We start from the raw sequence: 144,179 nt of genomic DNA, 5'->3' as shown, positions 1-144,179 counted from the left end.
GCCTACTTTTTAATCTAAATATATATCATCTATAAAGAAAGAAAATTGTGTTAGTTACTATGCTTATAACTTAAGAACCGCTGGACTGATTTTAACGGTTCATACAAATTCGGAATTGTCTCCTGGCCGAAAATGATAAAATCCAAAAAAATCGCGTAAAAATGTGATATATTAACATTTTCATTTTGACTTTTCAAATGTACAATAGTAATGTTTTTTTTTTTTTTTTTTTTGTATGATTTTTTTTTCATTTTGACTTACTTTTTCTAATGTACATTTGCAGTGTTTTTTATATTTTATTTTTGAATTCGAATATTAAAACCAATTTATTTAATAGACTTGATTTCTTGAGAACAGAAATTGAAGGCGGGTTACATGGAATTGTAGTACCGAATTATGTGGTGGCGAAACGGAATAGATTATATCGAAATAATTTAACGCGGTCACACCAAAGTTAAAAGATAATTAATTTTTCAAAATCGCTAAAAAATAACGAAGAAAGAGATATCATTGCAAAAATTCTCAAATAGGGAAAAAATCTAAAAAACATTTCTATGGAATCGAATTTTATAATAATGGTACATTCTATCGACAAACTTCGCAAGGACCTTTAAACTTCGACTGTAAAAAATCATCGAACAAGGTGAAGATTTGTTTTCTTTTTTCAGTTTCCTTTTTTTAATCAATTTTGTATGATTTACGATTTTTTTAATTTGGCTTATCATATTGAATTCAGTAGATTTTTTGTAACCAAAATAAGGAATTATTTTCACAATATAAAAGAAAGTTATGTTAGGTACTACGCTTAAACTAAAGAACGGCTTGACGGATTTTGATAATTCATACAATTTTGAAACGTTATCCTGCCAAAAATCCCGGTAAAATATGCCAATAAAATGTGAATGAAAAACAATTTCTTTGATGTGAGAACGAGAACTCAAAAAATTCAATTCATTGGGTCTGCAATCAGTGAATATGGTAGAGCGAATTGCACATTTAGTAAAAAGGGATTTATATCCTTCTAGAAATTCTTCCTTAACTTTCATAATATTTTAAATCTCTTTTGCAGGTCATGATATATGACCTTTGGTTAAGGCTATAGTCCGATTTCGAGTATAGTTTACATTTTAACCATATTTTGAATACTCATTTCAGCAAAGGTTGGTAATTTGAGAAGGAACAATCCTCGCAAAAACGTTGTGGTATAACCATCAATGATTTAATATTCGTAATTACTTTGATCGTCTTTGAATTATACTATCATGAAAAATATGAACTTTATGGGGTCTCCAATGCACAATTTAAATGACAAAAATAAGTAAATTGAATTCTTACGGTAATGGGTGTAGAAGAGTAATTATCTTTGACTATTCTGAAATCATTCTGCCCCTAATTATGAGGTGGACTAAGCACGGTATTCTAAACGTTGTAAATACAAATCTCAAATTAGTGCTCATTTGAAGGGAAAATTTCGCTAAGCTCCTTACAATACCAAAAATTAAGTTTCAATATGGGATTATTATAGATGTTCCATATCATATAGGTTTTTAACACTCAATTAAAGCCTACGGCTGAATAATAATATCAAGCTATTCAAACTATCTAAAGCCGACGGTGGGTGATTATCTTTTATAATTTTTCCCATGAATGTTTATTTCTATTTAGAAATTACCATGGAGTTGTTTTACTTATAATAAAAATGGTCCCGCTCACATAAGTCTATGCCTTATTATGCTTTAGAAAATATGCACTAAAGACTAAAAGTACTGGCCGGCAACGCGGACGGGGCCAGCTAGTATATATATATAGATTATTAATAACTCCAAAAATTGCTAATAACACAAGGCACTTTCAGTAATAACAAGTAACAAAGCAGTAAATTCGGCGGGCCGAACTTTAAATACCTTCCAAAATTTTGGAAGGAATTTGAAAATAAAAAAAAACAAGTAAAACCAGGAAAGAAAGTCTTAAAGTCGGGCGGGGCTGACTTTCTGATACCCTACACCACTTTTCTAATTTAGTAGAGCTGCGCATAACAATAAAAAGTTTTTATGGGAGAATTCAAACATACAAGCTATAATTATAATTGTAATTTAAAGTTCAAAAGACTAAATATGCCGAAGCATTTGTATCTTTTAAATTCGGATATGTATTGCCCATTTGACATACATGGAAGCTATACCCAAATCTGAACCGATCTTCATGAAATTTGGCAAAGATATTTCTGAGCTGCATTTCATATATTTCCCAGAATATTGTTGTTACAGAGTGCATATTACGGCTGTGGGTAACAAATATAACAAATCGGATGAACAATATATATGGGACCTATAGCTATATCAGAACCGATCTTCACCAAATTTGACATACTAACTGCTAGACTTAATTCGGACGTAAGTAAGCTTCATCCCATTTGGGCAAATATTAGAGGTTTGGTGCACAAAAGAAAAGTAAATCGAACGAAGTAATATATGGAAGATATATCCAAATTCGAACCGATCTCGATAAAATTTAGCAAAGGTATTTCTGAGCTGTATTTGATATATTTCCCCAAATATTGTTGTTACAGAGTGCATATTACGGCTGCGGAGGACAAAAATAACAAATCGGATGAACAATATGGGAGCTATATAGGCCTAATTTGGTTGTATGTGCAAAATTCCATACTATTCGGTCTGATATTACACGTTTGGTGCACAATAAAAGGCGAATCGGACGAAGATATATATAGGAGCTATATCTAAATTTTGACCGATTATCTCCAATTTAAAAACTGTAAGTTCGGCCGGACCGAGCTTTGAATACCCTCCAAAATTTGGTACAAATTTTGCAATTTTCAAAATAATAAAATCCGTTAACAATTCTGTTAAAATCTTAAAAATACTGAAGGTAGTCGTATATTAGGGTCTATAAAACGGCGATTACTTGCATAGGCAACTTTTGTCACAAGCTATTACAATATTCAAATGCGAAAGTTGAAAAAAAATCTGTTTATAATACCGTATATGGGGAGGTACCATGGGGTTATAAAACTTGGAACTGCACAGACAATTTTCTGGCATAGGCTGTACAATTCCGGTAAATAATGTCGCTAAAATCATCAAAATACCAAATATCGGGGGTTCCATTATATGGGAGCTATACGAAGATGTGGACCCGCAGAGACAATTTTCTGTCATAGGCTGAAGTATCCATTACGAACTTCAAATGCGAAATTTGAAACAATTCCGGTAAATAATATCGCTAAAATCATCAAAATATCGAATATCGGGTATTGACCCAATATTTTGGTATTGACCCATTTTCAATACCAAAAGTCGTGCAGACATAATACACATTGGAGTAAAATGTCCTACTTCATTTCGTTCGTAAGCTAGAGTGATTTCCGTACACGGACAGACGGACGGACGTTGCTAAATCGACATAGAATTTTATGCTGATCAAGAATATATATACTTTGTGGGGTCTAAAATGTATATTTCGAGGTGTTACAAACGGAATGACAAACTTATTTTCAGACAATTTCCTTGAAAAAATTGACTGAAATCATAAAAATACCGAATATCGAGAGTGCCGTTGTTGGTTGCTATACGATATCGTGGACTTATATAAACAATTCTCTTCCCGGGGTTAAAGTAGCGAGAAAGAAATCTTTATGTGGATTTGTTTGTATAGAGCTAAAAACTTGTAATTTGGTATGAAAATCAAGGTTGGAAGGTAGTTTTGGACATTGTGTACTACTAGTGCGAACTGTACTCAATTTGGAACAGTTTGGTTTTGGGTGAACGGAAGAAAAATACTAAATAGTACTATATATGGTATTGGGTGAAGGGAGAGAGCTGAAGCCGGGCAATTTTATATCGCTACTAGCTGGCCCCGTCAGCGTTGCCGGCCAGTACTTTTAGTCTTTAGTGCATATTTTCTAAAGCATAATAAAGCATAGACTTATGTGAGCGGGACCATTTTTATTATAAGTAAAACAACTCCATGGTAATTTCTAAATAGAAATAAACATTCATGGGAAAAATTATAAAAGATAATCACCCACCGTCGGCTTTAGATAGTTTGAATAGCTTGATATTATTATTCAGCCGTAGGCTTTAATTGAGTGTTAAAAACCTATATGATATGGAACATCTATAATAATCCCATATTGAAACTTAATTTTTGGTATTGTAAGGAGCTTAGCGAAATTTTCCCTTCAAATGAGCACTAATTTGAGATTTGTATTTACAACGTTTAGAATACCGTGCTTAGTCCACCTCATAATTAGGGGCAGAATGATTTCAGAATAGTCAAAGATAATTACTCTTCTACACCCATTACCGTAAGAATTCAATTTACTTATTTTTGTCATTTAAATTGTGCATTGGAGACCCCATAAAGTTCATATTTTTCATGATAGTATAATTCAAAGACGATCAAAGTAATTACGAATATTAAATCATTGATGGTTATACCACAACGTTTTTGCGAGGATTGTTCCTTCTCAAATTACCAACCTTTGCTGAAATGAGTATTCAAAATATGGTTAAAATGTAAACTATACTCGAAATCGGACTATAGCCTTAACCGAAGGTCATATATCATGACCTGCAAAAGAGATTTAAAATATTATGAAAGTTAAGGAAGAATTTCTAGAAGGATATAAATCCCTTTTTACTAAATGTGCAATTCGCTCTACCATATTCACTGATTGCAGACCCAATGAATTGAATTTTTTGAGTTCTCGTTCTCACATCAAAGAAATTGTTTTTCATTCACATTTTTATTGGCATATTTTACCGGGATTTTTGGCAGGATAACGTTTCAAAATTGTATGAATTATCAAAATCCGTCAAGCCGTTCTTTAGTTATAAGCGTAGTACCTAACATAACTTTCTTTTATATTGTGAAAATAATTCCTTATTTTGGTTACAAAAAATCTACTGAATTCAATATGATAAGCCAAATTAAAAAAATCGTAAATCATACAAAATTGATTAAAAAAAGGAAACTGAAAAAAGAAAACAAATCTTCACCTTGTTCGATGATTTTTTACAGTCGAAGTTTAAAGGTCCTTGCGAAGTTTTGTCGATAGAATGTACCATTATTATAAAATTCGATTCCATAGAAATTGTTTTTTTCGAGAATTCTATTTGAGAATTTTTGCAATGAGATCTCTTTTTCGTGATTTTTTAGCGACTTTGAAAAAGTAATTATCTTTTAACTTTGGTGTGACCGCGTTAAATTATTTCGATATAATCTATTCCGTTTCGCCACCACATAATTCGGTACTACAATTCCATGTAACCCGCTTTCAATTTCTGTTCTCAAGAAATCAAGTTAATTAAATAAATTGGTTTTAATATTCGAATTCAAAAATAAAATATAAAAAACACTGCAAATGTACATTAGAAAAAGTAAGTCAAAATGAAAAAAAATCATACAAAAAAAAAAAAAAAAAAAACATTACTATTGTACATTTGAAAAGTCAAAATGAAAATGTTAATATATCACATTTTTACGCGATTTTTTTGGATTTTATCCTTTTCGGCCAGGAGACAATTCCGAATTTGTATGAACCGTTAAAATCAGTCCAGCGGTTCTTAAGTTATAAGCATAGTAACTAACACAATTTTCTTTCTTTATAGATGATATATATTTAGATTAAAAAGTAGGCGTGGTTAGTTCCTCAGACCCCAAATAAATACGTAGGGTTGGATGGGAAGTCAACAGTATCTCGTGTAATAATTTTTAACCCGATATCTTCATTATTTTGGCATATATTAGGATTTTAGATAAATCGAAATAGTCAGCGAAAAAGTGGGCGTGGTCAATATTTTTTTCTTTAAAAACCTAACTCGGGGTATGACGAACGTTTGTACAAAAAATTATGCAAATCGGTCCAGCTGTTCTCAACTGATTCCGTTACCAACAAACAACAATTGATTTTTATATATATAGACTAGCTGGCCCAGTCCGCGTTGCCGGCCCGTACTTTTAGTCTTTAAAGCATAATAAATCACAGATCTAACTTATGTAGGCGGCAAAATTTTGATTATAAGTAATGACTCCATTATAATTACTCCAATTTTGATTATAAGGAATGACTTGATTATGAGTAATGACTCCATGACTAAATATAAATTTATATTCATGGCAAAAATTATAATTACCGTCTGTTTTAGATATTTTGAATAGCCTGATCTTATTTTTCAGCTACAGGCTTTAATTTGAGTGTTAAATACCTATATGATAAAGAACATCTATAATAGCCCCATGTAAAAATTCAGCTCAATTTTTGATAATGTAAAAAGCATTCAAATGAGCTATAATTTGAAATTTGTATTACCAACGTTTAAAATCCCGTACTGCGTGGTATTCAGTTTTGTCCACCTCATACTTGAAGGCAGAACGTTGTCAGAATAGCCAAAAAAAATTACTCTTTTGCTCCGATTACAGTAAGATGGGAATTAATAGTGTGTAATTTAAATTGTGCGGTGGAGATCCAATAAAGATACTTTATAATTTCGTATTTTGTTATGTTTCTGCCACAATTTCCGACTGAATGAGTCCCAGATAGACATTTCGGAGTTTATTTCATATAGACGTACATACCAAATCTACGTTCCCAACCAATATTCTCTTGGGGGTTACAAATTCAATAGAATACCACATTTTCTTTTCCGACCACACATTGGTTGGGAAAGTAAACTTGGGGGTATACTAATGTGGGGACTATACTTAAATAAATTCCTATGAGTATAATTATCTGTAAGATGATTTTCTACCCCAGGGTTTTTTACCCCAGGTAGCCTCAAGACAAAGATGCGCACTTTTCCGACAATTTATTGTCATATGAAAGAATCAGGTCCACTTTTTGAAATTAACCCCATAACGCTTCTTCGATCATTTTTGTTTGTTTAAATGTGTTCGCATCTTCCAGCTGAAGCACGATGTAGGTCCTGGAGTAGAAAGCATTTAACATCGTATTGCGCCCTCGTTTCATTTTTAATATTATTCATTCAGAATTCAAACCAATAAAAAATGTACACTTCAATATAGAAAAAAGAAAAAGAATCTCCAACTGGTTCTCTGATTTTTTATCGGTAGAAAGTACTATTATTTTGAAATTCGATTCCATTGAAAAATTGTCGATTATTCCCGATTTTAGAATTTTCATATAAAGCGACAACGAATAAATACATAAAATCTATAAATAACAGTTTTATCCGTTGTGGCTTTATACTACCCAAAAAACCCTACACATCATATTAGAATTCAAAAAAAAAAAAAAAAAAAAAAAAAAAAACGCTACAAATGTACATTCGAAAATAGTAAGTCAAAATGGAAAGAAATATGCAATATAAAACATTACTATTGTACATTTTAAAAGTCAAAATGAAAATGTTCAAATTTCACATTTTTACGCTATTTTTTTTTTGGATTTTATTCTTTTCTGCCAAGAGGCAATTCCGAATTTGTCTAAATCGTTAAAATCAGACCGGCGGTCTTTATGTTATAAGAGTAGTAACTAACACAACTTTCTTTTACATATAGAGAGATAGATTTATATATAGGCGCGTTTCTCAGCCTCTTAATAAGTACTTAGGGTTGGATGGAAAGCCAACAACATCTCGTGTAATAATTCTCAAACCGATATCTTCTCTATTTTGGCAAATATAAAGATTTTAGATAAATCGTAATAGTGGGCGTAAAAGGAGGCGTGGTCGATATTTTTTTCTCTAAAAACCTAACTCGGGGTATGACGAACGTTTGTACAAAAAATTATGCAAATCGGTCCAGCCGTTTTCAACTGATTCCGTTACCAACAAACAACAATTGATTTTTATATATATAGATAACCCTTGGTGTCTAGGATTGAGATTGATGGAACGGTTATGCAAATGAGTACTAAAATTATACGAAAAGTACTAAATGTTACTAAATTTGACATTGAGTGAGTGATATAACTGGAATCCCGAAATCTGTTGGTATCCCGTGATGGTATGGTAAAAAAAAAGTTTGTGGGAACGCTACAAGCAAAAATTCATAAATATTTGTCCACGTTTTTGAATAGCCCTGTTTAAACCATATTTAATTATTTTGAGGATCTTTGCGATATAATGCAACCGATTTGGCTTAAAATTTTGTATTTTTTTTTTCTAAAAATTTGTTTAGTACATTAACTCGAAAAAAGATCGAGGAAAAATTGATGAAAAATTTTTTATTTTTTTGACAACATTGATGATTGATTTGGAAATATCACAGTAATAGAGATTTCTTCTCTTTGGTGACTTACAGTGAAATTTAACGACGAATAATGTTGTATTTAACGTATTACTATTAGAATGATGCTTTGTAGAAGAATATTGCATAAACTCGAATGAAAGATTTATTCTAGGACGTATAGTAAAATTTGATGACAAATTTGTAGAATATTTTGAGTTGCAACGAATCCGTTTAAGGGCGTTTTAATGATAATCCTCGCATTATTGTCTATAATATTGCCAAAGGTGCAATATAATTAAAATAAACGGTTTCCAAATAATATTTTTTTGAAAGTCTCATAAACTTCTGGATGTCAGTTGTAATTAGTGAAAAAAAAAAAAATGGTCGCAAAATGTAATCGTCCGTTAATGGTCATATTGTCGTCAAATTTTAATTTTATTTATTGTAACATTCATTGTATATATATGAAATAAAAATCGCCTTACAAAGGGTTAAACAACAAACAGCGCTGTTTTATTTTGGTTACATCAAACTCTCAATTTCTTCGGCTAAAGAACACTTCTACGGTGGCTTTTAAATCATTGTAGGCGAAAATTTTCATTTTGAAAAGGTATTCACCTTCCGGTATGGGAAACAGTTTAAAGAGATTTTCATCCAACACCAAATCCTTGACAATTATTGCGTCCTGAAGTAATAATGATACAATTAGAAATTATAATTCTTTGTTGTTAATAATAATAGTGACATTAATAATAGTAATAACAATAATTTTAAGCAACACAAAACATAATTACCGGAAAAGTCAGCAGATTAGACTATGCGACAAAATTATTTTTTTTAATAATTTGGGAAAAAATACAACAGATTATGAAAGTAGAGCTAAAAAAGAAGACACATGTATCTGCTTTTTAAAATTTTACATCGCAAAGTAATCGGAATAGAGGGAGCAAGTTCCCCCTTATCAACACTTTTGCAAAAACTTCCGAATAAGATTCCTTGGAATCCATTTATTTTAGGTCTAAAGTGTCTTTAGCAATATTACAGATAATAATACGAGAGTATTTTGGTTCGAAATGTTAACTCTAAAGCGAGTCAACAAGGAGGTCTTTTTGGTCCTCTTGTTCCAAATATGATTAAAACTCTTTTGGGGTTTTGATGTACAAACCGAGTACTCTTTAGTCCGCTTGCCATTTCCTAAAGTCCAGAGTGAGTGTATAGTGAAATTTTAAGACAATTTGAAACAATTTCGGAAAATACTAAATCTGTCGAAGATAAAAACAGGTTATTATAAACCAAATATGGCAATATTTGTATACCCTACGTCACATAGATGTAAGGGCATTATGTCTTTGTGGCTTTGTTTGTAACATGGAGAAAGAGGCGAATTAGACCCATAGTTACTTTAGAATCACTTTCTGAGTCGATTTATACATGTCGGTCCGTCCGTCCGTCTGTCCATGTATTCTTGTGACCAAAATTCAGGACGCATATATGATCCGGTTGATATGAAAGTTTCCAAATTTTTTTTATCCCAAGGATGAACCCTATTGAAATTGGTGAGAATTATACCATCCACCATAATATAAGTTAACGTTAACTTCTTTATTTCTGTTTCTGTTCCGCGTGCAAGTTCGATGGCACTTAAATATGCTTGCAAAATGCTTACAATGCATTCATGTCATTCATTCGTATAAACAACAGATAAATGCTTACATTTTAAGAAACCTAACTCTAAGAAATAATAAAATCAAAAGTGCTAACGTTGCACTAAATACATTGTCCAACAAAACTTAATTTTAAGAATAAAGGAAAAATAAAGTCAGTCCCATTTTGTCACTCGAAAAAGAACGTTATGTTTAATTGGCGCCCAACAAAAAATTAAAAGCACCCAAACGGCTGCAAAGTTAATAAAGGCACCTCATGAAGCTGCAAACTGTCAACTAAAAATTAAAGCACCCAAACGGCTGCAAATTAATAAAGGCACCTCATAAGCTGCAAACTGCTAACTAAAAACATCAAAACCTGTGGAAGAAGGCACCTCATAAAGCTGCGTACTGGTAACTAAAAACATCAATAACCTGTTGAAGAAGACACCCTATAAAGGCTGTAAATCAACACTAAATCCCCAAAAGCTGTGGGAAAAACTTGTGGAGTACGAGAGAGTCAACGACATCCAGCCGGCTCAAAAGATTGAAGACACCCCCTTAGTAGCGGAAGCAAAAAGGAATACGGAGAATCAACAGGAGACGGCATGCTCTACAAAGTTTTATTGTAAGTTTAGAAAGAAAAGTGATAGTGTTTAAGTGAAGAAAAAAAACTAAAAACATTGATAAAAACAATTTCCCTATTATTAATTTTGAAAAGTTAAAACAAAACAGACGGCATGCTCTATAAAGTTGTATTGTAAATTTAGAGATAAAAAGTGATAGCGTTTAAGAAAAAAAAAACCCAAAAACTAAAAACATTGATAAAACAATTTTCCTATTATTAATTCTGAAAAGTTAAAACAAAACAAAATTGTAAAAATATAATTTGTGTTCTAAAAGGTTAACAACTAAATAGTGATCGTTTAAAATGTCCAACCCAAATAACCTTATCCGACCACCCATCCTTAACGTCAATAACTCCGACGGACAAAATAATAACGGACAGAATAATAATAACAATAATAGCGCAATAAATTCAGCAAACATGGAACAAACCATTGCCAGAATCTGTGCACAGCAATGCCAAATTGCCATAGCCCAATTTTTAAGACCTAGTTCAGACATAGCAGGCGAAGACGAAACTATCGACGTCAGATATAGAGAAAACTTGACAGATTTAGATAAAGTACCCGACGTAGTGAGAAGCTTGAGAGAATTTTCAGGAAAAGCATCGGAATTCAGCTCTTGGAAAAAGAGTGTCGAAAGGATCCTTAAGTTATACGAATCTACAAAAGGTACCCCAAAATACTTTGCCATCCTTAACACCATAAGGAATAAAATCATCGGTAATGCCGATGCGGCCTTAGAGTCTTACAATACACCCCTTAATTGGAGTAGTATTTCAAAGTGTCTAACGCTTCACTACGCAGATAAGCGTGATCTTACGACACTAGAATATCAAATGACAACCTTAATACAAGGTAACAACAGTATCCAAGATTTTTATCAAGAAGTGTATTCACACCTTACGCTTATTATGAACAAATTGTCATGTCTCGATGTAGGTAAAGAAGCTCTAGATATCCTAGCCCAAACTTATAGGGATAAAGCTTTAGACATTTTCATAAGAGGACTAAAAGGACAAATGTCAATTCATCTTGGCATGAAAGAACCGACGGATCTCCCACAAGCACTACAATTATGTCTCAAAATGGAAAATCAATTCGCTAGAGCACAATTTGCTAACTCACACAATCCAACAGTTAAAAATAATAGACTAAATTTTCAGAAACCACCCCATCCAAAAACTCATTTTCAAAATACGAATCAGATGCCATTTTACCCACAATTGGCATATTTGCCACAACACTCTGGTGTTCGACAAAATAATTCTAATCCTCCTATTTATCCTCGTAATAATTATAATCAACATAATTACCCCCAAAATCAAAATTTGCAACCACCAAGACCAACAGCACCAAAACCTCAGCCCAAGCCTGAGCCGATGGAAATAGATGCTTCCATGCAATCCCGAGCTGTTAACTACATGAATAGGCCAGCACAAAATAATAGATTTTATGGAAAGAGACCATCAGAACATTCTGACCAATTTAGGAGACCTGATAAGGCACAAAGAAATTTTCATGTAGACACAGATGAATTAGGTCCCACCGCTGAAGAATACGAAACAATGTTAGAGCAGTATGAAAATCAAGAACAATTATCTGATCTCAATGATTACATAAAAAATCAATATGATGTTCTTGACAACGATGACAAAGAAGATACACAAGAATTCGTAGATATTCATTTTTTAGATTAACGAATTCGTCCTTACCTTATTTTGAATGTAGGACGAATTCAGGGCAAATTCTTAAAATCTTGATTGATACGGGTTCAAATAAAAACTATATCCAACCTGGACTTATAAAAAATCCTTTAGAAAATAAAACCCCGTTTTTTGCAAACTCAGTAGGAGGAAAAACAGCAATAACACAACACACTTTTATTAATCTTTTTGACAAAAATTGTTGCCCTCTACAATTCTTCCTTTTACCAACCCTTAAATCTTTTGACGGAATTTTAGGAAACGATAGCTTAAAAAAATTATCTGCTGTCATTTATACGTCAAAAGACTACATGCTTATAGACAATAGAATAAAAGTGAAAATAAAGCAGAAATTATCTAGATCTGTGAACACTATCGACCTTAGGACAGACCATTTAACCCCACAAGAGAAACAAAAATTAGATCTAGTGATCCAAAGGCATAAATCACTCTTTGGGGAACCAAATCAAAAACTTACTTACACTACGACAGTAGTCGCCGATATTCAGACTACCAATGTCGAACCAGTTTATTCAAAATTTTATCCCTACCCTATGCATTTGAAAGGAGAAGTAGAAAAACAAATAAAGGAACTCCTCGATCAAGGTATAATTAGACCTTCACGGTCACCATATAATTCACCCATCTGGATCGTGCCAAAAAAATCGGATGCATCAGGCAAAGTGAAATACAGAATGGTGATAGACTATAGAAAATTAAATAAGGAGACAATTCGAGATAGATATCCCATCCCAGAAATAAATGAAATCCTACCACAAATAGGAAAAAATAAACTGTTTAGTGTATTAGATTTAAAAAGTGGATTTCACCAAATATTACTTAGGGAAAGTGATAGAGAAAAAACTGCCTTTTCTATTAATAATGCAAAATACGAATTCACTCGACTTCCATTTGGTTTGAAAAATGCTCCGTCCATATTCCAACGAGCCTTGGACGACATTCTTAGGGAGCACATTGGCATTGTTTCATCTATATGGATGATATAATAATATTCGCAGAGGATGAAGATTCACATCTCAAGAATATTTCAACCATATTCGAGACATTAGAGAAAGCCAATATAAAGGTACAACTCGACAAATGTGAATTTTTGAAAAAAGAAGTTGAATTCCTAGGTTTCATAATATCCGATTCCGGTATAAAAACAAACCCAAAAAGGGTTGAAGCAATAGAAAAATTTCCACTTCCGTTAACACTAAAAGACTTAAGATCATTTTTAGGACTTTGTAATTTCTACAGACGCTTTATTAGAGATTATGCCAAAATTTCTAAACCTCTGACAATATATTTAAGGGGGGAGGCAGGACGTGCGTCCAAATACGTTTCCAATAAAATGGCCATAGATCTCGATCAAGAAGCAGTAGAAGCTTTTAATAAATTAAAGAGAATATTGTCATCGGAAGACGTAATATTGGCATATCCCGATTTTAATAAAGAATTTGAACTTACTACTGACGCTTCGCACTATGCAATGGGCGCAGTGCTTTCACAAGATAATAAACCAATTGTATTTTTGTCTAAAACTTTCAAAAAGGAAGAGGAACATTATGCAACAAACGAAAAGGAGATGCTTGCAATTACTTGGGCTCTCAAATCCCTCAGAAACTACCTTTACGGTTCTGCCAAACTTAAAATTTATACCGATCACCTTCCACTGACATACGCATTGAATAATAAAACAGCTAATTTCAAGCTAAGAAGATGGAAAGCCTTCCTTGAGGAATTCAATTACGAATTACTATACAAACCCGGTAGTACAAATGTAGTTGCCGATACACTATCAAGACCTCCTAAAGAACCAGAAGAGATAAATGCTCTGACTTCGACCCAACACAGTCATGAAAGCTCATCTCATAATTTAATACAATACACTGACGCTCCGATAAACGCATTTAAGAATCAAATTCTCATCTCTTCAGAAGATGATGAACCATCTTATAAATTTGAAATTGTCTTTCCAACTTATCACAGACATACTATAAATGAACGAAATATTACACCAGAATTTCTCAGAGACATTTTGAAGAAATATTTAAACCCATCGGTAACAAACTGCTTAAAGACTAATGACGAAATCTTGGGAGTATTGCAAGAAGTGTTCCGTGATAATTTCACACAATACAAAGTCAAATATTCAAGACAAATGGTAACCGACTTGAAAAATGATGAAGACCAAGAAAACAAGATTATTGCTGAACATAATAGAGCACACCGAAATAGCGTAGAAAATAAAGCACAGTTATTGACAAAGTACTACTTTCCCAGAATGCAAGCTAAAATTAAGAAAATAGTCGATCAATGTAAAGTTTGCAAAGAAAACAAATACGATAGACATCCTAATAAGATAGGCCTACAGGAAACACCTATCCCACAAAATCCTGGACAGATTGTTCACATAGACATTTACATAACCGAAAAGACATCCGTATTGACGGCCATAGACAAGTTTTCTAAATACGCTCAAGCAAAAATTCTGAAATCAAGATCAGCAGAAGACATTAAAGAACCACTTAGGGAATTAGTCATATCCTTTGGAATTCCTGAAATAATAGTTATCGACAACGAAAGATCTTTTAATTCCAAAGCAATAGTTTTCATGTTAGAAAATCAGTACAACATCAAATTGTTCAAAATCCCGCCGTACAGTAGTACTGTAAATGGGCAAATTGAGCGGTTCCACTCTACACTGTCAGAGATAATGCGATGTCTAAAAGCACAGAACTTACACAAATCCTTCTCAGAGCTTTTACATAGATCCATTTACGAATATAATAACACAATACACTCAAGCATTCAAAAGAAACCAGTTGAAGCATTTCTTGGAAAAAGGGCAAACATGAGTCAGGATGATATAGAGAAAGAAAGATCCGAAATTGCCCAAAGGCTTAAAGAAAAACAAGCAGAAGATATTAACTACCACAATAAGAAAAGGACTCAACCAAAAACCTATACGCCAGGAGAAATCATATTCGTAAAAGAGAATAGGAGACTTGGGACAAAGTTAAGTAAGGCATACAGACAAGAAATAGTAAAAGAAAACCAAAATACAACTGTTATTACAGAATCAGGAAAAACCGTACACAAAAACAATATCAGAAATTAAGAAATCAAATATTTTCAGATTTTTATTCGCCACGGCGACCGCCTATGTCAAGATTTTGGACTATACAAACTCTCAAATTGTTGCGTTTGATTCCGGTTTGGCAAAAATTCAAGATGGTAACTTCAGGATAATTCATATCATTGACATCGACAAATATCAAGAAACAATAAATTCCCTACAAAACATCCTTTCCCAGAACATAACCAAACACCATTTCCTTCATCCCTTCCTAACCCATGAGCTGACAGAGATTCAAGGATACTTGGACCGTTTGAAGCCAAACGTGAAAAATAAACGATCATTGAATTTTATAGGTTCAGCGTGGAAATGGATTGCTGGAAATCCAGACCACGATGATTTTGAAATAATAACTCAGAAAACTAATGAAGTTCTAGAAAACAATAATAAACAAGTTGTAATTAACAAATTGTCATTGAGAAAAATTAATGAGTTAACACAAATAACTAATGAAATAATAAAAAGTATAAATTACAGTGATGTAAACAGAGATAGATTAAGTTCAAAATTAAAATTTAAAATAGAAATATTAAAACAAGAAATTGTAAATATTCAATACGCTATCCATTGGGCAAAAATAGGAATTGTAAACTCATTCATACTTTCATCTGACGAGATAAATATTATTAAAAATATAATTGAAAAAGATTCAATACCGTTTGTTAATGTAGAAGAAATCTTTGAATTTGCTCAAATAAAAATCGCAACTAATAATCAATCTATCATTTATATTATTAGAATACCAATGACAGACAACAAAGTTTGTAATAGATTATTACTGAAACCTATAAAATTTGAGAAGTTCGTCAATAAATTAAAATTCGAAAATGTAATAATGTGCAAACAAGATTTAAAATTATACGGAATCAAGAGTGAATGCATGAAATACAATAATATAAGTATCTGTAATAGCATAAACTTAGAAGCTATAGAGAATAACACCTGTATTTCTAATTTGTTAAATAGCAAGACATCGAATTGCACGGTAACTGATAACAAAACAGTACCAACAGTTGAAGAAGTTTCTCCAGGGGTAATCCTGTTAAATAATTTCAATGAAACAATCCTAATAAATAATGTTGCACAAAGACTTATTGGATCGTATGTCATCCAATATAGCAACACTACACTAAGTATTTCCGACAAATCATATTCCTTTTTTGAAATAAGCCATATTCAACCATTACCGGCGATTCTGCAACCTAGGGAGTCTGTTCTCAGTATAGAAGAGACGCTCTCTTTAGAGTCAATTAAAGAAATTCAAATTAGTAACACAAAAGCCATAAATTTATTGGGAGGCAAATACGAGTGGGGTCAAACCACAAATTTTGGACTTACCTCCTTCGCGATAATATTGATAATCGTTTTCATTATAAGGTCCAAGATCTGCAAAAGGGGAAAAGAAATTATACTCACCCCGTCTATAGCAGATTCATGTCCGTATGACGCACGTAATCGTGTTCCTATGCCGGAAGTAGTGGAATTGCCGGGAATACGAAGAATTTTTCATATTCCCTATTTTTGACCGATCGAGGACGCTCGGTTTAAAGAGGGGAGGAGTTAACGTTAACTTCTTTATTTCTGTTTCTGTTCCGCGTGCAAGTTCGATGGCACTTAAATATGCTTGCAAAATGCTTACAATGCATTCATGTCATTCATTCGTATAAACAACAGATAAATGCTTACATTTTAAGAAACCTAACTCTAAGAAATAATAAAATCAAAAGTGCTAACGTTGCACTAAATACATTGTCCAACAAAACTTAATTTTAAGAATAAAGGAAAAATAAAGTCAGTCCCATTTTGTCACTCGAAAAAGAACGTTATGTTTAATTTATATATTATATTAACTTTGTCATTCCGTTTGTAACTCCTCGAAATACTCATGTCAGACCCAACAAAGTAGATTTATTCTTGATCAGCGTAAAATTCTAAGTCGATTTAGCGATGTCCGTCTGTCTATTGTAATCACGCTATCTTTCGAACGAATTGAGAGAGAAGGCTAAAATTTTGTACACGTTATCATATAGCCCCCATATAACGGTACCTCCCGGTATTCGGCATTTTGATTATTTTAGCGACATTATTCACCGGAATTGTTTCAAATTTGATATTTGAAGTTCGAAATGGATACTTCAGCCTTGGAAAGAAACTTCAGCCTTCAGTCCACGTCTTCTTCAGTCCACGTCTTCGTATAGCCCCCATATAAAGGTACCTTCCGATATTCGGTATTTTGATGATTTAAGCGACATTATTTAACGGAATTGTTTCAAATGAGGTATTTGAAATTCGCAATAGATACTACAGCCTAAGACAAAAAATTGTCTGTGCAGGTCCAGGTCTTCGTATAGCCCTCATATAACGGCACCTCCCGATATTCGGTATTTTGATGATTTTAGCGACATTATTAACTGGAATTGTTTAAAATTTGGTATTTGAAAATCGCAATAGATACTACAGCCTAAGACAAAAAGTTGTCTGTGAAGGTCCACGTCTTCGTATAGCCCTCAAATAACGGTACCTCTTTATGTTCGTTATTTTGGTGATTTTAGCGTCATTATTCACCGGAATCGTTTCAAATTACGCAACAATACCTATGTAGGTCCACGTATTTTTAAAATTTTAACAGAATTTTTTAAGGATTTTATTTTCAAATTCGTTCCAAATTGTGGAGGGTATTCAATATATATATTAATGTTATATGTTAATGCATTCGACAACAATGATATATGGTACCAGATGTATAGGGCTCGAAATACCTCTGTCAAATTTTATCAAGATCTGTTCAGATTTGGATATAGCTCCTATATATCTTTAACCGTTTTCAGGTTAATTGGGCTCCAAATTGCCAATATCTGTCAAATAGTCCGAAATTTTCACAAGTCCGGCCGAATTCAGTCTAGAAGCAAGTACATTAAATTTGGAGAAAATCGGTTCAGATATAGCTATATCTAAAACAACAATGATGTTTGGTACGAGATATGTTATAGAGCTCGGAAATACCTCTGCCAAATTTTGTCAAGATCGGCAAAGATTTCGATATAGCTCTCATATATATCCTTAATCAGATTTCAGGTTAATTGTGCAAATTATGGCTAATATCAGCCCAAATGGAGTGAATTTTGGACATACGTTTCCGTTTAGTGGAACACGGCTCCGATATATAATTTTTAATATAATCCTTTTTGAAGTGTTATCATGCACTCTATAGCAATGTTATTTGGTATAAAAAATTAAAATGTCTCGTTCAATTTTGTGAAAATTGATTCAGAATTGGATATGCCTCCCATATATTAGTTCCCTCTGAAACCCAATTATAGCTGCTTTAAAGCCAAATGTTGATAGGTGATATGGTCTACTTCAAATAAATTCTTTTGTTACTGCAACTCTACTAAATGAGCATAGTGGCTTAGGGTATCACATAGTCGTCCCCGCCCAACTTTTGACTTTTCCTTACTGTTTATACCCTACAACACTATGTGTTGGGGGTATTATAAGTTTGATTGGGCCAGAATTTATGTAACACCTCGAAATATTGGTTTCCCATATAGGAAAGTATATATGGATCTTCCTAGCTCGCCGAGCTGAGTCGATCTAGCTATGTATGTCCGTCCGTCCGTCTGTCCGTCTGTCCGTCTGTCCGTCTGTCCATGTTAATTTGTAATCACTCTACAAGTCGCAATTATGGTCCGATCTTCACGAAATTTAAAATGGAGGTGGGGCTAGGGTCAGAATAGAACCCTATTTCTTTTGGAGATGATCGCATAATATTTAGGGGTTGAAATGGACCAAATACTGAAAAAATATCGGATTTTGCAGTAGCTATACAGGTCGCAATTATAGACCAATCGACGGAATTTCGTATGTGGCTAGAGTTTAGGGCGGGGAAGAAGCCTACCAATTTGGGTGGTCATCGGATAATATTTATCGGGTAAAATAGACCATATCTTTTGTGTTGAAAAAATTCAAAATTTTTCATTAAATCGCGAATATTTTAAATCCCGGCGAAATCACAAAGACATGACAAGGTCACTTCTGATCTTTACATTGATGTTAACATCCAACAAATCGGATAAATAGCAAAATATGTGCGATATATATGTCTATCAAATAATATATGCTTGAAAGATCTCTTATATGTCGAGAACGGCTGAACTGATTTCAACAGTTCTCATTAATTCAGAATGGCCTCTTGGCAGGAAAGAAAAAACGTCTAAAAAAATCGCATAAAAATATCTCTCTAAAGCTGAAAATATTGATTTTGTAACATTTTCTCATATTTTTTTCAATTTTTGTCATATTTTTGGCATATTTTCATTTTGAATTAAACATTTGGTAATATTTTTACAGCTAACAAAACTAAGTAGTTAGGATATCAGGATATCATATACAGATCTCATTTATGGCCCGATCCTTACGAAATTTCGCATGGGGATAAGATGAGGGTCAGAATAGAAGCCTACTCTTTTTGGAGATGATCGCCATATATTTAGGGGTTGAAATGGACCAAAAAAACTGCAAAATTGTCAGCAGGTCGTAATTATCGCCCGATCCACACGCACATTTGAATGGGGGTTACCGGACATTGCAAAAGCCAAACAGTTTTGGATGGCCATCCAAAAATATTCAATGTGTGAAATAGTTTGCCAACTTTTGTAGACAAAATACGAAAATGCCCATTGCAGTGACTTTTTGGAGAATTCACAAATACAGGAAAGACGCACTTCTGACTATTTCGTTGAAGAACATATTCAAATGTCTGTATCTCATATAGATGCGTTTCAGTCAAAAACCAATAATAAATGTTAATATTTCGCCACTTCTGAGAGATTATAGGTCTTTGGGAAATATTGGTTCCAGATCTAGGAAGACCATTTACGGCATCTACCAATAAATTGGAAATAAGCAAATTCGTTTAAGTTGCTATTATTCGAAAATTAGAGAACGAAACCTGATGGTTTTCTTTAATTATTTGTCACAATATCTTGTGGAATTCTGTCGAGTATCTCGCCTATATAAACTGTATCGTTTATAATAGTGTTGTAGGGTATTCAACGGTCGGCCCCGCTCGACTGTAGCCTTTGCTTACTTGTTTTTTGGTAACATTGAGGCAAATATTTTCTTGATATATAATGGAAATTGAAATTTCGTTTCTTTGGTGGCTTATAGTAAAATTTGATGAAGAATATTTTTGTCTCAAAAGTCGTCTTTCTAAAATGATGTTTCGTGGGAGAATTTTGCATATATTAACATGAAGTACGAATTTAACCCTAACTTTGGTTTTAAATATTTATGAACGTTTACATAAGATTTAGATTCTTGGGGTCTTCTTGGACCTATAGTAGAACACAGTAATTTTGAAAAATATTTAGACTTGGAATGAGGCCGTCTAAAGAGCTAAAACTCCCTTTAGACGGCATTGTACCAAGACAGAATATTTTACTAAATTACTGTATTCTACTATGGGTCCAAGAAGAACCCAAAAATTTAAATCTTACGTAAACACCCGCAGTTCATAAATATTTAAAAGGGTTTTGAAAAAAGGACTAAAAATTTCATTCCTGTGATTTGCTTGAGGAATAAAATGTGCATCCATATTATTATATATTATATACTGCCAAAAACACTTGATACCCAAATTTGAGGGATTCTAAGAAATCTTAATCCGAAAATTTCAAAAACCAATTTGGAGGAGGTAACTTGCTCTCCTATTAAGGTACTTTGAAAGTTATCTTTCAAAACTCCAATACAGGTATCTTTTCTTTTTTGCTCTACTACCATTATCTACTGGGTTTCTTCTGCAACTATTGAGAAAGGTTAACTTTTGTTGTACCGTGTAATTATAGTAATAATAATAAAATTATTCGCATGAGGGTGACATTGAAATAGATTTTTAACTTACACAATATGGACAGGTGTGATTCAAGTTCGATTTATCAAGAAAAACATCGAATATAACTTTCAAGACCGGATAACGTCGTCGATTGGCAAGAAAGGCACAAGCATCCGCAGTGATATTGTAAAGAAATGGACGATAGCCACTGGCCTTTTTATAAAACGCTAGGTTTAGCTAAAAAATAAGAAAAATATGTAAAACATAATAGAAATTGTAATAATAATAATAATAATAATAATAATAATAATAATAATAATAATAATAATAATAATAATAATAATAATAATAATAATAATAATAATAATAATAATAATAATAATAATAATAATAATAATAATAATAATAATAATAATAATAATAATAATAATAATAATAATAATAATAATAATAATAATAATAATAATAATAATAATAATAATAATAATAATAATAATAATAATAATAATAATAATAATAATAATAATAATAATAATAATAATAATAATAATAATAATAATAATAATAATAATAATAATAATAATAATAATAATAATAATAATAATAATAATAATAATAATAATAATAATAATAATAATAATAATAATAATAATAATAATAATAATAATAATAATAATAATAATAATAATAATATAATAATAATAATAATAATAATAATAATAATAATAATAATAATAATAATAATAATAATAATAATAATAATAATAATAATAATAATAATAATAATAATAATAATAATAATAATAATAATAATGAGCCGTCACACGTCGTGGTATGTCGGGCTTGATCTTGGTACCGAATAAAACGCCCACCTGCCGATCTCTGGGAGTAACTACCACCTCGGCACATCTTTCGTATTACTTCGAGGTGACTTCCGGGCTTCTAAGACCTTTTTCGTTTAGCTTGCGTCCAAGCTCCGCTTTTCGTTTCGAGGTCTTAGACAGTTATATAAGTCCCTCTTTATATTTAATGAATTCTTGCAGAATTTGGAATCGCAATCCAGGTTTCTTCCGCTTCTATCATTTCCGCAATCATGTTCGGCATTGTGATTGTGCATGTTGGCAGTTCTACTTTTGAGCGTAAGTTCATCCACCCACTGCATGAGAAGAATGTATGTTCGGCGTCGTCTATCATGCCTACTTTTTCACACAAACAAAAAGGGGAATCACTCTTTCCGTGCTTAAATAGATATTTACGGAAATATCCTAGACCGGAAAGAATCTGTGAGACTTCATGATGGCAACGCTTTGCCTCAAATATTTTCCGCCTCTCTTCTACTACCAAATCGATAGGTACAATACCCGCCATAACTAGTATCGCCAGTCCTGAGACTGTGCGGTATGCAGATGCCACACTCCGTGCCTTTGTTGTCTGTACTTTCAGCAGTTTCTGTGCCCTCTGCTTCTTGAACATGCTCCGGCCCAGATTTCGCATCCGTACAGTATTTGAGAAAATTCTGAGACTTCATGATGGTAACGCTTTACCTCAAATATATTCCGCATCTCTTCTGCCACCAAATCGATAGGTACCATATCCGCTATAACTTGTATCGGTAGTGCTGATGCCACACTCCGTGCCTTTGTTCCGTACTTTCAGCAGTTTTCGTGGCCTCTGCTCCCGTGCGGGGGGGCATGGTCCAGATTTCGCATCTGTACAGTACAATGCTGTTACATGACTCCATTAGTAACCTCCTCTAAAAGGATGGGGGACCTCCGACGTTTGTCATCAATCATCAAATAAGAATGATAATAATATATACAATAATAATACATACAAATTATTACAACAATAATAAAAAATCCACTTCTTCTCCACAATCTTCCCCCTTAGACCTGTAGAAGTTCACCTGTTGCTCTGTTACATATTCGTACCGTTGTATTTGTTACCGGCGATTGATATAATCCAACGCGAATATTCAATGCCACCACTCCCCGCTGTACAACTTTCAAATTACATATTTCAAAACGTGAAAATGGCAAATCATGATCGTAACATTTGAGGTTGGTAAATTTGAATACGGATTTCGAATCACCACAGCGCAAGAAAACGCTCCACATTATAAAAATATGAAAAATATTCGAACCAATGAAGTACCCCGAACGATGAGCTCCATTTAAATGAAGTTGTTTGAAAAGTGAAAGAAGTAAATAAATGTAAATTTGGAAAAATCATTTTCGATTAGCAATACAATTAATGCTATTAATATACTAGCGGAAATATATTGATAAGCATGATTTGAAAAAAAAAAACACACACAAAAATTAAAACATTAAAAAACCAACATTAAGTTGGCCAGACGGAAAGTGGTATAACCTCCACCATGAAGAAAGCTTAAAGCTTTAACCTGGTTTAACATGCCGCGCACAGTGATTCAGAACCGTGCCACTTTCTGTGATACGAATATCGGTAGGCTGCGTTTTTTGTCCATTCGAATTTTAAGTGTACTAAAATGTACCAAAAATTAAATTTTTTGTATTGGTCAAAGCGGATAGAGGTAGAATTCTGAAACTTGGAATGAGGGTGGCTGATGGATTTTAGGATCGATGTAGTAGTTTATGGGGAATTCGAAATATAAGAAAGTACTAAAAGGCACTATAATTGGTACCAGGGTAACGCATGTATTACTTACAATGATGGCAGTTTGACACAGTATTGATCTGACGATTGGCGATTACATGTAGCTGGCGGTGATGGCAATAGCTGGGTTTGGATGAGGACAGATCGATGGCAGTGGCATTACCAGCTACACAGAGACGCCGCCAAAATACACCCGAACACGTTATAGTGGAGGGAACCTTAGAAACCCCACTCCACTTCAACACTGTTACACAATACTCAATCTATAGTAACGGGAACGATGGATATCACACATAACTTACAAGAGAACCAACTCCACAAATTTAAGAACCGAGTGAACGTTAAAAAACCTTCTTAAGTCTAACGACGTAAAACAATACACTTAGAAGTAAAGGGAACGTTATAAGCCCCACTCAATTGTAACGATGTAAAACAATACTCTTAGGGGCAAGGGAACGTTAGAAACTCTACTCAACTCTACACGCAAAAAAATATAAGCCTCTCTAACATATGTCCCAAACATATTTTGCAGCAAACAAATATATGTTTGCAAACATTCCCAAACATAACATATGTTTGGGTGCTGCAAACAAATTATGTTTGGGTCCAAACATAATTAATGTTTGGGTCCAAACATAATCAATGTTTGGGTCCAAACATAATTAATGTTTGGGTCCAAACATATTTTTTGTTCGGGTGCAAACATAATTTATGTTTGGGTGCAAACATAATTTATGTTTAGATCCAAACATAATGTATGTTTGGCTGGAAACAAACTTATGTTTCGGTCCAAACATAAGTTGTGTTTGGACCTAAATATAATTTATGTTTGGGTCCAAACATAATATATATTGGGGTGCAAACATAAATTTATGATTGGGTCCATTTGTATACTTACTGCAGATATAATTCAACCATAATGCAAACTAGTTTTAAAATCAATTTTTGATATTCACATTTTATTTAACATAAAAGAAATTCATACATATTATAATATATAATATAAAATTAAAAAACATATACATATTATAAGCATATGTTTTAAAGGCAATTTATAAATAAATTATTTTCAAAATTTGAACATATATAAAATGTGTCATTTGTTAAAAATAATAATATTAAAATAAAAATTCTAATTATAAAAATATTAAAGAAAATAAATAATTTATAATGAAACATAGTTTTTTATTTTCTTTAATATTTTTATAATTAGAATTTTTATTTTAATATTATTATTTTTAACAATTTTTTATTACTGATATTAATATTATATTAATTATTACAATTTTTATTATGCTTAAAATTATTCTTATGTTTCTAATATTAATTTATTATGTTTTAATTTTTATAAATAATATATTGTTGTTATTGATAAAATAAAATAAACATTTGTTAATAAGTTTATAATTTATATCGTGCCAGTTTTCATAAAATGTTTAATTTTATATTAATTTTTTAATTTATTATTATTAATATTATTCTTAATATTTGTTATTATTTTTATTTATTAATTTATTATTTTTCCTTTTATTACAATCACTATTTTTTCAATAAAGTAAAATACTTACAATCTGTTAGGGTCTTCTTTTAGACATTCGTCAATAAGGGCCTTCGAAATATTCACCCTATCTTTATTTTGCAGGCGTTTTTCGGCAATAAAAATTCTCCATATTTTGTTGACAGCCGGAATTGACTTGATGGACTCTATGTCAGTCTTTAAAGTTGAAATAACATTTGTTTTTGGGGTAAGATCCCCAAAACCACCTACGGATTCACACTCCGATAGAGTGCCACTAACTGTCGATGCTGATGCCACTGATCGAACGGAGTCTAAATGAAAATTAAATATATTATTTAAAAAAAGAAATATATTATTTAAAAAAAGAAAAAAATATTAACAGCCTGTTTCTTTATTTTGAAACGAAATTTTTTTTTGTTCCGACATAAAGAAACAGTCTGTAAATCCAGTGTACTTACCTCCAAATTGCAACTCAATATGAAAAGTAGGTGTTGACATATATTGATGAATTACTTTTTCAAACTGGTCTTCTTTAATGGTTGCACCAAACACTAAGGCTGTTATTTTTCTTGAGGCATCAATTTTTAACTCTAATTTGGCTGCTTTTATAAAGCTTTGTAGATTTAAAGGCTCCGGCGCTTCGACAAATAATTTGTCTTCCCCCAAAACAGTTGGTATCAACATTTATTACAACACTTGTGACACGACGCGAAGGCACAAAACAAATAAAAAGAATAAAAAAAGAACACAACCAGAATGCCAACATGAGACACGCGCAAATGTTACGCTCTTTTGTTCTCATCAAGCAAATCGGTGTGTATGCGAAAAACGCATGTATGTATGTATGCATGAACATTAGTAAGAAGCAACGTCTCAGCAACAAAAAAACATCCAAACAGCTCTTTGTGTGTTGTTGTTGGCATTTTTTGGTGCATGGACAATAGAAAAGAAATAAACGTCTCAGCAACAGTTTCCATCCCTCTTGCCGCGCACACACCACACATAGTTACAGCAGCGATCGGCAGTGTTTGCTTGGTGAGAGCAAAAGAGCGTAACATTGGTGCGTGTCTTAAGTTGAGACACTCAAGTTGAGACACGCGCCAATGTTACGCTCTTTTGTTCTCACCAAGCAAACACTGCCGATTGCTGATGGAACTATGTGTGGTGTGTGCGCGGCAAGAGGGATGGAAACTGTTGCTGAGACGTTTATTTCTTTTCTATTGTCCATGCACCAAAAAATGCCTACTTGAGAAAGAAAACGTTACAACAACAACACACAAAAAAATTGACTCCTCTGTATATATGTCGGTGTTAATGCGAAAAACGCATGTATGTATGTATGCATGAACATTAGTAAGAAGTATCGTCTCAGCAACAACTAGAAAATTCACACCGCACAACAGCAACGAAAAAACATGCAAAAAGTTTTTTCGTTGTTGTTGTTGTGCGGTGTGTATTTTCTAGTTGTTGCTGAGACGTTACTTCTTACTAATGTTCATGCATACATACAACTTCTATTTACAGTTATATTTGGAAGAGAGCAAAAAATGTTTCGGTTCTGCTTTGTTGTGCGGCCAACCAAGCCAACACATCATTAACGCAAAAACAGACTTCTCACCCTCCTGTCTTCTTTTAAGTCACCTATAACACCAATTCAAAAGTAATCGAGAGCTCTGTTGTTTAGCTCTTTGAAAAAAATCCTCTCCGCACCCATAAAAAAATATGTTCTAACATATAAAATATGTTGGTACCCAACAAATAAAATTGAGTTATGTTACAAAATGTTGCAAACAAATATTTGTTTGCACCGAAACAAATTATGTTTGCATCCAAAAATATATTTGTTTGCAACCAGTCCCAAACAAATATATGTTTGGATCCAAACATATTTCTAACATATATTTTTCTGCGTGTAGAGACGTCATACAATTATTGCAGTTTAGGCAAGGTTGTAAACACCTCTTAACTTTAACGAAAGAATTATCAAATGCTACAATTGCCAAGGGAACGTTACAAACCTCTCTTGACCCATCAGGCAACCGTTCAGTTTCAGTTTTAGCCTGTGGCCCATTTATTAATTCAAGACTCATTAATATCATAGATTAAATGACTTAAAACTAATTATTCTATAACTAATCATGTATTTATACAACGCAACTTTACATCAACAACAAGTACAAAAGCTGAAAGTTCGACCGGGCCGAACTTTTAAACCCTCCACCTTTTGGTAAAAATTTGGCAATTTCCAAAAAAATAAAAATAATAAAATCCGTTAAAATTCTGTTAAAATCTTAAAAATACCGAATGCCTACTAGACGACGTGGACCTGCATGGGCAACTTTTGTCATAAGATATTACAATATTTAAATGCGAAACTTGAAGAAAAATCTGTTAATAATGTAGGTAGGTGTAGGTAATAATGGAGGTACCGTTATATGGGGGCTATATGATAACTTGGACCTACATGGCCCATTTACGAACCTAACCTGCCTACTGGCAAAATATACATGTGTGCAAAATTTTAGCCTTCTATCTCAATTTGTTCGAAAGATAGGGTGATTACAACAGACAGACAGACACGGCTAAATCGTCTTAGAATTTTACACTGATCAAGAATATATATACTTTGTTGGGTCTGACATGAGTATTTCGAGGAGTTACAAACGGAATGACAAAATTAATATACCCTCCATAGTATTGTGGAGGGTATAAAAAGGGCCACAACATGTTTGTGGACACAACTGGCTGTATTATGCCTTAAGGCTACAACTTAAATTATGCCCGAAACAGAGAAAAATTAAAACAAGTAACAAGTAGAAAAAGCTGTAATTTCGGACGGGCCGAACTTTAAATACCCTCTACCATTTGGGACGAATTTGGCAATTCTCAAAAACAATAAAATCCGTTAAAAATTCTGTTATAATCTTAGAAATACCGAATGTAGCTGTTATAATAGAGTCTATACGACGACGAATATAGGGGGTTCCGTTATAAGGGGGCTATACGAAGACGTGGACCTGCACAGACTATTTTTTTTTTTTTTTTTTTTTTTGTCTTAGGCTGTAGTATCCATTACGAACTTCAAATACTAAATTTGAAACAATTCCGGTAAATAATGTCGCTAAAATCATCAAAATAACGAATATCGGAGGGTACCGTTATATGGGGGCTATACGAAGACGTGGACCGGCATACCAAAATTTTTGCCATAGGCTGTAGTACACATTACGAACTTTAAATATGGAATTTGGAATAATTCCGGTGAATAATGTCGCTAAAATCATCAAAATACCGAATATCGGGAATTACCGTTATATACGAAAACGTGGACCGACATGGACCGAATTTTCAATACCAAAAGTCCTGCTGACATAATAAACATTCGTGTAAATTTTTATCAACTTACTTCATTTCGTTCGGAAGCTAGAGTGATTTCCACAGACGGACAGAGGGATAGACGGGCAGACGGCGGTCATTTCTAAGTCGACATATGTAGAATTTTATGCTAATCAAGAATATATATATTTTGTGGGGTGTAAAACGTGTATTTTGAGGTGTTACAAACGGAATGACAAACTCAATATACCCTCCATACTATGGTGGAGGGTATAAAAAATAATAATAATAATTGCCACTGTCATTATAGCAAATACCAGACATATTTTGGGAATATGATATTCCAGATTCCAAATTCTTACATTGGAAACTAACATTGAGGTATATATCTGTGAGATATTGGCCGAAATGTTGGAAAGGGTATGCCAAAATTGGAATACACGGATGGGCCGTACTATCAATTCAAATAAACATTTCATGAAAATTTCTTTATTATTAATATTTTTAATAACTTTTCTATAGCCTTCTTCATGAGTACCCAAAATGCAAAATTGCTTTAGGGCTAAAATTAGTGCAATATAATTTTTGTACAAAAGGTTTTCGATCCTGTAAGATCCATTTAGAACATTCGAAATACCTTAAATTGGCAGGTGTCCTTATGTGGGGTCTACACCTAAACGGGGCTCGATATATAGCATTTTTAATAAGCATGTATGGTATGAAATCAGTTACACAGTGCTGATCATCAGAAACAGATTTAGAAAAAAATAATTGATTTATTTTTCTAATTCGAATAAAAATAAATTTCAGGACAGCTTTAATCTTTTCGGTAAAAGAATGCCTCTACCGTTGCTTTCAAGTCGTTGTTGGCCGACACTGTTATTTTGAAAAGATATTCACCCTCGGGTATGGGGAAAAAGTGAAAGAGGTCCTCTTCCAATATCAAATCCTTAACAATAATTGCATCCTGAAATGATAAAAATGTCGAATTGATACCACACAAATAACATTTCCGCTTACATTATAGGGACAAGTATGATTCAAATTGGACTGCTTCAAGAAAACATCAAATATGACTTTTACGATCGGGTAACGTTTTCGATTGGCAAAAAAGGCACATATATCCTGGGTTATGTTGTATAGAAAGGGGCGATAGCCTGAGGCACGTTTGTACATTGCCAAGTTCACCTGTCGGAAGTTAGGAATAAATTAATGAAATAAATGCTTACAACTATTAATGAGACTCTCATACACTTGAATTTGTCACGGGTGTTTTATACAATCCAACACGAATATTTAGAGTTACCACACCACGACGCACCACTTTCAATTTACACATCTCAAAATGGGAAAATGACAAATCATGATCGTAACATTTGATGTTGGTAAATTTGAAAGAGGATTTGCCACTGCAGTATCGAAGAAAGTTGCAGCACACAAATAAAAGGCATAAACTTTGAATTTTATAAAACATATTTTGCGACGAAACAGATTTTAGTGGACACAACGTCAATGGGGGAAATGAAAATAAAAAATAATACATTTTTACCACCTGATGGAAAATTTTTTCAAATGCATCCATGAAAAATAATAAACTTTAAATATTAAAACAATTAATTCGGCATTAAATGTATCGATTTCGATTTAATTGTCAGAAAAATGAAAACGTGATTTATGTTCGGCCAAGCTGAACCTTTTAAGATTCAATAATAACAATGAATCAGCATGATGCTCTGAAATTATTTTTTTAAACAAAAACCAGTAAAGAAATTCCTAAAGTCGGGCGGGGCCGACTATATGATACCCTACACCACTTTGCTAATTTAGTTGAGCTCCACATAGCCATTAAAAGATTTTATGGGAGAAATTAATCATACACGCTATGATTATAATTATAATTTAAAGTTCAAAGTACTAAATATGCCGAAGCATTTGTATCTTTTAAATTCGGACTTGAATTGCCCATTTGGTGCAAAATTAATTTGAATTCAGATAAAGATATACATGGGAGCTATATGCAAATCTGAACCGATCTCGATAAAATTTGGCAAAGATATTTCTGAGCTGTATTTGATATATTTCCCTGAATATCGTTGTTACGGAGAACGTGATTTACGTCCAGCCAAGCTGGACCTTTTAAAATTTTATATTCACTATGACTCAGCATGATGATCTGAATTAAATATGATGATCTTTTATTAAATGTTATTATCTGCGAATTGTTTTTTTAGTCCTCAAAAAACCAAAAAAAAAAAAAAAAAAAAAAAACTATTAACATCAACAAACTTTTCGAAATGTCAACTTCACTTGCAAAGGGTGATTTTTCGAGAGCTATTGGATATATAAAAAACCAGAAAAAAAAGTCTTAAAGTTGGGCGGGGCCGACTTTATGATACCCTACACCACTTTGCTAATTTAGTAGAGCTCCACATAACAATAAAAGTTTTTATGGGAGAGTTCAGTCATACACCCTATGATTATAATTATAATTTTAAGTTCAAAGGACTAAATATGCCGAAGCATCTTTTAAATTCGGAATTGTATTGCCCATTTGCTGCACAATTAATTTGAAATCGGATAAAAATATATATGGGAGATATATCCAAATCGGAACCGATCTCGATAAAATTTGGCAAAGATATTTCTGAGCTGTATTTGATATATTTTCCTGAATATCGTTGTTACAGAGTGCATATTACGGCTGTGGGTAACAAATATGACAAATCGGATGAACAGTATATACAGCTATAACCATATCTGAACCGATCTTCACCAAATTTAACATACTAGCTTCTAGATTCAATTCAGTCGTAAGTGCCAATTTGGGCAAATATTAGACATTTGGTGCACAATCAAAGGTAAATCGGACGAAGTTATATATGGGAGCTATATCCAAATCTGAACCGATCTCGATAAAATTTAGCAAATGTATTTCTGAGCTGTATTTGATATATTTCCCCAAATATTGTTGTTACAGAGTGCATATTACGGCTGCGGAGGACAAAAATAACAAATCGGATGAACAATATATATGGGAGCTACAGCTATACCTGAACCGATTTCGATATTTATTTTCAGGTCCAATCTGATTGTACGTGCAAAATTCCATACTATTCGGACTGATATTATACGTTTGATGCACAATAAAAGGCTAATCGGACGAAGATATATATGGGAGCAATATCTAAATTTTGACCGATTATCTCCAATTTCAATAGGGTTCGTCCTTGGGCCAAATGATTTGTGCAAAATTTCATCTGGATAGGGCAATAAATGCGAACTGTACTTTGTTTACAAAAATACATGGACAGGCGGACGGACAGACAGACGGACGGACGGACAGACGGACATGCACAAATAGACTCAGAATGTGATTCTATGCAGATCATCAAAAGGAACTATGGGTCTATCCCGTTTCCTTTTGCCTGTTACAAACAAATGCACAAAGACATAATCCCCTGACCACCTTGTGGTGTAGGGTATAAAAATGAGAACGTGATTTACGTCCAGCCTTTTAAGATTTTATATTCACAATGACTCAGCATGATGATCTGAATTAAATATGAAGATCTTTTATTAAATGTTATTATCTGCGAATTGTTTTTTTAGTCCTCAAAAAACAAAAAAAAAACTATTAACATCAACAAGCTTTACGAAATGTCAACTTTACTTGTAAAGGGTGATTTTTCGAGAGCTATTGGACAGATATAAAAAGAAATAAAATTCAGAAAAAATTAAGGAAATCTTTATTAGAATTGATAGGTCGATATAATTAGATGGTCCATACAATTTACTGCTTGACGATTATTTCATGCAAATGTTGGATGCGACTGCGCCTCAAATGGTCCTTTCGCTTATTCCAATTTTGGCATATTTTTTCTACATTTCGGCAGGTATCTCACGAATAAATTCTTCAATGTTGTATTCCAATGTGTCAATTGTAGTGAGCTCATCTGCGTAGACATAAGCTTAAACACAGCCCCATAAAAGTATAAAGGTGTTATCGCCCGATTTTGATTAGTTCCGAACGTGAAATAAATTTTCATAGTTCTCGTGTAATGATCAAAAGTCGTGGAACTTGTTTTTGAATTCACGATATTTAGCTAACTTCCTCGAAAGAAGCCAAAAAATATGGAAGATAAAATAGTAGATTAATTTCTGGAAAACAAAAGGAAATCGCCGATTTACCAATCGCCATTACACCTATACTAAAATTACGCTACGAAGGTGTGCTATACAATGAACAAACGAGGAACCTCATTTTGTAACCATTCTTGGGTGGTGCGTGCTAAGTGCGATGGTGGTGAGTCCAAGGTCTGCGGCCAAAATGTTTGCGTGCCCAAGGCTTTAATACACCCTCCAGAATATTTTCGCAATAATATTCTGATGCCACGGTCGATTAATACGAGCGGAGAGCGACCATCGGCTGTATATAAATAGGTGAAATCAGCAGGTACTTTTATATGAGCATTACTCCGAAATATTGACATTGAAAAATTTCCGCGAAGAGGTCTTCTATCAGAAGCTAGATGCCAAATAAGGGCAAAATCAATTGAAAAGTGTGACCAAGACCCTGGTAATAACATCACCGGATACCTTCACTAAAGAGTCATAATGAAGCATGGTTCTATACTTATAATTATTTGAAAGAATTTTTATACCCTACACCACATAGTGGTAAGGGTATTATATCGTTGTGCATTTGTTTGTAACATGGAGAAGGAAGCGAGATAGACCCATAGTTACTTTTGAGAATCTCCATAGAATCACTTTCTGAGTTGATTTATGCATGTCACTCCATCTGTCCGTCCGTCCGTCTGTCCATGTATTCTTGTGAACAAAATGCAGGTCGCATTTATTATCTGATTGAGATGAAATTTTCCAAATAACATTTGTTTGGCCCAAGGACGAACCCTATTGAAATTGGAGATAATCGGTGAAACATTAGATATAGCTTCCATACATATCTTCGTCCGATTTGCTTTTTTATTGTGCACCAAACGTGTAATACCAGCCCGAAAAGTATTGAATTTTACACATACAACCAAATTAGGCCTGAAAATAAGTATACCAAATTTGATCGAAATCGGTTCAGATATAGCTATAGCTCCCATATATATTGTTCATCCGATTTGTTATTTTTATCCTCCGCAGCCGTAATATGCACTCGGTAACAATAATATTTAGGAAAATATATAAAATGCAGCTCAGGAATATCTTTGTTAAATTTTATCGAGATCAGTTCAGATATAGCTATAGCTCCCATATATAACTTCGTCCAATTTACTTTTTTTTGTACACCAAACGTCTAATATTTGGATGAATTTTGGCACATGCGATCGAATTGAGTCTAGAATCTAGTATGCCAAATTTGGTAAAGATCGGTTCAGATATGTCTATAGCTCCCATATATATTGTTCGTCCGATTTGTTGTATTTGTTACCCACAACCGTAAAATGCACTCTGTAACAACAATATTTAGGAAAATATATAAAATGCAGCTCAGAAATACCTTTGTTAAATTTATCGAGATCGGTTCAGATTTGTATATAGCTCCCATATATATCTTTATCTGATTTCAAATTAATTTTGCACCAAATGGGCAATACAAGTCCGAATTTAAAAGATGAAGAAAAATGCTTCGGCATATTTAGTCCTTTGCTTTTTAAATTATAATTATAATCATAGGGTGTATGATTGAATTCTCCCATAAAACTTTTAATTGTAATGTGGAGCTCAACTAAATTAGCAAAGTGGTGTAGGGTATCATAAAATCGGCCCCGCCCGACTTTAGGACTTTCTTTACTGGTTATTCCTGTAATTATTTCTTGAATTGCATAGTGTTATTCAGCTTGGGAAATATTTGCACCCAGACAAAGACTTAAACGAGCGATTTATTACAACATTATATTCTGTTTATTTCAATCTTTATCTTTAGAAAAAAAAAACACTTGTCGTTTTATTTAAGCAAAACTAGGACGTATCATCATTTGAACGAATTTCAATGAGTAATGTTTGCCACGAAACGATTCCCAGACTATGCCACTTTCTAAGTGAGTTTTGCCCATTAGATAGTCACCATTGAGATTGCTAATAAAAAACAGAACAAAATTTAAATGAAGTGTACATAGAATTATTTGTTAAAATCCAAAATTACCTTTCACCGCCCTCTCTGTACCACCAACCACCTTTATGAGGTCTATCATGCGAGTAATTGTCGTGTGAAGTTGCAAATTTAGAGCCTCCATTATAACCTAAACTGTCACCGGCATCTCCAGAATAACCACCAATGCTTAGCACAAAGCCCTGATCGGGAGGGCCAATACTGAAAGAAGAATACCTGGCATGGCGTTCTACACCTTCGAAATCTCTCATAATTATATACAACTCCTGGGTTTCCTTTTGTGTGGTTAGATAATAAAGCGTTTCCAAGCCAATAAAAAAGTTACCATTTAAATCGCCAAAACCTTCGAGATAACTGGTCCAGTTACGATTGAAGTTTACAGTGCCATCTTGACGTCTCTGTATAACTGTCCAACCACCATCTTCAGTGTGTAGATCACAAGCAACCGAATCTTGCCGACTGCCATTGGCCATGGCAATTTTAAAAATACTTGCATAGCAGTCTTTGATTTCCATACACGATTCTGGCAGTTGGTTAGAACTAAATGAGCATAGGTTTTAAGAATGAAATCTTTTTGTATATGTCGATAGATGGGAACATCTTTACCATTGAAGCTCAAGAACATTGCTTGGGACCTTGATGCCATTGTATTGCTTAGCCAGTGAATTTCCAGAGCTGCAATAAAGGGAGAGGGGTGTGTTAGGGCTTTTTTGTAGTCATATGTGGGGATTTTATTTTTGTACCCTATGCCACACTGTGACATAGTTCAAATTAGCAATCTGCATAGCATCACATTTTGAATTTATCTAGTCTGTGCTGCCCAACTGGTTTTGACTTAATACACTACACCTTACCATTGGTCTGCGGGCGCCTCAAGTGAATGTTTCTTGTTATTGCCTCCTGTAAGATAAAATTGTAAAATTATGGTTATTTTGTGAAACAATTAATTTAACTCTGAAAAAAAATAAGACAAGTAAGAAAAGGTCAAAAGTCGGGCCGGGCGAATATAGGATAACCTACACCACTATGAATATTTAGCCGAGCTACCGAAACAAAAAAGTTTATATTGCGAATTTATGTGAAGTAGATCGTACCAACTATGAACCAAGTAACTAAACCAAGTTATTAATAAACAAGTAAAAAAGCTGTAAGTTCGGCCGGACCGAACTTTTTATACCCTCCACCATTTGGTACAAATTTGGCAATTTTCAAAAAAAAATAAATAAAATAAAATCCGCTAAAAATTCTGTTAAAATCTTAAAAACACCGAATGCCTATACGACGACGTGGACCTGCAGAGGCAACTTTTGTCATAAGTTATTACAATATTTATATGCGAAACTTGAAGAAAAATCTGTTTATAATGTAGCTAAAATCATCAAAATACCGAATATAAGGAATAGCGTTATATGGGGGCTATACGAAGGCGTGGACCTTCACAGACAATTTTCTGTCGTAGGCTGTAGACTTCAAATACCAAATTTGAAGTAATTCCGGTGAAGAAGTTCGCTAAAATCATCAAAATACCGAATATCGGGAGGTATGAAGACGTGGACCTACATGGCTCATTTCTGTCTGAGAAGTTAGTATCCATTACGAACTTCAAATATAAAATTTGAAACAATTCCAGTAAATAATGTCGCTAAAATCATCAAAATTACGAAAATCGGAGGGGAACCGTTATAAGGGGGCTGTACGAAGACGTAGACCTACATGGCCCATTTTCTGTTTTGCACTGTAGTATATATTACGAGCTTCAAATACGACATCTATTCTCGACTATTTCGGTGGGTATTGTACCTAAAATCGTCAAAATTACGAATATAGGGAGGTACTGATATATGAGTCCTATACGAATACCTGGACCTGCATAGACAATTTTCTGTCACAGACCGTAGTTCCCACAACGAACTCTAAATACGTAATTTGAAACAATTCTGGTGAATAAAGTAGTTAAAATCATAAACATACTGAATATCGGGGCGTACCGTTATATGGGGGCTATACGAAGACGTGGACCCGCACTGATAATTTTCTGTCTTAGGCTGTAGTATCTATTTCGAACTTCAAATGCCAAATTTGAAACAATTCCGGTAAATAATGTCACTAAAATCATCAAAATACCGAATATCTGGAGGTACCGTTTCATGTGGGGGCTATATGAAAACGTGGACCTACATGGCCCATTTACGAACTTAACCTGCCTACTGGCAAAATATACATGTGTGCAAAATTTTAGCCTTCTAGCACAGTTCGTTCGAAAGATAGCGTGATTAAAACAGAAAGACGGACAGACAGACACACAGACAGACAGACGGACATGGCTAAATCTTTTTAGAATTTTACGCTCGTTACCGTGATACTGGCAGCGTAGCCCGACGTCGAGGAAGTGGACGGAAGAAAGCAGCAACATCAGCAGAAATGATTCGAAAAGTAAGGAAGCGACCCATTGAAAGTCCAAAAACAAAAACAGGAAGAAAATAGACTCAGAAGAGCTAAAGAGTTGCTTCGCTTGGCCGAAAGTGTCACCACTTTCTGTCGAATTTGGTTTTCTTCGATGAGAAAACATTTGTTGTCCAGCAGTTTGAAAATAAACAGAATGGTCGTGTTTACTAGCCAAAGAGGTCAGCTGAAAATGTGCACCTTCGGTTGACCACCTTAACTCAAGCGCCGGCCATGGTGATGGTGTGGGCCGCCATTACAGCCGATGGTCGCTCTCCGCTCGTATTAATCGACTGTGGCATCAAAATAAATGCCGAATGTTATCGCGAAAATATTTTGAAGGGTGTATTAAAGCCTTGGGCACGCAAATATTTTTTGCCGCAGGCCTTGGACATTCCAACAGGACTCACCCTCGAACTCAGCACGCACCACCCAAGAATAGTTACAAAATAAGGTTCTTCGCTTCATTTCCAGCGCACAATGGTCACTAAAATGCCGAATGTTATCGCGAAAATATTTTGAAGGGTGTATTAAAGCCTTGGGCACGCAAATATTTTTTGCCGCAGGCTTTGGACATTCCAACAGGACTCACCCTCGAACTCAGCACGCACCACCCAAGAATAGTTACAGAATAAGGTTCTTCGCTTCATTTCCAGCGCACAATGGTCACTAAAATCTTCGGATCTCAATCCGTTGGACTATTGTGTCTTGAATATTTTGGAAAGCAAGGTGTCGATCACCTCAAGCAAGCGCTTCGTCGGCAATGGGCTAAAATACCACAGAGCAACCTTCGGGCAGTGTGTGACGGTTTCATTAGCCGTTTGAAGGCCATAATTCGTGCCAAAGGTGACCAATTCTAACAAATCTAAACTTATTCTAAAATTTGATACTATTTCCGACATTTTTTGCTTTCAGTCAATAAATTAAAAGCAGTAAGTTCGGCCGGACCGAACTTTGAATACCCTTTACCATTTGGAAAAAAATTGGAAATTTTCAAAAAAAAACCCTAAAAAATTTTGTTGAATTTTTAAAAATACCGAATATAGCCATTATTTTGGGGTCTATACGACGTGGGCCCCACATTGACATTGTTTGTTATTATGAGCCATTACCATATTATAAACGGATATAATGTAGCATATTCAAAATACCGTATATACGGAGGTACCGTTACATCGGAGCTATACGAAGACGTGGACCCGCATAGACAATTTTCTGTCACAGGCTGTAGCATCCATTGCGAACTCTAAATAAGTAATTTGAAACTACTCCGGTGAATAATGTCGCTAAAATCATCAAAATACCGAATTTTGGGAGGTACCATTATAGGGGCCTATACGAAGACGTGGACCTGCATAGACAATTTTCTGTCACCGGCTGTAATCCCCATTACGAAGGGCAAATACGAAATTTTAAACAATTTCCGGTGAATAAAGTAGTTAAACTCATTAAAATTCCGAATACAAGGAGGTGCCGATATAGGGAGGCTATGCGAAAACCTGTTATATGGGGGCTATACGATATATTTGTCCTGTCTGCAGACTAAACACTGATCTGTTCAAAATTTTAGCTTCCTATCTTTATTCGTTTTGACTCTAGCGTGTGTTAGAAAAGACGAACGGGCATAGCTAAATCGTCTTAGAATTTTACGCTGATCAAGAATATATATACTTTGTTATGTCTACAATTATTCGATGAGGAATGACGAACTTAATATACCCTTGATACTGGTGGAGGGTATAAAAATTATTTGGAATTTATGAATTCCGAAAAATTTTGAAATCTTCTCATTCCCCAATGATGGAGAGTATCAAAAGTTGAGTCACAGAAGAGTATCGATCTCAATAATTTCTAATCATAATCAATGTCGGTCTACCTACCTTTTGCATCCATAATTTCGTTCAATTTTTGTACTTCTTTTTGATTTTTCTCCAACACGATTGCCATAGTCTGCAGCAAAGATTCTATGTTTTTTACGGTTATTTCCAAATTTCGAAGATTTTTCACATCCTGCTGATTTTTATACAAAACATTTGAAACTTCAAGCAATTTCGATTCGAAATTATTAATGCTTTGGCTAAACGTTTTTAAATTCACTGCGTTTTCAGCCCTACAAGGCCAATAAAAATATCAATTAATAAATATCGATTTAGATGTTTTTAGCAATTTTTACCCTTCAATAACATCTGGATCATTAATTGAATGCCCAGAAGCTTCCATATCAATAAAGATCTCATTACTTCCACTTGAGTGCGTTTTAATAATATTAACTGTAGCCAAAACTAATAGGATTTTGAATAATATAAACAAATGTTTGGACATTGTGCGGCGGCGGTATCGACAGAATAAGCTTCGGTTTCGGCAACCATTTATTCGAAACTGAATTTTAGAGATCTGCACAATGCAGTTAGGAGCGCACCTCCGTTTCATATTTGTACGTGTGTATATTTTTGCCAGTGATAATCCTGAGGTTATCGTTGATTTGTAATTGTTTTTTTAGAATTTTTGTCACATAAGCAAAATGTCCAGTTCATTAGCATATTTGACATCATATTACATTTCAGTTTATTATCAGATAAACAGTGGTGGAGATAAGTATTCGGTTAAATTTTACACATTAAAGTGGCAATAATAATAATAATAATAATAATAATAATAATAATAATAATAATAATAATAACAATAATAATAATAATAATAATAACAATAATAATAATGATAATAATAGTAATAATAATAATAATAATAATAATAATAATAATAATAATAATAATAATAATAATAATAATAATAATAATCATAATAATAATCATAATAATAATAATAATAATAATAATAATAATAATAATAATAATAATAATAATAATAATAATAATAATAATAATAATAATAATAATAATAATAACAATAATAATAATAATAATAATAATAACCATAATAATAATAATAATCATAATCATAATAATCATAATAATAATAATAATAATAATAATAATAATAATAACCATAATAATAATAATAATAATACTAATAATAATTAAAATAATAATAATAACAGTAATAATAATAATAATAACAATAATAATAATAATAATAATCATAATTATTGTAAGTATTGGATTTAGAGAGCCCTATTACTTTTACAACACACAACATACGTTTTTTACTAACTGCGATTAGTTCGCACACACAAGTACCAACATGTAAATATTAGCATTAAGTCTTTCCTTGTTAGCGTCTAAGTTGTAAATTGATCACTCAGAATAAAGAACTCGAACAGAACACAACAGTCTTTTAATTGGAACATCGGCAGCAGCACCAATAAAATATTCAACAGGTTATGGGCCCAGGAGAACTCTGAAGAGAAAAAAAATTAAATTGCCCAAAGACTAATTGAAAGTGAAATAAAGTGCCAAAAAAAATAAAATGAACATTAGAGAAACATTTTACCATTGTAAAAATCTGTGTTGTGTGTCAACATAAAGAAAAAATAATTTGAAAAACTGTGTGTCAGTTTTAAGTCGTGTGTCGACATCAAAATTAAAGAAAAATGTCTTATATCTTGAGCATAGAGAAATTGTCAGAAGACAATTATGAATCGTGGCATCTCCAGATGAAAGCCGTGCTGGTCCATCACGATCTATGGGAGGTGATCTGCGATGAAGAGGCTGCCGAAAAGACTTCTGAGTGGAAGAAGAAAGATGATAAGGCTATGGCAACAATTGTGTTAAGCATCACACCAGTGCAGTTGTCTCATATAAAAAACTGCAAAACAGCGAAAGATGCTTGGAAGAGCTTATCGGATATCCATCGACCAAAAGGGCCAATAAGAAAGGTACCATTATTTAAACAGCTACTGAATATGAAGATGACAGAGAACGAAGGCGTTCAAGAATACTTATCCCAATTCACGTCCGTCGTGGATAAGTTGGCAGAGGCAGGTATCGAGCTAGGCGAAGATCTATTGGTGATTATGATTCTCGCTAGCCTGCCAAAATCATTTGAAAATTTTGTGGTCGCTCTGGAATCTAGAGACAATTTGCCTAAGTTGAGTGCATTAAAAGTCAAATTGTCAGAAGAAAATGAAAGAAGAAAATCTTCAGTGGACAATGATGATGTAATTTCCACGAAAGCGTTTATGGCACACAAGAACCGAAATTCCAACAAAACCAACAAAAGAAATTAAAACGCAAACAGGCAAAACCCCAACAACAATGCAGGTAGCAGTCAGAATAGATCGCACACAAACAACAACGTAAAATGCTACAGTTGCGGTGGTAGAGGACATTACGCATCAAACTGTAAAAAGGCAGAGAAAAAGGGTGAGCAAGCGTACACAGTTTTGGCGTTCGTCGACAACAATTTAAATGACAACGTATGGTGTTTTGATAGCGGTGCTTCCTCACATTTATGTTGTAACCGTAACTTGTTTACAACATTTGAGGATCATCATGAAGTTATCTCCCTAGCTGACGAAAAAACAATTGAAGCAAAGGGAAGGGGGAGAGTTGTCATTAGCAAGGGCGACGTTGTGCTCAACGATGTGTTGTTTGTGCCGACCCTACAATGCAATTTCATATCCATAGGCAGAGTAGCGGTAAGACATGATGTGATTTTTGGAGAAAAATGCGCAAGAATCATGAACAAGGGAAAATAGTGTTGACTGCGAGGGGAAGGGGAAATTTGTTTTTGTACAACGAGCCCAAGAACAAATTATTTTTAGCTGATGCAACAAATGCAATGAAGTGGCATTACCGTTACGGTCATCTCAATGTGGACAGTCTGAGACAATTATCAGAAAAGCAGATGGTTAAAGGTATGAATGTGAAATTTCCAACAACAATTGATTGTACTGTGTGTATGAAAAGTAAATGTACTGGTAGGCCATTTACAAATGCAGAGACTAGGGCGTCTGAATTATTAGAAATTGTTCATACAGATATTTGCGGACCAATTAATGTATCATCGATTGGGGGAGCTCGTTACATATTGACATTTATAGATGACAAATCCCGTTATGTGTTTGTGTATTTTTTGAAAGCAAAGAGTGATGCGTTTGAGAAATTTAGGGAGTTTAAGAATCTTGCTGAAAAACAAACGGGACACAAATTGAAAATTGTTCGTTCTGATAACGGTACAGAGTTTGTGAATGCAAAGTTTAAGAATTTTATGAGGGAATATGGAATTGTTCATCAACTCGCAGTGCCTTACACACCACAGCAAAATGGGGTTGCTGAGCGCATGAACAGAACGTTAGTCGAGATGGCACGCGCTATGTTGGTTGCTTCCAATGTTGAAGAATATTTATGGGCAGAAGCAGTAAATACGGCTGTGTATTTACGCAACAGGTCACCAACAAGAGCATTGAATGGGAAAACACCTTTTGAAATGTGGTATAAGAGGAAACCAAATGTGAGTTATTTTAAGGTATTTGGTTCACTTGTAATAGCGTTAGACAAAACTCATCATCACAAGTTTAGACCAAAGGGCAAAGAATATTTATTGGTAGGCTATTCTGAAACATCAAAGGGATATCGTTTGTATGACAAAACAACGAGAAACGTAATAATAAGTCGAGATGTTTATTTTATTGAGAACACGAATGAAAAAGAAAAAGTGACTTTCGATATAGAGCCTAGAGTAGAAAAGTCAGATGTTCAGAAAATTGAAATCAGGCCACCAAGTGATGACAGTTTGAGTGAGTTTGAGTCTGCAGAAGAACAAGATGATGTATTTACGGAGGCATCAGTTGCCAAACGAGGTCAAGGTAGACCAAAAATTATTCGCACAGGACGTCCAGGTAGACCAAGAAAGGAATACAATACTTTGAATTTGATACAAGCTTCAGAGATAAAGGTACCTGAAACAGTAAAAGAAGCATTAGCTAGCGAGCATTCTCAGTGTTGGTGGGATGCTATGCAGGAGGAGTATCAAGCGTTAATTGACAATGGGACATGGGAATTAACAGATTTACCTAAGGGACAAAAAAGTGTGGGTTGTAAATGGGTATTTGCTCTCAAAAGAGGCAAAGATGGACTAATAGAAATATTTAAAGCAAGGTTAGTACCAAAGGGTTGTGCTCAAGAGTACGGTGTTAATTACACAGAAACTTTCTCTCCAGTTGTCCGTTATGAAACCATTAGAATGTTAATTGCCTTAGCAGCGCAGTATGAGTTGCATTTACATCAGATGGATGTTTCAACTGCATACCTAAATAGCGAATTGTCCGATGATGTATATATGTCCCAACCTCCATGTTTTGTAGATAAAGCTAATCCAAAGAAAGTCCTTAAGTTAAAGAAAGCGCTGTATGGTTTAAAACAGTCAGGTCGTCGTTGGAATAAAACATTAGATAGTTTTTTTCATTTACATTCATGTGTTCGATCAACTCATGTTGCTGAACACATCAAACCGTCTCGAACGCTCATGTTTGATTGTAAGTGAAGTGATTCAAACTGAGCGTTCGATTCGATCCGAAGCGAAAACGGTCATTTCATTCAGATCAAACTAAACGACTGCATCAACAAAAATCATGTAAGAAACCGAGTATGCTTGAATTTTTGCATACTCGTTGCAGCCCTCTGGTCTGTATGTCAGACGAAAAGGGAAAAACATTGATTTAATAGCTGTATATGTGGACGATTTACTTATTGCTACATCAAGTTTATCTGATATGGACAGCATCAAGAGGGAAATATCAAATAGAGTAAAAGTTGTTGATAAAGGTCAAGCCAAGAAATTCCTAAGTATTGAAATTGAAAGGAATAGCTCCACAGGTGAAATTAGTATCCATCAGAGAAGTTATATTGAAGAACTTTTAGAAGAATATGGAATGATGGAATGTAGAACTGTCTCTACCCCCTTGGAAGTGAATTATCAAGTTGCCTGTGAGAAGACAGATTGCAAGAAGGTTAATTCAGCAGAATACCAATCATTAGTAGGTTCATTAATGCATTCGGCTATTTGTACCAGACAAGATATTTTACACTCAGTGTGTAAATTATCACAAAGGAACTCCGATCCTCACTATGAACATTTATCAGCAGCAAAACGGATATTAAAGTATTTAAATAAAACGAAAAATATTAAGATTCATTTCAGTAAGCCTGAAGAACCGTTGAAATGTTTTGTTGATGCTGATTGGGGAGGAGATTCTAGTAACCGAAGGTCATATACAGGGTATACGTTTATGTTAGCCGGGGGAACATTTTCATGGGAATCCAAAAAGCAAGATACAATAGCGTTGAGTAGTACAGAAGCTGAATATATGGTTTTATCTTCTGCGTGTAAAGAAGCTGTGTACTTAAGAAGATTGCTTCATGAGATTGGGTTATATTGTCCAGACAAAATAGAAATAAATGGAGACAATTTAGCAGCAATACATTTAGTGAAAAACCCAGTGTATCACAACAGGACGAAACACATTGATATTCGTTATTATCATATAAGAGACGTGTTTGAAAATGGCTTAATAGATTTGAAATATTGTCCAAGTAATGAAAATGTAGCAGATATTCTTACGAAAAATTTAACTAAAGTTAATCATGTGAAATGTGTTACTTATTTAGGCTTACAGTAGAATAAGACATGAATTCTATAAGTATTTTGTAATGTGTTTACAATAAGTAGAATGTAAGCTAAATAAAGAATTTTATAATTTTATTTTATGTATGTGTGTTGAGGAGGAGTATTGTAAGTATTGGATTTAGAGAGCCCTATTACTAGAACAGTGTGGCTTGTTTGTTCGGGATACCGTAGTATTTTGTTGTTGCAAAATGGTCAGGCTTATCCCTTCATTGTTGTTTTTATAAAAACAGCGTTTGTTTATTAGTGGAGAACGATGGTAATGTTTACCAGGGGGTAAGGCAGGGAATACCTAGGTTTCGGAAAGAGCCACCAATCCTCATCAGTTCCCTTGTTTTTTGTCTGGGATATTCTCCCCAGAAGTTATTTTAAAAAATATAACTTCTATTCCCTGCCTTACCCCCTGGTAAACATTACCATCGTTCTCCACTAATAAACAAACGTTGTTTTTATAAAAACAACAATGAAGGGATAAGCCTGACCATTTTGCAACAACAAAATACTACGGTATCCCGACCAAACATGCCACACTGTTCTATTTGTAGACAGACAAAACCAACTTACATGGTTATGCTACTTCGTTCAGGTTGAACGAAAGCATAACAAGTGGAGAAAGATGTAAATGTTTATAAGTGCGGTTGTAAGATTTAGAAGACTTTCCAAAAGAATTTTAGTTTTATTTAATTCTTTGGTTCCTCTTCTATTGAGCTTACAATCTCGTCACTTGGGTAAAAAATGTTTTTTGTCATAGAAGTTATATTTTTTAAAATAACTTCTGGGGAGAATATCCCAGACAAAAAACAAGGGAACTGACGAGGATTGGTGGCTCTTTCCGAAACCTAGGTATTCCCTGCCTTACCCCCTGGTAAACATTACCATCGTTCTCCACTAATAAACAAACGTTGTTTTTATAAAAACAACAATGAAGGGATAAGCCTGACCATTTTGCAACAACGAGCCCTATTACTTTTACAACACACAAGTATACAAAGTATACAAATTTCCTTTGTTCAGAGACTCAACAATGAAATTTGATTTAGAATAATTCCTACTTTGACACTTACTCCGAAAATGGAAAGGGAGATTTTGGCTCGTATTGGAGACCACCTTAAGTTAACATTAAAAAAAAAACATAACTTTCCCATATAGTAGACACATTTTGAAATTATTTTTCTTACAAACTGTTGTACATACAGGGTGATATAAAAACTGCAACAAAGTAAAACGCCATAATTTTATTATTATACCCTCCACTATAGTATGGAGGGTATATTAAGCTTGTTATTCCGTTTGTAACACCTCGAAATATACATTTTAGACCCCGCAAAGTATATATATTCTTGTTCAACATAAAATTCTATGTCGATTTAGCGATGCCCGTCCGTCTATCCGTCAGTGGAAATAACTCTAGCCTCCCGATATTGGGTATTTTGATGATTTTATTGACATTATTTATTTATATTTGGTATTTGAAGTTCTTAATGGATACTACAGCCTACAGCCAGAAAATTGGCTGTGCAGGTCCACGTTTTATAACCCCCATGATACCTATATTCGGTATTTTGATGATTTTAGCTACATTATAAACAGATTTTTTTTCAAGTTTCGCATTTGAATATTGTAATAGCTTATGACAAAAGTTGCCTATGCCGGTCCATGTCGTCATGTGTCGAATGTGCTTAGCGGTATTTTAGCCCTTTCCCGGCGAAGCGCTTGCTTAAGGTGATCGACACTTTGATATTTTTTAGTGTCAACCTTGCTTTCCAAAATACTCCACACACAATAGTCCAACGGATGGGTATCTGGAGATTTTGACGGCCATTGTGCGCTGGAAATGAAGCGAGGAACCTCATTTTGTAATGTGTTTTAAAAGTCTGGTTGTCTTCAAATTACACACATCATAATGTCGGAAATAGCATCACATTTTTATTAACCCGAAATCTGGAGAGAAGACACTGAGATTTTATCTGATCAGTACCAAATTTACAGAAAAGACAGATTAAATAAAATGGGTGGAGGAGTTTTTATTGCCGTTCATAATTCCATTGCCTCAGAACGCATTTTGGTTACAGAACACCCTACGATTGAATTTGTTTGTGTTAAATTAAAGTATCTAAATTGTAATTTTATTATAACTTGTTCATATATTCCTCCAAATTCAGACATGGATACTTATCTTATGCATTCAGCCTCAATAAAAGAGGTTTCATTATATCATTCCTCCAACGCGGAAATGATTTGTCTGGGGGATTTCAATCTGCCTAATCTAGCATGGGTCCCAGGAGAAAATATTGTAGATTATGTACCAGTATCTTCTATAGAACTTTCTACTGAGATGTCATCTTTTTGGGAAATCTTATTTGAGCAATGTCTTTATCAAATAAATTCTATCTATAATGCAAAAGGTAAATTATTAGATTTAATTTTTTCTTCTTCCTTAACTTCTTCTGTGTGCAGAATCCCTCCTTTCTCAGAGCCAGAGGATATGTATCATCCTACTCTTATGGTAGCCATTGAACTTAGTAACATTCAAACAAAACATACTTCATCTCAAAATAAGTCACGTAAGTTAAACTTTGGCAAGACTAACGTTGATCTGTTGCGTTCTACATTGTCCAATATAAATTGGTGTTTTGAAGGTAATTTGGATTTTCGTATTTCAAGCTTTTATAAAATAATTAACAATGCATTAGAAACCTCAGTCCCACTTGTGAAAATGTGCTGTGATAGGGGTCCAGTTTGGTTTACCCCACAACTTAGGCGCTTACGTAACATAAAAAGCAGGTTATTTAAAAAATTTAAAAAAATCAATTCTACCATAAACCTTACTAATTATACAAAAGCTAGAAGTTTATACAACACTGAAAATTCTAAATGTTACTCTGAATACCTAGTCAAGATGAGAAACAGCCTCTATAAAAATCCTAAGAACTTTTATAAATTCGTTAATTCAAAAAGAAAAGTTCGTGAATTTCCCAGTAGTATGCGATTCAGAAGTAGAGAATCGTGTGAACCTAAGGAAATAGCAGACATGTTTGCAGATTTTTTTCAAAGTACGTATTCCAAACATTCTAATAAAGGTGTAAAATACTCTTATAGTATTAATAAACTTAATCATTTTCCTCATATTATTCTCACATCAGATGAAGTGTTGAAAGGTCTACTTTCATTGAAATGTTCTAATTCACCGGGTCCAGATGGTGTACCGTCTTTCATTTTAAAGGCATGTGCACATGAACTATATCTTCCTCTAACAAGTATTTTTAATACTTCGTTAACCCTAGGGTATTTTCCTCTTATTTGGCGTTCGAGCTTTATTATTCCATTGCATAAAGCTGACAGTAGATGTGTTATTGAAAATTATAGGGGCATTGCAAAACTAAGTGCAATTCCCAAACTTTTTGAGCGTTTGGTTACACAACGAATAACTCATTTCGTTACATCTATAGTATCACCGCACCAGCATGGTTTTGTTAAAGGAAGATCAACTTTGACAAATTTATTAGAACTGGTCTCTAATGTTCACACTGGATTCTCAAAAAATCTCCAAACTGATATTATATATACTGATTTCAGTAAAGCTTTCGATACGGTGGTGCATAATTTGTTAATATATAAACTTGACTTAATGGGTTTCTCTACAATTCTCCTAAAATGGATATCGTCTTATTTGCATGACCGTACCCAAAAGGTATCTTTTAATAATACTCTCTCTAAAAATATTACAGTATTTTCTGGTGTTCCTCAGGGTAGCCATTTAGGTCCACTACTTTTTGTACTTTATTTAAATGACCTTCCATCTATTATTCGTAATTCAAAAATATTAATGTTTGCTGACGATGTTAAACTTTTCTGCACTCTTGATTCCCACAACGAATCGCTTAATCTGCAACAGGACTTGTATTCTCTTGCTCATTGGTGTAGTGTCAATGGAATGTCATTAAATTTAAAAAAATGTAAAAAATTGTCCTTATATAGATCTCAGCATGTGAACTACAACTATTTCATTGGTTCATACAAACTGGATAATGTTGAGTCGTTTCTTGATCTTGGTGTCATATTAGATAATAAATTACGTTTTAATTTACATATTGAGTCTTGTGTTAATAAAGCAAAATCTTTACTAGGGTTTATAAAACGTTGGTCAAAGGAATTCGACGATCCTTATGTAACCAAACGCTTATTTATCAGCCTTGTTCGACCTACTTTAGAATATGGCTGCGTACTTTGGAGTCCTTTTTATAAAATATATTCAAAAAAGATAGAGTCTGTACAGGTTCAATTTCTTTTGTTTGCTCTGAGAGGTTTAGGATGGAATTCAAATGAACTTCTCCCACCTTATGAGAATCGGCTTAAACTTATCGATCTTCCTACACTAGAGAAAAGGAGATTAATGCTTAGATGTATTTTTATCATAAAACTTTTGCGTGGTCAAATTGATTCTGAGTTTTTAACTGGTGAAATTAAATTCAATATCCCCTCGCGAATTACGCGTTATTACATACCACTTAAACTAACATTAGCAAAATCGAACTATGAAATAAATAATCCTCTCCGAAGTTTATGTGATGATTATAATAAATTATACAACACGATTTCTTTGTGTGAACCCTTGCATGTCATAAAAAACTCTATCCTACGTTCCTAGTTTATAAAATAGTTGCCAGACTTAGTTTCTGTGATTTAGTATTTGTATTGTTTAGTTTTATTGTATTTTAGTTTAGATACTTTAATTATTTTAATAGTTAAACCGGCTGATGTTCTAATGTAGCCGGTTTCCCAAGTCTACTAACCCCCTATAATCCGGACTATGGAGTGTACGTGCTCCCTACGTTATGGGGAGGTGGCCCTCTCGGTCGGCAGGGGCGGGAAAGTGAGGCGTTGGGAACGATCGAAGAAAAAAAAAAAAAAAAAAAAAAAAAAAAGATGGAATGTACCTTTCCTTCTGGTACCTTCTCCACAAAGTGTCCAAATAGCTAGACTGAAGTTCATAAGACGTGAAATTAACATCCGATTCCATTCGTTCTTGGCACACCTCAATATTTTTATCAATACATGATCTATTATAAAGATGATAGAAATCGGAGCATTCCTTCTGGTACCTCCCCCACAAAGGGTCAAAGTTTCGAATAACAAAAATCCAAAAAAAAAAAATCCCGGTTCTCTTCATATTTCACACATCCCATCATTTCCTCTTACACAAGAAACCAAACGGCAGGACCTCCTATTTCAGCATTGCTCACAATATGGCAAATGAGAATCGATAGAGAATACGTGTGCTTTGCTTATACGTTTTCGTCCGAGTCCATAACTGTTCTACTTCATTGAAATTGTGTTGAATATTATATGGGATGGGTCTTGGCGAGTTAGAGCTTATATTATAATGATTACCTTTCATAATAATTAATTTTTTTTGCCTTTAAAATTTTTCTAAGAGACCTAACGAATACTTTAATTTGTCATAGATTTTAGTGTTACAGACCCTCTTTAATGTGATTTTCATTCCAGCTTTTCCGCCATGGTCCACGTACACCGGTCGATACCTATCCAAATGATCCATATATAAATGAGACATTCTTTCCATACGGCTGGGGACATTTAACTAATGTAAGTAGTTGTCATTTTATGGTTAAAACTGAGAAAATATAATATTATCTCTTTTTCATGGATAGGATGCGAAAAAGGAATTATTTAAAATTGGCAATGCATTGGCCAAGAGATACCAGCAGCTGTTGAAGCCGCACTATAAACCCGATGTAAGAAAAATTTCAAGTTCGTTCGAAATGGGACTGTCAATTTAATTTGATAACTAATATTTCTTTAGCTTATTTATGCCCAATCATCGGCCTCACCACGCACCCTGATGTCAATGGCCACTGTATTGGCTGGCATGCTGCCACCTGTAAATACTCCAATGGAATGGAATTTTAAGCTGAATTGGCAACCCATACCCATTGTTTCAATACCGGAGGAAATGGATATTGTAAGTGATTAAAGTCATTAAATTCAGGTTATGTTGAAAACGGTGAGGTAGACAGGGGGACTAAAACATAAAGTTTACAAATGACAAGTTGTGGTGAATCAGAGGTGTATATTACTACCACACACAAAGCACATTAGGGAGGCTACATTACACATCCTATTAGAATTATGGGTACCATGAATTTTTCACATTTACAGGGTGAGATAAAAAACTGCAACAAAGTCAAACGCCATAATTTTTACATTTTTTTTAAATGTTATTGAATGAAAGCAAAAAATGTCGGAAATAGCATCAAATGTTAGAATAAATTCAAATTTGTTCGAATTGGTCACCTTTGGCACGAATTATGGCCTTCAAACGGCCAATGAAACCGTCAAATCCTGTAAGAATGTTGCTCCGCGGTATTATGGCCCATTCCCGGCGAAGCGCTTGCTTGAGGTGATCCACACTTTGGTATTTTTTAGTGCCAACCTTCATTTTTTAACCATTCTTGGCTGGCGCGTGCTGAGTGCGATGGTGCTGAGTCCTGTTGGAATGTCCAAGGTCTGCGGCCAAAATGTTTGGCTTTATCAAGTCGTTTCGAACCATTTCTCCTAATTTTGCTGTTTTCTTCCTTTCACTTCTTTGACGTCGGGCTACGCTACCAATGTCACGGTAACGAGCGATGGTACGTGACAAAAAAGATATATTCACATTTAAATGCTGGAGTGCTCTATCGACAGCTACTTGTGGTTTTCCAGCCAAATATAAAGAAATCACACTATCACGCTTGAATTCCATCACGAATAACTTTTTTTCTGGAAAATTCTCACCAAAATGCTTTTGTACGCCCGTAAGCAATATAATGAGCTGTCATTGGAATAATTTTAACAGCTGTCCGACGAGTAGCTTGGAAATTACAGCAGTGTGAAATTGGTTGCAGTTTTTTCATCTCATCCTGTATATGTTTCATCGGATTTGGTGTTAAAGTCCACTCCACAACAAGGATATTTCATACCGGACATCAGATACAGCTCGAAAATACCTCCGCCAAATTTCATCGAAATCGGTTCAGATTTTTATATACCTCCGATATTAATCTTTGTCCGATTTTACGGTTATTTCCCACCATATATGTAGTATCAGCCCAAACTGGATTGATTTTTATACCCTCCAACACGGTGTTGAGGGTATATTGAATTTGTCATACCGTTTATAACACCTCGAAATAAACATTTTAGACCCCACAATTTAGTGATGTCCGTCCGTTTGTGGATATCACTTTAGCTTCCGAACGAAATGAAGTAGGTTGGTAAATTTTACTCAAATGTACATTATGTCTGCCGGACTATCGGAATTAAAAATGGGCAATGTAGGTCCACGTTTTGGTATAGCCCCCATATAACGGTACCTCCCTATTTTCGGTATTTTGGTGATTTAAGCGACATTATTCACCGGAAATGTTGCAAATTTGGTATTTGAAGTTCGTCATAAATACTAAAGCCTCTGACAGAAAATTATCTGTGCAGGTCCACGCCTTCATATAGCACCCATATAACAGCACCTCCCGATATTCGGTATTTTGATGATTTTAGCGACATTATTCACCGGAATTGTTTCATATTTGGTAGTAGAAGTTAGTAATGGATACTACAGCCTAAGACAGAAAATTGTTTGTTCAGGTCCATGTCTTCGTACAGCCCTCTGGCAAAGGTACCCCCCCGATAGTTCCCAAATTGTGACTATTCTAAAACCATAACACGTATTCAAATAAAGTTCGCATACATTTCCAATATTCCCTTTTTTTGTTACGGGAGCTCTACTAAATACACATAGTGGTGTAGCGTATCATATAGTCGGCCCTCCCGATTTTTGACCTTTCCTTACTGGTTCAAATAAAGTTTTTATACCCTACAACACTATGTGTTGGGGGTATTATAAGTTTGATTGGGCCAAAAATTATGTAACACCACGAAATATTGATTTCCCACATAGGAAAGTATATATGGATCTTCCTATCTCGCCGAGCTGAGTCGATCTAGCTATGTATGTCCGTCCGTCCGTCTGTCCGTCTGTCCATGTTAATTTGTAATCACTCTACAGGTCGCAATTATGGTCCGATCTTCACGAAATTTAAAATGGAGGTGGGGCTAGGGTCAGAATAGAACCCTATTTCTTTTGGTGATGATCGCATAATATTTAGGGGTTGAAATGGACCAAAAACTGAAAAAATTCCTGATTTTGCACTTGCTCTACAGGTCGCAATTATAGACCAATCGACGCGGAATTTCGCATGTAGCTAGAGTTTAGGGCTGGCAAGAAGCCTACCCATTTGGGTGGTCATCGGATAATATTTAGCGGGTAAAATAGACCATATCTTTTTGTTGAAAAAATTCAAAATTTTTCATTAAACCGCGAATATTTTAAATCCCGGCGAATCACAAAGCCATGACAAGGTTACTTCTGATCTTTACATTGATGTTAACATCCAACAAAACGGATATATAGAAAATATGTGTGATATATATGTTTATCAAAGAAGATATGCTTGAAAAATCTCTTATATATCGAGAACGGCTGAACTGATTTCGACATTTCTCATTAATTCAGAATGGCCTCTTGGCAGGAAAGAAAAAACGTCTGAAAAATCGCATAAAAATATCTCTCTAAAGATAAAAATATTGATTTTGTAAAATTTTCTCATATTTTTTCAATTTTGTCATATTTTTGGCATATTTTCATTTTGAATTAAACATTTGGTAATATTTCTACAGCTAACAAAACTAAGTAGTTAGGATATGAGGATATCATATACAGATCGCATTTATGGCCCGATCCTTACGAAATTTTGCATGGAGATAAGATGAGGGTCAGAATAAAAGCCTATTCTTTTTGGAGATGATCGCCATATATTTAGGGGTTGAAATGGACCAAAAATATTGGTTTCAGATCTAGGAAGACCATTTACGTGCAACATCTACCAATAAATTGGAAATGAGCAAATTAGTTTAAGTTGCTATTATTCGAAAATTAGAGAACGGAACCTGATGGTTTTCTTTTATTATTTGTCACAATATCTTGTGGAATTCTTTCGAGTATCTCGCCTATATAAACTGTATCGTTTATAACAGTGTTGTAGGGTATTCAACGGTCGGCCCCGCTCGACTGTAGCCTTTGCTTACTTGTTATGTATTTTTTGTGTTATTTAAATGACGCCTAAAATTATGCTTCATTTTAAATAAACAATTTCATTAAAATCGTGCATTAGAAATTAATATACATTTTATGAATTATTTACTTCTTTCCAGTGGTTGCGCATGAAAGTCCCATGTCCACGTTATGATCAAGCGCTTAATGAAGTTTTACAATTGCCACAAGTGAAGCTGGAAATTGACGACCATAAAAGCCTTTTTCAGGAATTATCGAAAATTACAGGCCTAAATATTACCACAGCAGCGGATATTACTTCACTTTACATAACGCTCTTGGCAGAGGTAAAAAGGCTTGAAAAAAAAAAAACAAATTTCAGTTCTTAATTTAAATTCATCCTAGCAATCTTATGGTGTGGATTTACCCTCCTGGACAGAAGATTATTATCCCGATCGTATGCAATTTATGGCAAAACAAAGTTATATCTACAATGGCTATACCACGGAAATGCAACGCCTAAAGGGTGGACCATTTTTGGAGAAAATCTTTGGACAGATGTTGGCCAAAGAAAATGGCACCCTTCTACCAGAGGAGAGAACAATGTTCGTGTATTGTGCCCACGATTGGACAATAACAAATGTTCTGTTGGCTCTCAAGGTGTGGCAAAGACAAATGCCAAGATTTTCAGCTTTAATTGCTTTTGAGTTGCATCAAAATTCGGAGACTAATGAATATTATGTGGAGGTATACGAGTATTTTATTATTTTGGGGAATCATTGTTATATTTTGTTATTTTTTTAAATATTTTGTATTTTTTTCGTTTTACAGATTTATTTCCAAAATGATCCCCAATTGGAACCACAACCCTTAACCATACCTGGCTGTAGTTTTCAGTGTCCTTTGCATAAATTATTGGAACTAACTGAAGATGTTATGCCAAGTACTCCATATGAAGAAATGTGTAAACTGAAGTAAATATAAATATATTTCATCAATTAAAAAGTGGTTAAATTATATTTTTTTATTTAAGAAGATTAGAATAAAACATGGAAACATCACATAAAAAATGTATAATTTTACAATAATTACTCTTTAATAAGGATATTTCCTATGTTTACCGATGCTACACGAAAACGGGACAGAAACCACTATTCCTTCGAATTTTTCGAAGTAGGGAACGAGATACACCCATATACAGGGTTGCCCATAATCGACGGATCCATGTTTTTTTTTTTTTTTTAAAACAAAGAAAAAAATAAAAATTTGGCGGTTGGCAATGTTAATCATTTAATTTGTTCAAAGTAGATTTGTTTACATCAATTTTTGTATATGATATCACTCAAATGGCCGCCTCTGGCGTTGATGACGTTTTGTGCCCTTTTTGCTGCATTTTCCATCGTTTTTGCCAACATTTCGGCCGGAATAGCGGCTATTTCTTCACGAATGTTGTCCTTGAGCTCTTCTACGGTCCTTGGCTTGTTAACGTAAACCTTTGACTTCAAATATCCCCACAAGAAGAAGTCAGACGGCGTCAAATCGGGCGAACGCGGTGGCCAGTCCAAATCACCACTTTTCGACATCAAACGGCCCGGAAACAAATTCTTCAGAAAATCGATTGTTATGCGACTTGTGTGCGGTGGAGCGCCGTCTTGTTGAAACCAGAACTGCCTCATACGCTTTCGACGAATAATTGGCATCACAAAATTGGTCATCGTGTCGCGATAACGCTCCTGATTGATGGTAACAGCAAGGCCATTTTCATTTTGGAAGAAAAACGGCCCACTGACCGTTTTCGCACTAATGCCGCACCAAACTGTGTCTTTTTCGCCATGAAGAGGCACTTCTTGAATCTCCTAAGGATTTTCAGTGGCGTAAAAAGGGCAATTTTGCTTATTTACGGTCACATTCAATGTGAAATGGGCTTCATCGGACATGATAATTTTGTTCCAAAATTTCTCGTCATCTTCGGCCATTTCGATGACTCTTTGGGCCCTTTCCAATCGACGAGGCTTGTCCGCAGGCAACATCTTTGCGTCAATTGAATTTTGTACGGGAACAAATGCAAATCAATGCTAATAATCCGTTGTAAAGTGGACCGAGCCATGCCCAACTGCTGAGAACGGCATTTTTGGGATGTTCTTGGGGACCTCTCAACACTGGCTCGTACGACAGCGATATTCTCGGCCGATCGCCTTAGTCGACTTTTTATGGTCTTTAGAAAGAGCCTTACCAGTCGAAAATTTTTCGTATAAACGCTTAATGGTGTTCTTAGAAGGCGCACTTCTCACATTTTTTAATGTTTTAAAAGCACGTTGAGTTTTCACAATTGACTTCTTCTGTTGAATGTAAATTTCAACTATTTCAGAGCGCTCGCGTGGCGTGTATTGGTTCATGGAAAAAATCTGTTTGGACTGACGCTTCAAACTCGGTATGTCCTTAAGCGATGTGACATCTCTGTCAAAAGTTATGGCGTTGCCAGATGGTTTGTCCCAGAAAAAATTGGTGATAATTGTGCCAGATTTAGATTTGTTGAGCTCTCATATATATCTTCCTCCCATTTCAGGTTTAATGATCGATATCAGATAATATAGAGTGAATTTTGGCAACGTGTGATATCAGATAATATAGAATGCAATTTAGCCTAGAAGCAAGTTTTGCTAAAACGGATTACTTATATTTTACCCGATTTCATTTTAAACATTCTCAAAGTTTTAATATGCTCTCCGAAGCACCATATATTTTACAGCTTTCTACAGCTTTCTTTTTTTTTCAAAGACTTCTAATACAATTTGATTTGAAATATTTTTGGATTTGACACTTTCCTTATCATATAAATTTTGTTGGGAGATTTACACTCAGTTTTACTCCGAACTCTAAATACTCTCTACGATTAGAAAGGTACTTGCTAAATGTAAGAAAAAACTCCGTTGAAAATGATATAATTTTTAATTTCCAAAATTCCGATAATCTGGTGTTACAGTTATATGGGCCTATACGAAAACGTGGACCTCTATAGAGAAAGTGGTGTATAGTACAAATTCCAAATACCGAGCTTCAAATAATTCACTTACGAAGACATCGATCTGTGCAGGATATGATTTGTTATAGCAGGTAGAACCCATTACGAACTCCAAATATTAAATTTTAATATTTACAGGGTGAGATGAAAAAACTGCAACCAAATTCAGACTGCTAAGCCACTCGTCCGACAGCTGTTAAAATTATTCCAGTGTTTGCAAGCGTACAAATGCATTTTGGTGAGAATTTTCCAGAAAAAAAATTATTCGAAATGGAATTCAAGCGTGATAGTGTGATTTCTTTATATTTGGCCGGAAAAATACTAGTGGCTATCGTTAGAGCACTCCAGCATTTAAAAGTGTCTCGTACCATCGCTCGTTATCGTGATACTGGTAGCTTAGCCCGACGTCAAGGAAGTGGGGGGAAGAAAAGAGCAAAATCAGCAGAAACGGTTCGTAAAGTAAAGAAGCGACTTTATCGAAACCCGCGCCGCAGTGGCCGAAAATGGCTCGTGAGGTGAATATATCGCAATATTCCATTCGGCAAATATTGAAAAATTAGCTCGGGGTAAAGCCATTGAAATGCAAGAACTTACAAATTTCCTTATACCAATCCGTTGGACTATTGTGTCTGGAGTATTTTAGAAAGCAAGGTGAGCCCTAAAATATATGAAAGTGTCGATCGCCTCAAGCAAGCGCTTTGCCGGGAATGGACCAAAATATTCAAAAATTTGATGCTATGTCCGATATGTTTTGTTTTCATTTAATAAAATTAAAAAAAATGTAAAAATCATGGCGTTTGACTTTGTTGCAGTTTTTATACCCTCCACCAAAAAAAGTATGGAGGGTATATTAAGTTCGTCATTCCGTTTGTAACTCATCGAAATAATCATTTTAGACCCAACAAAGTATATATATTCTTGATCAGCGTAAAATTCTAAGACGATTTAGCGTCCGTCCGTCCGCCCGTCCGTATGTCCATCTGTTGTAATCACGCTACAGTCTAAACGAATTAAGATAGGAAGCTAAAATTTTGCACAGATCTCTCTTTTGTCTGCAGGCAGGTCAAGTTCGAAGATGGGGTATATCGGTCCACGATATCGTATAGCCCCCATATAACGGTACCCCGATATTCGGTATTTTGATGATGTTAGCCACATTTTTCAATGGAATTGTCTGAAATTCCACAAAAGGAGTTTCTTGTGGGCATTTTACCCCCTCAAAAAGAATTGTCTATATAGGTCCCCGATATCGTATATCCCCCATATAACTATACCCCCCGATATTCGGTATTTTGATGATGTTAGCCACACTTTTCAATGGAATTGTCTTAAAATCCACACAAGTAGTTCCTTGTGAGTACTTCACCCCCTAAGAGAGAATTGTCTATACTGGTCCACAATATTGCATATCCCCCCGATATTCGGTATTTTTATGATTTTACCCACATTTGTTATCGGAATTGTCTGAAAATCCACACAAGGAGTTCCTCGTGGGTACTTTATACCTCGACAGAGAATTAGCTATATAGGTACACGATATCGTATAGCCCTTATATAACGGTACCCCCGATATTCGGTATTTTGATGTTTTTAGCCATATTTTTTAACGGAATGGTCACAAGGGGTTCTTTGTACACAAGGGGTTTACCCCCCGACACAAGGGGTTTACCCCCCGACAGAGAATTTTCTATATAGGTTAACGATAACGTATAGCCCCCATATAACGGTACCCCGCGATATTCGGTATTTTGATGATTTTAGCCACATTTTCCAATCGTATTGTCTGAAAATCCTGAAACGGAATTTTCTATATATATATCGGCACCTTCCGATATTAGGTATTTTAAAGATTTTAACAGAATTTTCAATGGATTTTATTATTTTAAATAATTTCTCATTCGTTCCAAATGGTGGAGGGTATTCAAAGTTCGGCCCGGCCGAACTTACTGCTTTTTTACTTGTTTTATTTCACCCTGGGAGCTTATACAAATCTTAACCGTTCTCGATAAAATTTTGCAAATGTTTTCCTGAGCTGTATTTGATATATTTCTCCGAATATCGTTGGTGCGAAGTGCATTTTATGGCAGTGGAGGAGAAATGTAACAAACCGGATGAACAATATATATGTGAGCTATATCTATACCTGTACCGATTTCCACCAAATTGGACTAGGCTCAATGTATATGCTCCAAATTTCTCCCTATTTGGGCTAAAGTTATACATTTGGTGCACAATAAAAGGCAAATCGGACGATGATATATATGGGAGCTATATCTAAATTTTGACAGATTATCTCCATTTCCAATAGAGTTCGTCCTTACAACCTCTACTTTTTTACAAAATTACATCGTCAAACGGACGCGCATTCCTAAATTAAGTTTGATTCTATGAAGATGCTTAAAAGTAGCTATGGGCCAATATCGCTTCCTTCTCCATATTACAAACAAATGCACAAGGACATAATGCCCCTACCACTATGTGTGGTGTAGGTTATAAACAGCTGGTTCACATTATTAATGGGTTACAATTTGAAATTTTTAAAAAATTCGAATCAAACTGCAAGTGATTCCTATTGGAAAATTGTAAAGCTTCCTACTAAATGAGCTTCCTACTAAAGTGACCGAAAACGACATTTCCTTCTGGAGAGTCAATTGACAGATATCTCATATTCCTTACCCTAATGCGCATTAATGTACATACATATGTATTGCGATTGTCATTTCAAATTAATTTTATTATAATTGCACCTCAATTATAATAATCACCCTTTATTGTCGATGTCACATTTCGTAATGTTACGTGTGATTTTCGAATCAAAATGTCATAACAACAATAACAAAAAAAGAACGACGCGTGGCCTACCGTAACAAATGATCGGTTGCTTCACTTTAATGAGAGAATGCTAATAATGCGAGACCCCATATCAACACATTATGATGCATGCATAATGCTTGTTCTCTGCGCCCAGACGCTTAACTATTTGACACAGCACTGCATTGTCTGCCTAGTTAATAAAAAGAACAGCTATTTTTTGTACGTATTTTTTGCTTTATTTTTTTTTTTCGCTTCAAGCTTTGTAAATAAAACCAGTGCCTCAATTTCAGAACTTAGTCAGAAATTTGAGAGTAAGAAGGAGAGAGAGAGCGAGAGATGGTGAGAAATTGAGTAACAATCTGTGTGTAAGAATTAATTGTTCTCCAAACTTTTAATCGGGGGAAGTAAACGCAAGCAGCATACATCAAATTTTCATGCATGTACAAATTAAAAATGTCTCTTGTTTTTGGAAATGTTCTCTGGGGATAAAATGGCCAAAGACAGCTTTTTTCCTGATTTTATAGCCGCTCTACAGGTCACAATTATAGACCTATCGACTCGGAATTTTGCATGGGGTGAGAGTATAGAACAGGACAGAAGTCTACCATTTTGGATGGTCATCAAATATGGGAAAATACGGAATCAAATGTGGGAAAATACGGAAAATTTCCATTCAAACGAGAAGAGAGCATTTCTGACTTTTAAATTTATACTGATTTCACTGACGTATATAGTCAGATATCGGATATATAGCAACCTTCAAACAATACCAATCTGAATGTTATGTCATCTGTCTGTCCACCTAAACAAGTTTACGGCTACGAATAGTCCCTATAAATAGTGTCCCAACTAGGACTTTATTTTATACCCTCCACTTTGGAAAGGAGGGTATATTAACTTTATCATTCCGTTTGTTACATCCCTAAATATTCGTCGTAGACCCCATAAAGTATATATATTCATAATCAGCATAAAATTTTAAGTCGATTTAACGATTTCCGTCTGTCTGTCTGTCTGTTGAAACCACGATACAGCCCACATTATTTGACGTAGAGCGTCAAAATTTAGCACAAAATTTTGTATTGTGTCTAGGATGGTTGGTATTGAAAATGAGATATATCGATCCACGTTTGGGTATAGTCCCGATATTCGGTATTGTGATGATTTTAGCCAAATTTTTCACGGATTTGTCTGAAAATTGGTATTTGTGGGTCATAATGGGTTCTAGTTCCTTTGGCGAAATATTGTATGTATGGGTCCACGTTTTGGTATAGCCCCGATATAACGGTACCTCCAGATTTTTGGTATTTTAAGGATTTTTGCAACATTTCATTCACGGATTTGTCTAAAAATTGGTATTTGTTGGTAATAAAGGATTCTAGATTCGGTGGCGGAACTTTGTAAGTATAGGTTAACGTTTTTGTATAGCTCCATATAGCAGTGCCTTCCGATATTCGATATTTTGATGATTTTTACCACATTTTCCCACGAATGTGTCTAAAAATTAGTATTTGTGGGTCATAATGGTTTCTAATGTTTCCTTTACACTAAGGTATAGGGAATTAAAAGTTCGGCCTGGCTGCACTCAATGTTTTTTTTACTTGTTATACCTCTCACTATACGTGGTATGGGGGTATTCTAATTTCGTCATTTCGCATAAAGATAGGAAGCTAAAATTTTGCACAGATCTGTCTTTTTTCTGCAGGCAAGTGAAGTTCGAAGGTGGGCTGAATCGGTCCATGATATCGTATAGCCCCAAAATAACGGTAACCCCTCGATATTCGGAATTTTGCTGATTGTAAACAAATTTTTCGGTGAATTTATTTGAAAATCCACAAAAGGAGTTCCTTCTGAGAATTAATGGAATTGTTTAAAAATCCACACTAGAAGATCTTTCTAAGCACTTTACCCCCCGGGAAGAGAAATAACTGACCACATACAACGGTACCCCCAGATATTCGATATTTGGATGATTTTAGGGACATTATTCACCGGAATTGTTTCAAATTTCGTATTTAGAATTCGTAATGGCTACTACAGCCTATGACAAAAAAGTTCGTATGCAGGCCCACGTCTTCGTATATCCTCCATATAACGGTACCTCCCGATATTCGGTATTTTGGTGATTTAAGCGACATTAATCAAATTTGATATTTGAAGTTGGTAATGGATACTACAGCCTTCGACTGGAAATTGTCTGTGCAGGTCCATGCTTTCCTACAGCCCCATCTCCCGATATTCGGTATTTTGATGATTTTAGCGACATTATTCACCTGAATTGTTTCGAATTTGGTATTTGAAGTTCGTAATGGATAGTACAACCTATGACAGAATATTGTTCCTGCAGGTTCACGTCTTCGTGTAGCCCCTATATAACGGCATCTCCCAATATTCGGTATTTTGTTGATTTAAGCGACATTATTCATCGGAATTGTTTCAAATTTGGTATTTGAAGTTTGTAACGGATATTAGAGCCTATCACAAAAAATTGTCTATGCAGGTCCACGTCTTCCTATAGCCCCCATATAACGGCACCGTCCGATATTCCGTATATTGATGATTTTAGCGACATTATTCACCGAAATTGTTACAAATTTGGTATTTGAAGTTCGTAATGGATACTAAAGCCAATGAAAGAAAATTTTATGTGTAGGTCCACGTCTTCCTATAGCCCTACCTTCTGATATTCGCTATTTTGATGATTCTAGCTACATTATTCGCCGGAATTGTTTCAAATTTGGTGTTTCAAGTTCGTAATGGATATTTCACCGAATTTTTGTATTCAAGTTTCGCATTTGAATATTGTAATGATTTATGACAAAAGTCGTCTTACCCTAATATAACGGCTACATTTGGTAATTTTAAGATTTTAACAGAATTTTTAACGGATTTTATTATTTTTTTTTTTTTTTTGAAAATTTCCAAAATCGTTCCAAATGGTGGAGGGTTTTCAAGGATCGGCCCGGCCGAACTTACAGCTTTCTGTTATTTTATTCTTTTACAGCCAATTCTATTTATTTTCGAATCATTATTTCAAAATAATAAAAATCGTTCAAAACCAAACTCCACTTCGTGGCATACCTTCCCCCTGCACACACCTAGCACGGTAATGAGTGAATTAAATGTGTGCCTTTTTATCAGAGTCAAGCGGTCTTTTTATCATATCTCACTGTGAAGAATTCAACGAATTGTCAGAGATTAATATGAGCGACAATAAAAAACAAACCTCCACTGATCTACTACAGTCTAGTCACAGTTGTTGGTGGAACGAAGTGGATAACGTTTTTTTTTGATATGAAGTGCCAAAATAAATGTGAACTAAAATAATCGCTAAACGATAAAACAAAAACGAAAAAAGAAACAACAAAAACAAACAAATGAATAAATAAACAAAACGTAAATCGTAATTCGACAACAATTAAGACCTTGTTAGAAAAGACAAAAAAGATATGATAATTTATACAGTTTTCAAATACCAAATTTAATTGTTAAATTGTAGGTATTAAGGTGAAATCTGCTAAAGCTAATATGTGAAAGGCTAATAGAGTCATCAGAAGTGTTGGATTATTTTGTATACATATTATAAAATTGAGGGATTTTTTGTCCCGAAGAGATAATAACACCCTGGAATTAAGTCCATACATCCATGTGGGTCGTTCAATGAGAGCTTGAAATCAAGACGACAAAAATACATTTGAGATAAATGGGGGCCATACTAAAATGTCAGCTGATCTTCGTGAAGTATTACATGGTGTAGGTTTTTTATTAAGCAGTCATCAGTTTCGGTCAACACATTAACAAACAAATGAAATTAGAAAATCGAATCCACTTCTTTAATGACAAAACTTAAAAAATGTCTAGGTCTTGAAACTCGATCTAGACATGAATTAACAAAAATAATATTCATTAAGGCACTCACAAAAAGGAAATGGAGTATCCGACTGCTTTTGACTTGGCACATCGTAATATTTCGAATATATCGAAGTAAGATTGAATTGTGGAAAATATCGGTCTGTTCCGTCGGGTATCTCCCCCACAGGGGTCAAATTGTTGAATAAACATAACTCTTATTAAATGAATCACAGATAAATTTCTTAACTCGAGTTTTTCAACTTTTAATACCGGATATAAATTAAATCCGATCTCTGGTTTAGAGAAATATTTACATATACCATGTTTACCAGTCTTAACGCCAGAATTTGCGTTAGTAAAAAATATCGGAATGTGTTTAAGGAGAATCTGATGTTTTTTTTCGCATTTTATGACCGTTTTGTCATTCTAAATTGTGATCCATTGTGGGGCAGGTACCAGAATGAGGTAAGTGATATATCACACCTCAACAGCAGATCTTGTATTAACAGAAAAATTTGGAATGTGCTTAGTTTGAAAGAAATCGGATGCTCATTTCGCATCTTATGAGCTTCACAGTTATTTAAAAATTTGACCCGTTGTGTGGGGGGTACCAGATGTGGTGGTCCGTACTATCCATTATTCATAACAGCTCTTGCACTGGTAAAAATATTGAGTTCTGCTAAATTTGAAGACAACCGGAGCTTTATTTTGCATTTTAAAACAGTTATAAATATTAAAAGTTTTGACCCCTTTATGGGGGAGGTACCTGAAGGAGTGAGCCGATATATCCCATCTTCACACCAGCTCGGAATTGTCTAAAAATTGGTATTTGTAGGTCATAAAGGGTTCTAGCTCCTTTGGTGGAACATACTATGCATAGGTCGACGTTTTCGTGTAGCCCCAACATAACGGTACCTCCCGATATTCGGTATTTGGGTGATTTTTGCCATATTTTTCACGAAATCGTTTAATGTTTGGTATTTGTAGCTCATAATGGGTTCAGTGGGAAATCATTAAACATTTCGGCCTTGCCGAACTTATTTTTTTTTTTTTTTTTACTTGTTACACCCTACACCACAAGGTAGTCAGGGTATTATGTCTTTGTGCATTTGTTTGTAATAGTTCCTTTAATTATCGACATACAATAACATTTTGAGTCGATATATGCATGTCCGTCCGTCTGTCTGTCTGTCCATGTATTTTTGTAAACAAAATACAGGTCGAAATTATTGCCCGATCCAGCTGAAATGTTGCACAAGCAATTTATTTGACGAACCCTATTGATATTGGAGATAATCCGTCAAAATTAAGGTAAAGCTCCCATATTTATTTTCGTCCATATTTGCTTTTTATTGGGCACCAAATGTATAATATCTGCCCAAATATTACGGAATTTTGGACCAAATTAGGCCTGGAAATACTCGTATGTATGCCAAATATGATCGAAATCGTTTCAGATATAGCTACAGCTTCCATATACAGGGTGAGATAAAAAACTGCAACCAACTACAGACTGCTGTCATTTCTAAACCAATCGCCCGACAGCTGTTAAAATTATTCCAGTGATAGTTCATTATATTATTTACAAGCGTTTAAAAGCATTTTGGTGAGAATTTTCCAGAAAAAAGGTATTCGTAAAAAGCTAAGGAGTTGCTTCGCTTGGACGAAAGTGGTGAACTGCCGAATTTGGTTTTCTCCGATGAGAAAACATTCGTTGTCCAGCAGTTTGTAAACAAACAAAATTATGGTGTTTACTTGCCAAAGAGGTCAGCTGAAAATGTGCACCTTCAGTTGACCACCAGAACTCAAGCGCCGACCGTGGTGATGGTATGGGCCGCCATAACAGCCGATGGTCGCTTTCCGCTCGTACTAATCGACCGTGGCATCAGAATAAACGCCGAATATTATCGCGAAAATATTCTGGAGGGTGTATTAAAGCCTTGGCCACGCAAACATTTTGGCCGCAGACCTTGGACATTCCAAGAGGACTCAGCACCATCGCACTCAGCACTTGCCACCCAAGATGGTTACAAAATGAGGCCACCAAAATTTCCGGATACCAATCCGTTGGACTATTGTGTTTGGAGTATTTTGGAAAGCAAGGTTGGCACTAAAAAATACCAAAGTGTTGATCACCTCAAGCAAGCGCTTCGCCGAAAATGGGCCAAAATACAGAAGAGCAACATTCGGACAGCGTGTGACGTTTTCATTGGCCGTTTGAAGGCCATAATTTTTCATGTGATATCTTGTACCAAATATCATTGTTGTGAAGTGCTTATTACGCATGTACCTCACCAAACACCAAATCGAATGAAACTTATATATGGGAGCTATAGCTATATTGGAACCGGTTTAGAGCAAATTTGATGTAGTGGTTTCTAGGATGAATTCAGTCGTAATTGCTAATATATAGTAATCATTTGGTGCACAATAAACATGATATCGGATAAAGATATGTATGGGAGCTATATCGTAATCTGAACCGACTTTGATAAAATTTGACAGAGTTATTTTCGAGAAGTATCTGATGTCCGGTACCAAATATCATTCTTGTGGAGAGCATATTACGCATGTGAGGTTTTTAAAACCCCAAATCGGATGAAATATATATATGGGAGCTAAAGCTATATCTGAACCGAAATTTCATCAAATTTCAAATTTCATGTACATGCTTCTAGACTAAATTCGGTGGGATGTACCAAAATTCAGGTCATTTGGACTTATGTTGGTCATTTGGTGCACAATTAACCCGAAATCGGTTGAAGATATATATGGGAGCTATATCTAAATCTGATGCGATTATCACCAATTTCAATAGGCTACGTCCTTGGGCCAGGCAAACATTGTTTGAAAATTTTCAGCTTAATCGGATAAAAAATGCGACCTGCATTTTGTTCAAAAAAAAAAAAAAAAAACATTGATAGACGACGGACGGACAGACAGACAGACGGACTAACATGCATAAGTCATGCATATGGGTCCATCTCCATTCCTTCTCCATGTTACATACAAATGCACAATGACATAATACCCTTTTCTCTATGTGGTGTGGGGAATAAATATTCCCTTAGATCCCTTTTACAAAATCTCTTAATTTTGTTTAGAAAATAAAAATATTTATTTGTGTAGACCGTCGAACAATGTTAGCCTTGCCAAAGTTTATAAGTATGCATTTTTCCGAATGTATGGCCTTGGTAATGAAAATGTGTACTTCCGTATTTGCTGTGTAAAATATACATTTTGTGTATAAATTACGTGACATTGCTGGAAATCGGATCAGTCAGTATTCATTGCTATACCTCTTTTGAAAGTGCGGATACTCAAAAGTGTTCTTTGCTTGGATTTTCTTTACATTTTCTCAGCGATATTGTAAAGTTCTTAAATACTTAGTTATTAAATATTCATCTTTAATTTATGCATTAAAAAGCGGACAAGGTTAAGATCACTCCCAAACAAAATATTTTATTATACCCTACAACACTTTGTGTTGGGGGTATTATAAGTTTGATTTGGCCAAAAATTATGTAACACCTCGAAATATTGGTTTCCCACATAGGAAAGTATATATGGATCTTCCTATCTCGCCGAGCTGAGTCGATCTAGCTATGTATGTCCGTCCGTCCGTCTGTCCGTCTGTCCGTCTGTCCATGTTAATTTGTAATCACTCTACAGGTCGCAATTATGGTCCGATCTTCACGAAATTTAGAATGGAGGTGGGGATAAGGTCAGAATAGAACCCTATTTCTTTTGGAGATGATCGTACAATATTTAGGGGTCGAAATGGACCAAAAACTGAAAAATCCTGATTTTGCAGTTGCTCTACAGGTTGCAATTATAGACCAATCGACGCGGAAATTAGCATGGGACTAAAGCTTCGGGCTGGGCAGAAGCCTTCCGATTTTGATGGTCATCGGGTAGTATTCAGTGGGTGAAAAAGACTATAACATTTATGTTAAATAAAAGTCAAATTTCTATTACACCGCGAATATTTTTAGTCCCGGCGAAATCATAAATAGGCGAACAGGTCAATTCTGACCGTTACGTAGATGCCGATAGTAAATATATCGGACATATATAGCGAAATATATACAATGTATATATAGAAAGGAAGGGGATTTTATCTAGAATGCTTATATCTCAAGAATGGCTGGAGCGATTTTGACAAATTTTGTAAAATTAGAATTCCCCTTTGGCATAAAAGTATAAAATCTAAAAAAAATCGCATAAAAAGATACCAATAATAATGTTAATATAGATTTTGTAGTATTTTGTGACATTTTTTTATGTTTTTCATATTTTTTATCGCATGCGATTTTTTCATTTTGACTTATAATATTGAATTGTACATTTTGTAATATTTTTTTTTTATTTTACAACAGAAGTTGGGGTTTTTATATACAGATTACAATTATCGTCTGATCTTCACGAAAATTTTCCCAAGGGCTCAGAAGAACTATTGTTTTCAAAGATGACCGCAATATATTTAGGGATTGAATGGACCAACAACTAAAAATGTTCCTGATTTTGCGGCCGTTATAAAGTTAACAAATTGAATCCAAAGGAAATCTCGCATGAACTTAGAGCTTAGAACAGCGGGTAGAATGGACCACTACTTTTGTTTGAAAAAATACCAATATTATTTACAGGCGATATCCGCAAAACACAAAAGGCGAACTTCTGGTTTTGTGCTGATTTCGTTGACGAATATAGCCAAACATCGTAGATAATCAAATTATAGGGATGAGTCTAAATTTGGAGATACAGAGGTACCTCTTGCTCTTGGAATTGACCCCAAAATATTTAGGGGTCCGAATGAACCAAAAACAGAAAAAAATCCTGCTCACACAATTGAAGAGAGTTAAGAACATGGAAGAATTCTAGCATTTTGGATAACCATTGGAATATGTAGCTATAAAATGGACCACAACAACTAACAGCACGATGGAGTGCGTAAATATTGGGCAAATATCCCTTGTCAAAACGCTAAGGGTAATATCTGGGCAGTGCTCCATGACACAATTTCAAAAGCGAAATATTCCAAAATGGATTCGGACATAATTTGGCTTCTCACATATTGTAGTGTTGTAGGGTATCACATGGTCGGCCCAGCACGACTATAGCCTTTGCTTACTTGTTATATATAAAATTTAAACTTCTTATAAATACAAGTTAGAATGAACACTGTCGAAAGCTGATTTCATAGAAAACAAACATAGAAGGGTACAGGTTACGTTCTGTGCAAAGGTATATTTAACAAATTTACCATTCGTATGTTTCTTTTTGGTACACAAATCCACGATTATACTATGTACAGATTTTCATTTCAAATTCCAAGCTTCAATATTTGCTAATTGTTGGTGACAAATAACTTCCAAACAAATGTGGGTTTAGGTATTCCACATAACGTTAGCATTTGAATATTTTAGAGATTATATTATGATCCACTTTGAAATATGATCATTTTGGGTTTTACTTTACTTCTTGTTTGTAAAGTCCCATAACGGTGCTTCCCCATTGCTTACAATGGTCACATACGGAAATTAACATTTATGTTTGAAGCATATAACAGTGTTATGGAAAGACTGGAAAAGCCATGGAGGAATTTCACAACCGACTAAGCAAGGTGGTGTACATATGCTCACAGACATCGAAACTCAGCTAACATTTTTGTTTCCAACAATTTTCTCAGAAAATGCACTCGTTTTTTATACCCACCACCATAACATGGAGGGTATATTAAGATTGTCACTTCAGTTGTAACACCTAGAAATATCTTTTGTAGACCCCACAAAGTATATATATTCTTAATCAGTATAAAATTATATGGCGATGTATGGGGCTAATATCCGCCTGTTTGCCTTTTCATCTGTGGAAATAAATTTAGCTACCAGACGAAATAAAGTAAATTGATAAAATTTTACTCAAAACAATTTTTCCGTTTCAGGACATTTGGACTCCATCTGTATGTCTGTCTGTCTATCGCGCACGATACTTCTCGAAGGGAGTATCGGATGGTGAAAATCGATTCAGATATAGTTCCCATATATATGTTTCATCCGGTTTGGTGTTAAAGTCCCTCACATGCGTAATTTTCACTCCAGAAGAATGATATTCGGTACTGGACAAAAATATCGAAAATAACTCTGTCAGGTTTATTGTGCTTATATCAGCCCAAATGTACTGAATTTTTGTCACTACGGTTAAATTCATCCTATAAACCAGTACTTCAAATTAAACCCCAAATCGATCCGATTTGGGGTTTAAAATCCCTCACAAGCGTTATATGCATTCTACAAGAATGATGTTTGATATCAGATACAGCCCGGAAATACCTCTGCCAAATTGTATGAAGATCGCTTCAGATTTGGATATAGCTCAACCGATTTCGGGTTAATTGTGCACCAAATGGCCAATATCATTCCAAATGACCTGTGTTTTGATACATCCAACGGAATTCAGTCTAGAAGCAAGTACATCATATCATTTGGCAATAATCGGTTCAGATATAGCTGTAGCTCCAATATATATGTTTCATTCGATTTGGTGTTTAAGTCCTTACATTCGTAATCCAGATATCTTATAGAGTTCAGAAATACCTTTGCGAATTTTTTCCGTGAACGGCTAATATTTGGATATAGCTCTCACATATATCCTAATCCGATTTCATGTTTGTTGTGCAAATAATGGCTATTATCAGCCCAAATGGAGTGAATTTCGGGATGTACGTTTCAATTTTGAGGAACTCGGCTCCGATATATATGTTTTTTAATATAATTCTTCTCAAAGTGATATCCTACACTCTATATCATTGCTATTTGGTATATAATAATGATATGTCTCCGTCAAATTTAGTGAAAATCGATTCAGAATTGGACATGTCTCCCATACATTAGTTCCCTCTGAAACCAAAATATAACTGCTCCAAAGCCAAATGTTGATAGGTGGTATAATATACTTCAAATACATTTTTTATGGGAGCTCTACTAAATTTTCATAGTGGTGTAGGGTATCAAATAGTCGGTATTTTTTTTTTTTTTTTTTTTTTTTTTGCATTTGTTTAATAAATAATCATCGATAATAAAAATCGATTTTATACAAAAGTTGAAAAATATAAATTGTAGAAAAGCTTTTCTGCCCATAAGAAGGATAAATTTGGGGATATTTCTTTCCCACCAAAAGTTGCAGAATTTTGAATTTTTAGGAAAAAAGATTCTGATCTACTCTGCGTCGATGTTCCTTTATTTCCCAGTTACAAAGACTAACATATATCTAATTTAAAATGTTGTTCTTAAAGAGATATCTTGTTTTTATGATATACATTCCTCTATGTTCTTGTTTTTTTGCCAATAATATTTTTTTTTTATATAAATTCGTTATTAAGTTTTATAATTAATTTATGTCCAAACTCTCAGCCGCCCATCCATCAATTAATATTCTCAAAATTTATAAATCAAGTTTGAAACGATAATTAATTTACGAAGTTTGTCTTAATTGTAGGTTCGGAATGAAGTTCAAAAGGGAAACAGCAAACCAATGATGTAAACAAAAGCTAGACGAAAAAAATAATAAAAAACAATACAAATTATAACAAATTACACTCAAATAAAAAATGTTCGTTCAAACGACGGCAAAACTTGAAACAACCATAAGAAGACACAAACTGATCATCGCTTTTGGGCTATGAATTTCAAAACTAAAAGCGTAGTAACCAGAAGAATAAAAACAACAACGACACCATAAAAACAAAACTAGTATTTTTCGGAAACATTATAAAATTCTGTCAAATTGTTATTGTTTTTCCTCAAATTTCGGTTCTTTTTTTTTTGGTTCGCTTCGAAGCTCGATGTGTGTGAAACAAACCTTTATGAGATCGAACGTGAGTTTGTGTGTGCGTTAAAGTTGTGTTTTGTTTCTCGTGACGCTGCCTCACATGTGCGTTGTCGCTGGCGGTGGAGTTGTTGTTGTTGCTGTTGTATTGTGTTTTCGCTCGGCGTATTTGTATTTGAATTAATTAAAAATATAAAATACCTCTAATCATTATGGCTCGCTCACATTTCACTCGAAAACTTTGTCTCGCAATGACGGCTACCGTCTCTATACTGGCATTAATATTAGCCGTCTTGGGATTATTCGGTGCTCCTGCCGATTCTGTCAAGCCATCGACGGCCGGCTCCACGGATCAGTCAACATTGGAGCTGTTGCATGTGGTAAGTATTGATTTATAAGTGATAGCATTTATGTGTATGTAGTCGACTATTGAACGGAGTACCGGAGAAGAACTTTGATTTGGTGAGCAGTTGCGATGCTATTGACAGCTGCTGTGTAGTCGCTTATCGCTCCAAAATTAGTTGTGGTCAAAGCTTTTCCATTGAATCGATGATGCATCACATCATTCACAAGTCTCGTGCTGACCAAAGCCAGCCATGGCAGACATTAGGACGTCTAGATTTTTTTCCGTTTTTTTTTTTTTGTGACCCACACATCAGTTGGATTTTCTTATCAGTTTTGAAAAATTTTAATGCACTTTTTTGGAATTATGTTTACTTTGTTCGTTTTTAAGCATTTGTAGTTGATCATCATCATTGGCGCCGTTTTGAACTAGACTAAAAATGTGCGGAACAAGGTTACCTATTAATAACCCGCATATGATTTTTCACCAGCTTATCGCTTGTATTCTAAGCGTGAATAAAATGCGTATTGAATTTCAATTTACGAATTAGAATAATAGAACATTACAAATAATTTTTTCATATTTTTTGCAAGAGATTGTTTGAGGAAAGTAAGAAAAAGTGCTGAAAGGGTCGAAAATAAAAAAAAAACTTTTAATATCCTCCACCATTTGGCACAAATTTGGCAATTTCCCAAAAAAGAAAAAAAAATCAGTTTTAAATTCTGTTAAAATCTTAAAAATACGACGCCGTAGACCTGCATAGGCAACTTTTGTCATAAGTTATTACAATATTTAAATGCGAAACTTGAAGAAAAATCTGTTTATAATGCAGCTAAAATCATCAAAATACCGAATATAGTGGGTACCGTTATATGGAGGCTATACGGAGGCGTGGACCTGTACAGACAATTTTCTGGCATGGGCTGAAGTATACATTACGAACTTCACATGCGAAATTTGAAACAATCCCGGTAAATAATGTCGCTAAAATCACCAAAATACCGAATATCGGGGGGTACCGTTATATGGGGGCTATATGATAACTTGGACCTACATGCAAAATATACATGTGTGCAAAATTTTAGACTTCTATCTCAATTTGTTCGAAAGATAGCGTGATTACAACAGACAGACAGACGGACATGGCTAAATCGTCTTAGAATTTTACGCTGATCAAGAATATATATATACTTTGTTGCGTCTGACATGAGTATTTCGAGGAGTTACAAACGGAATGACAAGATTAATATACCCTCCATAGAATGGTGGAGGGTATAAAAGTATGTGTCGGTTTAGCCGATTGTACACCGTACACCCTCACCCAATGTTGGATTATTAAAATATATTTTGACATGCGTTGTGATTATTACAAATGTTGCCCTTTGCGGGGAGATACTAGAAGGAACGGACTGATTTATCCCATCTTTACAACACATCTGGTGTTGATAGAAGTATTAACATGTCCCAAGTCTGAATGGAATAGAATGTTAATTTCGCGTTTTATGAGCTTCATGGAAATGTAAACTTTTGTCTCTTTGTGGGGGAGGTACCCATCTTCACAGCAGATCTTGTGTTAGTAGAAGTAATGGGATGAGTAAAATATGGAGAAATCCGGATTCTTATTTCGGATTTTATAATCGTTTTGGTTATTCAAAACTTTAACCCTTTGTGGGGGGTGATATCAGAAGAAATGTTCTGATCTTAACCATCTTTATAACAGATCTTGTGTATGGAAATATTGAGATGTGCCAAATCTGAATAGAATACGAATCTGGGAGTACCCGATATATTTAGGCAGGACTGGGGTCACGTTCTAGAATGGACAATATTTGCTAGCCATAGATTTTGAACCATTTTGTTTTGGGGTGAACGGATGAAGCTGAAATTTATAGTTTTGTATTGCTGTTCCTGTTGGTGGTAGTTTGTGATAAAGAAGTGGTTTTGGAAATGGGTACAACAAGTACACGAATAGTACGATATATATTTTGTACAATTTGGTATTGTAGTGCTTGAAATCAGAAATTTGGTATTGCGGTCGCTGTTCATGTGTAGCCTGGACATATTGAGAAGGTTTCGAAAATGTGTGCTACAATTGTACGAAAGGTACTGAATGGTACTTTATTCCGTATTGGTTGAAAGGATGGAAATAAAATGCTGAAATTTGATATTAAGATTACCGATAGTAGCTGTGGTTTGGAAATGCGTTCCATGTTTGTACTAAATGGTACTATATTTTGGTATTGGGTGAAGGAAAAGGTCTGGAATCCTCAAATTTGATATTGAGGTCTATGTTGGTATCTGAGTATTATAATTGTTTGAAAAGTACTAAATGCTACCAAAATTGGTTTTGGGTGAAGGGATAAAGCTAAAAACTTGAACGTCTAAAATTTTTGTACGTGGCATATAGTTTTGATCTAAAAATTTTTATCAAACTGAACATATTGTACATTTTGAATTCTAAGGAGGTGTAACGTGGTTTTCTCGTCGGCTGAGGTAAGCTCAGCTGTACCCAGGGTCGCCATAAGGACCCACTAAACCTTATGAAATAATAAGAGTAGATTTCTCCCTTTCCTGGGGGTAAATATCGGATGTTTTATTGATCTTTAATTCTAGATTACAATCTACTCGGGTTGAAATACGATAAGATAAGTATTGAATATAGGATGGCAAATGGACTTCGGATATGTTCGTGACTCCAAGGTGATGATGCTTAATTGGTGATCGGGGATTCGATGTTGACTCGTATCGTAGGCAGGCGGGTGTACGATTCGTGAACAATCGGGAGTGATTATGTCGGGTGTACGCAATGAATACTCGGGTGGTTGATATGAGTGGCTAGTCGACGATCGGATACTCGGGGATGACCGTCGGAGGTTGATTGTGAAGAAGATAGGGAATTACGATGTTGCGTTCGGGTGACGCTTGCGTTGACGATTTGAAGGTAATCGGGAACTTGTGGTCGTCGGTCGTCGACGATCAGATTATTACGATTATTGCGTTCGGCCGATGCGGTCTGTTGTCGATTTGACGGTAATCGGGAACTTGTGTTCGTTGACGATTTGAAGGTAATCGGGACTTGTGGTCGTCGGTTGTCGACGATCAGGAATTATGATGATTGTGTTCGGGTGATGCGGTCTGTTGACGATTTGACGGTAATCGGGAACTTGTGTTCGTTGACGATTTGAAGGTAATCGGGAACTTGTGGTCGTCGACGATTTGAAGGTAATCGGGAACTTGTGTTCGTTGACGATTTGAAGGTAATCGGGAACTTGTGTTCGTTGACGATTTGAAGGTAATCGGGACTTGTGGTCGTCGGTTGTCGACGATCAGGAATTATGATGATTGTGTTCGGGTGATGCGGTCTGTTGACGATTTGACGGTAATCGGGAACTTGTGTTCGTTGACGATTTGAAGGTAATCGGGAACTTGTGTTCGTTGACGATTTGAAGGTAATCGGGAACTTGTGGTCGTCGACGATTTGAAGGTAATCGGGAACTTGTGTTCGTTGACGATTTGAAGGTAATCGGGAACTTGTGTTCGTTGACGATTTGAAGGTAATCGGGACTTGTGGTCGTCGGTTGTCGACGATCAGGAATTATGATGATTGTGTTCGGGTGATGCGGTCTGTTGACGATTTGACGGTAATCGGGAACTTGTGTTCGTTGACGATTTGAAGGTAATCGGGAACTTGTGGTCGTCGGTTGTCGATGATCAGGAATTACGATGTTGGTGTTCGGGTGATGAGGGTTGTTGACGATTAGAGGGTAATCGGGAACAGCTGTCCAGGTCTTCGTGAGCGGATTGACATTCGTACTGGTTGGGCAGCTCGTTGAGGGTAGATTCGGCAACCGATGCGTTCGTGTAGATGGTTCGGGGCTCGTTCGTGTTCGATAGCTCGTTGAGGGTAGATTCGGCAACCGATGCGTTCGTGTAGATGGTTCGGGGCTCGTTCGTGTTCGACAGCTCGTTGAGGGTAGATTCGGCAACCGATGCGTTCGTGTAGATGGTTCGGGGCTCGTTCGTGTTCGACAGCTCGTTGAGGGTAGATTCGGCAACCGATGCGTTACGCTGTGTAGATGGATCGTGGCTCGTTCGGCAGCTCGGGTTTCTGTTATTCGGGTCGGCTACAGGGGCGAGGTAACTAGCCTTGCTACGATTCTCTAACTACGTCTACTCCACTACCAACGTTTGACTATAATACGGAACAGCGAGCCGAAACTCCTGTGGAACAGCGAGCCGAAGCTCCTGTGGAACAGCGAACCGAAGTTCCTGTGGAACAGCGAGCCGAAACTCCTGTGGAACAGCGAGCCGGAGCTCCTGTGGAACAGCGAACCGAAGTTCCTGTGGAACAGCGAGCCGAAGCTCCTGTGGAACAGCGAGCCGAAGCTCCTGTGGAACAGCGAGCCGAAGCTCCTGTGGAACAGCGAGCCGAAACTCCTGTGGAACAGCGAACCGAAGTTCCTGTGGAACAGCGAGCCGAAACTCCTGTGTAAATGAATTACCAGCCACTCAAATTAATGAGAGCCAGTCTTGGAAAAAGTATTCCCGACTAACGCTTTTATTAGTCGGAGGACGGCCGATGATCTTTAGAAAAATCACTAGCTACCCTTTGGCAAGCTCCTGCAGTAGCGAGCCTCCCCTCATCGCACCTAAAACCGAACGCTATATGTGACCGGTTCAACCAAGTCATTGCGAATTTTTAGCCTTACGCTGTGAACAGCACACCAACGAAAAGTACTTTGTTCACCACGCGCCCAATGAATGCTGCGTTTGCTGGCTAGTGCTGTTGTCGCCTTGCTGACTGCGTATGACCGAGTGGTGGTGGTGGTCCTACAAACGAAAATCCTACAAATTATTATAGTAGGGCTAAAAAGAAAACAGGTTTGCCTGTATTTTGATCTCCCCCTCATCCATTTTTTATAATTTTCGAATTAAGATTCCTTGTAATCCCGGGAATTCACATATACAGGGTGAGATAAAAAACTGCAACAAAGTCAAACGCCATAATTTTTAACTTTTTTTTTTAATTTTATTGAATGAAAGCAAAAAATGTCCGAAATAGCATCAAATTTAAGAATAAGTTTAGATTTGTTCGAATTGGTTACCTTTGGCATGAATTATGACCTTCAAACGGCCAATGAAACCGTTACACGCTGCCCGAATGTTGCTCTGCGGTATTTTGACCCATTCCCGGCGTAGCGCTTGCTTGAGGCGATCGACACTTTGGTATTTATTAGTGCCGACCTTGCTTTCCAAAATACTCCAGACCCAATAGTCCAATTGATTGGTATTCGGAAATTTTGGTGGTCATTGTGCGCTGGAAATGAAGCGAGGAACCTCATTTTGTAATCACTATTGGGTGGCGCGTGCTGAGTGCGATGGTGCTGGAATATCCAAGGTCTGCGGCCAAAATGTATGCGTGCCCAAGGCTTTAATACACCCTCCAGAATATTAGTACGAGCTATTAATACTAGCGGAGAGCGACAATCGGCTGTTATGGAGGCCCACACCATCACCATGGCCGGCGCTTGAGTTCTGATGTCCCTCCAAGGGTCCACATTTTCAGCTGACCTCTTTGGCAGTAAACCCGATCATTTTGTTTGTTTACAAACTGCTGGATAACGAATGTTTTCTCATCGGGGAAATCTAATTCGGCAGTTCAACACTTTTGGCCAAGCGAAGCCCATCGTTAGCTCTTTTAAGGTATATCTTTCTGTTGCGGTGTAAGTTCTTGCACTTTTTGGAATTTCAATGGCTTTACCCCAGGCTCATTATTCAATGTTTGCTCAATGGAATGTTGCGATATGTTCAGCTCACGAGCCATTTTTCGGCCACTGCGACGCGGGTTCCGATGAAGTCGCTTCTTTAATTTTCGAACCATTTTTGCTAATGTTGCTGTTTTCTTCCGTCCACTTCCTTGTATATATACCTGCAGTATTGCCGAAGTCTCTATAGTCCTAAAATTCATGGATTGCGAAAAATCTTAATCCGAAAATGTCCAAAAGTGTTGAAGAGGGGGAACTTGTCCCCTTTATTTATATTAATTTTCGATGTATACTTTCAAAACGCCAATACACGCGTCTTTTTTTTACCTCTACAGTTTGGAACAGAAAAATTGGAAATCGGTCCATTGTGCAATGGCTTTACTAATATCCTCCTCTGTAAATTTCAAAATGAAACATTTTGAAGGCTTTTTGGTGTACCTAAAAATGCACGGATTCCGATTTATCTTAACCGAAAATTTCTAAAATTGTGAAAAAGGTTGAGCTGCCTCTATTTCCTTTATTTCCCAATAATCGTTTTTATAATACTGAATAAAAATTTCTTTGGTATTTTGAAGTTAAAAATTAAGCTAACTATTCGTCAGTTTTTAATCCCCTGCGGCCACACCGTTATATATGAAAGAATATTTTGATGCGCTCACCTAATATGCATTGATTATCAAAAATCGTTCCAGTTTTGATTTTTGAAGCTTAATATTTTCTTCACACAGTACTCAGGCATTAAAAAACGTAATCAAATTTCAAATTTCAAATCAGCTCCCATTAAATATTTCAATTCAACACTGCGATCTTCATACACTGCTTTATAAAATCGTCGTTAATCCATATGTATTTAAATACATTTGTAAACGATGTTTACCTTGAACTTGATGATTATTTACAGTGAAAAGTGAAAACAAAAATTAATCTGCAATTTGACACGCTGCTCTGATGAGAGTAAAGTAACCCTAAAATCACGTATGTTTTCTTCGAATTGGGTGTTTGACATTCTGCTTTGTTGTGCTCGTGATAATTGTAAAATTTTCAAAATTGAGATGCAAATTGATTTTGTTAAAGAAGAAAAAATATTATAATAAGAGCTAAAACAGAAGACACGTGCGTTTTAAAAGTTTACATGACAATATTACTTAAGAAGAGGGGGAAAGCTCTACCCTAATCGATTTTTTTTTTTTAAATGTTAACATTAAGATTCCTTGGAAACCCTTGATATTAGGTATATAGTGTCTTCACGGCAGTATTGCAGATAAAAACACAATATGTATTAGGTATATAAGTATAAGTAATTTGGTTGATAACCCTCAAGCAAATGTGTCTTTTTGGTCCTTTTTCGAAAATATGCTTAAAAACCACATTTAAGCGGAATCGCTTTTACAAAATTGAATAAACACATCAAAAGTCTAAATCTTATCTAAACCTATGAACTCATAAATGTAAAAATACACATTTCAGGGTTAAAGCTGTTTTATAGTGAAATTATGAAATAGTCTTCTCCAACGCATCATAAAATGAGAAAGACGTAAAAGACAAATTTATTCTTCATAAATCTGCATAGAATCACTTTCTGAGTTGATTTATGCATGTCAGTCCATCTGTCCGTCCGTCTGTCCGTCCGTCTGTCCATGTATTCTTGTGAACAAAATGCAGGTCGCATTTATTATCCGATTGAGATGAAATTTTGCAAACAACATTTGTTTGGCCCAAGGACGAACCCTATTGAAATTGGAGATAATCGGTATATATATATCTTCGTCCGATTTGCCTTTTATTGTGCATCAAACGTGTAATATCAGCCCGAATGGTATGGAATTTTGCACATACAACCAAATTAAAATAAGTATGCCAAATTTTATCGAAATCGGTTCAGATATAGCTATAGCTCCCATATATATTGTTCATTCGATTTGTTATTTTTGTCCTCCGCAGCCGTAATATGCACTCTGTAACAACAATATTTGGGGAAATATATCAAATGCAGCTCGGCCGATTTTATGATACCCTACACCACTTTGCTAATTTATTTGAGCTCCACATAACATTTAAAAGTTTTTATGGGAGAATTCAATCCTACACCCTATGATTATAATTATAATTTTAAATTTAAAGGACTAAATACGCCGAAGCATTTGTATCTTTTAAATTCGGACTTGTATTGCCCATTTGGTGCGAAATTAATTTGAAATCGGATAAAAATATATATGGGAACTATATCCAAATCTGAACCGATCTCGATTAAATTTAGCAAAGGTATTTCTGAGCTGCAGTTGATATATTTCCCCAAATATTGTTGTTACAGAGTGCATATTACGGCTGCGGAGGACAAAAATAACAAATCGGATGAACAATATATATGGGAGCTATAGCTATATCTGAACCGATTTCCAAATTTGGCATGCTTATTTTTAGGCCTAATTTGGTTGAATGTGCAAAGTTCCGTACTATTCGGGCTGATATTACACGTTTGGTGCACAATAAAAGGCAAATCGGACGAAGATATATATAGGAGCTATATATTTTTACCGATTATCTCCAATTTCAATAGGATTCGTCCTTGGGCCAAACAAATGTTGTTTGGAAAATTTCATCTCAATCGGATAATAAATGCGACCTGCATTTTGTTCACAAGAATACATGGACAGACGGACGGACGGACAAGCATAAATTGACTCAGAATGTGATTCTATGCAGATCATCAAAAGGAACTATGGGTCTATCTCGTTTCCTTTTGCCTGTTACAAACAAATGCACAAAGACAAAATACCCTGATCACCTTGTGATGTAGGGTATAAAAATCTCAAGCCCCGGTCCGTGTTGAATGTAGCCAAAGGAGAAAATCTCAAATACCCGTCTTCCTAAAACACCATCAAATTTAGAATTACTTTGGATCGCGTAGCCGGTGTTGGAAGTAGTCAAAAAGGGAGACTCTCAGATCCCGAAAACAGCATCCAATTTAGAAAAACTTTGGTTCGCGAAGCCGGTGTTGGACATACCCAGAGGATCTCAAGCCCCTACCGAAGACCGTCTACCTAAGACAGCGTTAAATTGAGAAAAAATAAACTGAATGTTCTAAAAAGGTTGTCCGGGTTTAAAGATCTATATCTCTGGATCTAGGAGAGATTATAGAATTTTAAAAAGGTTGTAGTGTAAGTTATAACGTGTTATAACAGAAAAAAACACACTTTCCCACAATCAGGGTATAAATACCTACCTCAAAGATATCCGAGTGTTTTTACTAAACTAGAGTTATTCCGTAACTAATCAAAATTGTCGGTTTTTGGAGTGAAGATCAAGCAAAAGGATTGAAAAAGCTGAAAAAACCCGGAAAAGTTGTAGTTTGGTAGGATACATGGACTGGTGGCATCATTGCACCGTTCTTCTTCAAAGATGCTGTCAATAGTAACATAACTGTGAACGCTACTGCAATTTTTCAACAAAATGGTATCACATGCCAGACTGCACTCGTAACAATAGACTTATTAAGAGGCGAGTTCTGTGAACATTTTATTTGACTTTGGAGACCGGTCAATTGGCCGTCTAGACTCTAGATCGTGCGATTTAAGACACGATTTAGACAGTTTTTTTAAAAGTTAAAGCTCATGTCTGTATTTTATTCGAAATGTTGGAAAGAGTATTTCAAAATTGATCTAAGCGGATGTACCATTTGAGGCACAATCGTGTTTAACGTTTGCATTAAATTATCTTCAACTTTCCTACAGCTCTTAAAAATCACCCTATATTAAACTTAGGATTTTAGCAATAAATGCAATATAATATTAATTACATGTTACTAACTTTTTATTATTACAAATTTTCTAAACAGCATCTTCTCCTGGTGCCTCTCGCAAATAGCGACTTCAAGGCAAAAGATTTTTATGCTAAATGTGTAGAGTTATTATTTGATGTCTTTAAAGACCCATATTAGCCAGCCTTAAATTATTGAACCATCATAAACAATATTTGATTTTTGGCGGATATATGGGAACAAATAATCTCTTGGTAGTTCAGAAATTCTCACCTCATATTGCCCAGCCGTATCAAAAACCTCGCTTTAGGGCTATCAATACTAATGATATTGTGCGTACACATCGCTTCCGACCACCCCATAGAATTGTCTAATTTAATATAACAATTTAATTTTTTTGATTTGATTCCTATCTCTTACAATTTAAATCCCATCCAATTCCATTGTAAATTTATGAGGCAAAAAAAAAGTTGAGAAAAAAAACACAAAATAAATAAAGCATTGATTTCATTTGCATAGATTTCTAATCAAAGTGACAGCGAATTGAAAACTGTCGTTCGTTCGCATCGCTTCTAATTTAGTAAATATGCAAATTAATTTAATTTTTATGAGAGCCAAAACGCAGGCTAGAGTTTAATTATGCCGAACGTTATCAAATGCAAAATAAATTATTTTAATTTTTACCATATCTGATTGTACATATGTGGGGTGTGTATTTATGTGTGTGAGGTGTGTGTGTACATAATACCTCTTTTGTTGAATGAGTAGCAGGGAAAAATTAATATTCATTTGAAAAAAAAATATTTAGAAAAATACTTGTAACAGCAACAATGGATGTTGTTTTTGTTAAATGGGAATTGGAATTAGAACTGCCTCTGTTGCGGTAGGCCGTCATCAAATAATTATTTTTGTCGTCTCACCAGTATTTACATGAGTTGGCGGGTGACAAATGGTTTCAAATTACAGAGGCAGGGGGCATATTATAAATAAAGTCTCGTGCCTAGTTGTTTGCTTACAAACATCATATAAATGATCAAACATTAAATTATTTAAATGCCTTCCATTTCTTAGGGTGACTAGAAAATTTTGTCACATAATTTAAATTTTAAATATTGCTTTACATACTCTTATACCTGCACGTGTGCACTCACAATTTGGCAACAAATGTTGTCCTCTGTCTAGACTTGATTCCTTAGGTAAGATGATTCATATCATCACCATTTTTTACTTACGGTGTCAGCAACATTAATACAACAACAGGTGTTTAAACACGCTTTTAAATTATAATTATTTGTATGTAAAGCAAATATCAATTTGGAATATAATTTCGCTCCAACACAAATCTGTCCGGCTTTATTATTTTTTAATAATTTCTTGAAAAATCCAATATATTGGGAAAGTTGAGCTAAAAATAGAAGAAAGTTTACATAGCAAAGTAAATTAAATAGGGAGGAGGGGCAAGTTTTCCACTCTTCCATTTTTTTACATTTACAAGGGTATTTTATAAAAGCTATAAGAATTAAACAGAAAGTTGTAAGATCGGCAGTGCCAAATTGTGAATACCTTCCATTTGGCAAAGGAATTTTAAATACGAAATTTGAAACAATTCCGGTGAATATTGTCGCTAAAATAATCAAAATAATGAATATAGGGAGGTACCGTTGTATAGCGACCTATACGAGCACCTGGACCTGCACAGTCGTAGTACCCATTGCGAACTTCAAAGCGAAATTTGAAACAATTCCGGTGAATATTGTCGCTAAAATCATCAAAATACCGAATATTTGGGAGGTACAGTTATATGGGGATTATATCACAACGTGGACATATGAGATAACGCCCTCCATATGTGAGATGAAAAAACTGCAACCAAATTCAGACTGCTGTCATTTCTAAGCCACTCGACCGACAGCTGTTAAAATTATTCCAGTGACATCTCATTATGTTGTTTTCAAGCGTACAAAAGCATTTTTGTGAGAATTTTCCAGAAAGTGGCTATCGTTAGAGTACTTCAGTATTTAAATGTGAATAAATCTTTTGTGTCTCGTACCATCGCTCGTTACCGTGATACTGGTAGCGTAGCCCGACGTAAAGGAAGTGTACGGAAGAAAACAGCAACATTAACAGAAATGGGTCGAAAAGTAAAGAAGCGACTTGATCGAAACCCGCGTCGCAGTGACCGAAAAATGGCTCGTGTGCTGAACATATCGAAATATTCCATTCGGCAAATATTGAAAAATGAGCTCGGGGTAAAGCCATTGAAATTCCAAAGAGTGAAAGAACTTTCTATAGAGCTAAAGAGTGGCTTCGCCTGACCGAAAGTGGTGAACTGCCGAATTTGGTTTTCTCCGATGAGAAAACATTCGTTGTCCAGCAGTTTGTAAACAAACAAAATGATCGTGTTTACTTGCCAAAGAGGTCAGCTGAAGATGTGCACCTTCGGTTGGCCACCAGATCTTAAGCGCCGACCATGGTGATGGTGTGGGCCGCCATAACAGCCGATTGTTGCTCTCCACTCGTATTTATCGACCGTGGCATCAGAATAAATGCCGAATATTATCGCGAAAATATTCTGGAGGGTGTATTAAAGCCTTGGGGACGCAAACACTTTGGTCGCAGACCTTGGACATTCCAAAAGGTCTCAGCCCCAGCACCCAAGAATGGTTACAAAATGAGGTTTCTCGCTTCATTTCCAGCGCACAATGGCCACCAAAATCTGGAGTATTTTGGAAAGCAAGGTTGGCACTAAAGAATACCAAAGTGTCGATCACCTCAAGCAAGCGCTTCGCCGGGAATGGGCCAAAATACCGCAGCGTGTGACGGTTTCATTGGCCGTTTGAAAGCCATAATTCGTGACAAAGGTGACCAATTCGAACAAATCTAATTTTATTCTAAAATTTGATGCTATTTCCGACATATTTTGCTTTCATTCGATTAAATTAAAAAAAAAATTTATCGTGTTTGCCAAAAAGATCCCTTTGTTGACTCGATCGAGGTGTAACATTTTTCACAAAAATATTCCCTGTTTGTTATTTGCAAAATTTACCAAAAATTTAGATTTAAATCTGATTTATCTTTAAACATCTTTCTGCTATACATATTTAAAGTTTTTCATTTCTTTTTTCTTAAACATTGTTGTCTAACGCCCTCCATATGTGAGGAAATTTGTTATTATATCGCCTAGATTAGAATGGTCTTGAGCTGTTTAAAAATTTGTAATTAATTCTCTCTGCTTTCAAAATTTACAGGTATTTCGTCATGGACCACGTACACCTGCCGACACCTATCCCAATGATCCACATGTAAATCAAACATTCTACCCCTATGGCTGGGGACACATAACAAATGTGAGTAGAAATAAACCAAAGAAAAAAAATAGTAATTTGAGTAAGACTTATGAATGGAACGGTAATAGTCGCCTTTTTGTTGCGGAACATAGATGATATGAAAAACATGGATAACAGAAATGTGTTTTCTTCGTTAAAATAAAGTCCACATTAAAAGGATTTGACTCCATTGTCCTCAACTTCAAAATAATATTTATTCCGGTTACAGTCATTTAAAATATGTTATGATCTCACCACTCCTAACAAAATAATTTATTTGTAGTAGATCATACCACATATCAACATTTGATTTTAGAGCATTTGATTGGGAGGCATATCCAATTCTGAATCGATTTTCACTAAATTTGACGGAGATATTTTAGTCTTTTATATAAAATAACATTGCTATAGAGTGCATTTTATCACTTCGAGAAGGATTATATTAAAAAAATATATATCGGAGCCGAGTTTCACAAGATGGAAACGTACGTCCCGAAATTCACTCCATTTGGGCTAACATTAAGCATTATTTGCACAATAAACCTGAAATCGGATTAAGGATATATACGGGAGCTATATCAAAATCTTAGCCGATCTTGATAAAATTTGGTAAAGGTATTTCCGAGCTCTGTAAGATATCTAGTACCAAATATCATTGTTGTCGAATGCATATTACGAATGTGAGGGACTTTAATACCAAATTGGATGAAACATATAAGCTATAGAAGCTATATAGACATAACTAAACCGATTTTCACCAACATTTGGAGTACTTGCTATCGGGCTGAATTCCGTCGGAAGTGCCAAAATTCAGTCCAATAGGGCTGATATTAGCCATTTGACGCACAAAACACCTGAAATCGGAAAAAGATATAGGTGTGAGCTATATCCAAATCTGAACCGATCTTGATAAAATTTGGCAGAGATATTTTTGTGTTGCATCTGATCTTTGGTACCAAATATCATTGTTGTGGAGTGCATATTACGCATGTGAGGGACTTTAACACCAAATCGGATGAAAAGTATAAACTATATCTATATGTATAGCTATAGAAGCTATATAGACATAACTGAACCGATTTTCATCAAAATTTAAAGTACGTGCTATTAGGCTGAATTTCGTCGTAAGTGCTAAAATTCAGTCCATTTGGGCTTATATTAGCCATATGACGCAAAAACACCTGAAATCGGAAAAAATATAGGTTGAAGCTATATCCAAATCTGAACAGATTCTGTAAAATTTGCAACATTTATTTCAGAGCTGTATCTGATATCTGGAACCAAAGACAAATTTTATATTGATCAGGCAATAAATGCGACTTTGTTTCCAAAAATACATGGAAAGACTGGCAGACACGCATAAATCGACGCAGAATGTGATTCTATGCAGATCATCAGAAGAAACTATGAGTCTATCCTGCTTCCTTCTCCATGTTACAAACAAATGCACAAAGATATAATACCCCGTCCACAGTGTGCTGTAGGGAATAAAAATGAAGAGTATTCAGAACTACCCATTTGGTGTTTATAAATATGATTGTCAGATTATTACCGAATATCGAGCGGTACAGATGTAGACAAAATTCCGTTACGAAAATTGCGGTTCTAATTAAAATTATGCTTTTGAAAGATATGGCTACTTATAAAAGCTACAATATGGGCATTATTGTTGTTGGTGAATTGACTTCGGGAATGTTAGAGAATTCAATTTCCAATAAAATAAATTTTCCGAATGAAAAGAAACAGAGCATGCAAAAATATTGTATTTTATTACGAAATATAAAGAGTCACGAAATAGAAGAATTTTACATTATCCAGCTTTTGTTCTCCAAAAAACTTAGTTGGGGTATATCATATTACAAGCAAATTTGGTACCAAATACGATCTCCAATACGAAAGGTAGCTTGAATATAAGAAATGCCGGAAGAGCATAACTACATTTAGCTGCCTATCTCAACTTCTTCGAAAGATGTCGATAAGTTGACGGAAATGATTATTTAGACCGAATAAAAACGCAAAATTCTTTGTATGAATAGGTGTATAAAAATAGGATCTAAAAAATTCATGGATCTTAGATGGGATCTCGGGAGATTCCATTGGCTTAGTTGCTGTCTACTTCATGCAATCGACGCGATTACAAACGAGTTGCCCGCAACGCATACTACATAGAGTGCAATGAAAGTCGTACTCCATCGAAGTTCTCGGCACCCGTTGTGAGTTATGTGACCACATATGATGTATAAAATATAAATTGCCATGCAAACACCGAAAGTACTGCAATCCAGAATGAACACGCATTCCAGACACCAGTTAACCGAAAACAAAAACCGAAATAAATGTCTAGGTGGTATATCATTGTAACACGGTTAAGGATTTCCATGATGAATTGGAAAGGGGAGATCCACAAGCGACGAAAAACTATTACAGTTAACAATGCTATGTATATGTTTTTATGTAGTAGTTTATTTATTTTTGTTTCCTTTTCATTTTTTTTTTGCATGTCATTCCTGCTGATGCCTTCGTTTACGGCTACCAAAACAATGATGATGTGGATGATGATGATACGCTTGTCCTTGGTCTATGTCCCGGTGTGTGTGTGTGTGTGTTTGGCTATAAATCACTGCATATTGCACTCGCTGTGACTACAATCCAATGGTGGATGCCTCGTAAACAATCTACTTTACTTGTCTACTTCAAAATTGGACCGGAATGAATGAATGTCTCGTCAACCCCGTAACCCTCGTCTTTTGGTCATACATAATAGAGTGGCAAACGTGAATTGTTCACCATTGGCAACTGGCTGCGCAAACGTTATGGCAACTTTTTGGGCAACTATTATTTTCCAGATGTAAGTTAAAGCCAATGTATCATATGAGAGTTATATGTTAAGTGACTATTTTACATTTAACATATTTAGCATTTGAGAGCTCCTAACTATTTAAAACTAAAAAGTTAATATTTTAAATATATTCCGAAGCATTTTCTACAGGGTATGTCGCCTGAAAGTGTGCTATAACTGGTTTACACATATGCCAAAGACATAGAAGTATAAAGATGGGACAAGACAGAGTCAAAATTTGGCAACCCTTTGAAAATACCTCTGTTGTTATGATATCGTAACAACATAGTTAGCAATGTTATGCGATTTAAACGGCTTAGGTAATATGCAATTAATTTGGAAAGTCTTTGGAATAGAATTTTGAAACTTAATTTTTGGTTTTTTCAAACGTTTGTTTGCCATTTTTTTCTATAAATGTCCTGTCATGAACTGTTATCTAGATAGTATTGACACAAACCAATTACTCTTTACCATTATTTGCATATGCTAGGGTCATATGTAAAGTGAAATTTTAGTAGCATTTTTATGGCATACTTCTAGGCGCTAACCATAACTTTTAATACGCCTATGAATCTAAGATAAATATACATATAACCAACATGATGTACAGGGTGAGATGAAAAAACTGCAACCAAATTCAGACTACTCATTTCTAAGCCACTCGTCCGACAACTGTTAAAATTATTCCAGTGATAGATCATTATATTGTTAACAAATGTACAAAAGCATTTTGGTGAGAATTTTCCAGAAAAAAAGTTATTCGTGTTGGAATTCAAGGGTGATAGTGTGATTTCTTTATATTTGGCTGGAAAACCACAAATGGCTATCGTTAGAGTACACCAGCATTTAAATGTGAATAAATATTTTCTGTCTCGTACCATCACTCTTTACAGTAATACTGGTAGCGTCATTTGATCGAAACCCGCGTCGCAGTGGCCGAAAAATGGGTCGTGAGCTGAACATATCTCAATATTCCATTCGGAAAACATTGAAAAATGAGCTCGAGGTAAAGTCATTGATATTCCAAAAAGTACAAGAACTTACACCGCAACAGAAAGAAAATAGGCTCAAAAGAGCTAACGAGTTGCTTTGCTTAGCCGAGAGTGGTGAACTGCCGAATTTGGTTTTCTCTCGTTGTCCAGCAATTTGTATACAAACAAAATGATCGTGTTTACTTGCCAAAGAGGTCAGCTGAAAATGTGCACCTTCGGTTTTCCACCAGAACACAAGCGCCGGCCATGGTGATGGTGTGGGCCGTCATAACAGCCTATGGTCGCTCCCCGCTTGTATTAATCGACCGTGGTATCAGAATAAATGCCGAATATTATCGCGAAAATATTCTGGAGGGGGTATTAAAGCCTTGGGCACGCAAATATTTTGGCCGCAGACCTTGGACATTCCAACAGGACTCAGCACAATCGCACTCAGCATTTCCAGCACACAATGACAACCAAAATCTCTGGATACCAATCCGTTGAACTATTGTGCCTGGAGTATTTTGGAAAGCAAAGTTGATATTAAAAAATACCAAAGTGTCGAGCACCTCAAGCAAGCGCTTCGCCGGGAATGGGCCAAAATAAACATTCAGGCAGCGTTTGACGGTTTCATTGGCTGTTTGAAGGCCATAATTCGTGTCAAAGGTGACCAATTCGAATAAATCTTAACTTATTCTAAAATTTGATGCTATTTCCGACATTTTTATACCCTCCACCATACTATGGAGGGTATATTAATTTTGTCATTCCGTTTGTAACTCCTCGAAATATTCATGCCAGACCCAACAAAGTATATATATTCTTGATCAGCGTAAAATTCTAAGACGATTTAGCCATGTCCGTCTGTCTGTCTGTGTGTCTGTCTGTCCGTCTGTCTGTCTGTCTGTCTGTCTGTTGTAATCACGCTATCTTTCGAACAAATTGAGATGGAAGGCTAAAATTTTGCACACATGTATTTTTTCCCAGTAGGCAGGTTAAGTTCGTAAATGGGCCATGTAGGTCCAAGTTATCATATAGCCCCCATATAACGGTACCTCCCGATATTCGGTATTTTGATGATTTTAGCGACATTATTCACCGGAATTATTTCAAATTTGGCATTTGAAGTTTGTAATGGATGCTACAGCCTAAGACAGAAAATTATCTGTGCAGGTCCACGTCTTCCTGTAGCCCCCATATAACGGTACCCCCCGATATTCGGTTTTTTGATGATTTTAGCGACATTGTTTACCGGAATCGTTTCAAATTTGGTATTTGAAGTTCGTAATGGATACTTCATCCAAAGTCAAAGAATGAGCCATGTAGGTCCACGTCTTCATATAGCCCACATATAACGGTACCCCCCGATATTCGGTATTTTAATGATTTTAGCGACGTTATTTACAGGGATTGTTTCAAATTTCGTATGTGAAGTTCGTAATAGATACTTCAGCCCATGCCAGAAAATCGTCTGTGCAGGTCCATGTCTTCGTATAGCCCCCATATAACGGTACCCCCCATATTCGGTATTTTGACGATTTTAGCTACATTATTAACAGATTTTTCTTCAAGTTTCGCATTTAAATATTGTAATAATTTATGACAAAAGTTGCCTATGCAGGCCCACGTCGTCGTATAAGCATTCGGTATTTTTAAGATTTTAACAGAATTTTTAACGGGTTTTATTTTTTGGAAATTGCCAAATTTGTACCAAATGGTGGAGGGTATTAAAAGTTCGGCCCGGCCGAACTTATAGCTTTTTTACTTGTTATACCCTCCACCTTGGAAAGGAGGGTAGACCCCATAAAGTATATATTCATAATCAGCATAAAATTCTAAGTCGATTTAACGATGTCCGTCTGTCTGTCTGTCTGTCTGTCCGTCTGTCTGTCTGTCCGTCTGTCTGTCTGTTGAAATCACGATACAGCCCACATTATTTGACGTAGAGCGCCAAAATTTAGCAGAGCAATTTGTGTTGTGTCTAGGATGGTTGGTATTGAAAATGAGATATATCGGTCCACGTTTTGGTATAGCCCCCATATAATGGTACCTCCCGATATTCGATATTTTGATTATTTTTGCCACATTTTTTTAAAGGATTTATCTAAAAATTGGTATTTGTTGGTCATAATGGGTTCCAGCTGCGGTGGCGAAACATTGCATGTATGGGTCCCCATATAACGGTACCTCCCGATATTAGGTATTTTGATGGTGTTTGCCACATTTTTTCACTGATTTGTCTAAAAATTGGTATTTGTGAGTCATAATGGGTCCTAGTTCGTTTGGCGAAACATTGTATTTATAGGTCCACGTTTTGGTATAGTCCCCATATAACGGTACCTCCCAACATTCGGTATTTTGATGATTTTTGACAAATTTTTTCACGAATTTCTCTGAAAATTAGGTAGTTGTAGATCATAATGGGTCCCAGTTCGTGTGGCGAGTCATTGTAATTATAGGTCCCGATATTCGGTAATTTGATGATTTTTGCCACATTTTTTTCACGTATTTGTCTGGGAATTGGTATTTGTAGGTCATAATGGCTTCTAGCTCCGTTGGCGAAACCTTGCATGTGTAAGTCCACGATTTGGTATAGCCCCCATATAACGGTACCTCCCGATATTCGGCATTTTAATGGTTTTTGCCACATTTCTTCTAATGTTTCCTTTACCCTAAGGTGGAGGGTATTAAAAGTTTGGCCCGGCCGAACTTAATGTTTTTTTACTTGTTTGCTTTCATTTAATAAAATTTAAAAAAATGTAAAAATTATGGCGTTTGACTTTGTTGCAGTTTTTTATCTCACCCTGCATAAACTTACCCTGATTTTGAAATATTTAAGGGAAAAAGATTGAATATTCATCGAAATTGTTTTTCTCTAGCTGCTCCATGCCCAGGCCACTGGTGTGCCACGCACCCACATGAGTTTACAGACTGTATTGGCTAGTCTGTTTCAACCCAGAAACACAGCCATGGAATGGAATACCAAATATAATTGGCAACCAATTCCAGTATTTTCACAGGAATTAAATGAGGATACGGTAAGTGAAATGTTCTTGAATAATTGCAGCTGGATGTATACTGTTGTTATTTCCAGCTCTTATTGGTTCGCACACCATGTCCCCGTTATCACGAAGCCTTTCAGGAAGTTTTGAGTTCAGCCAAAGTCCAAGAGGAAATTAAACCACATGAATATTTATTCGGCGAATTAACCAAACTCACCGGCTTAAACATTACCGAACCTGAAGATATTAATTCGCTGTATTTGACACTGTTGGCGGAGGTAAGTAAATATCATTAAAAATCTAAACTGAAGCTGACACGATACCCTTCAATGAGCGTAATTCTCTCCATGCTCACAATTAGAATAAAAGAGTAACAAAATTGGGGGAGTTCGACTCTTTGAGCACATACATGTTCTGCCAACTTTTATATGTATATCCGCCACCATAGTATGGAGGGTATATTAAGTTTGTCATTCCGTTTGTAACAACTCGAAATATACATTTTAGACCCCATAAAGTATATATTTTCTTGTTCAGCATAAAATTCTATGTCGATTTAACAATGTTCGCCCTTCTATCCGTGTGTGGAAACCACTATAGCTTCCGAACGAAAAGAAGTAAGTTGATAAAAATTTACTCAAATGTGTATTATGTCTGCAGGACTTTTGGTATTGAAATGGGCCATGTAGGTCCACGTCTTCGTATAGGGAGAGGTAAATTCAGCTGTGAAGAGTAAATGTCTCCTTTTCCTGGGGGTAAAAATCGGGTGTTTTATTGATTTTTATACCCTCCACCATAGTATGGAGGGTATATTAAGTTTGTCATTCCGTTTGTAACACCTCGAAATATACATTTTAGTTCCCACAAAGTATAGATATTCTTGATCAGCATAAAATGCTACGTCGTCTGGGGAAATCACTTTAGCCTCCGAACGAAATAAAGTAGATTGATAAAATTGTGCTAGATCTGTAACGGTACCTCCTTGTATTCGGTATTTTGATGATGTTAGTTACATTGTTCACCGGAATCGTTTCAAACTTCGTGTTGTAATTTCGTAATGGATACTACAGTCTATGACAGGAAATTCTCTTAATGTCGGTACCGCCCTATATTCGGTATTTCCACGATTTCAGCTACATTAAACACCGAAATTGTTTCGAATTTCGTATTTGAAATTCGCAATGGGTACTACAGTATGCGACAGAAAATTGTCTATGCAGGTCCATGTCTTCGCATAGCCATTTTGAATCGATTAAAATTTCGTATTGTGAATTAGTGATGAGTTCTATGGCCTGTGACAGGAAATTGTTTATGCAGGACCTTGTCTTCGCATAGCCCCATATGTCGGTACCCCTGTAACAAGATGACGGTAACTGCCTATATTCAGTACTTTTACGATCTTAACAGAATTTTTAATGGATTGTTTTTTGAAAATTTCCAAATGCTGGAGGGTTTTCAAGGTTTGGCTCGACCGAACTTATTGCTTGTTCACTTGTTTTACTCTCTGATTCCATCGGTTTTCAATGGCCCAGATTGTGGGAATGGAAAAAATTACGTGCCTTGCTTGGTGCCGCCCAAATTACAAAATCCCCCTCGTTTGAGTCATCAGTGCAGCAGTTGGCTATGGATGTTTATCTAATTCATTGGACCACCAGCAGACGTCTTTTAAGGAGTCGCTTATTTTACTGTGCAACACAAAAAATAATTACAACAGATTTTAGACAGTAGAGCAAAAATTAGGGACAAGCTCCTCCCTCTTCAACATTTTTTGATATTTATACCCTATACCACATGGAAAAGAAGCGAGATAGACCCATTGTTACTTTTGAGGATCTTTCTGAGTCATTTTATGCTGTCAGTAGGTCCGTCCGTCTATCTATGTATTCTTGTGAACAAAATTCAGGTCCCATTTCTTATCCGAACAATATTTGTTTGGCCCAAGGACGAACCCTATTGAAATTGGTAAGAATCGCTTCAAATTAAAATATAGCTCCCATAGGTATGGTCATCCGATTTCGGGGTATTTGTGCACCGAAAGGCCAATATCAGTCTAAACAACCTGAAATTTCGCACACCCGACCGAATTCGGTCTAATAGCAAGATTATCAAATTTCGAGAAAATATCTTCATATATAGCTATAGCTCCCATATATATGTTTCATCCACTCCACAAGAATGATGGTATCAGATAACTTATGGAGCTCAAAAATACCTCTGTCAAATGTCAGCTCCCATATATACCTTATCTGATATCAGGTTTATTGGGCACCATATGAGTAATGTCAGCCCAAATTCCTGCAATTCCCACTGAATTCATCCCATACAAGAGTACTTCAAATTTGGTGAAAATTAGTTAAGATTTAGCTCCCATATATTTTTTCCGATTTGCTGTTAAAGTCCCTCACTTGCCACAACAATAATCTCTGGTACCAGATATCAGCAAGAGCTCAGAAATAAGTGTTTAAAATATTGTCATGAAATCTTTATCCGATTTCAGGTTTATTGGTTAATATCAACACAAATAGACTGAATTTTGGCACTTCCGAACGGATTCAGCCCAGAAGCAAGTACTTCATATTTTGGTGAAAATCGGTTCAGATATAGCTATAGCTCCCATATATATGTTTTATCCGATTTGGTGTTAAAGGTCCTCATTTACGTAATATACACTTCACAACAACAATCTTTGGTACCAGATATCATCTAGAGCTCAGAAATAAGTGTTTAAAATGTTGTCAAGATCGGTTCAGATTTGGATATAGATCCCATATATATCTTAATCCGATTTCAGGTTTATTGTGTACCAAATGGTTAATATCAGCACAATGATATTTGATACCAGGCATCAGAAATCGAAAATACCTCTGCCAAATTTTAACGAAATCGGTTCAGATTTTTTTATAGCTTCGTTATATATCTTCATCCGATTTTACGGTTATTGCTCACCATATATGTAATATCACCCCAAATTCAATATATTTTTCATATCCAACCGAATTTTACCATTTGGTGAATTTCGGTCTGGTATATCTAATGCTCCAATAATTATTTTTTAATATAATTCCTTATCGAAGTCATTGCATGCACTAAACAGCAATGTTATTTGGTACTAGAGCTACAAAGGCCTCCGTCAAATGTGTTATAATCGATTCAGGGTTGGATATAGTTCCCAAATTGTGACTATTCTAAAGTTATGATACGCTTTCAAATAAAGTTCATAGTTTGTATGATCTACTCTACCTAAATTCCGAATATAAAAATTTTTGGTACGGGAGCACTACAAACTACGCATGGTGGTATAGGGTACCACATATTCGATCCAACCTGACTTTTGAATTATCCTTATTGGTATAAATTCTCATTAAAAAATTATCACCCTCCTATATTTTGCAGACTGAATTTGGTTTGGAGCTACCTGCATGGACCAAGCAATATTACCCCGAAAAATTACAATATCTTGCAGAGCAAAGTTACATTTACAATGCCTATACCAGAGAAATGCAAAAAATAAAGGCTGGACCTTTCCTAACGAAAATGTTCAACGAAATGAAGGATAAGTCGTCCAACACACTCAAGCCGGCAGGACGTAAAATGTATATCTACAATGGTCACGATTCGACTGTGGTGAACATAATGCAAGCTTTGCAGATTTGGAAGAGGCAATTGCCGCGTTACTCTTCAATGACTCTCTTTGAGTTGCACAAAAACAAAGATACTGGGAAATATTATGTTGAGGTAATTCTAAAGGACAAGGCGTTTGGGAAATAAGAAATCTATTGTTTTTTTTTTTTAATTTATTTCAGATCTATTTCCGCAACAATCCCAAAGAAACTGCCCTACCTCTTACCGTACCTGGCTGTGATTTCCAATGCCCCCTGGAGAAACTCATCGAATTGAGTTCAGAGGTTTTAATCGACAAGACACGTGATGCGAATCGTTGTGTCTCAAAGAATGAGGCCTTCACGGAACCTCCACTACGTGGTCCATAGGCCAAAAGCCATTATGAGTCTCAGGAATTAGTTTAATTTGCTTCTAAGTACTGTGTTTTCTATTTTGTTTCTTTTTTTTCAACTTTTGTTTAGTTATTTGATTTTTCATAGATAATTATTTTTTTTTTTTTTTTGGTAATATATTGAAGTTGAGTTGGAATACCTCAAATAGATCGAATTTTTATTGTGTAGATTAAATAGATGCAATGGAAACACAGTCGAAATTACGAAGTTTTTCTTCTTATAATTTATAGCCAAAAATTGGAAGATGCAAAACCGGAAGTATCCATTACAAGGTAATGTAAACAAACCAGCATTACCAGTAGGTTGAAAATATAGTCGTTTTTCTTCAAAGTTAAATAATATTAGGAACTTACAATACAAAAATTTCGGTTGCAAAATATAGATTGGGAGGAACCGTTGAAAGCGCGATATACCAAGTTGAGGACCCGTATAGGCAATTTTCTGTCAAAGAATTTAGTATGTATTTCGAACTCCAATCACTAAATTAGAAACAATTCCGTAAAAAAATTTGACATAAATCATCAAAATCTCCATATAACTGGAGGTACATTTATATGGAGGCTGTGCAAATTCTTTCACCTCTTAGAATTGTTTCCTTTCAGATGAAATGTTAGCTATTTCGAACACCAAATACCAACTCTGAAATAGTCCATTTTGGACAATGTGGCTGAGATCGTTCAAATAATAAATATCGGGAGGTACCGTTATATGGGGATTATACCCAAACATGGTTCTATATGGGAAGTTCTTTGCCATGATGTTTCCCCCATACTTGAAATTCAAAAAAAAAAAAAAAAAAAAAAAACTATAATTTCGGCCTGGTCTTTGAATGCCCTCCACCATTTGGAACGAATCTGGCAATTTTCAAGAAAACAAAATCTTTAAAAATTCTATTAAAATCTGAAAAATACCGAATGTAGCCGTTATATTAGGGACGACGTGGACCGCCATAGGCAATTCTTGTCATAAGCCAATACAATATTTAAATGCTAAACTTCAAAAAAATATTCAAAATATACGAAGACGTGAACCTGCCCAGACAATTTTCTGTCACAGGCTGTAGTATCCATTACGAACTTCAAATGCGAAATTTGAAACAATTCCGGTAAATAATGTCGCTAAAATCATCAAAATATCGAATACCTGGGGGTACTGTAATATGGGGGCTATATGAAGACGTGGACCTGCACAGACAATTTTCTGTCATAGGCTGTAGTATTCATTACGAAATTGAAATACCAAATTTGAAATAATTCCGGTAAATAATTCGCTAAAATCATCAAAATACCGAATGTCGGGAGGTACCGTTATATGGGGTCTATACGAAGACGTGGACTTACATGACCCATTTTCAATACCAAAAGTCCTGCAGACATAATACATATTTGAGTAAAATTTTATCAACCGTTTTCATTTCGTTCGGAAGTTATAGTGATTTACGCAGACGAATAGAAGAACGGACGGACGGACATAGCTAAATGGACATAGAATTTTATGCTGATGAATAATATATTTATTTCTGTACTTCTTTCCTAAAGTTACATAAGGATTTACAATATTAAGATACCCTCCTCCTATGGTGATCGGAATAACAACGTATTTTTTAATTGATCGCCACTGTAGTAAATAATTGAACGAAATGTTAGCATAACTTAAGGCGCGAACATATTTTTCACTGCCGGTATATACCATCTACTTGGTTTTATGTATCTTTCTGTCATCCGCCTGAGCTTTAAATACATCGATCAGTTTTACTTAATATCATTTTTTCCGGTAGTTATTAGCAATAATTTAGAATTCGGGGTTCTCATTGAGAAAATGAACTCTGTGAGAAAATCCAATTTGAAACAATCACGGTAAATAATGTCGCTAAAATCATCAAAATATCGAATATTGAGGGGTACCTTTATATGGGGGCTATATGAAGACATGAACCTACAGGCTCATTTTTATTCCCTCCGCCATACTATGGAGGGTATATTAACTTTGTCATTCCGATTGTAACTCCTCGAAATACTCATGTCAGACCCAACAAAGTATATATATTCTTAATCAGCGTAAAATTTTAAGTCCATTGCAACAATTCCGGTAAATAATGTCGCTAAAATCATCAAAATACCGAATATCGGGGGTACCGTTAAATGGAGGCTATACGAACACGAGGACCTGCATATATAATTTTCTGTCTTAGGCTGTAGTATCCATTTCGAACTTCAAATGCCAAATTTGAAACATTTCCGGTGAATAATGTCGTTAAAATCATCAAAATACCGAATATCCGGAGGTACCGTTATATGGGGGCTATATGATAACATGGACCTACATGGCCCATTTACGAACTTAACCTGCCTACAGGCAAAATATACATGTGTGCAAAATTTTAGCCTTATATTTCAATTTGTTCGAAAGATAGCGTGACAGAAAGACAGACAGACGGACATCGCTAAATCGACTTAGAATTATACGCTGATCAAGAATATGTATACTTTGTTGGGTCTGACATGAGTATTTCGAGGAGTTACAAAATGAATGACAAAGTTAATATACCCTCCATAGTATGGTGGAGGGTATAAAAAACTTTTTAATTAGCCGCCACTGTAGTAAATAGTTGAGCGAAATGTTAGCATGACCTAAGGCGCGAACATATTTTTCATTGTCGGTATACATCAATTATTTTGTTTTAAAATACTCACCCTACGACCTTTTTTGCGACTCCATAAGGGCAACGCCATAACTTTTGACAGAGAAGCGTCAGTCCAAGCATATTTTTACCATACTTTTTCCATATTTTTTATCGTGTGCGATTTTTTTCAATTTGACTTATTTTATTGAAGTGTACAATTTGTAATGTTGTTTTACTTTACAAGAAGTTGGGTTCATTATATACAGATTGCAATTATCGTCCGATCCACACGAAAATTCTCACAAGGGTAGGGTTAGGCTCAGAAGGGCTAGAACTATTGTTTTCAAAGATGTCCGCAATATATTTAGGGGTTGAAATGGACCAAAAACTAAAAATGTTCCTGATTTTGCAGCCGTTATAAAGGTTACAAATAGAAACCAAAGGACACGAAATCCCGCGTAAAGTTTTAGTTTAGGACAGCGGGTAAAATGGACCACTACTTTGTGTGAAAAAATACCAACATTTCAATTCTACCGAAACGCTGAAAATAACTTACAGGCAATATCCAAAATTCACAAATATAGCCAAATATCGTAGAGAAGCAAATCATATAGACGAGTCTAAATTTTGAGATACAGAGGGGCCTAGTGCTTTTGGAGATGATCGAAAAATATTTAGGGTTTAAATGAACCAAAAACAGAAAAAATTTCCTGATCACACAATTGAAACCAATCGACACGACTGAGAAGGGAATTATGAGAAGAAGAGGGAAGAGTTCTAGCATTTTGGATGATCATTGGATAATATTTAGCTGTAAAATGGACCACAACAACTAACAGCACGACGGAGTGCGTAAATTTTGGCCAAATGTGCTTGTCAAAATGTTAAGGGTAATATCTGGGTAGTGTTTCCTGACAGGTCCACGTCTTCATATAGCCCCTATATAACAGTAACTCCATTAATTCCCCGGAATTGTTTCAAATTTCGTTGCTTTTTTACATGTTTTGAGGTATGTTTGTCGCACATTTCACTTGCGACCATAACGCTGTAGTTTAAAATATTTTCATTAATTGTGAAGGTTTAGTTACAAAAGCTAAGCATATCTTCAGGCGTAAGCAGTTTACTTTTTATATCAACGGTATGTTTCCCTACGACGATTTGGTAGTGAAATATTTGAGGAGAAATTTAAATCAAAAATGTCAAAATATAAAAAAAAACTTATGGGTTTCTTTCGAGTTCTGTCGCTTTAAAAAAAGATACCATAAAAAGGGTAATGACGTAATTTTTTTTTCAAAAACATTTGGTCTGTTCTAGAACTGAAAGCATGTAAATTTTTTCCTACTATAACCAATTCTCCCTTTATAATATGGGAGAAAAATATTAGATACTTGCAGAAGCCGTTAATTATAAATTTAAAGTTTCAGTGTTATGTATGAGGGACAAAAACTGGCCCAATCCAATTAAACATTTTCTTCCCATGCCCAAGTCAGTTTCAAAGATGAATACTTTTGTAGTTGGCATTTAGCATAAACACACACAAACTTTATTGGGTTTTCAATATGAATTCCAAATAAATAAATCAACCGTACCATGAGTAGAAGAGGAACATATTTTCGTTCTGACCATATCTAAAAAAATATTAAAACAACCAAATGTCATCATAGCAGATGTGATCAAGTTTCACACCTTATTCCTAAAACTCCAAACGCTCTATATACATTTTACAATGACCATTTTCAGTTATCTGACTTAGTTTCCGATTACAATTGTTTGAAATTGTTTTTTTTTTATCTTAAAGTTTTTTGCATATCTAGTCATGTTTCAAATAAAAACATCAAAACAATATGCCTCATCTAACCATAACCATATTGGCAATGTACCAAATGCTCATTTATTCAATTGTTAAATTTTGCTACGAAAAGACAAGTGTCTGCAGACATCTTTGTTGTTGCATGGGTGTGTAGAACGAATGTGTGTGTGTGTGCGTTTCCTTTTTTTGGAGGGGGCTCAAATAAAATTTCTCTTCACCCAACATTTCTTGTGGGTTGATGCTTGTCTGATGTTTGAGGACGATTTGGTTTGATCATCTGCAACATTTATTTGCCCTCGTTGTTGTTGTTGCTGTGTTTATATTTGCCTTGGAAGGTAGGGGACATAATTGTGGTTTGCCACAGCTATTCTGGATATGTTTGGTGTGTTTGGTTATATTGTCATATGGTTTATTCGGCTATGTCTAGATTTCTGCTGTTGTTGCTGTAACAAGTGCTTCCGCTCGGAGTGTTTTGGTGTCTAACAATTTGACAGCCTAACATGTGCAGACATCGACAATACCACACATACACACACACACACACAATTTCTCATACTGTGACATTTTCTGGCGGAAGTTGTTGTCATTTTTTTTGTAGTTTCCTACTGGAGGCGTTTTGTTGCTCCTCAATCCTCCCTCTCTCTCTCTAGAGATGTGTGTGAGTCCTCCGTTAGACGTGTGTGTGTGTGCCTGAATATTTGATCGTTGTTGTTTAAGTGTGAAGTTATCATATGTCATATCGGCAAAGTCAAATAAAACCGGCTGTAGTGTTTGTCCCCCTTCCCTGAAAATTTCTCCAACATGCCCCGAAACACTCTTACAAATTTATTTATTTTCAGTTTCCCTCTTGAGAGATGTGTACGAACATCCGTGTGTATACAATGTTGGCCTCAGTTGTCCCGAAATGATGAGTCAAATACATCGTTCTTCGTGTTTTTATAACCTCCTCCATACATAGTATGTAGGGTATATTAGGTTCGTCATTCCGTTTGTAACTCATCGAAATAATAATTTTAGACCCAACAAAGTATATTTATCCTGGATCAGCGTTAAATTCTAAGGCAATTTAGGCATTTCCTCCATATGTCTGTCCGTCTGTTCTAATCACGCTACAGTCAAAACAAATTAAGATAGGAAGCTAAAATTTTGTACAGATTTGTATTTTGTCTGCAGGCAGGTCAAGTTCGAAGATGGGCCATATCGGTCGACGATATCTATATATTATATTAGCGGTACCCCCCGATATTCGGTATTTTGATGATTTTAGCCACAATTTTCAATGGAATTGTCTGAAAATGCACACAAGGGGTTCCATCTGAGTACTTTGCCGCCTAGAAGTGTCATGGACCTATGTTTTAGTATTGCGCCCAGATATTGGGCATTTTCATGATTTTTGCGACATTATTCACCGGAAATGTTTAAATTTCGTCTATAAAGTTCGGAACCGTTACTACAGCCTATGACACAAATTAATTATGCATGACAACGTCTTCGTATAGCCCCCATATAACGACCAGTTTCTTCCTAATGGTAGAGGTTATAAAAAGTTCGGCCCGGCCGAACTTAGCTGCTTCTTTTTCTTGTTTTTATACCCTCCACCATACTATGGAGGGTATATTCATTTTGTCATTCCGTTTGTAATTCCTCGAAATACTCATGTCAGACCCAACAAAGTATATATATATTCTTGATCAGCGTAAAATTCTAAGACGATTTACCCATTTCCGTCTGTATGTCTGTGTGTCTGTCTGTCTGTCCGTCTCTCTGTCTGTTGTAATCACGCTATGTTTCGAACGAATTGAGATAGAAGGCTAAAATTTTGCACACATATTTATTTTGCCAGTAGGCAGGTTAAGTTCGTTTTCATGTAGCCCCCATATAACGGTACCTCCCGATACCCGGTTTTGATGATTTTAGCGACATTATTCACCGGAATTGTTTCATATTTGGCATTTGAAGTTCGAAATGGATACTACAGCCTGAGGCAGAAAATTGTCTGTGCAGGTCCACGTCTTCGTATAGCCCCCATATAACGGTACCTCCCAATATTCGGTATTTTGATGATTTTAGCGTCATTATTCACAGGAATTGTTTCAAATTACGTATTGGGAACTACAGTCTTTGACAGAATATTGCCTGTGCAGGTCCAGGTGTTCGTGTAGGCCCCATATATCAGTCCAGGTCTTCGTATAGCTCCTATATAACGGTAACTCCCTATGTAAGGTATTTTGATGATTTTGGCTACTTTATTCACCGTTTATTTCAAGTTTCGAATTTGAATATGGTAATGGCTTGCGACAAACAATGCCTATGTAGGTGCTTGTCGTACAGGCCCTAATATAACGGCTATATTCGGTATTTTAAAAATGTTAACATAATTTTTGGCGAATGTGATCTTTTTTGAAAATTTTCAAATTCGTTCTAAATGGTGGAGGGTATTAAAAGTTTGGCCCGGCCGAACTTACCTGCTTCTTTCACTTGTTTTTTCATCTCGTTTAGTTGCAATTTTTATAAACTTTTTTCTTTTGGGTAAATATTTTTTATGAAACTTTTGTTAGTTTGTGTGTACACATGTAGCTAGCGCCTTATACATGTATTTTTTGTACACTTTCATGCCACAAGTTGACATTTTTCGCATTGCGGTTTGCCATAAACCACATGCATGTGTGCATGCATGTATTTGTAGTCAGAGCTTGCATACATTTAAACATACAAATTTGGGGAAATATATTTCAATAAAAATATGTATATATTGTGGTATTTAATATTTGTCTGAGGTAATTGCATGGTACATGGTCTGAGGTAATTACATGGTGAGGCATTGGACCACTCAATGTAAACATCTTAAATTTTGACTAATCTATATATGTATAAAAGAGTGGTGGAATAATTAGCTGATTGACTACACCAGAATCAACGTCCAGACGAAACAACTGAAGCTATAATCTTGAAAATAAGCACGAAACCCATTTTTGTCGCGCAGGCGTTTGATAAGCCTGGGGTTTATTTATTACGAAGGCGTGGACCTGCACAGACAATTTTCTGGCATGGGCTGAAGTATCCATTACGAACTTCACTTGCGAAATTTGAAATAATCCCTGTAAATAATGTCGCTAAAATCATCAAAATACCGAATATCGGGGGACACGGTATATGGGGGCTATACGAAGACGTGGACCTACATGGCCCATTTTCTGTTTTATGCTGCTGTATCTATTACGAACTTCAATTACCAAATTTGGAACGATTCCGTAAAATAATTTCGCTAAAATCATAAAAATGCCGAATATCGTGGGGTACCGTTATATCTGGGCTGTATGAAGACGTGGACCTACATGGCTCATTTTTTGACTTAGGATGTAGTATCCATTACGAACTTCAAATACCAAATTCCGGTAAATAATGTCGTTAAAATCACCAAAATACCGAATATCGGGGGGTACCGTTATATGGGGCTATACGAAGACGTGGACCTGTACAGATAATTTTCTGTTTTAGGCTGAAGTATCCACTACGAACTTCAAATGCCAAATTGGAAACAATTCCGGTGAATAATGTCGCTAAAATAATCAAAATACCGAATATCGGGAGGTACCGTTATACGGGGGCTATATGATAACTTGAACCTACATGGCCCATTTACAAACTTAACCTGCCTACTGGCAAAATATACATGTGTGCAAAATTTTAGTCTTCTATCTCTTTTTGTTCGAAAGATAGCGTGATTACAACAGACAGACGGACAGACAGACAGACACACAGACAGACAGACGGACATGGCTAAATATATACTTTGTTGGATCTGACAGGAGTATTTCGACGAGTTAGAAACGGAATGACAAAATTAATATACCCTCCGTAGTATGGTGGAGGGTATAAAAATGGAAATTTGATTTTTGATATAGATGTCACTGTTGGCATCTCTAGTTAAGATATGGAGGTGGTTTTAGAAATATATTATATAATTGTTGCATCAAAATCCGTTACACTTTCGAAATTTCATCGAAAAAATGTATGGGAGCTATATCCAAATCTGAACCGATTTCAATATAATTTGCTAATTTTATTTGAATCGGACATGTGTATCTTGGTTGATGTATTAAATACACAAGTCGGGCGAAAAATACGAAATCTGAACCGATTCTAATATAATATATCAAATAAATTTTTAGACCAAATTCCATTACACATTCCAAAATTCATTGAAATTTGAGATGTATAGCATGTTTTATGCATCAAATACATGAAATCGAACGAAAATGTATATGGGAGCTATATACAAATCTGAACCGATTTCAATATAATTTTCAATTTTTTTATCCTCTTCCGTATTTTCTGGAAAAGCCCAAATAGGGGGCAAGTCCTCCTCTTTCACATGTTAGAAAAGTTTTCGATTTTGAGTCCAATGAAAACCTACATTTTAGGTGTGAAGTATCTTATGGTATGTTTACGTAACAGCTTTTTTCCGGGTTACGTTTTTATACCCTACAACACTATGTGTTGGGGGTATTATAAGTTTGATTGGGCCAAATTTTATGTAACACCACGAAATATTGATTTCCCACATAGGAAAGTATATATGGATCTTCCTATCTCGCCGAGCTGAGCCGATCTAGCTATGTATGTCCGTCCGTCCGTCTGTCCATGTTAATTTGTAATCACTCTACAGGTCGCAATTATGGCCCGATCTTCACGAAATTTAGAATGGAGGTGGGGCTAAGCATGGGGATAGAGTTTAGGGCTGGGCAGAAGTCATCTAATTTTGGTGGTCATCGGTTAATATTTAGTGGGTGAAATAGACCATAAAATTTGTGTTAAATAAAAGTCAAAATTTCCATTAAACCGCGAATATTTTTAATCCCGGCGAAATTACAAATAGACGAACAGGTCAATCCTGACCGTTACGTAGATGCCGATAGTAAATATATCGGATATATATATCGAAATATATACCATGTGTATATACAAAGGAAGGGGATGTTAGATAGAATGTTTATATCTCAAGAATGGCTGGACCGATTTTGACAAATTTTGTCAATTCAGAATGCCCTCTTGGCATAAAAGAATAAAATCCAAAAAAAAAAATTGCATAAAAAGATGCCAATAATGATGTTAATATAGGTTTTGTTGTATTTTCTGACTTTTTTTATTTTTTCATATTTTTTATCGCATGCGATTTTTTCAATTTGACTTATAATATTGTAGTATACATTTTGTAATATTTTTTCACCTTACAACACAGGTTGAGGTTATTATATACAGATTGCAATTATCGTCCGATCCTCACGAAAATTTTCACAAGGGTAGGGTTAGGCTCAGAAGGGCTAGGCCTATTGTTTTCAAAGATATCCGCAATATATTTGGGTGTTTAAATGGATAAAAAACAGAAAATATTTCCTGATAACACAATTAAAGCCAATCGACACTCTTAAGAAGAGGGTTAAGGACAGGGCAGAATTATAGCATTTTGGATGACCACTGGATTATATTTAGCTATAAAATGGACCACAACAAATAACAGCACGACGGAGTGTGTAAATATTGGGCAAATGTCCCTGTTTAAAATACTAAGGGTAATATCTGGTCAGTGCCCCGTGACATATTTTCAAAAGCGAAATCTTCCAAAATGGATTTGGACATAAAGGGACTTCTAACATATTGTAGTGTTGTAGGGTATCACATGGTCGGCCCCGCACGACTATAGCCTTGGCTTAATTGTTTTTTTTTATTTTTAATCCGTTAAAATTTTTTCCTAAAGTCTTAAAAATACCGAATAAAGGGAGTTACCGTTATTTTGAGGTCTATACAAAGCCCTGGACCTGGACCAAATGCAATTTTTCGGCTGTAGTACCCATTACAAACTTCAAATACAAAATTTGAAACAGATCCAGTGAATAATGTCACTAAATTTATACAAATTCTGAATATGGAGAGGTACTGTTATATGTGGGCTATACGAAGACCTGGACCTGAACAGCAAATTTTCCGTCATAGACTGACGGAAACTTCAAAAACCTAATTTGAAACAATTGCGGTGAATTGTGTCACTAAAATCATCAAAATATCGGATATAGGGAGGTAACGTTATATGGGGGGCTATACAAAGACGTGGATCTGCATAGGCAATTTTCTGTCATAGATTGTAGTACCTATTAGGAACTTCACATGTAAAATGTGAAACAGATCCGGTGAAAAATGTCACTAAAATCATCAAAATACCGGATATAGGGAGGTACCGGCTATACGAATACCTGAACCTACATAGACAAGTTTCTGTCAGAGATCTATTACAAACTATCATCACGAAATTTGAAACGATTCCGGTGAACAATGTCGTTAAATCAATTAAAATACTAAATATAGGGAGGTACAATTATATGGGGGCTATAACTAAACGTGGACCTATGTAGCATATTTTCAATACCAAAAGTCCTGCAGACGAAACCGACATTTGGGTATAATTTTATTAACCAACTTCAATTCGTTAGGAAGTTATAGTTATTTCCACAGACGGGCGGACTGACAGACGTAAGAAGAGACGGAGGGTCATCGCCAAATCGACATCGATTTTTATGCTCATCAAGAATATAAATACTTTTTGCGGTCTAAAAATTATACTTCTAGGTGTTAAAAACGGATTGACAAACTTAAAGTACCCTCCATAATATTGTGGAGGTTATAAAAATATGTTACATATTCATTCCCACTCGTTGAAATAGATTTCTAAAAGTCTGATAGTTTTGCATGTTCACAACTGTTGTGACAGTAGTAGGTTTCCTGGTTAACCAATGTCCCCTCGTCAATGTCATAATGCACTTCATAATCATGTTTATGAATGTCGGACAAATGTGTTGTACTGGTGGGCGATTTTTTTTTTCATTCCTTGTTGAAAGCTAAACAATGTCCTGCCATAGATTTGCTGTGTACTATGTTGAGTTTCCTGTTGGCCAGTTGTCAAATGATTTACATACTCGTAGTAGCCTTGAGTTGGGCGCTGTGGAGTGTTGGCAGGTTTTGTTAACTTTTTGATGGGCAAGTCATAATGAATTGTCGGCATTACATCAAGGAATGAAAATTTTATTTTTTTTACAGGAGGTAGGAAGTAAGTATTTTTAAATTTGTAATAAAATGCTCTCAGCAAAAGGCTATTTCAATATTATTGCCCTGTTGACACCATAACGAAATCTGAAGGCTTCCCAGCTTTCATTGTGGGCCTTTTGAGTGCTGTCCATTGTCAATTAAATTTGTATGTTTATGTTAACAAAGACAACAAAAATTGCAATACACAAAAGCTAACAAATTGTTGTCGTTTACAGCCATAGCTGCCACAACAGCAATCAGCCTCTACAAAGCGTTGTCGGCTGACAAGGAACAAAAAAAAAAAAAACACAAAAACTTTACTTGCCACCAAGCAACCAGCCAGTCCAACCAATGGCCAATTCATGTTTCTCAAAAGCGGCAAGCAACAGCCTTGGTGTTAGCTTGGTAAGTTGGCAACATGGGGCTTGGCTAACAGCTGGTGTGCAACTCTTACTGTGACATTTTAAATGATGTCCTTTAGAAATATGCATAGTTCAGTTGGGGCGATTTTTTTTTCGGACCAACTAAAAGATTTCCTTATCCTTCACCTCCATTAAATGAGCTGGCTGGAGCTGCTGCTCTGTCATGTCAACAAAACGTTAGATGTTGGCTAAGAAAGAAGAAAACTTTTTCTTACCGGAAACTGTGGATTGTTCTGAGTGCTGTGCATTGTGTGTATGTGAGTTGTTTCTTAACTCCCTCTCGCCGTTGCCCTTGCTGTCGCTGCCTCTGTAGCAGCATTGGTTTTTGCCTTTGTGTATTGTGTTAACGGAGAGGTCAAAATTGTAAAGTTTCGGCAATGGCTGTTGTTTGGTGTTTTGTTTTCTGTTGGCCCTTTTGTTGCCGGGTCTTTGTTAAACCCAAACGGACACAATGTTACCAACTTGAATGTTCGGGTCTTTGTTGCACTGCAATTTCTTGCCATGACTTGTGGTTGAATGTTGTTAACACCAGTTGGCCCTTAACACACAAACTAAAAGCAGAATAGAAGTGTTGTGGTTTATTTTGTTTAATTTCGGGACAAGGTTCGACCGGTGGCGAATGGTGCCCTAGAAGGTGTGTAAATTTTTATATTTTAATTAGAAGTCAATTGGGCAGATTTTTTTAATGCATATGTGATGCGAGAAATTTCAAAGGTCATAATGTTAATGGAGTCAGAAATTTAAAAGCAAGTTGGAAAACTGTGAAAAAACCAGTAAAGAAAGTCTTAAATTTGGGCGGGGCTGACTTTATGATACCCTACACCACTTTGCTAATTTAGTAGAGCTCCACATAACAATTAAAAGTTTTTATGGAAGAATTCAATCATACACGCTATGATTATAATTATAATTTAAAGTTCAAAAGACTAAATATGCCGAAGCATTTGTATCTTTTAAATTCAGACTTGTATTGCCCATTTGATATACATGGGAGCTATATCCAATTCTGAACCGATCTTGATAAAATTTGGCAAAGATATTTCCAAGCTGCATTTGATATATTTCCCTGAATATCGTTGTTACGGAGTGCATATTACGTCTGTGGGTAGCAAATAAAACAAATCGGATGAACAATTTATATGGGAGATATAGCTATATCTGAACCGATCTTCACCAAATTTGGCATACTAACTTCTAGACTCAATTCGGTCGCAAGTGCCAAATTTCATCCCAATTGGACAAATATTAGACGTTTGGTGCACAATAAAAGGTAAATCGGACGAAGTTATGTATGGGAGATATATCCAAATCCGAAACGATCTCGATAAAATTTAGCAAAGGTATTTCTGAGCTGTATTTGATATATTTCCCTCAATATTGTTGTTACAGTGTGCATATTACGGCTGCGGAGGACAAAAATAACAAATCGGATGAACAATATATATGGGAGCTATAGCTATATCTGAACCGATTTCGATCAAATTTGGAACACTTCTTTTCAGGCCTAATTTGGTTGTATGTGCAAAATTCCATACTATTCGGGCTGATATTACACGTTTGGTGCACAATAAAAAGCAAATCACACGAAGATATATATGGGAGCTATATCTAAATTTTTACCGATTATCTCCAATTTCAATAGGGTTCGTTAAGCCAAACAATTCGGTCGCAAGTGCCAAATTTCATCCCAATTGGACAAATATTAGACGTTTGGTGCACAATAAAAGGTAAATCGGACGAAGTTATGTATGGGAGATATATCCAAATCCGAAACGATCTCGATAAAATTTAGCAAAGGTATTTCTGAGCTGTATTTGATATATTTCCCTCAATATTGTTGTTACAGTGTGCATATTACGGCTGCGGAGGACAAAAATAACAAATCGGATGAACAATATATATGGGAGCTATAGCTATATCTGAACCGATTTCGATCAAATTTGGAACACTTCTTTTCAGGCCTAATTTGGTTGTATGTGCAAAATTCCATACTATTCGGGCTGATATTACACGTTTGGTGCACAATAAAAAGCAAACCACACGAAGATATATATGGGAGCTATATCTAAATTTTTACCGATTATCTCCAATTTCAATAGGGTTCGTTAAGCCAAACAAATGATTTGTGCAAAATTTCATCAGGGTCGGGTAATAAATGCGAACTGTACGAAACTTTTGCCTTAAAAAACAAATGCACAAAGACATGATACCCAGACCACCTTGTTGTGTAGAGTATAAAAACAAATATCGGGGGTAGTGGCTGTATGATACCCTAAACCCCTATGCATAGTTAGTAGGGCTGCCCATAGAAAATAACAATTTATTTTGGAATTTTGTATGAAGTGAAGCATTCCAACTATAATCGATATCAGTTGGGTATTGGGCTATAAAGTGATTTAAATTTGGAATCGGATGGAACTTCAATATGGATGATTAATTTGAATCTGAATCAATTGCCACTAAATTTGAAGGCGGTATATTAGACCTGCTCTACAACTATATAAATTTTTTAGCCCTTTGTGAGGAGAGGATCCATTTTGCATCTGACTCAAATCAGATATAAATATGTGCCAGGTTTATTAGATCTATGGTTGATACAAATTCCGAGATATCCAATGTTTTAAGAAAATAGCTTACTTTACCAACCAATGTATCCCATATCCGCACCAAATTTTTTATTGGATGTTTATTTCACATTTTATTAAGGGAATAAATATTCAAAATTGTGGTCCATGGAGTGGTCCATTCCATTTATCCATTCTATATCAAATCAAGAGTTGGTACAAATATTGGTACAGATATGCAAAATTTCTACTCTAAACACCAAGTTTAAGATAATTCTGTTAAAAAAATGTGTCTGAAATTATTAAAATACCTAATATTGGGTGATATCGTGAATGTGAATGTGAATATGTATGTGAATTTGTATGGGAACTTTTCTGTCATAAGAAGCAGTACCAACAGCGAATTCCAAATTCTGAATATAAAGCAATTCCGGTGAAGAGTGTGGCAAAAATCATGAAAATATCGAGTTGTATGGGAGCTATACGAAGATGTGGACCTGCATAGGTATGTTTCTGTCACAGCAGGTAGTACCCATTACAAACTAAATTTGAAACAATTCCGGTAAAAAGTGGGACACAAATTATAGAAATACTGAATATCGGGAGGCTCAGTTAAATGGGGCCTATACGAAACAGAAGAAGGTAGTGCCTAACTGAAAATATGAAGATTGAGGTGATTCTCTTGAAAAATGTAGATAAAATCATTAAAACACCGAATATTGGGAAGTGCTGTTTTATGGGGGCTTTGCGAAGGTATAGCAGGTAGTAGCCATTACGAACTCCAAATACCAAATTTGAAACCATTTCGGTAAAATTTGTAGCGCAAGTTATCAAAATACCGAATCAAAACGTGGATCTATATGTACAGTTCTCTGCAAAGGTGACTCCTACATTTTGGAACACATACCCCCTAACACTAACAAAAATTCTGATATTTAAAAAAGGTTAATAAAGAACCAGTAGGGAAAATATCATATGGTCGGCCCGGTCCGACTTTTGATTTTTGATACACCTCTATACGTAATTAGTAGAGCTCCCGTAACAGAAAATTTTATGTTGGGAATTTATGTGTAGTAGATCACCCAAACAATAAAACTTATTCGAAAGCCTATCATGGCTTTAGAGTCGTAACAATTAGGGAACTAAATCCAACTCTGAATCGTTTTTCAAAAATTTTAATAGAGGCTTTTGTACCTATAGTACCAAAAAACATTGCTGTATAGTGCTTGATATGACTTCGATAAGGAATTATCTTAAAAAATGTGTATTGGAGCAATAGGTATACCCGACCTAGTTTCGCCAAATGGTGAAATTCGGTTGAAAATGAAAAAATCTATTGAGTTTAGACTGATATTATTATATGGTGAGCAATAACCGGAAGACCGGATGGAGATGTATATCGAAGCTACATAAAAATTTGAGCCGACATTGATATAATTTGGCGGAGGTATTTTCGTGCTGTATCTGATGCCAGGTATCAAATATCATTCTTGTGGAATGCATATTTCGCATGTAAGGTACTTTAACACCAAATCGGTTAAAACATATATATGGGAGCTATAGATATATCTGAACCGATTGTCACCAAAATTTGAAGTACTTGTATTTAGACTGAATTCTTTCGGAAATTCAGACCATTTGGGTGGTATTAGTCATTTGGTGCACAAAAAACCTGAAATCGGATAAAGATATATATGGGAGCTATATCCAAATCTTAACCGATCTTGATAATATTTGGCTGATATATGGGAGCTATAGCTATATTTGAACTGAGGTGAGGTGGTGAAACCACATTTGAAACATTTGCCTTTCATTCAGTCCATTTGGGCTAATATTATTCAAAATGATGACCCCTTGCCGTACCAGAAGGATTGGACCAATCAATTACATATTCACACCAAATCTGTGGTTGAGAGAAATATTTAGGTAATCCGAGTTTGAATCGCTACTTGTTTTGCATGCTATGAGAGATATAATTATTCAAAATTTTGACCCTTTTTTGGTGAAAATACTAAAAGGAGTGAACAGATATATTCCTTCTTCACACCAGATCTTGTTTTTCTAGAAATATTAGGATGTGTAGAATTTTAGGAGAATTATATTCTCAATTCACCTTTTTGTGTTTGGTTTGGGTATTTTAAATTGTGACCCTTTGTAAGGGAGGTACCAGAAGGAGTAAACTAACATATCCCATCTTCAGAACTGATATTGTGATGATTAAAGTGATATTACGATGTACCAAGTTGGGACAAAACCAGAGATTTATGGGGCGCACCAGACAAACAGACAGATGGGCGTACAGACTTCTAATTCGGCCCACTGAATAACAATTCCAATGAATAATGTCGCTAATATCATCAAAATGCCGAAAATAGGAAGGTACAGTTATATGGGAACCATACCTGAACTCATATCGACATTCCTATACAAGGATTATGTAATAAATTACATAATAGGAACACAAACCGTTATTTAACAGCAACAAATCAGCAAATTCAGGTTAAAATTGTGACTAAAACACCCAAAAAAACGTAATATGTGGGTAAAGTTATGGGGGGCTAAGCCAAAAAGTGGACCTTTATTGCCCATTTATAGTATGGTTATTTCGATAAGTTACAAAAACTCTTCATTATATGCGGAAGGTAACAAAGTGTGAACATTTTTATATCCTACAACACTATGTGTTGGGGGTATTATATGTTTGATTGGGCCAAAAATTATGTAACACCTCGAAATATTGGTTTCCCACATAGGAAAGTGCGTATGGATCTTCCTATCTCGCCGCGCCAAGACGATCTAGTTATGTATGTCCGTCCGTCCATCTGTGATCAATCTACAGATAATAATTAGAGTTAATCTTATAATATTAAGGGGTTGAAATGGACCAAAACTGAAAAATTTGCTGATTTTGCAGTTGCTCTACAAGTTGCAATTATAGATCAATCGACGCGGAAGTTAGCATGGGGATAGAGCTTAGGGCTGAGCAGAAGTCCGATTTTGATGGTCATCGGGTAATATTTAGTGGGTGAAGTAGACAATAAAATTTGTTTTAAATAAAAGTCAAAATTTCCATTAAATTGCGAATATTTTTAATCCCTGCGAAATCACAAATAGACGAACAGGTCAATTCTGACCTTTACGTAGATGCCGATAGTAAATATATATAGCGAAATAAATACAATGTGTATATACAAAGGGAGGGGACGTTAGCTAGAATGCTTATATCTCAAGAATGGCTGGACCGATTCTGACAAATTTTGTCAATTCAGAATGCCCTCTTGGCATAATATAATAAAATCTAAAAAAATCGCATAAAAATGTCAATAATGATGTTAATAAACATTTTGTAGTATTTTGTGACATATTTTTATTTTTTTTTATTTTTTATCGCATGCGATTTTCTTCAGTTTGACTTATGATATGGAAGTATACATTTTGTAATATCTTTTCACCTTACAATACAGGTTGGGGTTATTATATATAGATTGCAATAATCGTCCGATCCTCACGAAAATTTTCACAAGGGTAGGGTTAGGCTCAGAAGAGCTAGGCCCATTGTTTTCAAAGATGTCCGCAATGTATTTAGGGGTTGAAATGGACCAACAGAAAATGTTCCTGATTTTGCAGCCGTTATAAAGGTCACAAATCGAAAGCAAAGGACACGAAATCTCGCATGAAGTTAGAGTTTAGGATAGCGGGTAGAATGGACCACTACTTTTGTGTGATTCCGTTGCCGAATATAGCCAAATATCGTAGACAAGCAAATTATATAGATGAGTCTAAATTTGTCTTTAGGAGATGATCGCAAAGTATTTAGGGGTTCAAATGAATCAAAAGCAGAAAAAATTTCCTGATCACACAATTGAAGCCATTCGCGCCTGAGAAGAGAGTTAAGAACAGGTAAGAATTCTAGCATTTTGGATGACCATTGGATTATATTTAGATGGATTTACATTGTAGTGTTGTAGCGTATCACATGGTCGGCTCCGCACTACTATAACCTAACTTTTCCCCAATCAACATTCCCAATTTATTGTACAAAAGGTGAATAAAACCTGTTGTTGCATCACTTAAAATCCAATATTATAGTAGAGGTAACAATTTGAATATCCATGTTTTTGATTACCCTCTGAAAGCTTTACATCTTCCCAAGAATGGATGTAATTACCTTCTTTTGATTTCATTTCTTTTACGGTTTTCTTCATTCACTTATTTGCCAACAATTGTTGTTCACTGTTTGTCTTCGATTTCCTCAGTTGCAATGGTGATTATGTTCATTGATTTGTCTGTTTCTTTTTCATTACAGGTTTGGAAAATGGAAAAACTGAAGACGAAAACAAACATTGACATAGACGATCGTTAAGAGCCAATTATATGCAATCTCAGTTAACCAACAAGCTCAGTCATTAACTTTGTGGGGGTGGGCAGGGAGACAAACATTCTCACAGACATAACGTACATACAAATATCTCCGCTATGGGAAAACAGTTTAGAAGTTAACACGCACAGTGGTTTTATAGAATTTGACATATCGCTCGATAAAATAATAAAAATACTACCCGATGTAAAAAAAAAGACGAGCGTACTCTTTTTCTCAGTCTCGCTCGAATACGGGAGAGCATGGCTCGTTCGCTTGAAAGTGGTTCGATTGTTTCATAATTGTGGCCTATAGAGCAACTGCAAAATCAGGAAATGTTTCGGTTTTTGGTCCATTTCAACCCCTAAATATCGTGCGATCATCTCCAAAAACAATAGGGTTCTATTCTGACCATAACCCCACCTTCATTTTCAATTTCGTGAGGGTCGGTTCATAATTGCGACCTGTAGCTTGATTACAAATTAACATGAACAGACGGACGGACATACATAGCTAGATCGACTCAACTCGGCGAGATAGGAAGATCCATATATACTTTCCTATGTGGGAAACCAATATTGCGAGGTGTTACATAATTTTTGGCCCAATCAAACTTATAATACCCCCAACACATAGTGTTGTAGGGTATAAACATTTTTCTGGCCACACACTTGAAACCAATCGACACGGACTTTTGCATGAGAAGAGAGTTAATGACAGGGAAGAAGCCAAGCATTTTGGATGACCATTGGATTATATTTAGCTGGAACTAAGAGCACGATGAAGTGCGTAAATATTAGGCAAATGTCCCTGGACAAAAAACTAAGGGTAATATCTGGGAAGTGTTCTATGACATAATTTAAAAAGCGAAATCTTCCAAAATGGATTTGGACATAAGGTGACTTCTAACATAAGGCCCCGCACGACTATAGCCTTTGCTTACTTCTTTTCAATTTCGCATAGAATAAACCGACACATTGTTTACCGAGAGAGGGACAGTTACACTCTCGATATTCATGTCTGCGAAACATACTCAATCAAAGCTTTTGTGATGGTAGTGGTTAGCTAGCCCTGATCTAGTTCCCAGTTCAGTACACCAGTTCTTAAACGTATGAGTTATTTCATAAATCTAATTTATTTCATATCACTCATACGCATAATTGTCATACAATCGCAAGGAGTTCGCGGAACTTTATAAGGAACTTGTTCGTTCGATCGAACTAGATTGGCACAAATCTATTACAGGGGATATAAATCGTTTGATACAGCCAAAACGCGCCTTATCGAAATAACGGGTTTGAACTCAAGGTCACTTTAGACAAAAATTTGTTTCAGGACATTTGGAGTCGAACTCGAGGTAGTTATCGTTAGAACACTCCAGCATTTAAATGTATGTAAAGCAGCAGTTTATAAACAAACAAAATGATCGTGTTTACTTGCCAAAGAGGTCAGCTAATAATGTGCACTTTCGCTTGACCACCAGAACTCAAGCGCCGGCCATGGTGATGTTGTTGACCGCTATAACTCGCTCGCGATATTCGCTCTCTGCTCGTATTAAACGCCCGTGGCATCAGAATAAATGCCGAGTATTATCGCGAAAATATTCTGGAGGTTGTATTAAAGCCTTGGGCACGCAAACATTTTGGCCGCAGACCTTGCACAGCACGCGCCACCCAAGAATGAATACAAAATGAGGTTCCTCGCTTCATTTCCAGCGCACAATGGCCACCAAACTATCCGAATACCAATCCGTTGGCCTATTGTGTCTGAAGTATTTTGGGAAGCTATGTTAGCACTTAACAACTAAAAAAAAAACATTAAGTTCGGCCGGGCCAAACTTTTAATACCCTCCACCTTAGGGTAAAGGGAACATTAGAAGAAATGTGGCAAAAATGCCGAATATTGGGAGGTACCGTTATATGAGGGCATTACCAAATCGTGGACCTACACATGCAATGTTTCGCCAACGGAGCTAGAACCCATTATGACCTACAAATACCATTTTTAAGACAAATCAGTGAAAAAATTTGGTAAAAACCATCAAAATACCGAATATCGGGAGGTACCGTTATATGGGGGCTACACCAAATCGTGGACCCATACATGCAATGTTTCGCCACCGGAGCTGGAATCCATTATTACCAACAAATACCAATTTTTAGACAAATCCGTGAAAAAATGTGGCAAAAATAATCAAAATACCGAATATGGGGAGGTACCTTTATATGGGGGCTATACCAAAACGTGAACCTATACATGCAATGTTTTGCCACACGCACAGAGACTTGTTATGACCTAAAAATACCAATTTTCAGACAAGTACGTGAAAAAATGTGGCAAAAACCATCAAAAACAGAATATCGGGAGGTACCGGGAGGTACAGAATATCGGGAGGTATGGGGACTATACCAAAACGTGGACCAATATATCTCATTTTAAATACCAACCATCCTAGACACAATACAAATTGCTCTGCTAAATTTTGGCGCTCTACGTCAAATAATGTGGGCTGTATCCTGATTTCAACAGACAGACAGACGGACATAGTTAAATCGACTTAGAATTTTATGCTGATTATGAATATATATACTTTATGGGGTCTACGACGAATATTTAAGGATGTTACAAATGAAAGACAAAGTTAATATACCCTCCTTTCCAAGGTGGGGGGTATAAAAATACCAAAGTGTCGATCACCTTAAGCAAGCGCTTCGCCGGGAATGGGCCAAAATACCGCAGAGCAACATTCGGGCAGGGTGTGACGGTTTCATTGACCGTTTGAAGGCCATAACTCGTGCCAAAGGTGACCAATTCGAACAAATCTAATCAAATTATAAAATTTGATGCTTTTTCCGATATTCCTTTCATTCATTCAATAAAATTTAAAAAAATGTAAAAATTAAGGCGTTTTACTTTGTTGCAGTTTTTTTAATCTCACCCCGTAGTTTGTATGATTTACTTCGCATAAATTCCCAATATAAACTTGTGTTTTACGTGAGCTCTACTAATCCTCATCAGTTGTTTTTTGTATGGGATATTATCCCCTGGAGTTATTGTAAAAATAACTTCTATGACAAAGAACTTTTTTACCCAAGTAACGAGATCGTAAGCTCAATAGAAGATGAACCAAAGAATTACAAAAGACTAAAATTCTTTTGGAAAATCGTCCAAATCTTATAACGGCACTTATAAACATTTTCATAAGGATTGGTGGCTCTTAGTTGTTCCCTGCCTTACCCTCAGGTAAATATTACCATCATTATATTACGTTGGTTTTATAAAAACAACAATAATGGGATTAAGCCTGACCATTTTGCAACAAAAAAAGATTTTGTTTTATATCCTCAATTTATAGAAAATCAGTAAACGAAAAATATTTCCACTCGGTTTCACTCTTAGAGCAAACACTAACTCAAGTTCGAGCTTTTCGGCGCCGATTCTAATTTTTCAAATAGGTGTGATTAGAGAGCACTCTCAGACAAAATAAGAGAGTAGAGAGTAATAATAGTATAAAACTGCAACTCTTCGAACAATTTTGCTGGCGAGCCAGTTTAACTACCGGGTGAAAACAAACAAATTGTGCTCTGACATAAAGTACGGATTTAACATTAAGATGTATTTCTAATATATAGGTATACATATTACACATATTACCTTCCTCATTATTAACCAAGAAAGTTGTCTTTTTATAACTCGGAGTCACAGTGTACTCATATGTAACTTTTTGTAAATCCCCTATCTTTGTTCAAAATACCTTAGAACAGAATTTGATTTCCTGTTTGTCTTATTGCTTGGCTTTTCAAACTGTCGAATAGTTGAATTTATGTTCGTCTTCATGCAAAACCGGTACACACATACACCTAAGCCATTGCAATGGAATAACTAAAAAGCTTTACAACATATCGAATTCACTCTGATGGACGACAGCATTAGCTGCTAACTGAAGATGATACAACGACGACGGTTATCTATGATGATTTCAAAATTGTTTTAAATTGATAAGGACCTCCTTCCATGGCCGGAGCAATAAACGACCAGCTCTTGACCATATGAAATCGAATTACATTTATTGGCAAACTAATACATTGGAGAGTTAGAGAGAGCATAGTTCGCATGACTATGTCCTGCTTATCGATTGTGACCGTACATTGCTTAACGTGTATGTTTGTGTGTGTGGGTGTGTGTTTTTCAGGTACAAAAGTAGAAACTGAGGAGATTTGCAACGGAATATCTATTAGCCATTAAATTGAATATGGCTTTGGGTTACTCGTTATTCGCCATACTCCATTTCAAAGGACTCTTCTCGTAATGCAAAGTTAGTTTACTTTTGAAAAGTTCGTAATTTAAAGTTTCGTTCGTTCGTTTGCTTCGCATTATTTTTGATAGGTTTCACATGACAATGTTTGTTGTAGGGCTGCTAAGTGGCTTTTCATTAAAACTTTTCCACATGCAAAGAGTGGCTTTTACTTGGATATTATTATGATGATATTATTATGGCGTCAGTTTTTGGTAAAATGATAATAGGTCGGCAATAATGTGTCTACCAGGTTGGAATAATACAAATTTATGTTTGTTTTATTGTCAAGCATACGAAGTATGCTTTGTTCGGTAAAGTAAAGTTTTCTTTTTTTTATACCCTACACCACATAGTGGTAAGGGTATTATGTCTTTGTGCATTTGTTTGTAACATGGAGAAGGAAACGAGATAGACCCATAGTTACTTTTGAGAACCTTCATAGAATCACTTTCTGAGTCGATTTATGCTGAATTTTAACTGAACTGAATTTTAGTACATCGGACCAAATTCAGCCTAGAAGCAAGCATATCAAATTTAGTGAAAATCGGTTCAGATATAGATATAGCAACCATATATATGTTTCATCCGATTTAGTGTTTTAGTCCCTTACATTCGTAATATGCACTCCACAAGAATGATATTTGGTACCAGGTATTAGATGGAGCACAGGAATAGCTGTTTTAAATTTTACCGAAATCGGTTCAGATTTGGATATAGCTCCCATATATATCTTCATCCGATTTCGGGTGATTGACCACCAAATGGCCGTAATAGCATCAATTTTTGCAAATCCGACCGAAACCAGCTTAGAAGCAAGTACACCAATTTTATTAAAAATCGGTTCAGATATAGCTATAGCTCCCATATATATCTTCATCCGATTTCGTGTTAATTGTGCATCAAATGGCCAATATCAGCCCAAATGGCATGAATTTTCGCACATAAGACCGAATTCAGTCTAGAAGCTAATACGTCAAATTTGGAGAAACCCGGTTCAGAGATAGCTATAGTTCGTAAAATGCACGAAAGAATTAGATAGATTTTGATTTTGTACCAAATATCTCATAGAGCTCTGAAATGCCCTGTATAAACCTTTTTACGAGAGCTCTACTAAATATGCATAGTGGTGTAGGGTATCATATAGTCGGCCCCGCCCGACTTTTGAGCTTTCCTTACTGGTTAATTTTGGGGTTGTTTAAAAATATGTTCACTCAGTTAGCTCCGATATATCTACTCGTAGCGAGTGCTTCCGATATTTAATCAAAATTTCATGCATAAATAATTAAAGAATCGTGCGTCCAATTATATGAAAATTGATAAAACAGAACCCATTGGCTGCCTTTCTCGATATCGACGGATTGCTTTACAATGTGAAGGTCAAATCAAATTACTAAACATCAAGTTGAAGAGTATCAGTTGGATTTGCCGACAGATGTATAACCTCAGACAATGTTCGATTATTTAAATATATTTTGACTTCTGTTATGATTGTTCAAATTGTTAACCCTCTACGGAGTATGTTTCGAAGGAATGGGATAAATATTGTCCATTTCGTATCGGACTTAAATAAATACGACATAAATATTGCGAAGTGGCATGTTTGGACTATATTGGTTACTTCCTTCACTTTATATGAGATTATTTTTAGAAAATGTTAAAATTCTTGTGAGGTGCCAGATATAGTCGACTGAAGTACTCCATTTTCTTACTTCATCAAATTCAGATAAAAATATTAGTATAGGCAAAATTACAAGAAAATCGAACATTTATATCCAGTTTTATACGAAATCATAAATTTCACATTTATTCCAGGTTTCTGGTTGAGAGAAATATTTAGATCTAGCAAGTTGTAATGATTCGCTGACTTGTTTCACAAGGTATAACAGATAAAAGTATTGAAAACTGTGACCCTTTGTGGGTGAGGTATCAAAAGAAGTTTGCAGATATAAATCATCTTCACAGCAGATAATGTGTTAGCAAAAACGTTTGTATGTGTGAAATTTGGAGAGAGTTGGATACTTAATTCGCCTTCTTTGAGCGGTTTGTTTTTCTAAAATCTTAAACCTTATGTTGTGGAGGTACCATAAGGAATGGTCCGATCTCTACCATCTTTATAAAAGATCTTGATCTTAATAGAAATATCGAACTCTGCCAAGTCTGAATGGAATCGAAGCTCAAAAAACGAGCTCCATGGATATCCGAGATTTCGACTCCTTGTGTGGGAGGTGCCAGAATGGGTGACCCTATAAATTCCATCTTTATATCATATCTTGCTTTAGTAGAAATATTGGAATGTAAGAGATTTTAAGAGAACTGTATGCTTCTTTCGCCCTTTATGATCGTTTTGGTTATTCAAAAAATGTTGACCCGTTGTGGGGGAGGTATCAAGAAAGAGTGGGCCGATATCTACCATCTTCCGTGGAGATCTTGTATTGATAGAAATATTGGGATACGCTGAATTTTAAAGGAATCAGATGCTCGCGTTTTGTGACCTTTGTGGCAACTAAAATGTTGACCCTTTGCGGGGGAGGTTTCAGAAGAAGTTAATCGAAATCAGAGGTGCCGAATAGAATGGTCCGATCTCTATCATCTTTACAACAGATCTTGTGTTGATAGAAATATTGAGACAGGACTGAATGGAATTGGATGTTAATTTCGCTTTTTATGGATATTCAAAATTTTGTTCTATTGTGGGGGAGGTACCAGAAGGAGTGGGCCGATATAACATATTTCAGAACTGATCTTGAGGCAATTGGACTCTTATTTCACATTTGTAAGTATAATAATTATTCCAAATTTCGACCCTTTGTGGGGGAGGTACATGATAAAATGGGCTAATATTGTCTATTTTCGCACACGACCTTGAACTGACACAAATTTTTAAATTATGTAAAGTTTGCACGAAATCGGATGATCCTTTCACTTTTTAAGAGGTAAATTATTTTCTTTTAAGTTTGTGACCTATTGTGGGGGAGTTACCAGAATGATTGGACCGATATTGCCCATCTTCGAAGTAGATTTAAGTTTGACAATAATTCTACGAAGTACCAAGTTTGAATCAAATCGGATACTCCCGTGTGCACCAGCCAGCTAGACAGACATACGGATGAAAATTGAAACGTACCCTCTGTAGTCATATGATTGAGGGTATAATAAGAAGGTCGAATCAATTTCCCTACCAAAACTTTTAACAACTAAAAAATGGGTGCTATATGAGTGACTGACAGATTCACCAACGCCCAGACGAATCGGGCGAAGCTAGAATCTTGAAATTTTGTCTGTGGGTCAACTTTGGTGACTAGGCTGCGTTTTTGAAAATTTGAACAATAAGTACTAAAAGATACTAACAATTTAATTCTTTGTATTGGGCATACGGATAGAGCTTGAATTTTAAAATTTGGAATTAGGGTCGCAGTTGGAGTGCAAGAATGGGCACGTTTTTTATACCCTACACCACATAGTGGTAAGGGTATTATGTCTTTGTGCATTTGTTTGTAACATGGAGAAGGAAGCGAGATAGACCCATAGTTACTTTTGAGGATCTTCATAGAATCACTTTCTGAGTTGATTTATGCAAGTCAGTCCGTCTGTCCGTCCGTCCGTCCGCCCGTCTGTCCATGTACTCTTGTGTTCAAAATGCAGGTCGTATTTATTATCCGATTGAGATGAAATTTTCCAAACAACATTTTTTTGGCCTAAGGACGAACCCTATTGAAATTGGAGATAATCGGTAAAAATTTAGATATAGCTCCCATATACCTTCGTCCGATCTGCCTTTTATTGTGCACCAAACGTGTAATATCGGCCCGAATTGTATGGAATTTTGCACATACGACCAATTTGGGCCTGAAAATAAGTATGCCAAATTTGATCGAAATCGGTTCAGATATAGCTATAGCTACCATATATATTGTTCATCCGATTTGTTATTTTTGTCCTCCACAGCCGTAATATGCACTCTGTAAAAACAATATTTGGGGAAATATATCAAATGCAGCTCAGAAATACCTTTGCTAAATTTTCTCGAGATCGGTTCAGATTTGGATATAGCTCCGATATATAATTTCGTCCGATTTACCTTTTATTGTGCACCAAACGTCTAATATTTGCCCAAATGGGATGAAATTTGGCCCATACGACCGAATTGAGTCTAGAAGGTAGTATGCCAAATTTGGTGAAGATCGGTTCAGATATAGCTATAGCTCCCATATATATTGTTCATCCGATTTGTTATATTAGTTACCCACAGCCGTAATATGCACTCCGTATCAACGATATTTAAGGAAATATATCAAGTACAGCTCAGAAATATCTTTGCCAAAATTTATCGAGATCGGTTCAGATTTGGATGTAGCTCCCATATATATCTTTATCCGATTTCAAATTATTTTTCACCAAATGGGCAATACAAGTCCAAATTTTAAGGATACAAATGCTTCGGCGTATTTAGTCCTTTGAACTTTAAATTATTATTATAATCATAGCGTGTATGAATGAATTCTCCCATAAAAACTTTTAATTGTTATGTTGAGCTCTACTAAATTAGCAAAGTGGTGTAGGGTATCATAAAGTCGGCCCCGCCCAACTTAAGGACTTTTTTTTACTGTTTTTTTTTTTTGAATATTCGGACTATAACTGTTATAAAAGCCTTTCCATAATTCCCATAACAATTATGAGGATTATGACCGTCTTTGTCGGTCATAACCCCCATAATGGAAAGGGGATTGTGTCCAAAAAATCTGCCATAATCCCCAGAAAGTAACGGACATAAACCCTATTATAGGGTAGGTATTTTTACCTGATTACGCAAAGTAATTTTTTTAGTGGGGATAATATAATAACAAGTAAGCAAAGGCTACAGTCGAGCGGGGCCGATCGTTGAATACCCTACAACACTATAATAAACTATACAGTTTATATATGCGAGATACTCGAAAGAATTCCACAAGATATTGTGACAAATAATAAAAGAAAGCCATCAGGTTTCGTTCTCTAATTTTCGAATAATAGCAACTTAAACTAATTTATTGGTAATTAAATTGTCTTCCAAGATCTGGAACCAATATTTCCCAAAGACCAATAATCTCTCAGAAGTGCAAAAGATTAACATTTATTTTTGGTTTTTGACTGAAACCCATCTATATGAGATACAGCCATTTGACTATATTCTGCGTTAACGTAATAGTCAGAAGTGCGTCTTTCCCGTATTTGTGAATTCTCCAAAAAGTTAATTATTTTTGGATGGCCATCCAAAACTGCTTGGCTTTTGCAATGTCCGGTAACCCCCATTCAAATGGGCGTGAGGATCGGTTGATAATTACGACCTGCTTACAATGTTGCAGTTTTTTGGTCCATTTCAACCCCTAAATATATGGCGATCATCTCCAAAAAGAGTAGGCTTCTATTCTGACCCTCATCTTATCCCCATGCAAAATTTCGTAAGGATCGGGCCATAAATGCGATCTGTATATGATATCCTGATAATCTAACTACTTAGTTTTGTTAGCTGTAGAAATATTACCAAATGTTTAATTCAAAATGAAAATATGCCAAAAATATGACAAAATTGAAAAAATATGAGAAAATTTTAAAAAATCAATAATTTCATCTTCATAGAGATATTTTTATGAGATTTTTTTAGACGTTTTTTCTTTCCTGCCAAGAGGCCATTCTGAATTAATGAGAACTATCGAAATCAGTTCAGCCGTTCTCGACATATAACAGATCTTTCAAGCATATCTTCTTTGATAGACATATATATCGCACATATTTCGCTATATATCCGATTTGTTGGGTGTTAACATCAATATAAAGGTCAGAAGTAACCTTGTCATGGCTTTGTGATTTCGCCGGTATTTAAAAAATACGCGGTTTAATGAAAAATTTGGAATTTTTTCAACACAAAAGTTATGGTATATTTTACCCGCTAAATATTATCCGATGACCACCCAAATTGGTAGGCTTCTTCCCCGCCCTAAACTCTAGCTACATGCGAAATTCCGCGTCGATTGGTCTATAATTGCGACCTGTATAGCTACTGCAAAATCCGACATTTTTTCAGTATTTGGTCCATTTCAACCCCTAAATATTATGCGATCATCTCCAAAAGAAATAGAGTTCTATTCTGACCTAGGCCCCACCTCCATTCTAAATTTCGTGAAGATCGGGCCATAATTGCGACCTGTAGAGTGATTACAAATTAACATGGACAGACGGACAGACGGACAGACGGACGGACGGACATACATAGCTAGATCGACTCAGCTCGGCGAGCTAGGAAGATCCATATATACTTTCCTATATGGGAAACCAATATTTCGAGGTGTTACATAAATTCTGGCCCAATCAAACTTATAATACCCCCAACACATAGTGTTGTAGGGTATAACCAGATACCCGGTTATTCGACCCGAATGTTTGGACACAAAATTCGGGTTTTATCTGGTCCTACAAAACTGAAGTAAATGGGAATCTCTTGAAAGCTTATTTAAATACCTATTCAACAAGTGGTCATATGAAGGTGTTATTTGAACAGATTCCGGACCGATAAAAAAATTGGTATTTTTGTACCGGAACTTTTTGAAAAACACCTAAAAATGGAAAATGGAACCTTACGTCACTTTTGGAAGCAAACATAATCCCCAGTTTATTATGGGGGTTATGACAAAAAAATATCACAATCCTCATAATTGCAATGGGAATTATGTCTGGATAGAGGTAATTTATTACAAGTCTGCTTAAAAGTGGAAGCCTGGTGTGACATATGTAGGTGATTTCGAAAATGTGTATTAAGTGAAAGAAGTGTACTAAATGTTACTAAATTTGGTACGGATATAATTGGAATTTTTAATGTTGGTATTGAGGTCACAAAAATAGTGGGGATGTTTTGGAAAAACTAATTGTGGTATAAATAGTACTATATGGCACTAAATTTGGTATTGTGTGATCGGATAGGAAAAGAAATCCCAAATTTGGCATAACGGTCACTGTTAGTGTGTGGGATTGAAGTTGATTTCGTATTACGTACTAAAAAGTATTGAAAGATGCTATATTTAGAGTATGGGATATTAACGAAGTTGGAATTCCAAAATTTCGTATTATGATCACTTTATGTGCGTTGAGGTTCCTACCAGGAGGTGGATTTGAAAATACCTATTAGAAAAGTTAAAAAAAAATAAATAAATAAATAAATAAATAAATAGTATTAAAGTTGGTATTTGAAAATTGGTAGAGCTGATATTGTGAAATTTGGGATGAATGTTTTTTGGAAAATCGAGCAATTGATACAATTTGGAATTATGTGAACGGTAAAGTTCTAAATTGACGGATGCAATTAGCATTTTGATATATATTGGTGTTGGGATTACTCCTGGTGGATAGGGTTGAGATAAAATGCTAAATTGTACTACATTTGGCACAGAGGGTAGGAATAGGGCGGAATCTATGAATTTCGGTATATGTATCTCTGTGAGTGTATACCGTTTTGATATAGGTGTGGACTTAAAAATCCCTTTATATAGTGTACTAAATATACTAAATGTTACTAAATTTGATATGGAGTGTAGGAAAACAGCTAGAAATGTAAGTATGAGGATCACTGTGAGTATGATGACGTTTTGCACGCGAAAATTCTGGCTATTTAAAAGCTTTTGTCTGATATAGTTCCAGCTTAGCTATGGTCTAACCCAAAACCTTAAATATTATCAATAATGCTTCCTATCTCGCCTCCACTCAAAAAATCTATTAAATCATGGCATTTAAACTATGCACATTTAAAATTTGTCGATAATCACAACTTCATTTTTATTTACTTTTCAAATGACAAATGGTCATTATTTAATGACCATAATAAATGTCATTGTTAAAGAGATTTCCTGCTGGAGAATTCATTGGACAAAGAACTCAATTTCTAAACATTGCAATGGTATGTGATTCTATTGAAAATACTCGGACATGCATTGGTAGTTGTTGGTGTAACTTGAATCACATACTAGTGTGCAATTTGAAAGGTAAAGACTTATGGCTGTACGCCTGCAGGAGAGCTATATACTTATGTATGTATTTGTATTCACATACGTATATTTGTGTATTTGTGCTTTATTCAAAAATTTATTTCTTCCCTTCGGATTTTGCACTAAACACCATCATTCGTGAAATAAAATCTATTTAAAATTCAAAACCTTCTACTTTGCTATCCTTTATTTAGTCTTTGCCTTTTAACTAAGTATTGAATAACTAAGTTGTTGTTTCCTTTGAGTTTGTTGCATGGCTCGTTGTTTTGCATTGGGATTTTATTCAATTTCAGGTGTTTTGAAATAAAAATTGATAAAAATAAAATATATCAACACACGCTATGTATTTACACAGTAAAATCATTAGACTATGTACATGTCTCAATTCGGTATTTTAGTTAACTAAAAGATAGCAATATAGGGTTTATGTAGAAGTTTAAAATGTTTTCTTTTCAAATAGTACAAATAATACTGGCATGTCTGTTAAATTGGAAAAAAATTTGGAAAAAATCTATTTTGAATGTTAGTTTCTTCAATGAATGAAATTTTGAATACAAACAGCCTTACTCACATTTTACGTGAAAATCTGTTCATTTGGGAGTTTATCTAGGTGACGAAGTCTTTCGACCATTCGCATGATATCTAGGTCTCTTTGGACCAAATACGTTTCAGGACATTTGGAGTAGATCTAGGGTTGACCGACCGTCCGTCTGTCTGTCTGGCTGGTTGGTGCCCAAGATAACTCACGAAAAGAGTATCCGATTTGGTCCAAACTTGATACATTGTAAATATATTATCAAACTTAGAACAAGTTCGGAGATGGGCAATTCGGTTCACTGATTCTAATACCCCCGCTTTTGTGCAAACTTTGCAAATACTAATATTTGCGCCAGTGCTAATTGCAACAATGGGCAATATGGAGCCACTCCATCAAGTATCTCCCCCACAGGACGTCAAAAAACAAACAAACTAGTCGTACCAAATCTGGCACGTTGTAATACTTATATAATATTGACCCAATAATTTGGTATCTCTGCCATAAGGGGGTCAACTTTTTTTATAATCATAATGTAAGTCAAAACATATTTTAATAAACTGACATAGGCTGAGGGTATACATCTATCGGCCAATCCGACCGATATCTTTTAATTTGCAAATTTTGGATTTTTTTTTTAAATATACAGGCCCAACAATGCCCATCTCCGCATGCAGACCCTCAATCTATATATGGTAAGAATATTAAAATATTACAAATTTTTTAGAATTGACCGTATAGAATGATAGTTATCCTCTGTACGGTATTCCATTTATCCACAGTAGCCACAAGGATGAGGGTATACAAATTCGATTTTATAATTGGAATTCTTCTGTGATTTTCAATGAGTATTAAGTAGGTCGTAGCAACCAAACGGCCAATGAGACCGTCACACTCTGCCCGAACGTTGCTCTGCGATATTTTGGCACAAACCCGGCGAAGCGCATCCTTGAGGTGATAGACACTTTGTTATTTCTTAGTGCCAACCTTGCTTTCCAAAATACTCCAGACACAATATTCCAACGGATTGGTATTCGGAGGTTTTGATGACCATTGTGCGCTGGAAATGAAGCGAGGAACCTCATATATTCTGATGCCATGGTCGACTAACACGAGCGGCCCCCACCATCATCATGGCCTGCGCTAGAGTTCTGGTGGCCAACCGAACAGACTTCTTTGGCAAGTAAACACGACTTGTTTGTTTACAAACTGCTGGACAACGAATGTTTTCTCATCGGAGAAAACCAAATTCATCAGTTCGCCACGTTCGGCCAAGCGAAACAACATTTTAGCTCTTTTGAGTCTATTTTCTTTCTGTTGCGGTGTAAGTTCTTGCACTTTTTGGAATTTCAATGGTTTTACCCCGAGCTCATTTTTCAATATTTGCCGAATGGAATATTGCGATATGTTCAGCTCACGAGCCATTTTTCGGCCACTGCGACGCTGGTGTCGATCAAGTCGCTTCTTTACTTTTCAAACCATTTCTGCTGATGTTGCTATTTTCTTTCGTCCACTGCCTTGATGGGCTACGCTACCAGCATCAAGGTAACGTGCGATGGTACGAGACACAAAAGATTTATTCACATTTAAATGTTGGAGTGCTCTAACGATAGCGATTTGTGAATCGGTTGAAGATATATTGGAGCTATATCTAAATCTGATCCGATTATCACCAATTTCAAAAGGGTTCGTCCTTGGGCCAAACAAATATTGTTTGCACATTTCTATCTCAATCGGATTATAAATGCGACCTGCATTATGTTTAAAAGAATACATGATCGGACGGAGGGATGGGCGGTCTATAGGTCTACCTCGCTTCCTTCTCCATGTTGCAAACAAATGCATAAAGACATAATACCCTTACCACTATGTGGTGTAGGGTACAGCCTATGACAAAAAATTACTTAGGCAGGTCCAGGTCTTCGTATAGCCCCTTTTCACGGTTTTTCTTTAAGTGGTATTTTTCGACGGATTGTTTTTTGAAAATTTTCAAGATCTTGCAAATTAGAGGAGGGTATCAAAGGTTCGGCCCGGGTGAACTTAGCCGCTTTTTTAGTATATATCCTCTATCTTATGGTACTACCAGACTATACGAAATATTCGTGACCTACACCCTAGGAAAACTCACAAAAAAAAACAACCTGGGAATATCGTCAAAATTAAAGACAACTAATTAAGGGATTAGGGACAAGAGACAATATATAACTCAGGACCCACTCCTAAAGTCAGGCGTTCAACATGGACATGTATGATTCATTAGGTAGCCCATACACTTCATTGCAAAAAATTGGTTAGCAACACACCCTCATATCACCATCTCTCCGTTACCAAAGGATAAAAACAACAAAGGAGTGTAAAACAATTTTAAAAACGATATCGAATTTTCTTGTAGTTGTTGTTAATAATGTTGCTGTACATTGTTACAGTTGTTGGACCAGCTGTTATATTAGTCTTAGCTGATGTTGTCATTTAGGGCCAACTATCAAAGAACTTCAGGATATGGTGGTGGTGGTAGTGGCAGTGCAAGACAAAAGATAATTATAATAGGACCACTGCCAAGGCTGTTGCTTTTAATTCCATTGTTATTTTTTCTTGGCGATGTGGTGATGGGACATCGCTTTGGATGGAGGACGGGTTATGGGACCGCACCGGGACCACAACCACTGCCACGGATGTTTTAGCGCGGTTCCATTTCATTTTGGTGGGTTCCGACTGTGCTAATTGTAACATCATTTAATGACATAATTTGCGGTTAAGTTTTGTGGTCCTGTCTGTTTTAACAGCCATTTACAGGGTTTGTCATTTGTTGAACAAAGGCGGGCGGTCGTGCGGCTTATTTCTTTCACTTCTTCTTTTTGTTGTTAGCTTTTCATTATTGTTGCTCATTTTCTAAGTTTTTCATTAAGTTGCACGGCGTACTTATAAAAAGGGAGGGATAGACCCTTAGCACGGCATGGTGAGTCAGATGTTGCTGGCCCTGTTTGGTTGGGGGTCAAAAAAAATGGTTCACTTTGTAAGATAATTGTTATGGTTAATTTTTTCTTCTTGTTTTACTTTTCTCCTCTACTTTAGTTTCAGCTTCTTATGGCTGAGAGTTAGTTCCGCGGAGTAAGTGTAACATACACAAAACATTTTATTATTTTCCATTGGAATTATTCTTTACCGAACACTTTGTTCTGACACTTGCCGCTAGTTTGTTTTACAAAATGACAATTTTAATCGGTTTTCACCATCGCGTTGGTCAACAGATTGGTTGGAGTGGAGGTGGATTGGTGTATTTCAATTTTAATTTTGCTTTAGAAAACATTAACCTTTTTCGGTAGGGCATATCATGTGACATAGTTATGAAGAAAATATTTCTGAAGAATTAAAATTTAGGTAACTGTTGGTGGGTACGTGTGCAATGAATATATGTGTTTAGTACTAAATGTTCTGAAGAGTACTAAAAGCTATAATTCAACTCTTTTAGGAGTAAAATCTTTTAATTTTGCACGTAGCTCACTCTTGATGCGAGACATTTTTAAAGAGGTGTTTTTGAAAATCTGTTCTAGATATAATAATAAGCGTGAAATCGGAAGATGATATATATGGAAGCTATATCTGAAACGATCTCCATAAAATTTGACAAAGGCATTTTTGAGCTGAATCTGATATTGTAGCAATTATCATTGTCATCATATTGGGAGAGCATATTAGGAATCTGAAGGACTAAATCACCAAATCGGATATAACATATATATATGGGAGCTTTATATCTTAACCGATTTTCACTAAATTTCAAATACTTGTTTCCAGACTAAATTCGGTCGTATGTGCCAACATCTACCCCATTAGGTCTATAATTTGGGCCGATATTACCGATTTGGTGCACAATAAACTTAAAATTGGATAAAGATATATATGGGAGCGATATCCAAATATGAACCGATTTTGGTACAATTTGACAGATGTAGTTCTTAGCTATATCTGATATCTGTTACCAATTATCATTGTTGTGGAGTGTATATCACGCATGAGAGGGACTTTAAAATCAAATCGAATAAAACATATATGTGGAAGCTATAGCAACATCTAAACCGATTTTCACCAATTTCGCTTCTAGACTAAATGCAAACTCCTCCATTTGGGCTTTCATTAATCATTTTGTTCAAAATAAACCCGAAATCGAATAAAGATATATGGAAGCTATATTCATATGAGGGTCCAAATCTGAACTGATTTTTATAAATTTAGCCACAAATGGTTATCGTTAGAGCACTCCAGCATTTAAATGTGAATAAATCTTTTTTGAGTCTCGTACCAACGCTCGTTACAGTGAAACTGATAGCGTAGCCGACTACGTCAAGGAAGTGGACGGAAGAAAACAGAAACATCAACAGAAGTGGTTCGAAAAGTAATGAAGCGACTTGCTCGAAATCCGCCTCGCAATGGCCAAAAATGGCTCGTGAGCTCAACATATCACAATATTCCATTTGGCAAATATTGAAAAACGAGCTCAGGGTAAATCCATTGAAATTCCAAAAAGTGCAAGAACTTACACCGCAACCGAAAGAAAATAGACTCAAAAGAGCTAAAGAGTTGCTTCGCTTGGCGGAAAGTGGTGAACTGCTGAATTTGGTGTTCTCCCATGAGAAAACATTCGTTGTCCAACAGTTTGCTAACAAACCAAATGATCGTGTTTACTTGCCAAAGAGGTCAGCTGAGCATGGTGATGACGTGAGCCGCCAAAACAGCCGATGGCCGCTCTCTGCTCGTATTAATCGACCGCGGCATCAGAATAAATGTCAAATATTATCGCAAAAATATTCTGGAGCCGTATTAAAACATTGGGCACGCAAACATTTTTGCCTCAGTTTTGGACATTCCAACAGGACTCAGCACTACCGCACTTAGCACGCGTCAAAAAAATGAGAATTGTTAAAAAATCAGGTTCCTCGCGTCATTTCCAGCGCATAATGGCTACCAAAACCTCCGGATACCAATCCGTTGGACTGTTGTGTCTGGAGTATTTTGGAAAGCAAGGTTGGCACTAAAGTGTCGATCACCTCAAGCAAGCGTTTCGCCGGGAATGGGCCAAAATACCGCAGAGCAAGATTCGGGCATTGGCTGTTTCAGGCCATAATTCGTGCCAAAGGTGACCAATTCGAACAAATCCAAACATATTCTAAACTTTGATGCTGTTTCCGACATTTTTTGCTTTCATTCAATAAATTAAAAAAAAAATGTAAAAATATGGCGTTTAACTTTGTTGCAATTTTTCTATCTCACCCTATGGGAGCTATAGAAATATCTGAACCAATTTTCGCCCAATTTGACACACTTGGCTGAATTCGGTCGATTGTGACGAAATACCTTCTATTTGGACAGAACATCTTTATACCCTCCCAATACATAGTATCGAGGGTATATTAAGTTTGTCTTTCCGTTTGTAACTTATCGCAAAAATCGTTTTAGACCCAACAAAGTATATATATTCTTGACCTGTGTAAAATTTGATTTAGCCATGTCATGTTTGTCCATCAGTTGTAAAAACGGCAGTGGTCAAGTTCGAAGATGAAGATATCGGTCAACGTTTTCGTATAGCCCCCCACATAATTGTACCTCCACAAATTCGATATTTTGACGATTTTTTTTCAAATTTGGTATTTAGAGTCCATATAGGTTTACGTTTTGTCAAAGATCCCATATAAATGTACTTCTTGATAATCGGTAATTTGACGATTTTAGACACACTTTCTAACAGTATAGTTTGATATTCGGTATTTAGAGTTCATAATATATTCTACCTTCTGTGGTACAACATAGGTCCACGTCTTCCTATGGTGCCTATATAATTTTACCTTCTCATATTCGGTATTCAGTTTATAGCGGAATAGTTTTAAATTGAATATTTAGATTTCATATTGGATTCTATATCTTATAACAGAACACTGCCTACCTTTTCCTATTCGGTATATTCGGTATTTTGACGATTTAAGCCACATTTTCAAATAGAATTACTTAAAATTCATTTTATGGATTCAGTAATGGGTTCTTTTGCTTGTATAGAACAATTTCTTAGTTTTTCAAAGTTTTTTCTTCAGATATTCGGTATTTTGGTGACTGAAGCCAACTTTTTTTACAGAATTGATAGACATTTGGATTCGATATTCCCAATAACAAATGTTACGCATACCTCTCGAATAATCGAGTTTCGGCACTTATAGACATATACTTCCCAAATTATGGAGGGTATAAAAAGTTCCGCCCTGTCGAACTTAACTGCTTTTTTAATTGTTTCAGTTCATACTGTGAATGTTCGAAACTTCGTACTTCTAGAACATAAAATGTGTTCAATATTAATACGCGTTTTGATGGAGATCCGCTATTGGCTAGAAGGTGTACACTTAGGAAATTCATCCTTCAAGTGAACGAAAGGTACTAAAAGGTGCGACATTGTCCCATTTTGTCAGTAAGCAAACAGTAACAGGTGAATATCAGTCCAAAAGCTTTGAATTTTGGTACATCATCAGTCTAGGAGTTAGTACATCGTATTTTGAGAAAAACGGTTCAGATATAGATATAGCTCCAATATATAGGTTTAATCGGATTTGGTTTTTAATTCCTTCACATTTCAAGTATGCACACCACAAGGATGATGTTTGGTATCGGATATCAGAAATAGCCCAAAAATACCATTGCCAAATTTTATAAAAATCGGTTCAGATATATATCTTCCCATACATATCTCCCATATATATCTTCTACATCAGTCTGAATGACCTGGAGTTTGGCACATCCGACCGAATTTATTCTAGCAGCAGGAACATCAAACGTTGTTGAAAATTGTTTCAGATATAGCTATAACTCTAATTTCTATGTTTCATCCGATTTGGTGTTTAAGTAACTCACATTCGTAATATGCCTTCGACCACAATGATATTTGGTATCAGAAATCTCATAGAGCTCGGAAATACAGTTGCTAAATTTTATCGAGATCGGCTAAGATTTGGATATAGCTCCCATATATATTCTTAATCCGATTTCAGGTTTATTGTGCCATTATTTAGCTAATATTAGTCCATATGGAGTGAATTTCGGGATGTATGTTTCCAATTTTTTGGAACTCGGCTCCGATACATATTTTTTAATATAATCCTTATTGAAGTGATATCATACACTCAAGAGCATAACATTTTTATAAGAGATTAAAATGTATTGGTATCAAAGATTAAAATGTATTGGATATGCCTCCCACATATTTGTTTCCCCTCGAACCAAATTATAACTGCTCTAAACACAAAGGTTGATAGGGGTATGATTTACTTTAAATAAATTCTTTTGTTATGGAAGCTTTACTAAATATCCATATTGGTGTAGGTTACCATATTGTCGGCCCACCCGACTTTTCCTTACTGGTTTGTTATAGTATCGATCCAGGGTAAACCTCGATGTCATTGATTTTTTTTATTTTTTAAGACATATTTTCCATTTAATTTTCTTAATTTTTGGCATTTTATGCTGAAACCTTACTGAATTCGAATGGAAGCGGTACAATCCTAATGTTTGTGTTGTTTTTTCATGGGTATTTCAAATTTATATTCTTATAGAGATATATACGAGATATATATTATATATATTATATTTATTATATATAGAACAGTGTGGCTTGTTTGTTCGGGATACCGTAGTATTTTGTTGTTGTAAAATTTTTAGGCTTTATCCCTTTATTGTTGTTATTATAAAAACAACGTTTGTTTATTAGTGGAGAACGACGGTAATGTTTACCAGGGGGTAAGGCAGGGAATACCTAGGTTTCGGAAAGAGCCACCAATCCTCATCAGTTCCCTTGTTTTTTGTCTGGGATATTCTCCTCAGAAGTTATTTTAAAAATAACTTCTATGACAAAAAACATTTTTTACCCAAGTGACGAGATCGTAAGCTCAATAGAAGAGGAACCAAAGAATTAAATAAAACTAAAATTCTTTTGGAAAGTCTTCTAAATCTTACAACCGCACTTATAAACATTTACATCTTTCTCCACTTGTTATGCTTTCGTTCAACCTGAACGAAGTAGCATAACCATGTAAGTTGGTTTTGTCTGTTACAACAAAAACCCCTTCGTCGACCGTGCCTTGTCTATTAATAGAACAGTGTGGCTTGTTTGTTCGGGATACCGTAGTATTTTGTTGTTGCAAAATTTTTAGGCTTTATCCCTTTATTGTTGGTTTTATAAAAACAACGTTTGTTTATTAGTGGTAAACATTACCATCGTTCTCCACTAATAAACAAACGTTGTTTTTATAAAAACAACAATAAAGGGATAAAGCCTAAAAATTTTGCAACAACAAAATTTATTATATATATATAGGTATATAGATATATTATAAAACTGAAATAGAATTATTTTTATAAATTGAAAAGTATTTTTATATACAGGGTGAGGAAATAAATTTTACATTTTTTTTAAATTTTATTGAAGGAAAGCAAAAAATGTCGCAAATAGCATCAGATTTTAGAATAAGTTTAGATTTGTTCGAATTGGTCACCTTTGGTACGAATTATGCCCTTCAAATGGCCAATGAAAACGTCACACACTGCCCGATTGTTGCTCCGCGGTATTTTGGCCCATTCCCGTCGAAGCGCTTGCTTGAGGTGATCGACACTTCGGTATTTTTTAGTGCCAACTTTGCTTTCCAAAATATTCCAGACACATAGTCCAGAGAGCGACCATCGGCTGTTATGGCGGCCCACACCCTCATCATAACCGGCGCTTGAGTTCTGGTGGCCAACCGAAGGTGCACATTTTCAGCGCACCTCTTTGGCAAGTAAACACGATCATTTTGTTTCTTTACAAACTGTTTTCGAATGTTTTCTCATCGGAGAAAACCAAATTCGGCAGTTCACCACATTCGGCCAAGCGAAGCAACTCTTTAGCACTTTTGAGTCTATTTTCCTTCTGTTGCGGTGTAAGTTCTTGCACTTTTTTGGAATTTAAAATGCTTTATCCCGAGCTTATTTGTCGATATTTGCCGAACGGAATGTTGCGATATGTTCAGCTCACGAGCAATTTTTGGGCCACTGCGACGCAGGTTTGGATAAAGTCGCTTTTTTTACTTTTCGAACCATTTCCGTCCACTTCCTTGACGTCGGGCTACGCTACCAGCATCACTGTAGCGTGCGACACAAAAGATGTATTCACATTTAAATGCTGTGGGTTTCCAGCCACATATAAAGAAATCCCATTATCACGCTTGAATTCCATCACGAATAATATTTTTTCTGGAAAATTCTCACCAAAATGCTTTTGTACGCTTGTAAACAATATAATGAGCTGTCACTGGAATAATTTTAACAGCTGTCGGACGTATGGCTAGGAAGTTGGTTGCAGTTTTTTCATCTCACCCTGTACATGCATTCATATACACACGAAGGTATGCATTTCTAGTGAATGCAGTAATTCTTCCCCAATGTGGCGTATACATATTGACAATAGTTATACGCTCTTACCTACCATTGTTATATTCCTGTTTTTATTTTTCAAGGTCAAATTAGAAAATGCTGGTAGTTTGTATGTTACTTAATTAAGGTAACATCATATAAACATTATTATACATTGTCACATCATGACCCTCAGGGGGTTAATACATCCAGCCCAAAGTGAGTTCCAGAAATATGATAAACTCTTTGTTAGACAACGTTGGAAATAAGCTGCTTGAAAATGTCCCGACATTCCGACGAAAAGAACTAAAATGTGAGCAGTGTTGTTGCTCCTTGTTTTACATTAAATATTTTTTTAATAACATTGTTATGGTTAATGGTGGTCGTGCATTTACACGCACACACACACTTTTATGTCTTTGCCTTATTTTGCTGAACGCAAAGAATTACATGGCGTCTTAACATTACCTTTGGTCCTGGGTATTTTTGGTATACCTTACGGTTTGATTATTAATTTTGGTTCATAAAAAAGAGTAAAACAAAATATGCAACAAATTGCATATTAAAATTAAGAAAAAGCATTCACAACAACAACAATGCGGTCCAACATTCAAGACAACAACCCAAAATTAAATTAACATATTTTTATTGCCACACTTTTCATTTTGATGCAGAATTTTGAACGCAAGGCTAAAATTGTTTTTAGCCGTGGTTCGGCAGCCTTCTTTTGCGAAGTTCACTTGATTTGATATGCCATTGCGCTCGTTGTTGTTCTTATTGTTGCTCTTTTTATGCGGCAACGTGACAACGTTTGGCATTCATAAAACTCTTAAGATTTTTTATGCACAATCTTTCGAATTTGCTGCTACTGGCGTTCAGTTTACCATAAACAATTTAATGATGGTCTTAAGTCTTGTTGGAAAATAACGCGAATAACGCATTTTGGTAGCTACAGCTACTAAAACGGAGAATGAGTTTTTATGCCATTGGAAAAATTCATTGCCTCTATGCTTTTAATAACAATGACAATAATTTTAATTTTCTCCTTGATGAAAATATTCAAGGAGTCTGGAGCATCTTTTTGCAGCAAAACGGATTAAATTTCGTAAAGGTGTAAACAAATTTAAAAATTCTTAAAGACATCATGCTTTGTATTACTATATTAAATAACTATGCCATTATGTTAAATGAGTTCAAATTTTAATTTGAGTTTCAATTTTATTTAAAAATGACTTAAAATGGCCGGTAAAGATAAAAATAGCCGATTAGATAAAAAAACTTCAAGACAGTTAAACGCCATAATTTTTACATATTTTATTTTTAAATTTTATTGAATAAAAGCAAAAAATGTCAGAAATACCATCAAGTTTTAGAATAAGTTTAGATTTTTCCGAATTGGTCACCTTTGGCACGAATTATGGCCTTCAAACGGCCAATGAAATATTTTGGTATTTTTTCGTGCCAAGCTTGCTTTCCAAAAGACTCCAGACACAATAGTCCAACGGATTGGTATCCAGTGTGAGCTGGAAATGAAGCGAGGAACCTCATTTTGTAACCATGTAACAATGTCCAAGGTCTGCGGTCAAAGTGTTTGTGTGCCCAAGGCTTTAATACACCCTCCAGAATATTTTCGCGATAATATTCGGCATTCATTCTGATGCCATGGTCGATGCGAGCGGAGAGCGACCATCGGTTGTTATGGCGGCCCACTCCATCACCATGGCCGGCGCTTGAGTTCTGGTGACCAACCGAAGGTGCATATTTTCAGCTGACCTCTTTGGCAAGTAAACACGATAATTTTGTTTGTTTAGAAACTGCTGGACAACGAATGTTTTCTCATCGGAGAAAACGAAATTGGGAAGTTCACCACTTTCGGCCGAAGTAACTCTTTAGCTCTTTCGAGTCTATTTTCTTTCTGTTGCGGCGTAAGTTCTCGCACTTTTTGGAATTTCCATGGCTTTACCCCGAGCCCATTTTTCAATATATTCCGAGTGGAATACTGCGATATGTTCAGCTCACGATCCATTTTTCGGCCACTGCGACGCGGGTTTCGATCAAGTCGCTTCTTTGCTTTTCGAACCTTTTCTCCTGACGTTGCTGTTTTCTTCTGTCCACTTTCTTGACGTCGGGCTACGCTACCAGTATCACGGTAACGAGCGATGGTACGAGAAACAAACGATTTATTCACATTTAAATGCTGAAGTGCCCTAACGATAGCCAGCCAAATATAAAGAAATCAAACTATCACGCTTGATTTCCATCACGAATAATTTTTTTTTCTGGAAAATTCTCACCAAAATGCTTTTGTACGCTTGTAAACATTATAATGAGCTGTCACTGGAATAAGTTTAACAGCTGTCGGACAAGTGGATTAGAAACAACAGCAGTTTGAAGTTGGTTGCAGTTTTTTCGTCTCATCCTGTACTCTCGTTTGGTGGTGTATTCAATCAAATGGCTAATGCTGGTGGTATATATTTATCGGCAAACCGGCTGAAACGTTCTAATGTGTGTTATTTATAGCTTGGATTACTTGTTTCTTTTTTTTATATCCTACACCACAAGGTGGACAGGGTATTATATTTTTGTGCATTTGTTTGTAACAGGCAAAAGGACCCGAGATAGATCAATAATTCCTTTTGATGATCTGCACAGAATCACATTCTGAGTCGATTTATGCATGTCTGTCCGTCCGTCCGTCTGCCCATGTATTTTTGTGAACATAGTACAGTTCGCATTTATTGCAAGATCGATATGAAATTTTCCACAAATCATGTGTTTGACCCAAGGACGAACCCTATTGAAATTGGAGATAATCGGTAAAAATTTAAATATAGCTCCCAAATATAATTTCGTCCGATTTGCCCGTTATTGTGCACCAAACGTGTAATATCAGACCGAATAGTATGGAATTTTGCACATACAACCAAATTAGGCCTATATAGCTCCCATATTGTTCATCCGATTTGTTATTTTTGTCCTCCGCAGCCGTAATATGCACTCTGTAACAACAATATTTGGGGAAATATATCAAATACAGCTCAGAAATACCTTTGCTAAATTTTATCGAGATCGGTTCGAATTTGGATATATCTTCCATATATTACTTCGTCCGATTTACTTTTCTTTTGTGCACCAAACCTCTAATATTTGCCCAAATGGGATGAAGCTTACTTACGTCCGAATTAAGTCTAGCAGTTAGTATGTCAAATTTGGTGAAGATCGGTTCAGATATAGCTATAGGTCCCATATATATTGTTCATCCGATTTGTTATATTTGTTACCCACAGCCGTAATATGCACTCTGTAACAACAATATTCTGGGAAATATATGAAATGCAGCTCAGAAATATCTCTGCCAAATTTCATGAAGATCGGTTCAGATTTGGGTATAGCTTCCATGTATGTCAAATGGGCAATACATATCCGAATTTAAAAGATACAAATGCTTCGGCATATTTAGTCTTTTGAACTTTAAATTACAATTATAATTATAGCTTGTATGATTGAATTCTCCCATAAAAACTTTTAATTGTTATGTAGAGCTCTACTAAATTAGCAAAGTGGTGTAGGTTATCATAAAGTCAGCCCCGCCCGACTTTAAGACTTTCTTCACTGGTTTATTATTTTATATGCTTACTTAAAAATTTTGAATAAAAATGTTGTGGTTTATATTAAAATTTATATTTATTTAGAGCACAAATTCAATGATCCGCACACGCATAACCCAAGCATAGTTATATGTAGTTTTGTATTTGAAGAATATGATATATAGTAATTGAGATTCAAGGGGTCATTGTGGAATGATTCATAGTTAAGACGACTGAAGCAACAAATAAAATTAAATATTTTATAGTTAGCATTTTATTGCATATTTCTAAGAGATCTGACAAATAAAAATGCTTCCTATGTATGCTATAAAAATGCTAAAAAGGAGGATGGAAACTGACACTTCGCAGGTATTATGAGATTCAGTCTCGTCATTATTAATGCTTTGATATGTGACTTCTATGTTTTTTAAACCCTACAGCACATAGTGGTTAGGGTATTATATCTTTGTGCATTTGTTTGTAACATGGAGAATGAAGCGAGATAGACACATAACTACTTTTGAGAATCTTCATAGAATCATTTTCTGAGTCGGTTTATGCATGTCAGTGCGTCCGTCCATCCGTCCGTCTATGTATTTTTAGGAACAAAATGCTGGTCGCATTTATTATCCGTTTGAGATGAAATTTTGGAAACAATACTTGTTTGACCCAAGGACGAATCCTATTGAAATCGGTGAGAATATATATTAGGACTTTCTTTACTGGTTTCTGAGTTGTATGTGATAGCTAGTACCACATATAATTCTTGATATATATATATATATATATATATATATATATATATATATATATATATATATATATATATATATATATATATATATATGTATATATATATATATATATATATATATATATATATATATATATATATATATATATGTATATATATATATATATATATATATATATATATATATATATATATATATATATATATATATATATATATATGTATATATATATGTATATATATATATATATATATATATATATATATATATATATATATATATATATATATATATATATCCGATTATACATCCGATTTGGGGTTTTAAGTCCCTGACATGCATAATATGCACTTAACAAGAATTATATGTGGTACTAGCTATCAGATACAGCTCAGAAACCAGTAAAGAAAGTCCTAAAGTCGGGCGGGGCCGTCTTTTGAATACCCTTCACCACTTTGCTAATTTAGTAGAGCTCCACATAACAATTAAAAGTTTTTTTTGGGAGAATTCAATCATACACCCTATGATTATAATTATAATTAAAAATTCAAAAGACTAAATGTGCCGAAGCATTTGTATCTTTTAAATTCGGACTTGTATTGCCCATTTGGTGCAAAATTAATTTGAAATCAGATAAAGATATATATGGGAGCTATATCCAAATCTGAACCGATTTCGATAAAATTTGGCAAACATATTTCTGAGCTGTTTTTGAACAATATAGATATATATGGAGCTATATCTAAATTTTTAACGATTATCTCCAATTTCAATAGGGTCCGTCCTTGGGCCAAACTAATTTATTTGGAAAATTTCATCTCAATCGGATAATAAATGCGACCTGCATTTTGTTCACAAGAATACATGGACAGACGGACAGAACGACGGACGGACTGTTATGCATAAAACAACTCAGAAAGTGATTTTATGCAGATCATCAAAAGGAACTATGGGTCTATCTCTTTTCCTTTTGCCTGTTACAAACAAATGCACCAAGACATAATACCCTGACCACCTTGTGGTGTAGGGAATAAAAAGTGCCTGAAATTTTGGCAAGATCGGTTCAGATGTGGATATAGCTCTCGTATATATCTTTATCCGATTTCAAGTTTATTGTGCACCAAATGGCAGATATTAGCACAAATGGGCTGAGTTTTGGAAATTCCAACGCAATTCAGCCCAGAAGCAAGTACTGTTTCATCCGGTTTGATGTTAAAGTCCCTCACATGCGTAATATGCACTCCACATCAATGATATTTGATACGGTGCATCAGATTTTATCATGGTTTCAGATTTTCATATGGCTTCGATATACATCTTCGTCCGATTTTGCGGTTATTGCCCACCATCCATATATAGAATATCAGCCCAAATTAAATAATTTCTTCATATTCAACCGAATTTTACCATTTAGTGAAACTTGATCCGGTATATCTCTAGCTTCAATAAATATTTTTTTAATATAATCCTCATCGGAGTCTTATCATGCACTGTACAGCAATGTTATTGGGATCTGATTTGGTACGATCTACTTTACATAAAATAATTTTTTTTTTTACAGTGGTGTAGAGTGTTATGACTTTTGTCCTTTCCATACTGGTTTTATTTTGGGGATCGCCGAAATGTGTGCCATAAAAATTACTTTAACAGAATCTATAACCAATTCTTATATAGCAGTCGTCCCTGTATGCATGTCGTCCTTGGCATGTATTTTTTGACATCCCTGGTAGGCCTAGATTACCTCTTGAATAATATTTATCGGGATTTTCCATATCTTGTTCAAGGAAATCATAGCTGCAACTTCAGAAAATCTATTAAAATCATAGATGCCCAGTAGTGGCTGATTTCAGCAATTTCAACTCACACGTATTCTTACGCTCTTTTGTTTGATCGCCAATCAACCAATAGGAAAGCAGAAATATGAGTGGGAGAGACAAGCTACACAGGCAGAAATTCTGTTTAATATTTACATTTAATCGTAATCGAGACTGCTGTTAGTGACCACATAAACTGAAAATTATTGCGATATGTCAATGATGTCATTTCAAAAGCATTTTATGCTACAAAATGCTTTTGATGATATGCAATGTGTTATATGTTATAAGACATTTAAAAAAATAAGAAATATAATAAAAAAACATTTTGAAACTGTTCATAAAGACATGAATTGTTAGCAGGGGGAAGAAAAAGAAAAACGATTTAAAATGTATAAGAAACTTTTTATAAAAAAAGTTGAAGGAATGGGTAAATCAATATAGAGGTAATGATGAAGATATGGTGGAGGAGAATTTAAAAATGGTTTATCTAACTTAATAAGTTTATATATTATAATAAAAAAGGGAAGGCCATTTTCAGATGGGCCGTTTGTCAAAAATATGTTGTGTCAAGTTTTTGAAAAACTTAATTTTAACACTAATTTTATTAAAAAATTACCTTTGTCCCGCAATAGTATAACCCGGCGATCCCTGTACATTCATTAATTTTACATTTCCCAGAAAAAGCAAAAAATTACGACACCCGCCTCACATGTGCTTTCGTCGCTATCTCGTTGACGTCTAAATAAAATGAATAGAAAAATATTTTCTTCCAGTGTTATTTCGTCGCTCTCACCAATACTATTACATTGGGCATCTATGATTAAAATCCATCACTCCATTCACCTACTTCCTATTCTCAATATTTATAGCGCCTTGAATTCCTGTTGACGCTATTGTTGTGAGCTTGCTGCTTGGCTGCCGGCATGACAGCCAGCTTGCCATCTATCACGGAAACAGTAAGCGTTCATTCAAAAGCATTATAAATAATTTGTATTTGTGTTTCCGCTTAGTGAGCTGATAAGAACGAATTGTATGGGGCGTCAAAAGAGTGCTCCCTCCCTCTCTTTGATATGAACTTACGCTTTTATATATAACAAAGTTAACATTGTCACAAGGCTATGCATGTGTGTGTATATACATATGTATGTATTTTTACATCCATATAATCACGACATTCAATACAAAAGCAATATTAAATGGGCTATATATAAAGATGTGAGGATGTGGACTGTCTGTCTGCTTACGATGCTCGCCGGTTAAAGATGCTTTGCCTGCTGAGTGCTTGCCGGAGTTTCCTTGTGCTATAAAGCGATATAGTAATTGTTGTAATTTTTTGTTGTAGGTTTATTGTTTAATATGAGCATTCCAATATTAAAATGTCTATATATTGGGTGTTATAAAAGGGTGTAACGAAACGGCTACATACTTTATGCCATATTCACACTAGATCT

General features: G+C 35.4%; 5 protein-coding genes and 1 long non-coding RNA gene across 7 annotated transcripts; 3 read left to right on the top strand and 3 right to left on the bottom strand.

The window, feature by feature from the left end:
• Window positions 1-25,337: 25,337 nt before the first annotated feature.
• LOC131805750 (uncharacterized) lies at window positions 25,338-26,243 on the bottom strand. The gene is made up of 2 exons (XM_059129320.1): window positions 25,779-26,243; window positions 25,338-25,631 (listed from the first exon to the last, which is right to left on the bottom strand). Exons 1-2 carry the CDS (start codon window positions 26,002-26,004, stop codon window positions 25,366-25,368), a joined length of 492 nt encoding a protein of 163 aa, XP_058985303.1. The 5' UTR covers window positions 26,005-26,243; the 3' UTR covers window positions 25,338-25,365.
• A 3,230-nt stretch (window positions 26,244-29,473) lies between these two features.
• On the bottom strand, window positions 29,474-29,957 carry LOC105262238 (uncharacterized). Its single transcript, XM_059129284.1, has 2 exons — window positions 29,677-29,957; window positions 29,474-29,623 (listed from the first exon to the last, which is right to left on the bottom strand). Exons 1-2 carry the CDS (start codon window positions 29,830-29,832, stop codon window positions 29,474-29,476), a joined length of 306 nt encoding a protein of 101 aa, XP_058985267.1. The 5' UTR covers window positions 29,833-29,957.
• Window positions 29,958-34,549: 4,592 nt separating this feature from the next.
• On the bottom strand, window positions 34,550-39,609 carry LOC101897531 (angiopoietin-related protein 2). Its single transcript, XM_020038988.2, has 6 exons — window positions 39,396-39,609; window positions 39,103-39,332; window positions 35,635-35,680; window positions 35,387-35,455; window positions 34,814-35,320; window positions 34,550-34,746 (listed from the first exon to the last, which is right to left on the bottom strand). The coding sequence occupies exons 1-6, from the start codon at window positions 39,542-39,544 to the stop codon at window positions 34,620-34,622; spliced, it is 1,128 nt and encodes a 375-aa protein (XP_019894547.1). The 5' UTR covers window positions 39,545-39,609; the 3' UTR covers window positions 34,550-34,619.
• Window positions 39,610-40,321: 712 nt separating this feature from the next.
• Window positions 40,322-54,893, top strand: LOC101895050 (venom acid phosphatase Acph-1). Its single transcript, XM_059129283.1, has 7 exons — window positions 40,322-41,057; window positions 50,315-50,413; window positions 50,479-50,562; window positions 50,631-50,789; window positions 54,077-54,262; window positions 54,321-54,662; window positions 54,747-54,893. Exons 1-7 carry the CDS (start codon window positions 40,773-40,775, stop codon window positions 54,891-54,893), a joined length of 1,302 nt encoding a protein of 433 aa, XP_058985266.1. The 5' UTR covers window positions 40,322-40,772.
• Window positions 54,894-62,926: 8,033 nt separating this feature from the next.
• LOC101894784 (prostatic acid phosphatase) lies at window positions 62,927-95,510 on the top strand. 2 transcript variants are annotated; one of them, XM_059129319.1, is made up of 8 exons: window positions 62,927-63,154; window positions 71,101-71,810; window positions 84,544-84,642; window positions 87,386-87,469; window positions 91,314-91,472; window positions 91,529-91,714; window positions 94,830-95,171; window positions 95,240-95,510. In XM_059129319.1, the coding sequence occupies exons 2-8, from the start codon at window positions 71,643-71,645 to the stop codon at window positions 95,423-95,425; spliced, it is 1,224 nt and encodes a 407-aa protein (XP_058985302.1). In that variant the 5' UTR covers window positions 62,927-63,154; window positions 71,101-71,642; the 3' UTR covers window positions 95,426-95,510. The 2 variants fall into 2 exon arrangements, with proteins under 2 accessions (XP_058985302.1, XP_019895043.2); XM_020039484.2 differs by having other exon boundaries at window positions 62,927-63,246.
• On the top strand, window positions 74,246-75,603 carry LOC131805751 (uncharacterized). The gene is made up of 3 exons (XR_009343810.1): window positions 74,246-74,714; window positions 75,031-75,222; window positions 75,450-75,603. It is a non-coding gene; the product is annotated as an uncharacterized LOC131805751 (long non-coding RNA).
• Window positions 95,511-144,179: the final 48,669 nt, after the last annotated feature.

The sequence above is a fragment of the Musca domestica genome, unplaced genomic scaffold (genome assembly GCF_030504385.1).
Source record: "Musca domestica strain aabys unplaced genomic scaffold, Musca_domestica.polishedcontigs.V.1.1 6, whole genome shotgun sequence".
Taxonomy (NCBI): Eukaryota; Metazoa; Arthropoda; class Insecta; order Diptera; family Muscidae; genus Musca; species Musca domestica.
The sequence above is the reverse complement of the archived record's forward strand: the minus strand, read 5'-3'. Positions and strand labels throughout refer to the sequence as shown.

What these genes read in the sequence shown, in the direction of transcription:
- LOC101897531 (XM_020038988.2), bottom strand. Translation starts at nt 39,544, where the DNA reads ATGTCCAAACATTTGTTTATATTATTCAAAATCCTATTAGTTTTGGCT. An exon ending in GATCCAGATGTTATTGAAGG is followed by an intron (nt 39,333 to 39,395) that starts GTAAAAATTGCT and finishes TTGGCCTTGTAG; the next exon opens with GGCTGAAAACGCAGTGAATT. An exon ending in AATGTTCTTGAGCTTCAATG is followed by an intron (nt 35,321 to 35,386) that starts GTAAAGATGTTC and finishes ATGCTCATTTAG; the next exon opens with TTCTAACCAACTGCCAGAAT.
- LOC101894784 (XM_059129319.1), top strand. Translation starts at nt 71,643, where the DNA reads ATGGCTCGCTCACATTTCACTCGAAAACTTTGTCTCGCAATGACGGCT. An exon ending in GCAACTATTATTTTCCAGAT is followed by an intron (nt 87,470 to 91,313) that starts GTAAGTTAAAGC and finishes GTTTTTCTCTAG; the next exon opens with CTGCTCCATGCCCAGGCCAC. An exon ending in AGGAATTAAATGAGGATACG is followed by an intron (nt 91,473 to 91,528) that starts GTAAGTGAAATG and finishes TGTTATTTCCAG; the next exon opens with CTCTTATTGGTTCGCACACC.
- LOC131805750 (XM_059129320.1), bottom strand. Translation starts at nt 26,004, where the DNA reads ATGTTGATACCAACTGTTTTGGGGGAAGACAAATTATTTGTCGAAGCG. An exon ending in TATTGAGTTGCAATTTGGAG is followed by an intron (nt 25,632 to 25,778) that starts GTAAGTACACTG and finishes ATTTTCATTTAG; the next exon opens with ACTCCGTTCGATCAGTGGCA.
- LOC105262238 (XM_059129284.1), bottom strand. Translation starts at nt 29,832, where the DNA reads ATGTACAAACGTGCCTCAGGCTATCGCCCCTTTCTATACAACATAACC. An exon ending in ATCATACTTGTCCCTATAAT is followed by an intron (nt 29,624 to 29,676) that starts GTAAGCGGAAAT and finishes TTATCATTTCAG; the next exon opens with GATGCAATTATTGTTAAGGA.
- LOC101895050 (XM_059129283.1), top strand. Translation starts at nt 40,773, where the DNA reads ATGTCTTATATCTTGAGCATAGAGAAATTGTCAGAAGACAATTATGAA. An exon ending in AGCCGCACTATAAACCCGAT is followed by an intron (nt 50,563 to 50,630) that starts GTAAGAAAAATT and finishes ATATTTCTTTAG; the next exon opens with CTTATTTATGCCCAATCATC. An exon ending in CTAATGAATATTATGTGGAG is followed by an intron (nt 54,663 to 54,746) that starts GTATACGAGTAT and finishes TTCGTTTTACAG; the next exon opens with ATTTATTTCCAAAATGATCC.